We start from the raw sequence: 144,179 nt of genomic DNA on the forward strand, positions 1-144,179 counted from the left end.
TCCTGGATGATTCTTAAAGTAGATCTAATGTTCTGCTAAAGTGACGCTTTAAAGCTTTAACCATATACTTTTCTCAAAAATACTATAGGCGTTCGTTCATGTATAAGACTCTGCGTATTCGGTGTCTATCTCCAGAGCTCATGGCACTCGCTCCACCTTGTAAACTCTTCGTGATAATCTAATCTAATCTGCTCCTCTGTGTTTTTAAAGACGTTCTGGTTATTCCAGGACTCAAATTAGAATTTCTTCAGTGTATTTTGTACAACTGAATATCCCGACATCTCGCTGGCTGTTTAACGGAAACAGATAAAAATTAGCAATAAATGCATTAGCTCAAATTGGATTTATATAAGGTCTCTGAAGACACCCACAGCACTTTGCGTTGCATTATTCACTCACTCCACACTCTATGGTGGTAAATTATTGTAGCCGCAGCTGCCCTGGGACGGAAACGAGTCTGCCAATCCGCACCATCGGATCCTCTGAGCACCACCATCACACACACACACTACACTGAGCAAGGCGGGTGAAGTGTCTTGCCTCTTGTGTCCCCTGAGGGTGTCACTTTGTCCGCTCAGAAGGACTCAGGCACATAGTTTAGGCTTACATAACTATTGACCACACAAATCCTGCTCCTAGGAGGGCCTTTGCTTTGAGTGCAGTGTGTCACCTTTTCAGTCAAGCAGTACATGTGTGGTCTGTGAGTGACCTGAGCTCGGGCCAGTGCTTGTTCTCTAGCTCCCTCTGCTGGTCTCATGCCTACAGCACACTCTAGTGTCAGCTTGAATTGGAGGGATTATGAGCTGTCAAAGAATATATTCAAATACAGGAGTACATGCACGATTGACAAAAGTATCAGTCATATGTACCAGAAACGTGTGGCTTATGCTGTTAACTAGAATATTGTATACATATATGATCATTGTTACCCCTCTGACACACTGGACACATGTACCAAAGGAGACCTCATTTGTCCCACACACTGCTCTTTAACAGCAGACTGCAAAGACAGCTGTAGAACTAGCATGTCAAAAAATATCCAAACAAGGTACTGAAAGATGATATGGCCATAATTCTGCATTACGCAATCATTACCCAAACATAACACAACAGTCGCTTATCATGTAATAAAACCACATTTTCTAATCATTTGCTGCATGCATAGACAGATGATTACAAAATTCTGTTCAAATCAAGTTTATTCATGCAGCACATTTAAAACAACTTCATCTGACCAAAGCGCTTCACATAAAAGTCAACAAAAACAAATATATAGATAACACAAGTCATAGGAAAAGAACAATAAAACACCAGCTAATATTAAATGCCAGGGAGAAGAGGTGGGTTTTCAGCCTATTCTTAAACTGTGTTAAAGACTGAGAGGATCTGACAGGCAGAGGGAGGCTTTTCCATCATCTGGACGCTGCCATAGAAAAGGCAAGTATATTTGTATATCTGAAGTGGTAAATTATTACAATATCAAGCCTAAAATTCTATGGTTTATATTCTATGTGAGGTGTTTGGGAGCACCACACATACCAGCGCTGGGATGACCATTTTAATTGTCCTGCACATTTAGGATCCTGTTCCAAGACTTTCGGGGTTGTACTATGTTGGGATTTATGGCTGCTCCAATCTCCCTCTTTGTTACAACAGATAAAAACTGAAAATCATATGGGGTTACTGCAGTGATGATGTCCCTCCATGTCCCATCACATTTAACTATATGCCCCTCTTTTTGAGTTTGAGGAAGAGGATGTGTGCTTACAGAAGCCATGTAAACGCCATCAGGATCTGTTTAAACTGCACACCAAACTGGGCGAAAGCTGCGTTGGAGGGGAATATTTTCTTCTTGAAAATATTTAAAGCCTATGAAGAAAAATGTCAACCCTGGGGTGGTTACTATGGTTACTGTAGAAACTACCAGCACTAGCAGGACACAGCCAGCAGGTGGTGTCTTTAGACCTCTACATGAATCATCTGTGAGGCCCTCTGCACAAAGACTTCCACAGAAACAATAATGAAACAATAGAAACACATAGAGGAACAAATCCAAATCATTTAATTTAAACTGAGCTGGAGACAAGTCAGAATTCTATGGTGCAATTTTATGTGTAACTGTCAGATTGCTGATGTTTGGACCTGGTTTATAGTGAATATCTCTGTAATTACTGGGACTATCCACATGAAACACTGCAACAAAACAAAAAAATGAAACAAAAACATCTTCTCTGTCAGCTCAAGTGATGTAGGCTGCTACTGTATTCAAAGCAGTGTCGATGTGTTCAGTCTCTTTCAAAACAGTGAATCCTAGTCTCATGCCCTCTGCATCAAATGTGATATTTTTCACAAAATTATTATTCACAAAAATTAGACAAACTAAATCATATCTGAAGGAACGGTGCAAGAAACACAAATGTTCAAATCATTTCACATTGTCAACATAAAACTTTTGTCACTTGTAGACTTTTAGCTAAGAGTAGTGTTACACTGTACTATATATTACTCAAATAAGAGAATAGTTACACTATCAAATAAATCTACCCAAGTAGAAGAAAAAGTACCCTGAGAAGTACTTTTAAAAAAGTTATTTACTTGAGAAAATGTAATTGAGTACCACCCACCTCTGCTTATTCAGAAACCCTATTGTTGTTGTGAGGGGTCATTGTGACTCTTCTGTTGTAACCAGTAAGGATGTCTGCACATGTGGGCCCCTGCCTGTCACCTGCCCTCTCTGTGCCATGTGCTCCCTCTGCACGGGAGGTCCCAGCAGTGTGATGCTGACAGAGCCTGTGACAGCTCCAGAGTGATGGGGTCTGTGGCCATGACTGGGAGCATCATAGACCGACCTCCACCCCCCTCCGCCACCTTCTCGCCAAGCAAGAAAAGCAATGAGAAAAGCTCCATAGTATTCCTTTAGTGCTGAACCTTTAAACATCTCGAAGAGCTGCTGATGGTATTGTTACTGTGGTCACCACTGTCTCACCAACTGGTCTAAATGATGTTTTGCCAAATTGTGAATGTTATGCAGTATGGCATTAACTGACTTATTTTTTTACATTTATTGCGCTGTATACATATACTGTATATACATATTCTGTATATACATATACTGTATATACATATACTGTATATACATATATGTATATATATTTTTTAATTTAATTTGTTGCAATGTTTTAGTTCACATTCGCATGTTTTAATTTTTAGTAGTATTCTGCAATTAAGTAATATTTTAATGTAAAAAAAAATCTGTAATATAAAGTAATAAAAATATGTATTAAATATATATATATATATATATATATATATATATATATATATATATATATATATATATATATATATATATATATATATATATATATATACACATACACATACACATACACATACACATACACATACACATACACATACACATACACTGTATATATGCGCCTCCTGTTTGTCACTGTGGAGATGCTAGCACCGTGTGGCACAGTACGGCATAAAAGTCACAGTACCAGGTCAGATCTGTGGAGAGGCAACCCTTTTTTAAAAAAAAAATGCTTGACAGATACATTTTTATTGCCATACTAGTGAACATTCTAGACAAGTAATAACATCTCATACAGATGAGCAATAAAAGCAAGCGGTAAAGTTGCATAGCGTTCCTTTAATGCCCAGACTCACTGTAAGAATGTATGATCTTCAAAGTATTTGTTTAACCAGTGTAAACATCTGTAATGACATAAATGTTTGATGGATACATTCTCAATACCATACTGGTGAACATTTAAGACAAAGCAATAACATCTCCATGGAGATGAGCAAGAAAATCAACCGGAAAATGTCCACATTATTTCTTTAACACAGAAGCTGGAGCCATCCCTCAGAGCTGCCGTGTCACTGGTCTTGTTCTGTGGTCAGCCGGATACACTGCTGTCACTCCAATTAGCGCTCTGTATTTATGACCCCCTCACGCACATCTGTCTCTTTAATGCCTCACTAAATCAATGGGCTTATGGGATCGATGAGGAGAGGAGTAGCTAAGAGTACCCCAGGAGTACCCCAGGAGGACCACAACTCATTTTAACAAGCAATACATCACAAACAAAAGTTAAAATGCTGACTAAACAAAACAAAACAGGCTGTTCCAAAAGGATAAAAGGAGTGTTGCCTTTAATCACCTCAACCTTTGAAGGTGCATTATGTAAATTTTCAAAAGGTCTGGCCCAGGCTTGTGTCCAGGAAGGTGTTATTACTTAGCCTAGAATGTTCCTCAATATAGCATTAAAAGTATCTCTTGCATCAATACAATTACAGAGACTCCTTTCTACAGATCTCATCCATAACTTGGCCCAGTATTGTTACTTTCTGGTCTACATGGTTAATGTCATATTGTGGAACATTCCAGGCAAAATATTAACATGAAAGAAAAACCAGTGTACTTTATGAAACACTCTAATCCCATAAGGCTATCATGTATGGATGTTTTAAAGGGGAGTTATTCTGCTAAATGGACTTTTCAGAGCTTTCAATCATGTTTAAGTTGTTTCCTCTCACCATTTACTCATCAGAAGTATTTTTTGGAGTGATTGGTGCATGTTTGAACAATCTTTATTCTCTTATTTTCAAGACGACATATTGACCATCAAGTCCCATCTCCACCGTCTCTGGCATACACTCGCTGGTCTGTACGTATGTAGTTCTCCAGTTCTACATCTATCCATTGCAGGGGCAAACCCTTTGTTGTGATGACGTTTACAGAGATGTCAGCTCCCACTGGGCACCGCCAATTTCTAACACAAAGTCAGTGGATTTGTTTTTTAAAATGTCCAAATTATAACATAATAATCCACAGGTGTCAAAGATTATAAGTATAGAGCAGACACAAGCACAAGATTTAATTCAATTCAATTTATTTTTGTAAAGTCCAAAATCACAACAAATTGCAGTTGCCTCGTCGGGCTGAACATGAGAACTGATTTAACCAAAACAAAGTTAGAAAATCAACAATGAAAGACAAACAGACAAGCAAATTATTCAACAGAAAACAAGCAAATGGAGAACTGTCCCAGAACATCCCTTAAACCCTCCTTCTCGGCAAGAAAAAACTAAAAAAAACAAACAAAAAAAATAAAAAAATAAAAAACAAAACAAAAGTGGGAAAAAGACCTTGAGGAGAACCACAGTGTAGGAGAGATCCAGTCTATAGACGGACAGGCTGCAGATGTCTCCATTTGCAGATAGAGTTCAAGTCTATAGGGCCAGAGCTAAGGGACAGAGAGAGGTCCACTCACGGCAGGACAGGAGCCACCCCAGCCAAGCACCGGGCCATCCAGCCAGGCGAGGGAAGTGAAGGTCCAGACCGACGGAACAAGATCGGGGCACAGCAGGGGATCAAAGGTCTAGTCATCACCGGGCACTCAGCGGCCAGTGATCTGAACCAGCTCCACTCTCCAGAGGGAAGTGGAACAGGGAACAACATGTGAATAGCAATGAACAAACTCCAGGTGAACTGAAGAGTGAATGCTGTTGACAGGGAAAATAGCAGGAAACAGAGGATAGTGATCAGGGTTCCATATTTCCCCCAACATAGCTACCAGCTAGGTAGGTAGCATAACTTTCAGGGTTTATTTCTGTACCTAGCTTGCCTGGCCATAAGCTAATTCAAAAAGGAACGTTTTAAGCCTGGGCTTAAATGTAGAGACTGTGGGGCCTCTTTGACATGGGCAGGAGCTGATTCCATAACACAGGAGCTTGGAAAGTGAAAGCTCTCCCTCCTGCTGTGCTTTTAGACACTCTAGGAACCACCAGTAGTAGTGGTGCTATAGCATCAATATGTCTTCTTTAATGAGGAAAACAAGATATTTGTAATATTTTTTCACATATTTATTAGTGTATGTATATATTGAACACATTGGCAAAAAACGTTGCTAACACCAGATTCATATGTGTTGCACTCTGAGCGCATCATGTTCTGATGCAAAGTAATTGGGAAAACATAGAACATTGTAACAAATATTTGAATCTGACTGGTTGAAGCGTCTCAACAACAGAACTTTTGTTACATCGAGATGAGAGAAAAGCAGACGTCAGACAATATAGGTGAATATGTATTTTTTAAGAAGAAGCTAACTCATGAATTTGTAACCATCTACGTTTTGTTGACATGTGTCACTGTATTGTACATAACGTGTGAGTGTGTGTGTGACTGTGTGTGGGGGTGTGTAGGTGTGTGTGTGTGGGGGGCGAATTATGTGTTTTTATATAATTTATTACTGTAAATCAGGGACTGCAGATGAAAACTAACTGTTATAATCTATAATCTGGTGTGGAACATCTCTCTCTCTGAGCTTAATGTCTCTGTACATTGTACATTCAAATAAAGGCTAAACTAAACTAAACATGTCCCCTATCCACAAATGCACATTACCTTTGCATAAACTGAAGTATGTCTGTCGGCGTTGCTATGGTGCCTCACCTTTGACTCCAAACCACAATGTTGCAATGTGATGCCTGGTCAACCTTTGTTAAACACTGGTTAACCAGGCAATCCCAAGAACTAGTTTGCATTTGAGTTTTTTTTACCTTGGTTTTTGCATAACTTATCTACATACAGTGACTTCCTCAGGGACTGAAATGATCAAAATAACAAAACAGCTTATCACAAGTGAGTGTGGTCTCTGAGCGCTGTGGTGGAATAATGGGTCAAATGGCTTTTTAAATGAGCCTAATGAAGTGTTCTAGAGTTAATGGAGCTGCGACCATGACAGGCCCAGGAACATGACAGCCTCTGGCAGAGGCAGTTATGGATATGGAGCTCATTTTTCATTTCTTCAGGGACTAGTGACTCCACTTGAAGACACTGACTCACGACTTGACTCATGGACCAAGGACTCCAACCTGGACTCAGGTGCATTCATATTTGAATTGGACTAGATCAGGACCAAACTAAATCTACAGAAGGACTAACCAAGGCTCAAACCAGGACTAAACTAGAGCAAGTCAGACTTGGACTCATAGACTTACTGGACTCAGATTTAGTTACACTTCTCAAGTCCTTTAAGGTTAAGGTATACTTATTGATCTCTGGTGAGGGAAATTCAGTCTTTACATTTGACCCATCTTTCAACCAATAACTCTGGGGCAACCTTTCAGGAACAATGTGCTACTGCAGCACAGCACTCAGATCTGGACCCATCTCCAGATCTTGAGCTAGTCTTGGTCAGGACTACCTTAGCTGGGTAATTTGACCCATTGTGCATGTTTTGGGTTGATGGGGGAAAACCTGAGAGCCTGGAGGAAACTCACCCAGACACAGAACATGCAAACTCCACACAGAAAGGCGCGGGCATCCTGGTCACCTGGACACATGCCTCTGCCCACAACCTCTGTATATATGCTTTTATTTTCTATCACTACATGCAATGTGTATGCTTAAATGATCAGAATGAGTCAGGTTAACAGTCAAAGATTAGATTTTACGTTATTTTGCAGTGAAAAAGCAGCTCCTTTACATGAACACAAACATAAACATACAGGAAAATATATCATTGACCATGTACTCCCATTATGACATAATTGTTGATTATATGGACTAAGCTCCTCATTTTTCTTTAGGATAGAGTGACCTTAGAAAGACTGTTTGAGGACTGACTGTTTGAGGACTCTGTTAAAACACGGCACAGTGATGTTACTTGAATTACAACTGAATACCATCAAGTTGAAACCAAGCATTTTGAGTGCTGAAAAATTTGGCAAGGCTTATACACAGACATATACACAAACAGCAACACACTACTCTAGGTATTTATAATATTAACAAGATGCAAACATAGTTCAAATCTCCAAACAGGTACTGTAGCAGAGTATATGGTTCTTTAAGCCCTACTGTCCCACCTCAGAGCCTCCGGACCTAAACTGCTCCGAGCTCTTGTTTGGTTAATGGTGCCGAGAGCATTGATTATCGGCTTTTTGTGATGAGCATTACTTCCTGCTGCAGTTTGTGGAGCGGTGGAGGTCAAGTGAAGAGGTCGTGCATGGAGGCAGGAGGCACGAGGCAGGAGTAGCTTGGCAAGGGGCGGTTACTCCTGTCGCTCTCGATAAACAGACGCAGATTTGTGTTGTCTTTTGGATTCTGGTTGGGTTTGCACACGGGTATTGATCTGGTTTGACGGATGGCCACGTGTCTAAGTGTTTTTTAATGTTTTTTGTGTCCACAGGGAGAGCTCTGCCTCTTCTCTGAGCAACACTCCACTCTGCCACACGCTAAGAGAAGAGGGATGTCACAGTTTTGGTTTTGTTGACTCATAGCTTCTGTCATCAGTGTAATACTCATGATTCACTATGATGTTTTGTTCACTAATAAAAACTAAACTAGAAGGCATATTATGCAAAGTCAACTTTTTGGAGCTTTCTACCATGTTATAACGTTGTTCCCTCATCAAAACTTGCCTGAAGAGGTTTTATATGTCATCCATGCACGTTTGACTAATCTAGCAATTTTTCTCGGACCCTATTCAAACCCTCCTTATGTTTAGCTGCAAGATTTGTCTAGTGCTCCGCCCCCAAGCCTACATCACCCATGCTTCCACATGACAATTCTCCATAAATAAAAAAGTATAAAATATGTTAATACATTGCTTTGGGTGAATATTGCATTTTCAAAACAATAAAAGGTAACATGGTGATCTAAATATGTTATGTGCTAGGAGTTTATATCCCACAGAATTGTAATACTCCTGATTTAAAGGTATATTATATAACTTTCTGGAGATGGTACTTCTCCTGCATGATGCAGTGGAAATAGAAAGTTAAATATTTTGGAACGTTCTCCATGAAAATAAATGAGTTTTACACCACATTGTGAAATATTATTACCAAAGGAATAACGTTTCCTGGAGGCACTTCTCCAGGTTGCAGGGTCAGGTTTGCGGAGATGCAAGCCCTCTCAGGACACAGGACACATGTTTATCAAGCAACCAAAATAACAAAAAAATAATAATTTTAGTCTATTTTTTAGTTCAAAGTTACATACTGTGGCTTTAAATTGCATATTATTTCTTAAAAAAAATAAATAAAAATAAAATAAAATAAAACTCTAGCCCAGAACAAAAGGTGCATAAATGAGTAATACACATTGGTTATGGTATCACATCTTTGAATTATTATCTTCTATATGTATGAAAAGCAAGGCTGTCTCCTTTATTACCAAATTTCTCTCTAAATGAATTTGAGACTACAACTACAATGTCCGCTATAACGCTAACACTGATTAGTTGTCTAGTGAAGGCAATTATACAAATAATGCAATTAAGTCAGTAAAGCTTTAGAGTGGAGGTGTTTAGAAAGAGAGAGTGAGAGGGAGGGCTGATAACTGAAACAAGTACAAATTAAGTCAGTACAATGTTTTTCACCAGATCATTTGTGTTAGCTGTAAGTATGTTGGTAAATCCATTTTAGTTTATGTCATATTGAACTTGCAAGTAGCGCTGAGCCACTCATATTGTGTATGTCAAATCTCATCTCAAATATGAAGCCCCTCTCCCCCCAAAACAAACAAACAAACAAACAAAAAAAAAAACACAAAAAAAAAACATGTTTTAGTATATTTACATTTTTGTTCCTAATTTTCACCAAAGACTAAAAACCTAAAAACCCAAACAGGAAACGCAGAAGCATGCATGCTAATTATGTTTGTCGGCTCCAGGAAGTCTGGCTCCTATTGATGAGCTTTCAAAAACAATCATACCTGCCCAGTGTCTTTGCCACTACCTTTACTGAAACATGGCTTGACAAAAACACAATGCAGTTCTAGTGGAATCAACTCCACCCAGCTTCAAATTTGTATCTGAAACAAGAGCAAACAAAAAGGGTGGCAGTGTGTGTGCAGTTTTTAGAGAGGGCGTTTTCATCATTTGAGTATGTTTCCTTTAAAATGGAGCTAAAACAATCCCACTACAAACTCTACTTAGTCATATACAAACCTCCCTAGCACTGTCTGAGGTTTATTGATGATTTTAGTCATTACAGGTGATTATAATGTACATGTGGATAATGTGTTTGACAGAAATGCTCAAGAGCTCAGTTCTGTCCTTGAAACCTTTGGTCTGACTCAGCATGTCAGCGAGCCCACCCACAACAGAGGACACTCTGGACCTGCTCATTACAAAAGGAGTAAATATTTCAAATGTGGTGGATGTTGCTCTGTCTGATCATTTATGTGTCTTCTTTAACATGTCTGTTACTCCCAAACCAGCGGCTGGTACACATAAATGATGAGACAGGTGCACTGTTCATGGAAATAATTTGTCAAACTCTATGACTTCAGGTATTTTGAATGTTCTGGACATTATTGCCCTGATGAAGCCTGCTATGGAGAAATGATGACTCAGTCAGGGCGCAGAAAAGGGAGTGCTGGAGGGTTGAGCAGGAATGGTGCAAGTCAAAGCTCCAGGTTCATTATGAGATTTACAGAAAAAAGATATAAATGTACAAACACAGTTTATGTAGAACAAGGGAGAGGTATTTTAGAACTAATTTCCACATCTAAGTTGTAACGATTTTGCAGTATTCTTCAGTGTATTAAAAATTCCATCAATTCCACAGTGCAAATAACAACCCTAAAGCCACCCAGACACTTAGAACTGACTCACTTTTCAACTGTTACTGACAAGACTGTCCAAGAGATCATCACCAGTCAGAGCTGTCTACTGCCTCTATGTGTTACCCATTAGATGTCTAAAGTCTGTGTTCAACAAGTTGCTATCACCATCCACTTGCATAGTTAACATGTCACTTCAATCTGGATGCCACAGTACTAAACAATCACCGACCCATCTCAAATCTACCATTTTTAGGCAAAGTCCTTGAAAAAGTAGTTTACCAACAGCTTACTAACTTTCCCCAAATTAACAAGTCATTTGATGTTTTCCAGTCAGGATTAAGATTCCATCACAGCAAACTGCTCTTATCAAGGTGACAAATGACATTCAAATGATGTTCAAGTCCTATCTAGAAGACAGGGAGTACTTTGTTGAAGTTGGAAAATGTGCCTCAGAATATGTGGCCCTGACCTGTGAGGTGCCCCAGGGGTCATTCTTGGGATCCTTTTTGTTCACATGTTGCTTTTAGGCCAGTTAATACGCAGCATTTATATTCAAATGCTGTCTGTTTAACCTGGTCAGTACCAGAAAATATTCATAAACCACCATTTGCTTTTGTGAATAGTGATGTTATTTGCAGATATGGGTCAATGGTACAAGAATTCATGAACATTCAGAGCATTGTTTAATTAATTATTAATTCATTCAGATAATTGATTTTACTGGTGATGTTTCTCAACTTTTGTTGAATGGTGGCCCAAAATTTTTCTTGTCAAAGTGAAACATTTACAGGAATCTTGCTAAACTTAATCCATTTCCTTATGTCAATTACCCCTTTTTAACTCACTCTACACACCTGTAATCACTCGTTTTAGATCAGCAGTGATGACTAATTACAGTCTCTTCCAATGTGGATGAACACATGTTGTTTTGATCTACTATGTTAAAGTGAAAACTTCCAGAGCTTCAGTGTATATTTGTGCTGCTGAGAGTAATATAGTACAGATCAATGTAAATTAGATGTCACTGATCTATATCTGCTAAAAGGAAGGTTATATATACGATAGCCATTATTATTACCAATTATAGCTGCAAAATTTGAATACCAATGCTAAATTACTAGATGTCCCTGAATGTCTCATAGCCCCGATATTCCCACCTATTGGGTTCTTTGACCTGCAAGTGGCCTGGGATAAGAGAGGATAAGAGAGAGGTTTGAAGCAAAGACAAATGCAGACACATGGAATATAGATGACAAAACCCTTTGATTCATGCTCTTTAATTGAATGATTTGGTTTGATTAGATTGTATCCCAGTGGTTGTGCTGTGGCTGCTGAAAAGTGAATGAGAGGCATGAATAAAACATGTGTAGAGTGGAGAGCAGATAACACAACATAACATGTTCAATCATTCAGAGGCCGACACCACAAAAGCAGATGGACCATAGTGCCGCACACTGACCACACAGTACCAAGAACTAACGCCCTAGAACCTCAGACACTGTTTACTCCAACCATTCCATATCTGTCTGCTATATAATTATAATCTATGACACTCATGGATCATTATGTTGTAATCTAAAACTACTTTATTAAAAAAAAAAAAAAAAAGAATGCAGATTTTTTTATTTTATTTTTTGTGTTATTTTTACTATTTATGGTTTTTAATATTTACAGTTTTTATTGACAATTCAGCATTTTACTCATTTATTTACTTATTTATATATACTTTATTTTACTAATGAGATATTGATTGCATTGTCTTTATTTTTCAGCACTATCCTAAATTCCTCTGAGGGGGTTCCTCAGAGGAGCATCTTAGGGCCACTGCAGAAGGCCAGTACATTTCCAAAGATAATAGAAGTAAATGCCCCCTCTTTTGAGTAGAACAGGCTATACTATTTTCTGGTATTCATTATGAAACTTTGATCATTACATTTTGTTCATGGCAAACTGCATCATTGATCTGAAGTGGCTTAATTATAGAAACAGGTGCAGGAATCAGTTGAAGTACAACTCTGATCTGAGTAAAGTCATGATGAGAGAAGGTTAAAGTAAAACTTTATTTATCCCTTGTGAGGAACTAGTTCTGATGGAGCAATGTGTCAGGAGCAGTGACCTACTGCTGTGCAGGACTCTGGGATCCATGTCCAGATCTTGAGCTAGTCTTGGTCAGGACTACCATAGCTGAATGATTTGACCTATGGTGCATATTTTGGATTGATGGAGGAAACTGGAATGCCCAGAGGAAGCCCACCCAGACACAAAAAGGCCCGGGTCACCCGGGGATCCAAACCAGGGATCTTCTTGCTGTGATGCATGGCTAGCCACTCAGCCAACATGAACACCATTATAAAAGCTCATTAAAGATGTTTATTTGTCTTGCACAATTGGTACAGAGAGTAATTCAAAGTGCTTTACAGAATAAGGAAGACATTAAAATCACAATACAAACAAATCATAGCATAAATAATCATCATAAAATTAACATTAAAAGAGAAGAGCGCAGAATAAAAACCTTTGAGTCATATGCACAGATAAACAGAACCGTTTGGAGCCTGGATTTAAACATTGTGAATAAGACAAAGACAGAACCAGGACTGAAACAGGACTGAAACAGGACAGAACCAGGACTGAAACAGGACTGAAACAGGACAGAACCAGGACTGAAACAGGACTGAAACAGGAGGAGTGGGAAATAGTTCATATGGCACTAACATATCAAAGATGTACTTTGGTGCTAGGCCATGGAGAGACTAGTAAACAGAGCTGCTTATCCACATTCAAGCAATTCTATTTACGGAATTCTGTATAATGTAAATCTATTAAAGTTGAGTAATTATCACTATGACAAATCTCATGTAAGAAAACTAATAGGCTTTAAACCTATTTTATTATCTTGACATATGCAGAAAAAGTGTAGAAGTGTCCCTGACGCCTGGAGTACACTGATTAAAGCACTTTAAATGGACTGCCGCTCTCACGTCGCTCCTGCGCCGCCTGTCCAATCCGCGCGAATGCATGACGGTGCATATCAAGGGCTGGGCTGCTCTCCCTCTCCCCCCCCCCCCCCCCCCCACACACACACACACACAACCAGCGCGCTCCAACCTGTCTGTTCACGCGCGTACGTCGCCTGTACGTCTCCCTCCGCTCTCCTCTCACTATCGCTCCAGTTCTTCTTCTCACATCCACACTGCTCAGCTCGCTCATCCTCATCCAGCCGCAGAGCCTCCCCACCCCCGCCGCCCCTCCGCTGTCCTCGCTTCCCCTCCCCGGATCTCAGGGCGTGGATGGCGGCCGCTAGGAGCCCCGGAGATGCACACGATGCCCGGGAGACGAGGCTGCTGGTAGGTGGCGTCTGTCTCTGGTTCAGTTCTCTTCGCTCCCCATCCTCCTTTGTCTGCACTCGGCGCGTCTGGGGAGCACAAGGCGCGGAAACATTACATATTATGAGATGATGAGCTTATTGGCACCTTATTGTGTGGATTAGATTATTTTATTGCGTTAAAATGGGTGAGGGTTGGAGCTGTGGCACTGCGTAATGCCACTCTCCTCCTGCGCGTGGTTGTTTTGCTGTTTACCTCAAAAGTCTTGGCTCTAGTCCGGGTTAGAGCCAAGTGTCAAGTGTAGGGCTAACGTTAGTCCGGACTCACCTGGGCTAGAATGCTGACGTAACGATGATCCAGTCACGTTTTGGTGCTCTGTAGTCATGACTAACTCGCTTTGGCCCGCATTTGCAGGGTTTCGTGAGTTGGTTTAGAGTTTGGTCCTTTGTTCAAACCGGGTTAGTCTGGTTTTGTTAAGTTGTTACTTATTTTAAATCATACCAGTGTTAGTCCTGGTTTAGACTTGGTCCTGATGTAGTACAAGATAAGACCTGGTTTAGTCCTGGTTTACGATTAGTATGGGCCCTGTTTTAGACCTGTGTTAGTCCTGGTTAAGACCTAATGTAGTCCTTAAAGATCAAATCTTGTGTTTAGGATTTAGTATTAGTTTAGACCAGTTTAAAGGTCTTATATTACACAAAATGGACTCTTGTGAGGTTTAAGCCGTGTTAGAATGTTGTTCCATCTTCAAAAGCATACCTGCAATTATGTTTTGTGGAACAGAGTGTTTTCTGTTTGAGAGAAGGACATAGCCTAAATATGCAGGGTTTGTGTGTTAAATCTGTGAAATAAAACACAACTTCAGGTATGTTTTTGATGAGGAAACAACATTATAACATAGATCAGAAAATATAGCAATATGGGGCCTTTAATGTCTGCTGTCTGGGTTGGTCCTGGTTCAGTCCAACATTCAGGGAATACAAGGAAGTATATCTAATTTTAATCACAATTCTCTTGGTGCAAAACATGTTGCCATATTGTGCAACACAGACTTGATGTGTCCATGGTGTAACAGTGTTCCCTCATCGTTATCTCCCTCAAAGAAGTAGGACTTGGCTCTCTCAGCTTTGAGACAGGTGGACTTGATGACATCACAGGAAAGAAAGTGCATTTGGGTGCTCGCTATAATAAAAACCAATAGCAAAGCTGAAACTGAGAAATAAAGCAAAAACTCTAACCCATCATTCCTCTTCATCATTAAGGCTACACGTCTGCTGTTTCAAAGTTTCGGTAGAACTGAGAAGCCTTCTGCATTTGTTACTCATATTTCATAGAACTGGATATAGTAAACTAATTAAATGTGAGGAAACGGAAGTATCGAAACAAACTTTAACCTCCACATCTGCTCAAAAACAAAGCGTACATAGGTTTAATAGGCTGTATGCAAAATGTCCCGCGTTGAGAAGTATTACAAATAAAAGTTTTAGATCATTAAGTGCATTGATTTCCACATGCGTTGTATCTGTCTGCTTGACCGCACAGCTTTGCTCGCTCGGGGGGAGGAGACGGCAGCGGGTGCAGGGTTGTGATGATTGCCGGCTGGTGTGTGCACAGTGTGAAGTGCATTATGGGAAATATGCTAGACTGAGTACAGGCAAGTCTCCTCCGATGCATCCCCGACTTGGGTTGCGGAGGGTGATGTTTCTCAAGTCCACACACACAGGTCTGCACAAGTATGTGGATTGAGAAAAGCCCCTTGTTTCAGGTGTGCTGGTGCTCCTGTCTAAGGCGTCCCTCTCTTGTTCTTGTTGCAGGTGTGCTCGTGTTCCTGTCTAAAGCTTCCCCCTCTTGTTTCAGGTGCGCTCGTGTTCCTGTCTAAAGCTTTCCCCTCTTGTTTCAGGTGTGCTGGTGTTCCTCTCTAAAGCTTCCCCCTCTTGTTTCAGGTGTGCTGGTGTTCCTCTCTAAAGCTTCCCCCTCTTGTTGCAGGTGTGCTTGTGTTCCTGTCTAAAGCTTCCCCCTCTTGTTGCAGGTGTGCTCGTGTTCCTGTCTAAAGCTTCCCCCTCTTGTTTCAGGTGTGCTCGTGTTCCTGTCTAAAGCTTCCCCCTCTTGTTTCAGGTGCGCTCGTGTTCCTGTCTAAAGCTTTCCCCTCTTGTTTCAGGTGTGCTGGTGTTCCTCTCTAAAGCTTCCCCCTCTTGTTGCAGGTGTGCTGGTGTTCCTCTCTAAAGCTTCCCCCTCTTGTTGCAGGTGTGCTGGTGTTCCTCTCTAAAGCTTCCCTCTCTTGTTTCAGGTGTGCTGATATATCTCTCTAAAGCTTCCCCCTCTCCTGTTCTTGTTGCAGGTGTGCTGTTGCTGACCTTCTCAGGGCCCCGGAGCACGCGGCTGACAGGGGACATGGGCTGGAGCTGTGAGGGGAGCAGGATTTCTCACGATGGGGCTGCGCTCCAGGACTAGTGCTGGAGGGGACAAGGGGCAGTCCCAGCAGACTCCCCCGGCTGGCGGCACAGCATCAGAGGCAGGGGACCGGGATGGGACCATGCTGCTGGCCCCCGGGCGGGACGACCCAAAAAGGCCTCAGCACGTGGGCTTCGGACTCCTGGCCAAGACCCCCCTCGACTATGAGAGGCCCCACAAGAGGAACAACATCCGCAAGAGGAAGGCCCAGAACCTGATCTATGATGCACTGGAGCGGCCCCGGGGATGGGCCCTGCTGTACCACGCCTTCGTGTGAGTAACTCAAAAAAGTCACATTCACAGGACAGAAACGAACCTTTCCTCAGTATTGAAATCAAGTTTGAAATTTTACTATCATGACACTAACACTAGTAAGGATTTATATGGCACAATAGAAGAAAGGATAAGTGAGTGAATGAGTTAGCAGAAGATCTAGTATTTTTGGTATTTCTATAAAAAGTTGAATCTGCCTTTATATAAATACACAGTTTACTAGTACTTTTTCTGCATAAATCGTAGTTTTTGCATAAACTCCCATGCAGGTGTAGTCTTGTGAGTGAGTTTGGGTCAGACACATAGGCATACGTAATAGTTTTGTGAGCTTTTGCCCTTCATTTATGTAGCAGAAAAAAGGTAACAAAACTGTGAATATGGTGATTATCACTGCCAGCATCCAGTTTATACGTTTGAGTTTGACTTCTATTGTGTCTGTACTGATGTCGAATAGATTGGTTTGTAGATTCTTAAAGGATTTATCTGCCCATGTGGTTTGTCAAATACCGGGCAAGCCCAAACTGAAATAATGACAACTAACCTTTGTGCAAAATATGGATTGGAAATGGGTGAATTTATTCTGTTCTAGAGTTCTGGCCTGAGTATTGTTGTGAGTAAGGATGAGCTATCGGTTTTATTTCTGTAGAAATTGGTATTGGTTCCATATTGAACATTTAGCCGATATTTTGCACAGATATTTTTCTTTGCCCCAGTCTGTGTGTCGATGTATCAGTCCCACTTTGTCCTCAGTGCATCAGATCTTGTAGTGATTCAAAATGGAAATAAGATAAATTATGCAAAATCTTAATATCGGTATCAGCCAATATCGGTTATGGAGCACAGCAGCAAAACAAATACTGGAAGTTGGCAACAAAAGCTGTATCAGAACATTCTTAGTAGTTGAAATATTTTTTGTTGCACAATATAGTTCTTTTCTATCAAAATGGTGGTCTTCTCTGTCCAGTGTCTTGGTCTGGAACATTTCGACTGGCTCCCGTTTCAGAACTCTGAATTTCAAACCAGGAAGAGCTCTTTTGTGTTTTTAAAATCACGAGACTCATTTGGACCTCATTCACTGAGCACTGCAGTTTTATAACACAACAGTGGACTTTTATTAAGTCCATATAGCATCATGTCATTTTAGATGAATATTACCATTTAAAATGTCCAAATTATATCATAATGATGCGTGGGCAGACTATAACTGTATATTAGACACAAGCACAATAGGTCTGCTTTAAATGTACTTCTCTCCTGAGTGCACCAGCAGCTCATTGTGACCTCTACTTACAGTATATAAACTCAGACATAACACATTTTCCCAACACATTATTCTAAGTTAAATAATGTGACATATAATGTGGCCTTTTTGTTCATTGTTTCTCAAATGTCGTTTAAATGACCATAATGTTGAAATTTTACATTTTCAATGGTACAGGAGTAGTAGATACTGGTACAAGCCTGGAGTGCCTCACGCGGTTGTCAGTGTGACAATAACAAAGATGTAAAATTCTATATTTTAATAATTTCACATTTACGTTGCATCTGAGTATAAGTTGCGCCCCCGACCAAAAGTGCGACTTATAGTCATAGTTAAATACGGTAGTTTTTTTTTTGCGTCTATAATGGGTCACAGAAGGCCATAATTCAAGCTTCTACAGATCAAATCAAATCATAATACAGAAATACAACAAAAAATGTCCAATTAGTACAAGGAAAAAGTACCCATGATAATTACTGGCTCCCAAAAAATTGGTCTAGTGTTTATTGTGACAGGCCCGTATGTGGCTTGTGTTGGCGCGCGCCTCTCTGTATGCACACTGTGTACATACATGCTACATACACATTACATACAAACTGTGAGGGCGTGAACCAACAGCGGGACTCCTCTCTGCTACATCAGGGTCTCCAGCTGGCTCTGTACATAGCACACTCTAATGTTATACTGTAAGCAGATTTCACAATGTGTTATTCATCCCCATGGGGAAAATCTTTACATACAACAGCACTATATGCAGAGCAAACTTGTATGTAATTATGTACATAAGACTTCTCTATCATGCGCACTTGTTTCTGGTACTGCCTTGTGATTAGTAAAGGTTCTCAAGATGTTGCAAATAACAGCAACAAAATGTTTCCAAAATTGTTGATTGAAATGACTGAGAAGTGCCATCACCAAGAAAGCACAATGTAGGAGCAATTATGGCAACAGTGGGCGGGGCAATAGAGCTCAGAATTGTGACGTCACATCTCATAGAATTTCCAGTCAGCCTAATGTTAAACCAATAGAGATGCTAAATACTGGCTTTAGCATTCATTCAAATGTTGTCTGACACTATAGAGTGAAACGTGTTTACCACAGCGACCCAGCAGCTCATCGGGTTGTTCCGCCTTGCACGATTGTTTACTTTGAACTCAACCATTACTGTGAAAAGCCGCAATGTTTTTTGGCAGCAGTGCAAAACGCCCATTAGCAAAAACAATGTAAAAAGTTCACAATTTAAATCTGTCCTGGGAAAGACCAAAATAGGCAGTTTTTATGCAGAATAAGACAGGAGATTTTGTAGTTGAGAAAAATGATTGTTCTTAAAGGCCTTGTTCATGATTTTGTCCCATGTCTTTGAGCTCACGGTAATTGCTATATGGACTTTGTGTTCAAGTGAAGAGCTTTTAGGTATTTTTGTTGTAATACGATAAGATTTGAGGCATAGAAAGGTGAATAAGTCACTTCTATGGCTAAGTATTGGTTGATTCTGGTGTTTATGTGTTGCAGCTCTGGCCTTTTGAATGATACTGTCTATTTAAAAATGCTTTACTGGGATTATCTTGGTTTAGTGTTTTTCTATTAGTTTCGTAAAGCTGTTTCAATATTATCGTTTATTGTAGTATCTCTCTAACAATATACCGTGCCTCCAAATGTGTTATCATGACAGGTCTAGTCTTACCTGAGTACTGATATACACTGTATAAGCAGCTCTTGAGCCTGCTGTGTGCCGAAAACCCTTTTCTTGCCCGATAATCAGGAAGTGTGTATTAGCATGCTAGTCACTGTTGATTGCAAAACTCCGCTCTGGCCTCTGAAAGTTGTGAAAAGCGCTTATAAACTCATCGTGGTGAATGATTAGGACGCTCGGAACGCATAAGGTAAGTGAGGAATAACTTTGGACCATTGCAAACCTTTTACTAGTTCTGTTTTTCACGTTTTTAAGATGGTAAAACTCGTATCAGCGTAGTGAATATCAGCAGCAGTGTGTCTGTGTGTGTCCGTGTGTGTGTGTTGGACTGCACCTGTACAGCAGTGCCACTGTTTGGATGAGTTCTAAGCTTGGACGTTCACACTTGTCTCTGCTGCCAGTGACAGAACAAAGAACAGATGCTCGTCTCCAACACAAACACTGACCTTTACAAGAAGCACCGGCTCTACAGATAACTGAGAGAGCACACTCCAAACAGCTCACACTAACCTGCACGGAGACATATGTTTCAACACAGTGCTCACGGGACATCACTACATTATTATTTGCTGTTAAATTGTCGGATTGCAGATGTTTGGACCTGGTTTATGGTTAATATCTTTGTAATTACTGGGTCTATCCACTTGAAACAAAAACTGGCACTCAGCTCCCGGCTCTTGGCTCTCGAGTCTCGGCTCATGATTCTTCTCTGTCTGAGTCACGGTGCATCCTCGTGTGTCGCGTGTGACATGTGAGCGCTTCACCATCAGTCCACACTCTGCAATATGTCTCTCCATCTGGACCTGTGTTAGACCAGGAGCACAGGGAGGAGAGAGACAGACCGGAGGGAGAGGAGAGAGAGAGAGAGATTTGTCCCTCCATCTGGACCTGTGTTGGAGCAGGAGCACAGGGAGGAGAGGAGGAGAGGGAGGGGGGAGGGAGACGGAGGGGGAGACAAAGAGGGAGAAGAGGGAAAAGAGAGAGAGAAGGAGGAGAGAATTAGAGATATGTCCCTCTGTCTGGACTTGTCCGTTTCCAACCCAGGAGCACAGGGAGGAGAGAGAGAGAGAGAAGAGAGAGAGGAAGAGAGAGAGAGAGAACAAAGAGAGAGGGAGAGATTTGTTCCTCCATCTGGAACTGTGTTAGACCAGGAGCAGAGGGAGGAGAGAGGTGGAGAGGAGAGAGAGCTGGAAGAGAGAGGAGGACATATAACCTTCCATCTGGACCTGTGTTAGACCAGGAGCACAAAGAGGAGAGAGAAGGAGAGAGGTAGAGAGACGGAGGGATGGGGAGGAGGGAGAGGGAGAGGAGGGGGAGGAGAGAGGGAGCGATTTGTCCCTCCATCTGCACTAGTGTCAGACCAGGAGCACAGAGAGCAGAGGGAAGGAGGGAGGGAGAGGAGGAAGAGGGGAGAGAGGGAGAGAGGGAGAAAGGGGAGAGAGAGGAAGGGGCAAGAGGGAGAGAAGAGAGGTGAAAGGGATAGAGATGGAGAAAGAGAGAGGAGGGAGGTACTGGAGCAAGATAGATAGATAAAAAGAGAGAGAGAAAGAGAGAGAGAATACTATGGAGGAAAGCAGTATATTTTTAAATGTGTATATAATTACTGGGCTTAACATATGAAACCAAAACTGTAACAAGGTTGTGTTGAAGACACAAACATTTGTGAATGAACAAAAATATAACTAGCAAGTTTTTTATGAGGGGACAGCACTGCAACATGGGTCCAAAGGTCAGTTAGCAGAATGTGGGTTGGTGCAGAGGGCACAGAGGTCACAGGGTCACAATGGGTTATGCTGGGGTCACACAGATTGCTAAGGTCGTTAATATCATCTGTTCGCACATCGCCCCAGCTACTCAATCACTCCACTGTAGGGCTGCAAGATGAATAGTCACAAAATCACAATCTCATTGGTTTGCAAATCACAAAGATTACAATTATTTATTTATGTTTTACAAAGAACAAAACATCCTGTTCCTTATTGTGTAAAGAAATGTTAACCCAGGAGGGTTTTTTTTAGATCTGTACAAACAAGTTCTAAATGTCCCTGTGTGTCAGATGCCCTCCCTGTGTTTCCATGGGGTCTTATTCTGTGTAAAAGCAGAGAATTTTAGTTGTAGGATCTGGCAACAAAAAGTGAGCATTTCATTCTGCATTCTGATTGGAGAATCAGCTTGAGTAACAAAATACAAAATGTAAACATAAACAACCTTTACATTAGGTTATACATTTTTAAATTTTAGACAAAGTAGTATTAGTTTGTTTCGTGTATATGAATTAAAAATCTGTATTCTATTTATGAGAGCAGGAGCTGTCCATGGTGCTGGAACAGGACTGTTAAGAGTGCAGAGGAGTGTTTAGACTCTGGGTTCATTTATTAAGGAACATTCACCAGTTGTTTAAAGAGGGGTGTTTTACTTCTATGGGGTATTACCTGCTAATGCTGAAAAAGCTATACTCAATGAAACCAGTGTATTAACATGTTTTATAAGTTTCACTTTAATTTTTATTTATTTTATTTATTTATTTATTTATTGCGGACAGTGCATGTTGACCAACAGTAACTGTTTAACATGCCAGAATTAGCCAAGAGGCTAGTTTTCATCTGTTGTCTATTGCCATGATGTACAGATGGCTCCTTGCAAATTTAAATAATTTACAGAGGACACATAGAATAAAATAAAAATAAATGTGCTTTGAGTCTGCCCTTCCTCTGCTCTCCACGCTAAATCACTCCCCATTCAGAGCGCTATCACAACACATTGAGTGTGCATCACATTAATGAAACTGCTGCACATCGCATCAGATTTGTCAAGTTGTTTTGTACAATTTTGTATCTTTGGGAGAGATCACTAAAATACTCAAACATGCATGGATGTCATCTGAAATCTCTTCTGGCATATTTTTGATGAGGGAACAATGTCATAACATGGTAAAACGCTAAAAAAAAAAAAAAAGATTTTGTATAAAACCCCCTATTTAAATAAAACTGTAAACAATAGGTGTTTCAGTTTCAGTGCAATTAGTTCCTCCCTTTAGACAGATATAAAGCAGTTTCTACCAGTAATCTGATCAGAACTGAAGAAGTAACTTGGATGAGCAGTGAGACGTCTTCACTCCTACAACTTTTTTGTCCAGTTGACAGATATTATAAGTTTTCTTCTACTATGGAAACCCTTTAAGACACCCAAAACGTTTTACAGTGTGCTATTCATTCAATCAACACTTGCGCTGCCAAACTGTACCATTAGCCCCTCTGACCACCACCAACACTCATACACCATTTTCACACTAGCCAAATTAGTGGGTGAAGTGTCTTGCCTAAGGACACAACAACAGTTTGCAGTAGTGACTGCTGCCCCACTGAGGCACGTGGTATTCCCAGCGGTCTCTCATCCAAGTACTAACCAGGCCCAGCCCTACTGAGCTTCTGAGATCTGATCATCAAATCTTTATCTTCCTCCAGCTGACCATTCATGTTGGTGTGAGGGGGCTTAACCAGGGCGTAGGGTGTAACACGCGGGGTGTAGGGTTTCTGTGGCCTTAACGCAGTCCCTCTGGTCAAACAGTCAAACAGATGAATGGCAGAGCTGTAAATGAGGCTCACCACAGAGTCCATTAGCCGCTAACGTGGCTAACTGACTGCATAGGCTTTTACTGGCTCTGCATACACACACACAGACACACACACACACCGACACCCCCCCCCCCCACACACAGACACACAGACACACAGACACACAGACACACAGACGCACACACGGACTCTTGATCACAAGACTTGATACAGCATTAGTCTTAAAGGGGACAACATCACTGGACTTATGCTCCTTTGGGATTAATACACTTTTTCTCTGTGTGTCAACATCATCAACTAAACATCATCAAATAAAGGATTTCTAAATTTGTCATAAAATGGACAATACAACAAAAAATTAGCTTCACGTTACACTTCTCCCAACTCACATAGACCACAAAGACTTTATTGAGAAAACCTCCCTGTTTCTAAGGCCAGAGGAAGGATCCCTGTCGCAACTGTGCCATCAATAATCTTTGTTTCGTGCTCATATTTGCTCTGATATAAAATTCAGTCTTAAACGTATCTTTTAATTGAATATATGTTCGCAACTTGGGTTTAGCCAAGATCACATTCAGCCACTGCTCTTCATAATTGGACACCAGTTTTGCTCTTATTCTGTTAACGCTGCATGGCAAATGATTATGAAATAAATGCTGAATGGAAGCGGTGAGTTTAGGCCTTTCGATTGCTAGATAATAATTACGGAAATACCTGTATGTCACATCTGCTGCCCCTGTCCCACTGTATATGTAAATGCACATAGCTAACCCGCTAGCCGTCGCGTTTCAAATACAAACTGATCATGGGCTTGCTTTTGGCTCCATCGACTCTGGCTTCAATTCACTTTACATAAGAAAGCTGTCGCCCCTGTCTCTGTAACTGCTGCTGTCAGCCTCGTCATTTTGGTCTTAAAAGTGTGTGTATTAACCAGCTCTACGTGATCCAGGTATTTTTATTTTGCTATTGTGTTCGTAACTCAAGATATGAACATAAGAGACAGATCAGGCGCCTTTTTTCCCCGAGGTCGCTCCCGCAACCGTTAGCAACAGGTTTGATTGACAGGAGGAGTGCGCAGCGTGCCCCGATTTTTTAGAATGTTTTGATCTGCACTTCAGCACGTTGCTCCCTCTCCGCTTCAGCAAATGTGGAGCGATGTGGACTTCAGGTAAGTGTATTTCCCACAATGCATTTCACTGTTGTACCTAAGCCTGTCACGATAACAAATTTTGAAGTTTGATATATTGCTGAAGTAAATATAGACGATAAACGATAATACTGAAACTATTTAGAATTGATGCCACTGATGCAATAACCACAAAAAAACTTTTCTAAATCTACAATATTGTTTAAAAGCCTGCGGTTGCAATAAATAAACAGCAGAATAAAACACTTTAGTGCTTAATTTGCATCTGTAATGAGTCACAGAAGTTATTAAATCAACCTTCTACAGCTCAAATCTTATTATACAGCCAAAAAATAACCAAAAATACCCTGTACTGCAAAGACTGTCCAAGTAACACCACTGTGAAAACGTTAGCACACATCTTACTTGTTTATGGTTTTCTGATTAATTAAACCATACTTTAACAACGTCGCTGACAGCTTGGAGGCAGCTCGGATGTTTACACTTCCACGCGCACTACGCCAGTCCTCTGAATGGTGTGGGTATTGGGTACAAAATAATAACATATATTTAGTTTTTATTTGATTTTTACTGTCTTAAAAACATGAAACACTTGCGGAAACCAGAGCGGAGTTTTTTTGTTGTCATGGTAACCCTAACAACAACTAACGCACACTTCCTGATTCTGGGCCAATACAGTTCTTTATAATTAGATGCAGACAGTACACAGCAGAGTTTGACCTTAAAAGCTGCTTATACAATATATCTGTACTACGCCAAGACACACTTAGGCGACAGTTGGTGGAGTAGTCACACCCACTGACCAACAGGTGGCGGTGCAATTCCAGCTCCCATAGATGAATGCTGTCGTTGTGTTTTCGGGCAAGACTCTTAACCCCCTCTTGAGACTGGTGTATGACTGTCTGTGTGAGTGGGTGAGTGTTTCCTTGATGTAAAGTTCTTTGAGTGTCTTGCGTACTGGCCCTTTAATTATGTTTTAGTGCGATGAGTAGTCTAACCTCTCATATGCACTTTAACTTTTTCCTGTCCGACGTCATATAGTGACAAACACATGTATTAAATTATATATAGGTCAGTATTATTATATTAAGTGTTGTTTATCGTTGTGTCTACTCATTATGCTCTGCTCTGAGTCTCCTCTGACTCAGTTCACACAGAGGCCTGAGTACTTACTGTGTCTAGACTTAATTTTTGCATGGGTCCATTAACCCTTTCCTGGCATTGATCAGGTTTAGTCCTGGTCTAATTCTCACTTGGTCCTGGTCTAATTCTAGTCTTGACTGAGCTCATGGTTTATGTTGCTTAAAGTTATATGCTAATTTTGTATTGATTTATAGATTAAGTAATGATCTAGTGCAGTCCTGGTTTAGACCTAGTTAGATCCTGGTTTAGTCCTGGTTAAAGGCCCTGTACACGTGTATTTGAACAAAATGCGTCTTGTCCCAGTATAGATACATTGCATACGCAGCTCTTAAAGAAAAAAGAAAGAAGACCTCTGTGTACTGCTGCTTTTAACTATAAAGCGTGAAGAGACTTGTGAAGTGCACTGTTAGCATGCTAGTTGTTGTTAGGATTACTGTTGTGGCCTCTGAAAGTTGTGAAGTGCTTATAAACTCATCGTGGTGAAGAATTAGGATGTTAAGAATGCACAAGTTGCTTAAAATGTAAAACATAAATAAATAAATAAATACGGGTATCATCGATCATAACTACAGCAGACACAAGCACAATATGTCTTCTTTAAGCCAGCGCATTGATGTCCTTGGTTATTCTTTGAGTAATAGCTTCCTCCTGGCCTGATGAAAGTCTGGCATAATCCTGTCTTATACTTGGTTTATTGATAAGATGTGTTTTTATTCTTGATAAAAAATACATATCTCATATTCTAGAAAAAATCTTATATCCCATTAAATTACAGAAAATAAATTGTTCAAGCAACATAATTGATAACAGGTTAATTTAAAACCCATCACTATTCAGTCTATGAAAAAGTAGGTTGGTCATTGCTATGTGTCAGAGGAGAACAAATGTATAAGGAACTACTTGATCGACTGCCTGATGAACTTTGATATGGGAACTTTTAATACAATATCTCATGATTGTCTGTTTAAAAACTGGCCGCACTGAAACTAAAATGGGGGAAAAAAATTGGTTGTTTTGCTTCCCAAAAATCTGTGCAAAAAGTACAGAGAGATTTGCCAGGCAAGTAGATTTGGCCTAGCAAGCACCATGGTTGCTAGGTAACAGTTAGCGACCATGGTTTAAAATTTTACTTCCCGATTTCCAACCAGGAAGTAAAATTTGAAACCTAACTGTATTTTTTTTCTTTTTTGTTTTTCTTTTTTTGTTTTAAAGCAATCCTTAAATATAATGATCTTAAGTGTGCTTTAGTAAAATTAGTAGTCCAACCTGTCATAGGCGCTAACAAGACACATTTTAATTCCCGGTGTTATTGGGGCTCATCCTGTGCCCTGCTTTATTCACATCTAACCCTGTGGGAAAAGCAGGTGTACCAGCCAGTGCACCGGTCACTGCAGGCTCTGACATGGATCACATCTGACACATAGACTTCAGACACAGAACAGCCTCAGGCTACAGGGGCCCCGGGGACAAGGGGCGGAGCCTGTGGGGCCAAAGTACTGAGGAAGTAAAGTCTACAAGACTATTTCAGCATTGGGCAAACAGGGAATCAGGAATTTGTGTAAAAATGATACAAAATGCTCTGTATTCTTAAAGTTCTAGATGATATTGTTTGCTCTATTAGTGTAACATCCTCACTGTGAGCAGGCTCTTCACAGCTCTGACCTGTAACTTGGCCTGGTGGCACTTCCTGCTTGTTTCCATGGAGATACATACAAGTTAAACAAAGGAAGTAAAAGTCAAACAAATCAATCATTATATTTGGCAAATTTTATATTCGCAAAAGTAAATTGTCTTCTATGTAACGATAACGATTTAATGTTGAAAATCAAATTCCATAGTAATTTTTTGTTTTTGGTATCTGTATTGAGTATTGAGTCTATTCCATAATAATGAAATCGAGCTTGCAGTTTATCATGACAACACTACTGACACATACTGTTTTAGCTGTAAATTATAATAGTATTGTTGTTATGAGGAACAGGAACGAGACCAGGCTCTGCACAGACTCTATCTTAGTGTTGGACTCAGGCCAGAACAACGGGTCATGGGCCACGTTTCCCAGCATGCCTCTGTGCTGTTAATGTCTGCAGTAATCAGAGCAGCTGCCTCATCATAAAAGTCATCATAAAAAGTGTTATAATTCTGCCCCAAGTCGCAAACGCTTACCACCTGCTACACTAACAGGGGCTTGTGCAGGTCTGCAGGAGCGTCCAATCAGGAGCCAGCACAGGAGCCAAGAACAGAGGGCACACAGACAATAAAATCTGTGCAGGTTTTAAATAAAACATAAATAGTACATTTAAGTGTCCCCAGCACCGCACTGCAGTCACCCAAGGTCCTGACGGTACAAAAGAGCTCAAGTTTGTCAACGCGCAAGGGGTAATCAGCTCTGTGGAAACTAATGACCACCTATTATTTCATTTAAAATCAGAAACTTTATAAATGTTAAAAATGATTAAATCATTTCACAAACTATTACATTATAACAGGTTGGTTTGAACATTTACATTTTAAATTTCATAAACAGGTACAAGGTAAACATCTTCAAATCAAATACAACTTTTACTGATATAATTCTAATGCTGATTATTGTTAATGACAAAAACACTGGACATGATGGACATGTTTTTATGTTTAAATTATGTGTGGTTCTTACAATGATTATTCAAGCAAAAAGCAGAATGAGCCTCACATGAGTTTCTCATTTATGTTGCCAGTTTCAACGCTGAAATCCAGTTGGTTTGAACCTAAAATGCCTCTCTCTGATTTGAATGGTCACTACTTAAACCCCAAACCCCCTGCAGTCATGAATCAGTGCTAGTGCAGCCTGTGCAGCTCAGTGAGTGAATTCTGGAGGTTCTGAGCTTTCACAGAGGATGTACAGAGGATGAGAAAAAAGTTATGTCCTCTATCTGCAGGCTCTGGCAACTCAGGTTCAGTTGTGATTGTGTTACTACATAGTCATTTTAAAAGTGTTACCACAGAGCTGCTAAGTTTCTCTTGTGCCTGTGTGGTCAGCCCAGCTTCAGCACCACAGACAGCTCCTGGTCCCTGACAATCCACACTCACTACTACTGCTGCAACTTCATTTATTTATATTACATTATGTTTGTTTTTTTGTTGTGACTATGGAAACAATTGTTTGACTATGGAAACAACACTGTGTCTAAGAATTATACATTTTATATACAATTTAACCTGATGGGCCCATATTATGCTATTTTCTGATCTATGTTATAATGTTGTTTCGTCATCACAGACAGACCTGGAGTCGTGTTTTGTTTCATTCACACGTTTAAAACAGAAATCCTGCATATTTAGGCTGAGTTCTTCTCTCAAACAGAATACAGAAAGTGCTCCATCCACCTTCACTAAAATCCTTTGGATAATTTTACCCCCAGAAATTCCTGTGTCTACTAAACAAAAGGTGAAAAGTAGCTGCTAACTTGAAAACTACCATGTCATGACATCACAATGTGAAACAGAACAGAGTGTTTTGAGCTTTGGAGATTTAGACAGACTAATTTAATACTGCCCCAGATCATGATATGATGATATGATTAGTGAAGTAGTCACCGTTAGTCAAGTTTAGTCATCCCTATAGACTGCACACAGAAGGCAACTGGGTGGCATAGTGGTCCTGCCTCACAGCAACAAGCTCCAAGGTTCAATTCCTGTGCTGTCTAGAACTGGTGTGTATGTGTGGAGTTTGCATGTTCTCCCTGTGTCTGCAGCTGTCCTCCAGCTAGTTTGCTTCTGTCTGACTTTTCTTATCAAATAGAGTTTATATTTTTTGCCTCCTTTTTGAAATTTGGGACCACCACAGTAAAGCAGTCGCACAGTGACTTGGTAGTTTAATGTTTTATGTCAGATGCCCTTCCTATTGCAATCAATCAGTCAACCAAATAATTGTGACTGCAGTGGGCATCTTACATGAGTAATATATTGTACAGTGTAACAGTACTCTTACTTGAGTAAAGGTTGCGGTTCTTCTTCCCATTGTGAGTAAGTTGTGACAAAAGCTTTATGTAAAAAATATGAAAAGATTTGTGTTTCTTGCACCGCTCCTTCAGATATGATTTTGTCTCAGATAGCATTTTGTGTCCATGCTTTGAAAACACCAGACTTTGAGCATTATTTTAAATGCTGTGCTTCAAATTACATTAACTTAAAATTATAAATCAGATTTTACCTCCCGACAGTTACTCTTTAAGATACTCTTACTTGACCAATACTTATACTGTTACCCGAGTGATTTCTTGGACCACTACTTTGTTTTTTCACTTGAGTAACATTAGTCTGAAGTACTATTACGCTCACTTGAGTACAATTTCCGGCTCCTCTGCCCACCTCTACCTAATTGTAAGTGTAGTGCAGTGATATTGTGAGCTGCAGAGATGGTACCATGAGTTTGTAGTTTGACTGGAGTGTCCACCTGCCTCTGCTCCATGGACCCTCCTCCCACACACTACACTTCCCACAATGCCGAGCGCTGACTCAGAGCTGCGTGGGGCTGGACTCTTTTAGCTCACTGCAGTAAAGAGGACACACTTCTCAGGCTTAGAATCTTTAGACTTAGAATCTGTAGACTGGTGCCACTGTGTGTATTTAGTCCATCTACTTACAGAACCATTATTCAGCCATTCAACTATTGGACTGTCTTAGATGGCAATGCTCCACTGTGTTTTTAAAGTTTGTCTTAAAGGTAGAACAGAGTGATTACTGTTTGAGAAAATAACAAAATATGCAGGGTTTGTGTGTTGAACGTGCGAATGATCATTGCCATTCCATGAATCCGTACCATCTACCTTCTTAGTTTTGTTCTTTTTGCTTATTTTTTTCTTTCTGGAGGTTTGTTGCAGTGATAGAAACAGCTGAAGCCTGGATCTCCACCTCCTCACACTTGGATGTCTGAACCACCTTGAGGGGTTTAGTGTTTGATTCTGTTGGTTTTGAGATCTCCTCTGGAACATCTTCATCGTCTTTCACTGGTTCTTCATCCTCAGGTGGATTCGATATTGTAACTTCCCATGATATCTCCGAAGTGTCCTGGACTTCTTTTACTTCAACTACTTCTTCTGTTTTCTGGTCATTTTCCTCACCATTTCAGGTTTGGAGGATTGGGATATCGAGTTCACACTTGAATCTTTGGCCGGCATAACATCAGCTACCATAACCAAACAAGTATCTTCAGTTTTTTGTAGTGTTGAGATGTCCACAAGATCAGTCTCCTCAGGTACTTTGACCTGCCCTGCTTTGTTTTGTTGCAGCAGCTGAAAAAACTGAGGAAACCACATAGACCATGATCCTTTGCTCAGTTTCAGTGCAGACAGCATGAAGAAATAATGGTTAGTAAGCGCTTAGTTGTTTGGATTATGACAGTAAAAAGGAACATTTCTGTAACCTATAGTGATAAGCCATGGTTGTTTATGTATGGAACAAAAGGTGAGCTAAAATGAACCACAAACCACTTCATTACAGGTTGGTTCTGTGCATATTTTGAGTTGTTTACTGTCACCAACCACAGTACACACAAGGGTCTGTGGTAAAGAGTACTTATTCCCAAACTTTGCTAAAATGCTCCAAACAACTGCAGCTTGTGAATAGTGCTTATAAACTCATCATGGTGAATACTTAGGACGCTAAGAATAACTTTTGGACCACTGCAAGCTATTTCAAATAAGTTTTTAAGATGGTAAAAATCAGGTACAGCCCTTACATGATATGTGACCAAGTTTCTTCTACCGCTGTTTTGAAATGTAGTTGAAATTATAAAAAAAAATACTGGAAAATATGACACAATGGTGCTATAGTTCGTGAATAAATGTGAGCCAGAAAGTCGCTGAGTCTGTGGGTTGCAGACGTGTATCTCGTGTGGAGTTTTTTGCAGTGTGGAGTGGAGCTCGCTAGCGTCAGGTTGCGGCTGACGGTGCATTAGCGCGTTCCCTTCGGCTCCTCTTCATCATTTATTCATGATTTACTCTGCTCTGGATCTCGGCTCACAACCAGCACCAAAAACACTTCCTGTATCCAGACCAGCGCGACATCTGCACATGCTAACCACAAAGTACATAACGGCAGAAAAGGCTGACTGTTTACTATATTCACAGTGAGGTCAGTTTCAAAAGGTTCCAAGAGCTGAGTTAGTCCTGGTCTAGTCTGAATTAGACCTTATTGTTAGTCCTGTTTACATCATGGTTTTGTCTAGATTTATTTGAAAAAGGTTTAGTCTGATTTAGTCCAGGTTAGACTGGGTCAGGTTAACCTTGCTTCAGTGCGGGTAAGGATAAATTCTGATTGTTAGTCTTGTAAGTCCTGGTTTAGTCTAGATTTGGTCCAAGTTTAATTATTTTGGTCCTGGTTAGATCTAGTTTAGTCCATGTTGAGATTGGGGGCTGTGATGGGGATGGTGGTCAGGGGCAGGTTGCTGGATGTCGGTCAGGGGTTAGCAGGTAGGGGGCTGGTTATCGGGACTAGGTGAGTCGTTGGCATCTAGGGGCCTGATGGTTGGGGACAGTAGTGGGATTGGTGGTGAAGGGCAGGTAGGGGAACAGTGGGGAGTGGTTATAGGGGTTTGGCAGATAGGGGGCCGGTGATCGGCGTGAGGTGGGGGAAAATTGTGGGGATGGTAGTCAGGGGCAGGTAGGGGGACAGTGCTGGGGCCGGTGGTCAGGGGAATGTTGGAAGGTTGGTGGTGGGATGATGGTGGGACGGTGGAGGACGATGGTGGGGGGGGGGTCGATTCCGAGCTAAATCTCTCTGATTGATGTGGAGCCATGTACGGCCTCTGTGAAGGACACAGCGGGGGACTGAGAGCTGCCCCACAAACTGCTGATTCCACTGATCTAGATTTAAGACCAGGGCCAAGACCCGAAACCAAGACCAGAGACAAGACCGGAGACAAGACCGGAGACAAGACCTGAGACAAGACCAGAGACACAGCCAGAGACACAGCCAGAGACAAGACCAGAACTAAAACTAGAGACAAGACTAGAGACAAGACTAGAGACAAGACCAGAGACGAGACCAGAACTAAGACTAGAGACAAGACTAGAGACAAGACTAGAGACAAGACCAGAGACGAGACCAGAACTAAGACTAGAGACAAGACTAGAGATGAGACCAGAGACAAGACCAGAGACAAGACCAGAGCCACAACCGGAGACAAGACGAGAGGCAAGACCAGAGACAAGACCAGAGACAAGACCAGAGACAAGACCAGAGACAAGACCAGAGACAAGACCAGAGACAAGACCACATACAAAATCAGAACCAAGACCAGAACCAAGAACAGAGACAAGACCAGAGGCAAGACCAGAGACAAGACTATAGACAAGACTAGAGACAAGACCAGAGACAAGTCCAGAGCCATGACCAAAGACGAAAACCAGAGATGAGACCAGAGCCAAGACCACAGACATGACCAGAGACAAAACTAGAGCCAAGACAAGAGCCACGGCCAGAAACAAGACCAGAGACAAGACTAGAGACGAGACCAGAACCAAGACCAGTACTAAGACCAGAGCCAAGACCAGAGATAAGACTAGAGACAACACCAGAGCCAAGACCAGAGACAAGACCAGAGACAAGACCACGTAAAATCACTGAAAAAAAACACCACAGCGAGAGGCACAGTGTGACACAGGAGTGAGGGCGGGGCTACTGCTCATCTTGAGGCCCCTGAGCTCCACATAATCAAGTTTATACTGATTTGTGAGAGCGCCACGAGCCACCCATTAGAGACAGCAAGCACTAACACAACTACTGTGAGAGGTGTACTGTAAAACACTACTGTGAGAGGTGTACTGTGAAACACTACTGTGAGAGGTGTACTGTGAAACACTACTGTGAGAGGTGTACTGTAAAACACTACTGTGAGAGGTGTACTGTGAAACACTACTGTGAGAGGTGTACTGTGAAACACTACTGTGAGAGGTGTACTGTGAAACACTACTGTGAGAGGTGTACTGTGAAAACACTACTCTAAGAGGTACACCGTGAGAACATGACACTGAAAACACTATTGCAAGAGGTAAGCCGTAAATACACTATTGCAATAAGTACGGCGTTACAACACTACTGCGAGAGGTACACCTTAAAAACAACACACTGAAAACACTACTGCAAGAGGTACACTGTAAAAGACTACTATCTGAAATATATTGCAAGAAACACTACTGAGAAGTTTACTGCAAAAGCAAAAAAAGCAAAAAAAAGTTCTGAGTACACTGCAAAAGACGAAAAAACTATACATAAATACACTGTAAATGTTGTAAAATGTTCACTAAAAAAGTAACATTTCTTAACTTTAGTTGTAGATCTTTTGACTTATTTCAAAATATATATTAAAGCAAAGTAAAAATATATTTACATTTAGTTGGTACAGTGCATGTTAATGACTGTACATTATACTTGCGCTAAACACGCCTGATTATACCATTGTCTCTGCATATAGAGACAATGGAGGCAAAGTGAAGTGTCTTGCCCAAGAGCACAATGACAGTATATCCTGGTGTGAGCAGTAATGTGAGTCCCTGATCCAAACATGCTTATATTCTGAGATCAGACTGGCCTCAAAAGCGGTATGGGCTTAAAATGAATAAATAAACACTTTATGCACGTTTTAGAGAATTTATGATGGATTGCCACAAATAATTTTCATCACCGCTAGTCACCAAAACAGTCTTTATTATTCAGTGTGCGCAGTGCTCATGCTGACTCTTCTGTTCAAATCCAGTGCTAGCCTTTAGAGTATTTGTTTACTTGCACTTAATATTGTCCATACACATGATAATTCATACGAGATCCTCCTTGTCTCCTGTGTGGACGTGTGCTCTGGAGGAGGCTGTCCACATGTGTTGTATTTTTGATAAGGCTCTGTGGGGGAAGGGCAGGAAATGTACGCTCTTTAAAAGCTTCTCAAGAAACAGGAGAGAGAGGGAGTGTGGGAGTGCACAGGCCCGGATACACTAGAATATGTGGTGGAATTTGGTGGAAAATTGCTTGAATTTTAGATGTGTTTGAAATATTAATCATGCCTGTGACTGTGAAAATAGAGCTTGATTGGCAAAATGGCGTCTTGAAAATATGCGATTAAAGATTACTTAAACATGCAGGAATTGCTCCAAATACAGCTTCAGAGGGTAAAAGAGAAGGAAACTGTTACTTTTGTCGAGTTTGTGAAATAGGTCTGCTTTAAAAACGTACTCAAAAGTGTGCAAAAAGTGCTTGAAATCTATGTTTGAAAAGTTATAGTGTGGTTTTCCTTTTGACCTTTGACCCGATGCTGAGAAACGTATGACTAAGAGGTTGTTAGCCAATCAGGTTCTCCCCTGGGCGAGTTTAGTCCCTAGAGCTCCATAGATTGTGTACAGAAGTGGACTGAAGAGTGTGACCTCATCCATACTGTTCAGCTCCAGCCAAATGAAGCCAGTCAAGGTTAGCGGTTATAGCGGCTAATTTGGAGCAGAGTTACGTATTTGGAAATGTGAGCGTGTGTATTATAACAATGACCAGACCAGGACTAGACCAAGACCACACCAGGACCAAACCAGGATAAGACCAGGACTGGAGCAGGACCAGACCAGGACTGAACCAGGACCAGACCAGGACAAGACCAGACAAGAGCAGGACCAAGCAAGACCAGGTCCAGACCAAAACCAGACCAGGACCAAACCAGGACCGAACCAGGACCAGACCAAAACCAGACCAGGACTAGACCGGGACCAGACCAAGACTGAACCAGGACAAGACCAGGACCAAAACCAGACCAGGACCAAACCAGGACCAGACCAGGACCAGACCAGGACCAGACCAGGACCAGACCAGGACCAGACCAGGACCAGACCAGGACCAGACCAGCACCATACCAAACCAGACCAAGACTTCACCAGGACTAGACCAGGATCAGACCAGACAAGAGCAGGACAGGACTAGTGCTGTTGCAATACTTCACTTCAATACTAAGGAGTAGACTTTGATACTTTGATACTCAACACTGATTCCGATACCACAACGATAATACAAAACGTGAAAGGTTGAAGGTGCTCAACTGCTCTGCAGATTTATAAAATAATGACATAAAAATCCCAGGATCATGTAGAATGTATTAAAACGAAAATTTTAAGGTCAGAATGAGTCACAGAGAGAGGGGCCACGGCTTTTCAAAAGAAAGTACATTTTAGCCAGAGACGATGGAGCCGAATCACCCCATGCTCACTTCCTATCTGCAACGCAATGGCTATCAGGTTAGCTATGTCTTTTTTATATACAGTCTGGTCTGATCTGAAGATGAGGTTGTTTTTTGCTCAGAGGGGTCTAGACTTCTGGGAGCATGTCATTGTCATGCTAACAGTCTATACCGCTTAGACGCAGCTGGAAAATGTCACTCTAATCCTGGTCCAGCTTTAATCATGGTCTATTCCTGATTTAGCTTCAGTGCTAGTGATGTCCTGGTTCAGTTTGTCAAAAGTATCAAAAATCAGATAATAAGCCTAAAGACTTAAACTAGCATGTATACATACTTAAAAAGTCACATTCACAGGACAGAAATTCACTTTTCCTGAATAGCTTTGGAATGATCTTGAGCTGTATCAGAACAAGTATAAGACACATAGACTAGCATACACACATGGACCACTATGAACATACTTAGACGATTGAGGGATTACACAGACATAAGGCCACATGGTAATACAAAAGAAAGTACTATTATTTCATGTTGTCTAAAGAAAGAGTGTTTTTTATTATCACTGTGGTATTGGAATCAGTATTGAGTATCAAGTCTATTCCTTAGATTAGAGTATTGGAACAGCACCAGCCCTGATCTGATTCTGGTCTTGTTCTGGTCTGGTCCTGGTCTGGTCCTGGTCTGGTCCTGGTCTGGTCCTGGTCTGTCCTTGGTCTGGTCTTGGTCTGGTCTTGGTCTGGTCTTGGTCTGGTCCTGGTGTGGTCTTGGTCTGGTCCTGGTGTAGTTCTGGTCTGGTCCTGGTCTGGTCCTGGTCTGGTCCTGGTCTGGTCTTGGTCTGGTCTTGGTGTGGTTCTGGTCTGGTCCTAGTATGGTCCAGGTGTGGTCCTGGTCTTGTCCTGGTCTGGTCTTGGTCTGGTCTTGGTCTGGTCCTGGTCTGGTCTTGGTGTGGTTCTGGTCTGGTCCTAGTATGGTCCAGGTGTCGTCCTGGTCTGGTCCTGGTCTGGTCCTGGTCCTGGTCTGGTCCTGGTCTGGTCCTGGTCTGGTCTTGGTCTGGTCTTGGTCTTGGTCTTGGTCTGGTCCTGGTTTGGTTCTGGTCTGGTCCTGGTCTGGTCTTGGTCTGGTCTTGGTGTGGTTCTGGTCTGGTCCTAGTATGGCCCAGGTGTGGTCCTGGTCTTGTCCTGGTCTGGTCTTGGTCTGGTCTTGGTCTGGTCCTGGTCTGGTCTTGGTGTGGTTCTGGTCTGGTCCTAGTATGGTCCAGGTGTGGTCCTGGTCTGGTCCTGGTCTGGTCCTGGTCTGGTCTTGGTCTGGTCTTGGTCTGGTCCTGGTGTGGTTCTGGTCTGGTCCTGGTCTGGTCCTGGTCTGATCTTGGCCCGGCCTCAGGGTTGGCTCTCCTGACCTTGTGATAATGAACTGAGCCTGGGGTCAGTTCTTTGTGCTGAGGCTTCAGAGGCCAGAGTCCTGCTCCTCTGGGATCTCAGCTTTGAACAACATAAAAGCACGACTTATCAAGGGCAGGGCAACTGAAGAGCACTACAGAAAATCTAAATGTCAAACGCACTCTGACAAAACATTACAGAAAGTCGTATCTCTGCATATAGGGGTTTGTGGTGGTTTTACAGGCCCAGAAGTGTGTGTGTGCGTGTGTGTGTGTGTGTGTGTGTGTGTGTGTGTGTGTGTGTGTGTGTGCTCGTGTGGAGCCCAGTGAGTCAAATCTATCTAAACTGAAGGAGTTACTCTCATTCAATAACATATCCAATATGCAAATCCTCTTGTCGTTAGGTTGTAGCCTCCAGCTACATCTTTCTGATAATTATCCATCACGGTTTGTCCAAGTAAAGGTAAAAAATAGTGTCCAGTCCTCAGAATAAAGTGGACTAGAAAGTGTCACAAGGCTCACGGCAGAAAACACACTTTAAGAGCTACATTTGATATAAACTATCATCTAATAGTCAAAGTAGTAAAGCAGATATATTGTGTTTGTGTCTACTATATAGCTATAATCTATGACACCCATGCATCATTATCGTATAATTTGCACATTTTAAATGCAATATTCATCTAAAATGACTTCAAAAAAGAAACAAGTCCACTGGCTTCTGTGTTAGAAAACTGCGGTGCCCAATGGGAGCTGACGTTAGAAATGCACTGATCCAACTTTTTCAGTTCCAATACTGGTTAATATTGGCAGATACTTACTTTGACTTTAAGTGACTGCCAATATTAACCAGTGTACGGACTTAAAATTATAGTTATTTCCTTAAAACACAGTTATTACACAAGAGATCCAATTATGTTATGCAACTATTATTTAAACTTCAAATGATTACTGAACAGCACTGCATGAATAAAAGTTCAAAAATCAGCCTGTACATAGTGTTATGACATCCAAAGCCCAACCAGGATATCAGCTGAACCCATGTCATAAAGCCGATACTCAAGCCATCAAATTTTTCAGTATCGGCCCTGATATTCAATACCAGTATCGTATCGGTGCATCCTTAGCTGAAGTCTCTGTAAACATAGCTAGTAGATTTGTTTTCATTTGTACCAAAATGACCAGATGACACTGAGCCCTTCAAGTATTTGCCATCTTTTTAGTGAATTATAAGCATCTAGAATGATATAAATTAGTGGCATAGTTGGCCTTTGCAGAGAGCAGCACAGGGACTTTTGAATCCTACTTTTACCTTTGATATTTACAAAGAGACACGATGGCATAATTTTCTTGATCTGGTTTTTGTATCATGTTTTAATGGCTCATATTACTGTGGTGATATTGTTGTCAGTGTGTGGGTATGATAAAGCTAAAGTACATCTGATGTCACAGTTGATTTGAGGAGAACAGAAAAGTGCTGAGTCATGTCAGTCTGGACACCTGCATCGCTTACTGATGAACCGGGACCTCCGAGACCTTCTGCACAAATAGAAGCTGCAAAGCATTATGGGAGACTAACCAGGCGGGGGAAGTTCACCAAAGAAAGTTTAACTCAAAAACATGGCAAGAATTACTTACTGAGACTAACTTTATTTTATGCTGACGGTGATATTTGCAAAGTATCAAAAAGTCATACTAAAAAGGGGTGAGAATTCTTAAAACCTAAATGTAACACAGTCCTAGTATTAAAGCAGACCTATTGTGCAAAATTGACTTTTTATAGCTTTTAACTATGATATAGTTGTTTAATGTCCCATTTACCATTTGAAGTTGCATTTGGAGTGATTGTTTGAGCAATCTTTAATTGATTATTTTCAAGACGCCGTATTGCGGATCAGCTCCCTTTTTCATGGCCACCGGCATACGCCCACTGCTCTATACTTAGTTCCTTCTAAAATTTTGTAAAATGTAGCATTTGGCAGTGTTGCGTAGTCATTTTGGTCCAAATGGAAAAAAACAAAAAAATCCACAGCTTGCTAATGTGATCTACAGCTAACCACTGGAGGTGCCAGAGGTTATTAAGGCTATTAAGTCATTTTAGATGAATATCACGATTTAAAATGTGCAAATTATAACATAATGATCCACGGGTGTCAGAGATTATAACTATACAGCAGACACAAGCACAATGTATCTTCATTAAAAACCAGTGTGAACCAGTGAGTCTTTGACCTGGACTGTATCGGGGACAGTTCAGAGACGACACACAGAGCACAGCCACTTTAACAGTGTAGGTGAGAAACAGCACCTCACTAGAGCTGGTGCCAGACTTTTGTTGTTGTTTTTTTTTTTTTTTTTTTTTTATAAGAAATGAGTTGTGTTTCCCTGTGTAGTGTATGATTAAAGCAGCACTTTGTGACAACAACTGACCGCTCTGCACTGTCTGCATCAAATCACTCCTTAAAGAACACATAGTCTGCATTCAGTTGTCTTTCATTTGTTTCTACACATGCTTTTGTGTCATGATCCTGTATTTTCTGTCTCCCTGTGTGCTTTCCCCTCCCTCACCTGTTTGAGCCTGGAGCTGGGCGGAGTTCCTGGCTCCTCCCACGTGCACCTGGAGCGCATCAGCGCAATTACTCCCACCTGCTGCGTAGTATAAGAGGAGCCAGGACTAGACACTTGGGGCGAGATCGTCTGTGGTTCTTCACCCTGTTCTGTGCTGGATTATCTGCGTATCTTCATCCTGTTCGGTGCCGGATCCTACGCATGTCTTCACCCTGCTTGCTGGACATTCCCTGCTCTGACCCGGCTTCAACCCTGCTTCCCAGCCCTGGTACTGTCTTGGCTTATCTCTGCACTCCACGTTACTGGACCCTGGTTTGCACTCTGCTCCCTGCCCTGGTGCTGCCCGCATCATTGTCTCCGCTGCACTCTCCTGGATCCTGGCCCGCACCTGGCTTCCTGCTCACCACCAGATCAACCCTCATTTCTGTAATATTATTTCACAATCTGTAAATAAACACCGTAAATCTGCCCTGAGTCTGCACTTTTTGGTCCGCTACACCCACCATTACGACACTTTTGCGATGCATGCTACTTTATAAAATACACTTCTGTTTCCATTGAGGGATTTAGGGCCTCTGTTAAGCAACAGGAAAGGAAAACAATAGCAAAAGTCCCTTGTTATGTATTATTCATAGAAGATCTCTGGAGTTTTAACTATGACACAGCAATCTGGGCAAAATGTGAACAACACATTTAATTTTAAGTAAAGTTTTTGATTAAAACAAAATAAAATGGTTAAAAGGTCAGAAAAGTATATTTTGCATAATATCCGTTCTTTAAAATGTCAAAGTGGAGACTTAAAGGTCCTATATTACACAAAACTGACATTTGTGAGCTTTTAGCCACATTATAATGGTGTTACCTCCTCAAAAACATACCCAGAGTTGTGTTTTGTTTCATTCACACATGTTTGAGTTCACCTGGTTTATTAGACTATCGCCCAAAGATCAAAATGCTGTCAGTGATGCTAAAACAATAGCTCTGACTTCAAAGTTCAGGCAAATCCAGGGCTGAATTTATCCAAATGATTCTAGTGAGGGTTTAAAAACACAGTGCACTTCCTGTATCACCACTTACGGATATCACAAGTAGAAACCAAATGTTTTCAGTGTAAAAAAAAGAACACAGCCTAAATATGCATTGTTTGTGTGTGTGTTATTGTGTGATTGAAACAAAACACAACTCCAGGTATGTCTGTGACAAAACAGACAGCAATATAGGCCCTTTAAAAATGAATATTAAAGTTTTAAAATCAATTGGCACCGGCATGCTGCTGGCCCTGTGTCAGTGCTGTAGCTCCATCTGTTCACCCTGGTACAACAGGAGAAAGTGTCTGGGGAGGGAGAAGTCTGTTTCTGTATGACCTCGTGTGACCCCAACACAAGACACTTTTCCTCCGATCTTGTGTGCACAACAGCATATTCCCCCGTCTCATGACATATAGACCCGAGTGCGGCTTTCATTCACAAATCCCTTCCCCCCGGAGACCCGCCCGACCGCCCCCCTCCTCCGCAGTAATTAATGAACCCAAAACACAAAATGTCAGCAACTACTTTTGAGTATAAATCCATGGGCAGAGGCGCACCTGCCGCGATTTACACCTGCGAATTCATCAGGAGCCCGGCAGGTGCTGAGTGGACAGGATCTAGTGGCCCCTGGGAAATTACATAAGCCTTGTGTCAATACAGATGTGTGTAAAGCATGAGGGCAGGATGGATTTGAGCGTTTGAGTGACAGGAAAGCTGATCTGTCAGTTTATTAATACGCATTTTAACATCATATATTTGGCAACATTGAATAGTTTGGGCTAAAGAGTAATCACATAACCACGCTTAAAGACCCTGTACCTGATTTTCCTCCATTGTATTTGAATAAAACTTGTCTTGCCTCAGTACAGATTTGTTGTATAAGCAGCTCAATGGTCAACATATGTCCACTGTGTACTGCCTCCATCTAATTATTCAGTCTTTTAGTGTCCAATAATCAGCTCTCAACAGGACAATACAGAATGACTCAAACATGCATTAAGCAATCTAAATACAACCTAAACTACTAATAAACCAGCGATGAGGGAACACTGTTATAAAATGATTAGAGGCTCATAAAAGTCAAGTCATGACTCCGGGGTTGCCAGATCCTGCGACGTGTTTTCATGACAAATCAGTATTTTGTCTCTTGCGTCCTCAGGAGCAGCTGACATTTTCACTGTCTCTTTCCTGCCTCCATTTGGTTCTTTCCATCTGTTTTTGTCTCCACTGACTGTTGCGAGAGGTACATGCTCACAGGGGGAAGCCCATAAAAGCTCCACAAAGCACCATCGCTGTGTGGCATTTGGTTTCTATGGGAACAGGCACACACTGTAACCAGGCAGGAGTGCAGAGAGACAAAGAAGAGAGAGATGATGTGGTCAGGGTAGGTCAGCGCTGTGTACCATGGCAATGTAAGAGAAGGACCTAGTCTGTGTTCTGTATCTATCCTCTGCATTTGACCCAGTCTTCTACATGAACACAGGGGTAACGTGTCTGGAGCAGTGGGTGACCAGTGCAGCACCCATAGACTGTATATATAGCTAACGTCCTCGCTGCTGTGTTCCAAATAGGAAGTGAGCATGGGCACTCTTCTGGCTCCAATGACTCTGGCTCGAAGTTCACTTTCTGTTGAAAAACCATCACCCCTCTCTCTGTAACTGCTGCTGCCAGGCTTGTCATTTTAGTCTTAAAATGTTTGTATTATCTCGCTCTACATGATCCTGGGGTTTTTATTTCACTATTTTGTAAAGACATGAACATTAACAGACAAATCAGGCGCCTTCTGTCCCTGAGGTCGTTCCTGCTAGTGTTAGCAACAGGTTTGATTGATAGCCTTGCTAAGCCCTGCCAAGCCAAAGGTGCATGCAGGAAGGGGCGTTACTTTCAACACCCACGCTTCAGATTGGCTCTTTGGTTGCTGTGGTGCTGGTGGTCGGAATTCCAAGTATGAAATTCAACTCCATATTATCCGCTATAACTGCTAGCGTCGATGAGCTTCATTTGACTGGAGCCAAACGCTATGGGTGACGTCACATTCCCTTAGTCCACTTCTTTATACAGTCTATGGCAGCGCTCCAGAACTATGGGAATAACCAGGGGACGTCACTCATTTGGGTGTTGATAAAGTTATGAACATCTTGATATTATTTAAGGGAATGTAGACATGTTAAAGGTGCACTGTGTAACTTTTCTTGTATAGGGCCTACTACTTGCCTGTGTCCATGGAGATGTTATTGCTTTATCTAAAATGTTCCACGGTGTCTGATTTAACTTATCTGTCCACGGAGACAAGTAACTGACTCTACCAATTCAAGTTATAGTGCCATTTTGAGCAATAATGCGTTGATGTTTAATGCCATACTGTTGAACATTCAAGGCAAAACAATAACATGTCCTTGGAGACTAGCAAGTAGCACAATAGGGCAGAACTGACTCTTTGTTGTTGCATCCTTGGGCAAGACACCCATCTTTTCTGGTATGAATGTGGTGTGTGTGTGTTGGGCTGACAGCTACAGGAGTGTGGAGTGTATGAATAATGTGTTTATTTATTTGGATCCCATTAGCTGAAAGCAGTGCAATCAGGTAGTCTTCATGGGTCCATTCAAACAGAAAATACAAGCATCCCGGGGGAAGACCCAGGATACGCTATGCCGCTTGGCTGGCTTGGGAACGCCTTGGGGTCCCACCGGAGGAGCTAGAGGAAGTGTCTAGAGTGAGCAAAGTCCATGAGTCCCTGCTTAGACTGCTGCCCCCGCGACCCTACTGAACCTACCATCTCTACTGAACCAAAGATAAAATGTAGCTGTTGACTTGAAAAATACCACTTCATGACATCACAAGGTGGAACAGAGCATTTTTAGCTTTGAAGATGCAGACAGACTAACAATAAAAGATTACTCAAACATCCGTGAATGAAGCAAAACACAACTCCATGTATGTTTTTGAGGAGGTGACAACATTGTAACATGACATAAAGCTCATAAGAGTCAATTTTGTGTAATATAGGTCCTTTAAATATAAAAGCACATGTTTTAGAATCTCTGTATAACAAGGTGCCCAATGCAACTTGTTTTCTTTAATTTAAATTGAGTAACAGCATAGTGGAATACATCTGTTTCCTGTCCTGCTGCTGTTTTGACTTGACTTATTTTTGCTAGATATTTTTTGAGATGCAGAGGACAATATGACAAGTGACAGCTCAGTTAGTAGAGTGTTTGTCCACTGATCTGAGGGTTGGCGGTTCGAATCCTGCTCCCGACATAAACATGATTGGTTGAGAGGTCAGATCCAGTGACCCACAGAGTGATTCCAGCTCACCCAATTTCTGCGTACACTTGTGTATGAATATGTGTGACTGGTTTCTTGATGTAAAGCATTTTGAGTGCCTTGAATTGGAAAAGTGCTATATAAAAATAAATAAAAAAGTCAGAGACTCGGAGTCGGAGGTCAGAGAACATGCAAACTCCTAAGTAGTAAATCAACCTTCCACTTTGCCGCTGACAGGGCTAACCACTCTGCCGCGGCAACCCCTGCGCACATGTGTTATGCAGTGTTTTGTAGATGAAGCCTTGGCTCGGCCCTGACTCAGCTGATGGGCACAGGATTGATGCCCGCCCCGTGACCTCTGACCTCGGGGATGATCTGAGCGGTGACAGGCACAAACCAATCAGCGGCATCATAACTCATGCTGACTAGGTCCCCCGCATCGTAACTCACTCCAGCCAGAGAACGCATGGTAATATAGGCAGCACGTGTGAGATAGGGCTGCTGTCAGATGCCCTCCCTTGTGTCAGTCCCTACCTGTGTCTCCAAGGGGTCCTATTCTGTGTAAAAGCCGCTAACCCTGTAGTTTAGACCTCTACAAACATGTTCTGAAAGGCATAGGACTCTTAGATTAGTTTAAAGTTCAGATTTCAGTCTTAAAGCTCCTGGACAAATGTGTACTTCGAAAAGAATCTTAATTAACCTTATAAATCTTTTTAAGTTAGACACTCTCTTCTTACTGGTAGAGATTTCACTAAGGAGAATTACTTTTTTCTATAAAATATTGCTCATATACAAGGAAATCAGGGGCAAACAGAGGCCATATGTGCCCCGCGGGCCTCCTCTGCTGAATGGGTCCAAATGATCATAGGCCGTACTTTTTTTTACTGCAAATGAAAGTAATTATACCACTATTGATACTTTGCAGTGTTATCATGATGGGGGTGTTCTACATGTATTTAGATAGGTAGAACGTTGAGCAGTGATGGTGACACAATGCACATATTAGCAAACAGCCAAAAAAGTTTAAGAAAAAGCAAAAAAAAACAAAACAAAACAAAACAAAATATTCATTCATGTGTATCAATCTAATTATAAGTATTGTGTAATTTGGACAGCAGCTTTAGTAACAGCCATATAACTCTCTGTGTAAGAAGTAAAATAATAAGCAAGACAAAAAAACCCAGGCAACATTTTTGTTAAATCTTAAATATAATGATGTTCCATGAAATAAGTATTCTAACCTCTCGTATCCACTTCACAAAGTACAGGACCCTTTGAAGTTCCTGTACTTAAAAGTCCCTGAGCCGTAGTGTCACATCTCTCGCCCTCTTGTTCTTTTTCCTGTCGCTCCGGCTGATTCCTGCTCCCCCGTGCACGCTCTTAATAAACCCAGCTGTGGGACATCTGGAGCAGTCCGTTCTGCTGACTGAGCACAGGAGCACTTTAGACAGAAGCGGGGGGTCAGACTAAGATGGCATGGAAATTACATCTTGTTTTATTTTCATTACAATAGTTTAGATTCACCACTTTGTGAATGTAAGATATTGTAAGTTGGATGTTTCAGATGGGAGATAGGGGGCGCTCTGGGGCAGTTCTCCATGTGCTTGTTTCTTATTCATGCTGGCTGCACTGTTTGCCTCTCTAACTTTCTGTATTAGTCTTGTGTCTGGGCCGATATTTGCTCTTTTCAGCATATTGGCTTTTTGTCTCAAATCTCCAGCACAGGCCGATATTTTGTTTTGTTTGACCTTTTGCCTGATTGATAGACATGAGTAGGCTGTGGATGAGTTTGTAGTACATTTAACCCTTCAAATAAGACAATTTTTTTCAATGTTTTGCTGTAAATATATCTGCTGATTATGGAATTATGTTGGAAGTACACAGCGTTGGAAGAAGTACTAAATTTTGTTACTTAAGTAAAAGTACAGATACCAGAGCAACAAAAATAAATCAAGTAAAATAAAAAAAATTTGAAAAAAATCTACTTAAGCAAAAGTATTAGTACCTGTTTAAGAATGTACTTAAAGGGTAAAAAGTAAAAGTATTTTGCACTGATTTTCAGATCTTATAAAGCTTCAAATGTAGTGATTCTGATAAAGAGTTGTGCTGAATTTTGTTAAACAGAAACAACTGAATCAATAATTTTTCCTAAGTGTTTTTATTTGTATTTATTTATTTATTTTTTGCTCAAATTTGTAATGTGTTGTAAATAAACCCCTCAGAGTTTTCAGCAGTTCTCAAACTATTATAAAAAATACATTTACCTTTCCAGTTAAATGATGTAATGGAGTAAAAAGTACAGATATGGGCTCTGAAACTTAGTGAAGTAAAAGTAAAAAGTACCCACTTTAAAATGCACTTAATTAGGGTACAGATACCTAAAATATATACTTAATTACAGTACTTTACTACTTTTACTTTGCTGTGTTCCACCACTGGAAATACAGCAGCAGTTAGTTAGCTTTGATTGACATGGAACACTAAGCCCCACCCCTGGATCCAGTATTTAGAACGTCCTGCTTGTCTTTGTCTGTTATGTCCTCAAACCGTGTTACGTGATGTTACAGCTGTATATAACTCGGTGTTCCTATAGGCTTGTCTGTTTGCCATTAAATAAACCCATGGGATAGATGCGGTTTCATTGAATAGTGATCTGTAAAATTATTTGAGCTCTTTAAGGCCCTTGTTTCAGATCTTTGGTAAACAAAAAAAGCCCATATAAAATGCAGCTTCCTTTAATCTATGGCCTTCATGGGAGACAAGGCTCATTCATTCATTCATTCACAAATAAATACACAAAATAAAATAAACTGTAATGATCAGATATTTTGTGTTTAGCTCACAGTTGACACCTTTTGTTGTTCTTGTAGCTGCTTCTGCATGTGACACTTGGTTGCTATACCGACAAGTTGATGTGACATTTCCATCGGTCATCGGTCTGTTTTAGAGACTGGCTCTAGTGAGTTGAGACTGCTGTTGTTTTGCTGTTGTTTTGCTGTTGTTTTGCTGTTGTTTTGATGTTGTTTTGCGTTGGGTTACGACCTACAGTAGCCCTTGTGTTCAGAGAATAAACAATCAGAAGAAATTTGCCGGCTTGCCTTACATCAGAATGCTGCAATGAAATAAAATAACATAAAAATAATAGAAACTGTCCTTCTGAAACTTTTGGCACAAGGCTAAAAAAGCTGACCCGGTGTAAGAGACATTGTGACGGTCACTGCTGACGGTTTCATTTAACTGTAATAACAGAAAGTGTCCATGTAACGCTGTAGTATCAGCACACTGAGGTCCCGGCGTTCTGTGCCAGTTTGATGCCAGCCTGTGCCAGTTGGCTTCGGGTGGCATCAGCAGTTTATCAGCATAAATCAATGCTTTAGATACAATAACACTCTCTGACACAGAAGGGCACGGCTGGCACTATAATATAAGAAGGAAAATGCTTTATGTGCCAGTACCAGGTCGTGCCAGCTGGTCTGAAACTTTTGACTGGAGTACCTCAGAACAATGCTTCGGGAAAAATATTTTGTCACAATTGATACTTTGCAGTGACATCACTCTGGGGGTTGTTCTATGTATGTATGCATGTCCGTGGTGGAATGTTCAGCAGTTACTATGGTGACGCAATGCACGCACGGCCCAAAAACTTTAAAGTTGTCTGGAAACTCAAGAGAAAATACAAAATGGATGGTCCTGTTTAGGTGTTTGATTTTCAAAAATGGTGATAGCGACTAAGTGAAAAACTGTTGGCTAATGTCTCAGCTCTTTCTGCTCAGATTGTGTTAAACAAAGCTCAGATTAAAGTCTAACTTGAGCAACAGAGTAAAAGAAAACATATTCCGTCAAGTGAAGTTTTAGTCTAGATGTTTTGCAGCTCATCCAAACATTCTGATGAGTAACGCTTTAGACAGAGCAGTGCCTACAGTTAGCGTCACACCCCCAGGGAATGTTGATGACATCAGCTGCAAAATCTCAGTATTCTGTTGCCTGTTTGCCCCTGTGTTCTTTGTCCTTCTGCTTGGTGAGTTTTGGTGCCAGAGTGAAATGTGTGCTATGGTTGGATTCAGGCTTCAGAAACATGCATTTGCCTCTTCAAATATTGAGCTTGTATAAGTACGTTTAATGCCATACTGTAGAACTTTTTAGTCAAAGAAAAAAAACATCTCCATAGAGACAAGCAGGCAGAAGATCCCCCACCAGATAAGTCCCACAGTGTAGCTTTAAGAACAGAAAAAAAGAATGGTGCAGTGCATTTGAGTTAGAGTTATTTATATAGTTTATATAATTTTTTTAAAGTCTATCACTCCACACTGAAGTTATGTAACTGCTACTCCAGCGTGCACTGTACTGATGGAGGGAGGGAGAAAAGGATGGAGGGAGAAGAGAGAGAGGGTGGCGGGGCATTTGGGGGGGTGCCAATCCAGGGATGTGTAATGGACAAGTAGTGTTTTCAGAAGAGAGAAAGAGGAAGTGAGAGGGAAGGAGAGGAGGAGAATGAGATAAAGAGGGAAGAGGAAACAGGAAAAATATAGGGGAGAGAGGGGAGGAGGCGAGAGGACGAAAGGAGGAGGATGACATGGAGTGGAGGGAGGGAGCAAGGAGATAGGAGGAAAGAAAGGGTGAAGGAAGGAAGAAGAAGGAGAGATAGGAAGGAAAGGTGAATGACAGAAGGAGGTGGTAAAAGGTAAAAGAGGTGCAGAGCCAGCCGTTTGCACATGCATGTTAGCAATTTTGTTGCCGACTCAGCAATTTCTACTTTCAATATGTCTTCTATAAGCAGCACATGTAATCACCTCATATCAAAATAATCACACGCTTTTAGCAGATGAAGAGCCGTCTCTTAGTGTGGGAAACCTGGAGAGTATCTGCTGCCAGTGCTATCATCTGGTCTCATTGTGTTTAAACTCTGGTAACTCCCCGCTGAACATGTAAGCTCTATGTTCCGGGAATTGAACCCCCAAACACACTTTCACTCCTACTTGAGTAACATATTGTACCTTGTAAGCGCTCTGAATGTCTGGATTGAGGTCTATGCATTTATCAATTTGGGATGGCGCTCGCTGAAAGTGACTGAGAAGCATTGGGACGTTCAAATGAATACTCTAATCTGACTGGTCAAAGATGAGAAATCAAACTTTTGTTACATCCAGTTGAGAGAAAAGCAGAGACATCCTTCCCTCCACAAATCCACAAAGTATTTACTTTCTACACGTTTTTCACAAACTGAATCGTTCCTGATCTGTCGTAAAGACTGACAAACCAAAGATACAGACTCGGGAAACAGTGCAACAGAGTTTATTTGCAGATACAGGAATGTGAATGAAGGTAGACAGAGCAGACAGTTGGGAGCGGTGTCATAGGCAGTCGTCTTGGAGCAGGTCGTGGGTCGCAGGGTCAGAGGCTGGGGTGTTCATACCGGTCGTGGAGAGCTGGGTCGGAGACGGAGGCGCAGAGTGGTTCCAGGGAGCGGGATCACGGTGGATACATGAACAAATAAACCTGAGCATGACATGAAGAAAAAATAGAAGATGACAAGACAACCTGGCCCAGAGTATCAGGTTCTCAGTCCTTTTGTACTCACAGGTGGAGGCTTGATTCCTTGATCAGAAGCAGGTGTGCGGAGGTGGTGTCAGAGTCTCCGCCCAGCTTCAGGCTCAAACACAGAAGGGAGGGGGGAAAACAGCACAGGACACACAAAAAAACCCCAAATCCCCACATGATCAAATGGACTAAATTACATCAATGGGCATCGTCATGTTGGTTTAGGCGCTTCACCTTTCCCTCCACCCAAACCACAATGTTGCTCTGCGATTGGTCCACACTCCAGGTCCCTTGTGGTCTGGTCATATTATTAGCGTTTCATGGTATGGCCAGTTAATAAAAAATACAATTCATTGAGTAGCAGATTCTTCAAATACTTTTTAATACTTGTAAGAGTGCTGTCTTGGACCACTATGATGCACTTCTACTTGAGTAATATATTGTAGTAATGGTACTCTTACTTTAGTACAATTTTGGCTACTGTACGGACATCTGGTTTCTGTGAGATTTTGGAGATTCAAAGATAAGATTAACTGTCGATGCATAAAACGATATCTATAACCTCAGGCACTTGAATATAACTCTTTTACATGCCAACGTTAACAGTCTAACGATCAGTGTCCCGTAGGGCGTACCTGCTCTTAGCTTCAGCGTGACACCCATAAGGCTCCGGTACAGTATAACACCCATAAGGCACCACTCTCAAATGAGCTGGAGGACCTGGCTCTGCTCCAGTTGGCCCTGAGCCCGAGGAGCACAGCCAGAGCAGAGACGTGAGACTGCACACCACCGGGGCACATGATGGATGCTCTACAAACATGCTACAGCGCTAATGTACTGTTAGCATACCATTACACACAGAGGCATGTACCAGTGCAGTCCAGGTCTGCTCCAAGAGGACAAGAGGACAAGAGGACGTAATTATGAGCAATCTGTCAGGGTTAAGTAACTGAAAGACAAACAAACTAACAAACAAATCAACATTCAAACTAAAAAAACAAATCAAAGTCACTCGGGATGTAACATTATGCAAATCCCGTTGTAGAATATTGTCATGATATTCATTTTATGGTTTGATATTTATTGCTATATTGTGGAGAAGCTAACAGAATTGAAAAATGCTACTTTTTTTCCCTTTTACACAGCCTTGACAACCCCTTGGTGCTGCATTACTGTCATAATCCAAAGAATTAAGATAGACAAGTGGAACAAAAGCTCATGATGTACTTCCCTCTGTTTTTTTTTTTATATTTCTGCAGCAAAACAACACTTTAAAGCAACAAAGATTAACTAATTCAATTCAACTGTTGTGGTAAAGAAGGAACTGAAAGGTAATGCTCTCAATTTAATGCCCAGTCTATATTCCTACCCTCACCTATGGCCCTGTTTAGTCCTGGTTTAATCCTGGTTTAGTCCTGGTTTAGATCTCTGGTCCTACCCTCACCTATGGTCAAGAGCTTTGGGTTATGACCGAAATGGGCTTCCTGGGTGGCTGGGTGAGAGACACAGATAAGGTGAGGAGCTCAGTCACATGGGAGGAGAGCTGCTGTCCTCCACATCAAGAGGAACAAGCTGAGATGCCTCCTGGTTGGGCATGGAGGCCCCGGGGAAGACCCAGGGACACGCTGACTTGGGAATGTCTTGGGAACCCCCCGGAAGAGCTGCAGGGAGCATGTGTGGAAAAGACTGGTTATCCCTACTTAGACTGCTGCCTCTGTAACACGCCCCCACATAAAATGGAAGAAAATGGAAGAATGGACACCTGCTTGTTGCCTTGTAAAAGTTACGGTATTGCTTTCATTGGAGTGTTCGATAGTATGGCAGTAAGGTCAGGGCCGGCCGTAGTGCTTTTCGCGCCATAGGCAGGATTAATATGGGTACTTTTGTCACGATTTTTGTAGGCCTTAGTCCAATAATTAAAGTCCCTGAATAGAAATTAAATTAGTTTTAATTTTAGCAGGTTATTTTGAAAGGAGGGGGGTTCGTGACAAAGAAGCAGATTGACCAAAAATAAAGTCTGGCTAAAAAGTTCTGGGATTTAGAACATCATTTCAGATTCCAAGCTGTTTCCAGAGTCTTTGATTTTAAGCTATACACTGGCTATACACTATACACTCAATGATCAGATACATTCACATGAATTATAAGTGTTAAGCACGGCACATGGGGTAGTGATTGGCCCTTTTCATCACTGTGCACCCTTAGCATTTGCCTTTACTATCTATGAGTCCAACTCTGAGATAAACTTATCTCCACAGAGACAAGTAGGTGATGCTACCAGGCCAAGTTACAGGTTAGATCTTTGGAGAGGAGATCTATGTTTTTGTGCAATAAAAACAAAGCTGAATAGACTATGTTTAATGCCATACCTTCCAGGCAAACCCTACACCAGAAAAGTTACATAGTGTACCTATTAAACTCTTATTATTTGCATTCAAAAAGTTTATGGGGAAAATGAATGAAAAATGTACTGCCATAGACTGCTTATAGGATGTTACAGTACATATGCAGTACTGAGTGAATGCAGTTACAGCGTGTCCATGCAGACATTTGAATGAACTTGACAGAACAGAACAACCCTGGATGCCCTGGTAACAGAGGAGAGCCAGGTTCTGTAGAAACAAGGACAGAAGACTGGGCCATCCATCATCTGTCAGTGAGTGCATCAATTCACAGCTTCCAAATCAGCATAGGGCTCTGAATGTAGAACACAAGGGACAGTCAGGGGACAGAAAAACACAGTGTCCAACCCACCTCCTCACTAGTATTAGGGAGCTCCTTAGTGGTGTTAAAGGCCTCCTCACTGGTGTTAAGGGCCTCCTCACTGGTGTTAGGACCTTCTCACTGGTGTTAAGGGCCTCCTCACTGGTGTTAGGGACCTCCTCACTGTTGGGACCTCCTCACTGCTGGGACCTCTTCACGGGTGTTAGGAAGTCCTCACTTCTGGGACCTCTTCACTGCTGGGACCTCTTCACTGGTGTTAGGACCTTGGGGTTAGAACCTCTTTGCAAGTGCTAGGGGCCTCCTCACTGTTACAGGCTCGTTACTGTTTGGGGCCTCCTCACTGTTTGGGGCCTTTTCATGGTTAGGGGCCTCCTTCACTGCTGTTGGCTCCTCTTTGTTGGTGTTAGGGACCTCTTCACTGCTGTTGGGTCCTCTTTGTTAATGTTAGGGCCCTCTTCACTGTTGCTGGGTCCTCTTTGTTGGTGTTAGGGCCCTCTTTTCTGCTTTTGGGTCCTCTTTGTTGGTGTTAGGGCCCTCTTTTCTGCTTTTGGGTCCCCTTTGTTGGTGTTAGGGCCCTCTTTTCTGCTTTTGGGTCCTTTTTGTTGGTGTTAGGGCCCTCTTTTCTGCTTTTGGGTCCTCTTTGTTGATGTTAGGGACCTCTTTTCTGCTGTTGGGTTCTCTTTGTTGGTGTTAAAGCCCTCTTCACCACTGCTGGGTCATCTTCGTTGGTGTTAGGACACACTTTGCTGTGAGTGAGCAGAGAGTCAATAAACTCTGTGCTCATTGATCCAGGCACAAATATAGAAGCTCCAGACCTCAAAGTGTCATTCCTCACTGCGCCACTTACACATGTTACATATCAGCCTGGTTCAGTGTTTTTTTCAGTCCTGGTTTAGTCCTAGTTCAGTCTGGGTTCAGTTGTGGTTCAGTGCTCTTTTGATTGTAGTTTAGTCCTGGTTCAGTATTAGTGTCCAAGTTTAGTCCCGGTTTAGTCACTTCAGTATTGGTTTAGTCCTATTTTTATGTCATCTACTTCTCTCCATGGTAATGTTATTTCTTTGTCTGGAATGTTCCATAGTACTGCATTAAACTTATCTACCTTGCGCTTATTCAGTTGCATGCGTTTTATTTGAAGAAAATATCATAACAAACATGCATTCTAACTGTTAGTGGGCTAGCCTTCTCATAAATCCAATCTATAACTTGACCTGGGGGTGTCACCGGTCTCCATGGAGATAGGTCAGCTTATGTCATACCAGGGAACATTCAGGGTAAAACAATACCATCTTAATTGATTCAAGCTCGCGGCTGATCCTGAAGAAAAGTGCCATAGTGCCCCTTTAAAGTGAATGATGGAACAGTGACTTTTGGCAGGCTGGTTCCGTCATAAGTCCTAATGAGCCTGGTGTATTTTATTAGTCTAAGGCTCCTCTCATTCATCAGATAAAAAGAGTGATCAGACTGACATATTACAGCACCAGAACAGCCTTTGAACTGAGCGGAAGCCTCAGATTCAGCTCCATTTAAAAATGTACAAATACATCCCCGATTTTAAAACCAAAGTCTTGAAAGGCCTATAGTAACTTTGTAAAACATGATATGAGGTAAAAATATGCCTGATTGCTCATTTCTATCTGGCATTTTCTCTTTATATTTATACATTTTAATGAATGCTTTGAATTGTTTAATGAGCCCCGCAGAGAATCTTAAAGAGCCCCCCCTTGAAGGTAAAATTATCAAGTTTAATTCAATTCAATAAAAATTCAGTTTCAAAGCACACAGAGCAGTTTACACTAGAGACAGAGTGATAGATCATTTGGCCGATAGGTCGGACTGATTTTTGCACTTTTAGCATGTCAGGCATTCACCTTAAATTTTCAACATAAACTGATATTTGGCCCGAAAAAATGTTTTTGTTTTTTTTAAGTGATTTGCAGCACTCTTTGTTAGAGATACAGTACAGTAACCATACAATACAATGCAGTAATACACTTTATCACAGCTTAAGCTCATGCTTGAAGATGCACAAGTACATTCCCTTTAAAATTGACAGAAAAAAGCATAAGAAACTGTAACCACATTTCACCAGAACTGACCCGAGCTCTAAGAGAGCATTCATCCTGGTTATGGCTTCAGAGATAAAGGATGTCCCAGCTCTGTGTCCTGATCCGGGGCATTCTCAGCCACCCTGAAAGGTGGAGGTTAAACTCCTCAAAGAGCGAGGGCCCAGGGCTCTTCATTATTTGGGCCTTACAAATCACCCTTCTGCTGTAGATCTCATGCAGCTGTAACTGCTATAAGTCCACGGTTTTACCTGCCACGTTGACCAACTGAGCCAGACGATTTTGACGACAGAGCATCAAACCAACAGACAATACAAAATGCAACAACTGATTCAAAAAAACTCTGATAAAATAGGGTCATAAGAGAATCACTGATATTTAATAATTTATTTTAATTAAAAAGAACAGTTTTTCTTGCATTTTCTTGCAGATGGCATCAGTGTTTGGGTCAAGCATAGAGCACTGTCAGTAATTGTCCTCAAGTATTTATATTCTGAGACAAACTTGACTTCTTTTCCCTCAACTGGTGCGTTCCACTGGGGGGGACTTTCAAAAGTTTATCAGCTTGTCTTTTGTCTTGATACACAAATAAAAGCATTCACACTATTCAATAAAATCATCTCCCACAGGTCCATGACTGCTCTCATTGTTAAGAGACTCATAATGTATGGTCAGGACGTGCCTGTATTAGATGCACTTCTGCGGTCATTGATATACAAAATAAAAAGCAAAGAGGATAACACACAACCCTGTGGAGATACTGTGGAACAATACAGTCCTGTGTGATGTGACACCATGTAATTTACATGTTCTGCATGATAAAAAAAAGTCACAATCCAACAACAAAGTTCAAATCCAGGGAAACAAGGGAAATCAGTTTCTCAGCCTGTGGAAAAAGGCTGTGTAGTGTTGAAGGCTGAAGATAAGTCTACACATAGAAGCCGAGCAATCTCTTTTGAGGGCTACCAAATGCCTCACTAAAAGACTCAACAAAGTCAAGGTAAAATCTTCAACACCTCTGTTTGTTCTGTATGTATTGCACTGGATCTAGCTTGTTCTGCACCTGATTTAAAATCTGAAGCAGCAGATTTTAAATCAGGTGCAAAACAAAACATCATTAATTTTTAAGTATTTCATGCAAATCTTACTTGATGAAGTTTATAAATTATACAATAGTTCAACTAACAACAGTGATTTAAACTTTCAGAAAGGTATTCTGTAACTCTGTATTTTTATGCTTTTTGTACTTTTCTTCTCAACTTTTACTATATTTACCGCATCGTTCTGGATTTCATACTATTTGTGCTGGCAATGGCTCTAATAATAAATAAACCATATTGATCATGTGTACCAGGATCTAGGTCAGTGCTGTAAATAACACCTGTCCTACTTGTCCAAATAAGAGTTAAACATGTGGATAACGTATGGCCTGGCCCCGCCCCCTGGCCCATTTGGGGGCATGGCCTTATGGATATGAATGTGTCCATCATCAGGATGAAGACGAGCATCTATCTTCTGCCTCAGTAATACAGGTCACACTGGGGTTTCCCGCCCTCTGCCGCAGGGCCTTGGCTCCAAGGCCATTAATCATAGTGAACTCTGGCTGTTCCTGTCATTGCTCCTGTCACTGCTCCTGTCTCTGATCCTGTCTCTGGTCCTGCCTCTGATCCTGTCTCTGGTCCTGTCATTGCTCCTGTCTCCGGTCCTGTCTCCGATCCTGTCTCTGGTCCTGTCTCTGGCCATGTCACTGCTCCTGTCTCTGGTCCTTTCTCCGGTCCTGTCTCTGGTCCTGTCTCTGGTTCTGCCCCTGTCTACAGTCCTGTCCCCTTTCCTGGTTTTGTCACTGTCCCTAGTCCTGACCCTGACCCTGGTCCTGTCCCTGTTCCCGATCCAGTCTCTGTCAGAGGGTGGGAGATCAAATTTCTGTGGTTAATCTGCAGATAGTGAAAGGTTGGATTAAAATAGCAGGATAATTAAGATCATAATAACCTTATTAATAATTTAAAATATGACATGACTGCTGTTAATATTTTGTAGTTATTAATTGGTTTAGTGGGTTTGCCTGAGATCCAGAATACACACATCCTAAATACTTTACAAAGATGTGAGTCAGTGATGTATCTGATTGACAGGTGGATTAGCCAACCACGTCATCTGTCTGTATCAGAATAAATAAAAGAGATAGAAAATAAAAATCACACAGGCTGAAACACATGGCAGATTACTGCCATAATCAATGAGCTAAGCTGTTAATGTAAGGTGAGAGGAATGTCATTTTGTTTGTAAATGATAGGTAACCAATGAGCTCCTCCGTTTCACATGAGTCACTGAAAATTTGAGAAGCAATGGAGGACATGGGGACCAGACTGATATCAATCTATATAAATATACAATGAGATATCAGTCTGGATTTGCCGTTTTATAAACATATCTGTCCCCACGGAGACTGAAAGTCACTGCTCCTTCAGAGAGCTATCGTAACACAATCAGCGTGCATCCCCCTAATGAAACTACAGCAGATCACATCAGGTTTGTCAGGTTGCTGTGTACAGTTTTGTATCATATTTTTGAATATTTATAGAGATTTGTCGTGTGGGAGCATGGATGACGTAGACTTGTGGGCTGAGTATTGCACAGAATCTTACTGCTAATCGTAAGGAGGCTTCAAATAGGGCCCAGGAGAGATCACTAAAATACCAAAACACATGGATGACAACTGAAACCTCTTCAGACATTTTTCTGATGAGGGAAAAAAGTAACATCTCCATGGATACAAGCGTGTGTGATTTATCAAAATAAAAGTGTTGGCGATTGCCTTTTTTTTTTTTTTTTGTCAAATCATAACTACTGTGTAAATTAGACAGTTTGGTTGTAACAGTTATGTTATTATCTCTACATATGTTACATCTGCTGCCTGGGTCCAACCAGGGAGTACAATTATAAACTTCACCAAGATTTAAAAACAAGGCAAATGTGGAAAATGTTTTTAGCAAAAGTGTAATGTTTTAAGTATGTTTTGTGGAAATGTGCAGTTTAACCAGAGTATGTGTCCCTGGAGTGAGCAGGAGTAGGGCCCTTGGCTGTAGGGCCCTCAGTGAAGGCACTCTGTGAGAAGGAGGCAGCTGATTGGCCGCTGCAGTCACATGACCAGAGCTGCTGCATCATCTTTGTGTGCTGTTTATTTCCCACACGAGCTTGTCTGACATGCTTTGTACGTCGCTATGGAAACTGCGGCTCACTCTGCCGTCTGGCCATCACCATGACAACGACCGCCCGCCTCAGCACCGCCTGGTTGCATGTGTCTCCATGGCAACAGGGGTGATTCGGTCCATGGTTTAAGCCCCAGGATTGGACAGATAGATGTTGTACTATTTCTGAAATTAGATAGATTTATTTGAATGCAGGGTATGACAAGAGTAGTGTGGACGCTTGGGATCTGGGTTAGTCCTGGGTTAGTCCTGAGTTATTCCTGGGTTAGTGATGGTTCAGTTCTGGTCCACATCTGGTTAAGTCTCATTGACCCTCTAAAGTTGTATTTGTACATGCATGTTTGAGTAATCTGTATTCTCCTGTATTCAAGACGTCATTGCTCCGATCAACTCTGCTTTCATCCCCACAGGGACATGCCCACTTTGACATACTTCATTCTCCACTTTTATTTTGTTAATCTATGACGCATAGCACTGCGTTACAAAAAAAAACATTTTTGAAAGTTGTCTGCGTTTTTTCAACTGAATTAGGACCATTTTGCACCGCTGAATCCAAAAATGATATCCATTTTTCTCAGTCAGGTCAGGTTTTTATGCTAATTTGATTTTGAAAAATCCGATCTTCTGACTAAATTGATTACAATTTTGTGACATTATCAGTTGATTTTCTTTAATATTTCTCATCCAAAAAATGATTTAGGAGATAAAAAATAGTTTTCTAACAGAATGTATTAATTAAATGTTACGTTATGTTAATTGATAAAGGTAAGTACATGTAAATTGGAACGTTACGTTATTGTGCAAAATTCAGGACATGAACTTCTGTTTTTATGAACCCCTTGAATGCTCAGCAGCAGGGATGTCTCTCTTCAGAGTCCAACAGTAATCAGCCATCATGACTGCATCCCAGCGTCCCTGATACCTGGTCTCCATCTCTTTTATGTCCTGATGGAATCTCTCCACCTGCTCATCACTCAGTGATCCCAGATTCTCAGGAAACCTGAACCTTTAGCTCCTTTTGGGAAAAAGGATGTGGAGCATCATCATTAAAACCACACTGGAGGAATCTTTGTCACTGATGTCAGGAACTTCTCCAAAGACAGGTACTGGAATTTCATCACAGTGAGCTACAGGACGACGTGCTGATTCACGGTCAGGATACTTGAGGCTGCTTCGGTTCTTTCTGTTGATCCCAGGCACATCAATAGCCCAGAAGTAGCTATTGATGTCGGCTCCCTCCAAACCATGGGAATTCCAAACTTCAGACAACTCTTCTTGCCTTTAGTCCACTGACGCAGATACTCGGTGCATGACTTGCATGCCATGTGTGGCGCCCAAGCTTCATCTTGGTCACCAAGTTTAATACCAAAATAAGCATGGTAAGCACGCTTTATGAAACTTGTGACTTGATTCCTGTTAGGAACATTGGTGTATTCACCGCAGATGTAGCAGAATATGTCAGGCTTATTTTTGCAAGATCTTCTAGTCGAAGCCATTTCATTCACTTGTAATATAAAAAAAACAAAAAAACAATTAGTCATAAGTTGGCACATGCAAATCTTCAGAATTTGTTTATAGCGAGAAATATAACAGAATTTTGCATCATATGACGTGAAAATACTCCTACATGTAAACAAAATCATCCAAAAATATGTAGCTTAGTTGACCTGTTTGAGCAAAACCAATGTGATTTTTGGATTCAGCACATCAAAATTATCCTAAATCAGCAAAAAAATCTTAGACAATAAATTTAGTGTTGACCAGTGTAATTATTTCGGTACAAAAGAAAATGTGCAGTTATCCATATGAGGGGCCGACAGCATGCAGCGTTTTGTTGTTATGATGTTTACAACGATGTACCGTAAAGAGGCAAACGGGAATCAGCTCCTAATAACTCATCCAACCCGGAAATCAGCTGACTTGTTTCATTTATTAAGTCGTTACGGATCGTTATTGTGATTTAAAATTCCAAAAGTCCAAGAGTATAGATTATAACTAAGCAGACAAAAGCACAACATGTCTTCTTTAAACAGCAATGAATGCTTTCCACTTCAGGACCATTTAATAATGCACCAAATGGATTTTTAAACTGTAAACATATGTCGTATCCAGTGGGGCATAGGGATCAAAGGTGCGAGACTCACGAAGTTTAACAATGTCTTTATTCACACAAAGTGTTCACAGAAGTAATAGTTCATAAATCCACAAGGCCGGGGAACAAGGGTGATGCATAGCATAGAGTCAATGGTACATAGTTCATAGTCCAGAGTAGCTGGGGAGCGTGGGTGCGGGTCCGTGAGCGTGGAGAAACACAAGTGCACGACAACAAAAGGGGGAACACAAGACCATACCAGGGCAGAGGTGCAGAGGCTGGGGAGATCTGGAGCCGGTTCTCGGGCGGATATGTGAAACACGCGTACGTTCCGGCGCCGAGTGACTGGTCTTGACTCCTCTTATCCACGGCAGGTGGTGTTGATTGCGTTGATGGGAAACAGGTGCGCGCAGGAGGAGTCAGGACTCCGCCCAGCTCCGGAGACAGGCAGGTGAGGGAGGGGGGAAGCAAGAACACAAGGACAGCAAAACAGGGATCACGACAACATAGGAAGTTTGTGTTTATATATATTACATTGTTAATGCATGGATTTTTAAAAATGTAATGGTCCTATATTACGCAAAATTTACTCTTGTGAGCTTCAAGCCATGTTAGAATGTTGTTAACGTCTCAAAAATGTACCTTCATTTGTTTCATCTTTTGTTCAATAGATAAAAGCGATTCCAGGGAAGAAATCATCCAAATGATTCCAGATCCGTCCAAATGATCCTGTATCACCACATGACATCACAAGGTGGTGCAGTGTTTTGAGTTTGAGAGAAAAACTCAGCTTAAATATACAGGGTTTGTGTGTTAAACGTGTGAATAAAACAAAACACAACTCCAGGTCTGTTTGTGATGAGGAAACATTATAATAACATAGGGCCGAAAATAGCGTAATATAAAAAATTTAAATGTTCCAAATAATTTTAATGAGAAAAGTGGCTGTACTTTCCTCTGCTCAGACTTTCTGTGAGTAATATATCTGTGAGTTATATATCATGTTTGTGCAGAAATCAATAAGAGGCTGACACATTTGTCTTTGAATTTGTCAGTGTGCTGTGTGTTTTGGGACATTACCATGGCAACGCTCCTCCCTGTGTGCCGTCTGGACCAGGACATAAGTAGGTGATGGATGTCCCCTGTCCCACGCTAAGGAGGCACTCTGGGCACCGGGAGATAGTCCTGCTTTAGTCCTGCTTTAGTCCTGCTTTAGTCCTGCTTTAGTCCTGCTTTAGTCCTGCTTTAGTCCTGGCTCTGTCCTGGTTCAGACTGTGTTTAGTCCTGGTTTAGTCCTGCTTTAGTCCTGCTTTAGTCCTGGCTCTGTCCTGGTTCAGGCTGTGTTTAGTCCTGCTTTAGTCCTGCTTTAGTCCTGCTTTAGTCCTGGCTCTGTCCTGGTTCAGACTGTGTTTAGTCCTGGTTTAGTTTCGGTTTAATCCTGATTCAGTTCTGTTTCAGTTCTGGTTCAGTCCTGGTTTAGTCTTGGTTTAGTCCTGATTCAGTCCTGGTTCAGTTCTGGTTTAGTCCTAGTTCAGTCCTGATTCAGTCCTGGTTCTGTCCTGGATTAGTCCTGGTTTAGTCTCGGTTTAGTCCTGATTCAGTCCTGGTTTAGTCCTGGTTCGGTCCTGGTTCAGTCCTGGTTTAGTCCTGGTTTAGTCCTGATTCAGTCCTGGTTCAGTCCTGGTTTAGTCCTAGTTCAGTCCTGATTCAAGCCTGGTTCTGTCCTGGATTAGTCCTGGTTTAGTCTTGGTTTAGTCCTGATTCAGTCCCGGTTTAGTCCTGGTTCAGTCCTGGTTTAGTCCTGGTTTAGTCCTTGTTCAGTCCGGGATTAGTCTTGGTTGAGTCCTGGTTTAATCTTGGTTTAATCCTGATTCAGTCCTGTTCTGTCCTGGTTCAGACCATGTTTAGCCCTGGTTCAGTCTTGGTCCAGTCCTAATAGTTTATTTAGTCCGATTTTAGTTGGTTCAGTCACTCCTGCCCTCTTCATTCAGTCTTTCTATAGCCCTATTTCAGTCCTGGTTTAGTCCAGATTCAGTCTTGGTTTAGTTTTGGTTCAGTCTCTGTACAGTCTTGTCGGTTTCTGTTCTGTTGCATGAAGAACAGGTGCAGAGGTACGGAAATCATTCTGTAGATTTTTATTGACGTTTACAACAATACAGTCGGGTTAAAGGCAGTGTCCAGCAAAAGTAGAGTCTAACAAAGTGAGCAGAGTCTATAGCAGAGTCAAGTGAGCAGAGTTTAATAAAGTGAGTGTGCACCAGTGTTTTATAACCCTCCCATAGTGGGGGTCACGCATTCCTGTATAAAAGGAGGCTACAGATAAGAAATGTGGCCTTAACCAAAATTACCAGAATGTAGCTGCTTTTGAGCCCTAGTGTTATATATGATCACTGCTGCATGGGAAACAGAATGTTTGCACCTTTGTAAGAAAGTAAGTAATGTATTATATTTGTATATTGCCCTGGTTCAGTCCTGGTTTAGTCCTGGTTCAGTCCTGGTTTTGTCCTGGTTTAGTCTTGGTTTAGTCCTGGTTCAGTCCTGGTTCAGACATGGTTCAGTCCTGGTTCAGTCCTGTCCTCTTGTTTGTTCTTGCCGTGTCCTTAGTTGCAGTACCATCTGCAGTATATTGCAGTATATTGCAGTGTAGTGTAGTGTTGACAGTGTGTGTACTGATGGGATATGGGGGAAGGGGGGTGGCTCCTGGGGCGGATCAGCGGGGGCCCCGGGTAATGCTGGGGCCACAGGGAGTCCGGGATTTCAGCTGCTTTAGGGACTTCTTTTTCAATCAAGAGCCAGGTCAGAATCTGATGAGGTAGCTCTGATCTCAAGGTCTTTACTGCAGCTGCGGATGTCCTTGTTAGGTGTGTGTCAGATGCCCTCCCGTTCCTCTGCATTCCTGTGTTAGATGCCCTTCCATCCTCTTATAGCCTGTGCGTCAGATGCCCTCCCATCCTCCTTCATCTCTGTGTGTGAAATGCCATTGTCCCAAAACTATTAAAGTGTGAAGTGAACAAATATTTTAAAGTTTAAACACCACTGGACCAGACAGGCCTGAGGCAAATGTCCAGAAGGTTGGTGGTTCAATCCCAGCTCTGACCAGTGTGTACTGCTGTGTCATTGGGCAAGACACTTCCCCCAGCTTGCTAATGTAGAAATGTGTATACAACGCCTAAAAGAGCAGATTAGCAGCCATGTTTGTGTCAATCTGCTCATTGTGTCTTGTCAGCAAGGGGGAGACAGTAGCTCAGTTGGTAGTGCGATTCCAGCTCCCACAGATGAATGCTGTCATTGTGTCATTGGGCAAAACACTTAACCCACCTTCCCCCCAGTGTCTGTGTACACTGTGTATGAATGTGGAAAGGCACTATATAAAACTGCAACTATTTTACTATAGTTTTTGTCTCAATGGAACCAGGATGAAATGAGTAAAATCATCTGCAAAATCATCTGTGTAAATTGAATTACTGGGACTGTAGATTTAATTTCAGTGTTTTGGGGTAAATCAGCTATTCCTTACACAAGGAGAGAAATGTGTAAGGTTTAGGTGGATGTGGTGCTCCCTCTAGTGTTTATTCTTACTCATTGCATTCAATTTGTAAAAGCTGCTAACCCTGTACTTTAGACCTTTACAAACATGTTCTGAAATGTGTGTGTCAGATGGACTCCTTTTGTGTCAGATACCCTCCCTGTGTCTCCATAGAGTCTTATTCTGTGTAAAAGCAGCTAAACCTGTAGTTTAGACCTCAACAAACATTTTCTGAAATGTCCCTGTGTGTTAGATGCTCTCCCTTTGTGTAAAATGCCCTCCCCGTGTCTCATGGGATCTTATTCTGTGGAAAAGCTGCTAAACCTGTAGTTTAAAATGCTCAAAGTAATCACACTTTCCTTTGCTGACAGCACTGCAAACTCTTGGCCTTCTCTCAATTAGCTTCTTAATGAAGTCTCCTCAAATGGTTTTCAGTTCACAGCTGTGCCGTGTCACGGTCAAGGAATGCGAAGAGCTCAAAGCAGTGAGCAAAGCAAACAGTTGATATTTTTATTTATTCATTCATTTTAATTTAAAACAAGTTTAGCTTTGTTTTGTTGTTTGTGTTTTATTATTATTATTATTATTATTTTCTTTCCTTATGTTTTTGTATTAAGTATGAGTGGGTATGGATGTGATGTGGAGGTGGTTGTGTTGATGTGAAGTCCTTGGGTTTGTGAATAATATATACATATAAAAACAAACAAACAACAAAAAAAAAATCTTTAAGATGTACACTGTGAATCTTCAATTTAGAATAGCACACATGTCTACATTGCATTACATTTGCATTAGTTGACATCTGTATCTCAATGTCCCTGTGTCTCTTGTAGGTTCCTGATTGTTCTGGGCTGTCTCATCCTGGCTGTCCTCACTACATTTAAGGAGCATGAGAAGGTGTCTGCGCACTGGCTGGTGGTCCTGGTTAGTATACTACTGCTACTACTACTACTACTACTACTACTACTACTACTACTACTACTACTACTGCTACTACTACTACTACTACTACTACTACTACTACTACTACTTGTGATTTATTGATGACTATAGTGGACAGTTTTTTTCAGATTTGAGATGAATGGCTTAACATTTTCTAATAGTAAATATGGGTTCAAAAAGGACACAAACAAAATTTGCAGCCAATTTAATTGAAAAAGACACATGTTATGCAAGCTTTTTTGAGCTTTTAACCATGCTCTAACCTTGTTCAGTCATCAAACACCTACCTGCAATTGTATTAAGCTTCATTCACAGTTGTTTGAGGAATGTGGAGTCATCATATCATGCTTTGTTTGAATTTTCCCAGGATTGTTGCGTCACAGGTAGTCTATACATTCATTGTCGGGGCATGTTCCTTATTCCCTAGTTTAATTGGTTTCCTCATGGCAAATCCGTCTACTACCAGTAGATGAGGCCCTACACCAGATGTCAGTATGGGGAACCCCCAAGCTGGAAAATAAGATCTGGTTCAATTATTTTAAGCCCTAAAACATGGGAGGTTATTATTCATTATTCATTTGTAATATAAATAATGCATAAAATGTCTTTAAAGGTTCTATATTACCCAGAATGGACTGTGAGCTTTAAGCCACCTCCTCAAAAACATACCTGGAATTGTGTTTTGTTTTGTTCTCACATGTTTGAGTAACATTTGACTATTAGGCCTCATCTCCGAAGCTCAAAATGCTCTGTTCCACCATGTGATGTCATGTAGTGATAGTTTTCAAGTTGACAAGTACCTTTTACTTTTCGTTTAGTAAAGAGAGCTGAAATCATCCAAATGATACGAGTGCAGGTGTTTGTAGTTTAAAAACAGAGTGGAACAGTTCCTGTATTACCACATGACATCACAAAGTTAGAGTGTTTTCTGTTTGAGAGAAGAAGTAAATATGAAAGGTTTATGTGTTAAACATGTGTGAATGAAAGAAAACAAGTACCTGAGTTTGAACCATTACAGAAATATATATCTCAGTATAATCAGTTTGCCCCACCCACTAGTACTTTCACCATGACAGAGGAACAACCCTACAGGATTATAAGTAGCTTCCTTACAGTTCAGTATAATTCCCTTCATTAATGCTTTATAATCTGATTTTTTTTCCCCCAGGAAACAGGAGCCATCTTTATATTTGGGGCAGAGTTTGCGCTGAGGATCTGGGCCGCGGGCTGCTGCTGTCGCTACAAAGGATGGAGAGGACGACTCAAGTTTGCACGCAAACCACTATGTATTCTGGGTAAGTAAACCAGGACTGAACCAGGACTAAAGCAGGACTAAACCAGGCCTAAACTAGGACCAAATCAGTGGTGACCCAGGTAAAACCAGAATTAAACAAGGAGTGGACTAGGATTTGAACATGACTAAACAAGGAAGGGACCAGTACTAAAGCATTGAACCAGAATAAAATTAGTACTAAACCAGGACTAACACTACTTCCATATTTGGTTTTGTGTGTGGTTAGACATCTTTGTGCTGATTGCGTCGGTGCCCGTGGTGGCGGTCAGGAACCAGGGCAACGTTCTGGCCACGTCCCTCCGGAGTCTCCGCTTTCTGCAGATCCTACGCATGCTCCGAATGGATCGGCGGGGAGGCACCTGGAAACTGCTAGGCTCTGCCATCTATGCACACAGCAAGGTACAGCGAGAACTAAACCTGTACTACACCTGGAGTAAACCTGGCCTAAACACGGACTAAACTAGACCTAAACCTGGACTAAAGACACACTAAACATGACCTGATCATAATTGAGAAAGAGAAAAATTTGTATGTGTTCCATATCTACAGATTAAGGCTTTGGGAACACAGGTTCAGTTGTGATTGTAGTACCTTTGTTAAAACTGTGAGAGCACAGACTACATACCATTCCTTTGAGTAAAATGACTTGGGGATAAAGCAGCGCTTAAGCAGGACTACAGGGGGTGGGCCTAAACCAGACCAGAAAGCTGTGTCTTTGGAACTGACATTGTTTCCCTCAGGAATTGATCACGGCCTGGTACATCGGCTTCCTGTCCCTGATCCTGGCATCCTTCCTGGTCTACCTGGTGGAAAAGGACGACGTTTCCATGGAGATGTCCAACGACGATGCGGGCACAGTGCAGCCGCGTACGCAGGACTTTGACACGTATGCTGACGCCCTCTGGTGGGGACTGGTAAGGACAGCCTCTCGTCTCTGTCGCAGTCCAGTGTCCAGAAATCACCAACAATATACAGCCATGTCAGACCACTCAGCCCTGCTCGCTTTGACCGCAGGCATCTATCTGACTGTCTAAACCTGGACTAAACCTGGACTGTACATGGACTAAACCTGAACTAAAGCAGGACTAAACTTGAACTAAACCCACACTGAACCAGTCTTTTCCAAAAAAAAAAAGCTCCCGTCCACTGATGTGGCAGAACTGTGACAAGCTTACATAGCTTAGCACAGCCATTTTGAATATTATGTAACAGCAGTTTAACATGTCCATGTAGCTGCACAGACACTTGCTCCAAGTGCTCAGAGGGGTATGGATGGAGGATCAGCAGCAATAGATTACTCTTACTTACTTTTCTTGTCTTGGCCACATTGTGAACATGGCAGGAAACAAGATATGATAGACTTCAGTCAATGCTGCTGTGTCTGACAGATCACGCTGACCACCATCGGCTATGGAGACAAGACCCCAAAGACCTGGGCTGGGAGACTGCTGGCTGGGACCTTCGCGCTCATCGGAGTGTCCTTCTTTGCACTGCCCGCGGTGAGCTGGAGAGTAAAAGATACATAAGAATATCACAGACCTAATCATATGTCTTGAGAATGACTGATCCCTTCAGATCTCAGAAGCTAAGTAGGTTAGGCTGGTACTTGGAAGGCAAACTCCTGGGACTACCAGATGCCATAGTGGGGTTGTCTATGGCTCTGATCCCATGTTTACATCATCATCTCTGCTCATTAACATGGACTGCCCTGACAAAATAAACCAATAATAATAATCTCAATCACTATTACATCCTGGAGTTTTTGGGCTGACTTTGTACATGTCTTGCGTTGCCGTGGTTACACAGGGGATCCTGGGCTCTGGTCTGGCTCTGAAGGTGCAGGAGCAGCACAGACAGAAGCACTTTGAGAAGCGGAGACACCCAGCAGCTGGACTCATCCAGGTGAGAGACAAAGGCATTTTAACTCCACACCACTTCTGACCCTACCCTCTGACCCAGCTGCCTGACCTCTGACCCCACCCTCTGACTTCTGAGCTGTCCTCTGACCTGTCCCCTCCCCCTGCAGTCTGCCTGGCGGTACTACTCCACTAACCCCATCAGGGAGGACCTCATCGCCACCTGGAGATTCTATGAGACCATCATCTCTCTGCCGTGCTTCAGGCAAGTCCCTCACAAAGCTCTCCAGATCTTCACTCCAGACTTCAGAGGAACAACGTCAATGTGGCATTACATGACACCATGTTACAATACTCAGAGAAGTATTGACCTGCTAAAGTGTGTGTGCAGGATAGGGCCGGTATTTTTGTTTGTTTCTTTATTAAAGGGCCCATATTACTCTGTTTTCTGATCTATGTTATAATCAAAACATACCTGGAGTTGTGTTTTGTTTCATTCATACATATTTAACAGACACCCTGCATATTGGTAATATAGGAAGTGTTCCACTGTCCATACACCCGCATTAGAAACATTTGGATAATTTCAGGCTCGGAATTGCCAATATCTACTGAACTAAAGATAAAAGATAGATGTTAACTTGAAAAGTAACCCTTCATGACATCAGAAGGTGGAACAGAACATTTTGGGCTTTTGAGATGTAGACAGACTAATAATAAAGGATTACTCAAACATGTGTAAATAAAACAAAACACAACTCCAGTAATATTTTGAGGAAGTAACAACGTTCTAACATGAAGTCCATTTTGCGTAATAGAGGACCTTTAATGGTAGACTATGTAGCTTTTCTGGTGAGGGGGTCAACCACCTGTTTGTCTCCATGGAGATATTATTGCTTTGCCTGGAATGGTCCGCAGTATGACATTAAAATTATGTATTATGCATTTATGCAAATATCAGTGATTTTGGCTAAATATAAGAGCTTGGCCTGGTGGCATTACTTACTTGTCACCATGATAGATATGTTTAATGTTGTACTGTATCACAGGCAACACAATACATCTCCATAGTGTCGTCTATAGTCCTAGTGTTGTGGTCCCTGTGTGAAGACCAGTGTGCACCTGTCTGTCTCACTCTGTCCTCTGTTCTGTGTGTCCAAAGGAAGGACCACCTGGAGGTCATGGCTAGGTAAGTCGCTGTCTTACCCTGTCTCTCGTTGCTCCCTCCATCTCTCTCCCTCTATTCTCTCTCTCTCCCTCTGTCTTCTCCCTTTCTGCCTCTGTCCTCTCTCTCTGTCTCTCTCTGTCTTTTGCTGTCCCATCTCTCTTTGCCTTGTGTCATATCTCTGGGACTGAGACCTCTTTCCCTCTCTCTTTCTCTCTCCCTGTCTTTGTCCTTCTCACTGTCTCTCTCTCTGTCCTGTTCCTGGTCCTGTGGGACTCGGCCTCTGCCTGTCCTTTCTTATGAGTGCACATATTTCTCTGCACTAAAGAGCAGTGTAAATACAGATTACACACTCACTTTTAATTGCAGTGATTCTCTGCAGATATGGGGTCTATTTTTAGAACTTCTTAAGTCCAGAATTAGCCCTGTGCCTGGGAGTGGCACAGGGACAGGACTCTGGATGTGACATACACTTGAGTCTGCATGGGCCGCAACTTTTCATTTTGTCTCACTGTTCCTGGATGTTATATCCACAACGTGTAGGGCTGTAGTTGACTTAAAGTGGGAGTGACAGTTTAGACCAGATGTCCCAACTATGACCTGGGGTTCAAATGTGGCCCTCAGACCAATTTCTGTTGTCCCTCAGGGCTCCTGCTTAAGGATTTCAAGCTCAGACCTGAGCTCTGACCCGAGCTCTGTCCCGAACTTTGACCTGAGCTCTGTCCTGAGCTCTGACCCAGGCTCTGACCCAAGTTCTCACACAGGCTGTGTCCTGAGATCTAACCCAGGTTCTGTCCTGAGCTCTGACCCAGGCCGTATCCTGAGCTCTAACCTTGGCTGTGTCCTCGCTCGGACGCCTCCCGACCATGTCCTGTGGATCCTGTTTCTCTGCAAAAGTCCAGTGAGCAGCAACAAGAGGGGCTGTGATGTGGAGCAGAGGGGCTTTGAGCGTGCTCCGTGTGGGGGCTTTGATGTGCTGTCCTCAGAGTGCAGCGCTTCAAGACAGAATGGAGGATTAACATTCTCCTGTGTCCCAGTGAAAAGTGCAGTGTCTGGTATCTGACTAAAGACGTAGGCTTTAAGATACTGACGTCATCACACTTAAGGTTAAGGTATACTTTATTTATCCCTTGTAAGGACATTTATCCTCAGCATTTGACCCATCCTTCAGCCAGTGCCACTGGGGCAGCCTGTCAGGAGCACTTAGCTACTCTTATACAGCGCACGAGTTCCCATCAGATGTTGACCTAGGCTTGGTCAATACCAACAATGAGTAAAATAAAGAATAAGTAGCCTATGTGAAGGTTGACTGTCTAGTCACTCACAAAACTCCAGCTAACTCACTCCATGCCTTATCCAAGCTCCAAGGACTCTCTGTGACCTGAATGGTCACTACCTAAACACCAGCACCTGCAGATAAATCATTAATCAGTGCTAGTGCTGCCTCTGCAGCTCAGGTAGTGAATTCTGGAGATTCTGAGCTTTCACATAGGCCTGTCCATATACTGAGAATGAAAAAAACATGTATGTATCCCCTGTCTCTAGATTAAGGCTCTAGCAACACAGGTTGAGTTTTGATTGTAGTAAATTTTTTTAAAGCAGTAAGGGTGCAGACTATATACAGACCACAACACTATATTTAGATTTGTAATTGCAGAAAATAAAACTGTAAGCATGACCACACATAAAGATATGGTAAGATGGTGATCTGAGCGCTTCTACAGACTGCACCATACTCATATCTACTGCTGATCCTCATAAGGAACAAATATCTCACGCTTTAGTCTATATTTAAACACATTTAAAAACACTGTGCTCTATACTCATGCATCATTCTCACCATTTACCAAGTTCTGTTACAGACAATAAACATTTACAAGGCAAACAAAGACGTTTTTCATTTATGATTTAATGTGGACAAATTTGGAGTTATTACATAATGTGGTCTGACTGCAGATTGCATAATTTGTTGGGGCAGAGCACTTGAATGCTGCTCCTTCTGTAGACGTGTATTTGAGAGCGCATTACATAACTACGAGATGGAGATAGGCACTTCATATTTGGAGTTTTGTGGCGTCCCTCACAGAACTGGGATAATGACCCGTGCATTGTACAGGGGCAGTCTCGGGGCCCTTTCAGGAGACAGGCTCATATTGTGTCCGTGTGGGAGAAAAGTGGCTGAGAACGCGCCCCGTCTCAGCGGCTCCGGTTTCCCCCTCCAAGACCAACAGGCTCTTATTTTACTGTGTGCGACTACAGCAGGACAACCAACCCCACCTGAGTGCACCCAGCCCCACTTGAGCCCAACCAGCCCCACCTGAGCTCAACCAGGCCCACCTAAACCCAACCAGCCCCTCTGTGTACAACCAGCCCCATCTAAGCTCAACCACGCTCACTGAAACCCAATCGCAATCAGCACCTCTGTGTAAAGGACCAGAGCACGCCCGGCTACAGTTTAGATCATCCCAAAAAAACAGCCTGACCCAATCCGAGATAGAATAAGTGCCTATGAGTTCCCATATGTTAATGTTCTACCTGTGTGTCTCCGGTACCAAAAGCACTTGGACACAAGCTGCTAACCTATTTTACCTCTCTTTCGTTTCTTCCTGTCAATCTTCTTGCAGAAGTTGTATAGTATGTGATAGCAGAGGAACACACATGCCCAGTATGGCTCTGCACCTGGACCCGACCTGGTCCAACAACACAGTGGGGAAATTTAGGCCTGACCATGAATCTAAACTCTGCTCAACCAGCCTCTCTATCCCCAACCAACTCCGCCTGCAGCGCAACCAGCCCCTGTATGTGCAGCCATAACATTACCTAACCTAACTAGCCCCTGTTTTAAAGTGTCAAAGAACCTGGTGTTTTAACATTTGAATTAGAAAAAAAATCACATTTATCCCCAACTATTATGAGACAGGACAGTCAGACACACATGCTCATACAAATCTGAACAGGGAGTCTACCTCACACAAATCACTTCATGAGGTAGAAGTACAGCTGAAACCAGAAGTTTACATATACACTTTTTTCCTCACTGTCTGACATGTAATCAGACTAAATTGTTCCTGTTTAAGGTCAATTAGGATTATGAATATTGTTTCTATTTGCTAAATGCCAGAATAATGACAGATTTTTTTAGACAAATTTTCATTACTTTCTTCAAAGTCAGATGTTTACATACATTTCATTAGGATTTAGTACCATTGTCTTTAAACTGTATGAATTGGGTCAAACATTTTTGATATCCTTCCACAAGCTTCTCACAAAAGTAATTTTCAGCCCATTCCTCCGGACAGAACTGTTGTAACTGAGCCAAGTTTGTAAACCACCTTTCTCGCACATGCCTTTTCAGGTCTGCCCATACATTTTAAATAGGACTGAAATCAGAGCTTTGTCACGGCCACTCCAAAACATTGACTTATCCTTATCCTTAAGCCACTTTGTAACCAGTTTAGCGATGTGCTTCGGGTTATTGTCCATTTGGAAGATCCATTTATGGTCAAGCTTTAACTTCCTGGCTGATGTCTTGAGATGTTGCTTCAGTATTTCCACATAATGTTCTTTCCTCATGATGCACCAGTTCCTCCTGCAGCTAAACAACCCCAGAACATGATGCTGCCACCCCCGTGTTTCACAGTTGGGATGGCGTTTTCAGTCTTGCAAGCTTCCCCCTTTTCCCTCCAAATATATGATCATTATGGCAAACAGTTCAATTTCAGTTTCATCTGACCACAGGACATGTCTCAAAAAATTAAGTGCCCTGTGTGCATTTGCAAACTGTAATCTGGCTTTTTAATGTTTCTGTTGGAGAAATGGCTTTTTCCTCACAGAGTGGCCTTTCAGCCCATGTTTGTACAGTATCCGATTCACTGTGGATAATGACACACTCTTACCAGCTTCAGCAGCATCTCCACAAGGTCTTTTGCTTTTGCTCTTGGGTTGATGCACATTTCAGACCAAAACATGTTAATTCCTGGGAAACAGAACCCATCTCCTTCCTGAACGTTATGATGGTGTCGTAACGGGTGAGTGTGGCGGACCAAAGGATGCAGACTCGGGGAATATTTACAGGATTTATTGTAAGAATAGGACACGTACAAACAGCGGGTGATCCGGAGGTGAGCAGGTGAGCAGGTGAGCAGGAACACAGGAAACACAGGGACCGGGGAACTGAAGGGACCACAGGACGACAGGCAGACCAGACGGGCGTAGGGCAGAGCAGGCAGGAGACATCCAGGACCGGAGCACGACAAAAACACAGGGACGACAGGAACACAGGCAGGAAAGAAGTGACACGACAATGATCCCGCGTCAAGTCTCTTCTCCCAGCTCTTTTTATGCACAGCAGGTGTGTTGATTGCACTGATGGGCTGCAGGTGCGCGCAGGAGGAGCCAGGAGCCCAGCCCAGATCTGGCAGGTGAGGGAGGGAAAGAGCAGGACAGGAGTAAAACCAGGAGCGGACAGTGCGGATCATGACAGATGGCTGGACATTACCCTGGTGTTTATACTTGAGTTTAATTATTTGAACAATGAACGTGGCACCTTCAGGGATCTGAAAATTGCACCTAAGAATGAAACCAGACCTGTGCAAGTCCGCAATTCTCTTCCTGATATCTCGGCTGATTTTTAATTTAATTTTTTTAAATTTTACCGTGATTTTACAGTTGCGTGTTTCAGGTGTACCTTCAAATACATCTGCTGTGTCTCTAATTAACTTAAATGTTGTCAATAAACCTATCAGAAGCTTCCAAAGACATGACATCATCTCACTTTTCCCAAGTCATTTAAATGCATAGTAATCTTACTGTATTTAGTCTGACATTGAAGAAATCTTTCTCTCATTATTCTAGCATTTAGCAAATAAAAATAATTTTGGTAATCCTACTTGACCTAAACCAGGAAAAGTTTTGTTTAATTTCATGTCAAACATTGAGAAAAAAGCGCATGTGTCTTTTTATATAGTGTATGTAAACTTCTGGTTTCAACTGTATCTCAATAAGCAGAGCAATACACTTGCTAAACTTGCTACTCCTGCACCTGGGTATCTTATAACATCACTATATAATGTTGGGTCTTTGAGCAAAACACCTTGTCTGTGATTGTGTATTGATTATGGATGTGGTGCAAAGGCCCATCTTTCTGTCAGTCTGCCCCATGGCAGCTGTGGCAGACACCATTCCTCTTATACATTTTGATAACAAACCTTCTCTTTAACCCTGCCATTGTGTTTGTGTTTCAGTCAGAAGCTGAGTCTGCTGGAGCGTGTTCGTCTGCCCAACACTCGGCCCATGGGGACAGGGAGGAGGACGGCAACAGAGGACACAGTGGACAGCCCGTCCAAGGAGCCCCGAGGCTTCAGTAACCGTGAGCGCTTCCGCACAGCCTTCCGTATGAAAGCCTACACACTACGCCAGAGCTCCGAGGGTAAAGCTGGACTCTCCTTAAGTTCATAAATGCTCACTCTCTGGTTAGTGACATGTTTACCCTGCTGTGGCCTGTTTCAGATGCAGGAGCCCTGGCAGACCCAGAGGAGAGGGGCTTCCCCCCGGACATCCTGATGGAGGAGACCATCCCAGCACTGAAGCTGGTCATCAGAGCTGTCAGGTCAGTCTACTCTTTAGAATCAGAGGGAACTTGTGTTCTGTAGAATCCTCATATTCACACCATTATGTAAGCTAAGGTAACCAGATGTTTACCCACGAAAGGCCAAGTTTTGAGCCCTCTATTCCATGCCCCATTTAACCGAAATTGGTCTCACTTTATTATAATACATGTCCCAGACCATTTTTCCACCCTTCAGACTGAAATAAGGCAGTGACTTACCAAAACCCTGTCAGATCTGACAAAGATACTGAGTAATCAAACGTATTGCCTCATCTCAGACTTTTGCCCATTTGATAGAATAACATTTTTGTTTTAGCATGGACGCTACCTGGACGACTGAGGGATTAGAAAGACGTACGTAAACAAGGCTAATTTTACCACAGGAGTATGTCAGACATTAGCTCTGTGATTGGCCTGGCTGAGCTGACATCACAGTGTAAGGTGCATTGCATGTGTTTGATTTCTTGTTCATTTTAGTGTGGCACATTATTCTAATGAATGAAATACAGCACCACACTCGTATGTGGTCTAATTTAAAAGAGGCTTTAGAGACAGATATCAGCAGTGTGTGTAAACACAGATCCGGTGTGTGTTTGGAGGCACAGTGTGCACAGTGTGCTCATCCAACAGCCTCAGACCTGTGGGAGCTATGATTAGGCATGTCCATTATCTGCTGACTCAATGCTTTTCAACAGGTGGGCTGGACCTACACAATGTACATTTCATCAGCGGGGTTGGGGAGGGGCAGCACAGATAGTAGAATCTACAATCTCACATTCTCAGATGTTATAGTTTGCATTTTACAATTATTTTCTGTTGACTAAAACAATAAAAGTCTAATGGGATACATCAACAAATACACAAACAAAATATTCAATTTCAACACAGACATGCAATGGGTGCACACACCTCCTCCATCATAAGAAAAGAGATACTTTTAAATGCATGAAACTGCACATAAACGTTTGATCGACTTCTGTTCTCTATTTCAGGATCATGCAGTTTCTTTTGAATAAGAAGCGCTTTAAGGAAACTCTGAGGCCTTATGACGTTAAAGATGTGATCGAGCAGTACTCAGCTGGACACCTGGACATGCTGTGCAGGATCAAGTACCTGCAGACCAGGTCAGATCTACTCAATACATGTGTTTGGCTGTATTAATCATATTTAGAGTAGCATTTCATTATACAGATGGACTGAAAGAGTTTTTTGTAAACACAATAAGACAAGGGATAAGACATACATTTATACATTTATGCACAATCATAAAATTGCTTTACAGGATCGACATGATTCTGGCTCCTGGACCTCCCTCCACCCCTAAGAGCAAGAAAACACAGAAGCCACCTTTCACATACCCAGCCAACCAGTCCCCCAGGTAATGCCCATATACTCTTTCAACCAGTCCCCAAGCAATGTCCGCATACTCTACCAACCAGTCCTACAGGTAATGTCAATGGACTCAGCAAACCAGTCCCCCAGGTAATTTTAAGTACCCAAATACCCCAATCAACTGTTCAAGCAATCAATCTCTGGTAATATTTATGTACCCAGTCAACCCCTTTCTAGGTAATGTCATTGTACCCGGCCAACCAGAGTTTGTGTGTTTCAGGCATGAGACGTACCCTCCCAAGACCGGCTCGTTGCCAGACTCTGAAGACCAAAGCATGATGGGTAGATTTGTCCGAGTAGAAAGACAGGTGGGTCATTGGTTGATTGGTGATTGGTTGATCATTCTGAACTTCATATGCCGATGTCCTGTTGTCTGTTGTCCGTTCCAGGTGGAGGACATGGAGAAAAAGTTGGACTTCCTGGTGGATATGCACATCCAGCACTCGGAGCAGCTGCAGGTGGACTCCGCTGGAACCGCCCACATGACCCTTGAGGGGGGCGGAGACATCCGACGCCTGTTTTTTAACTACTCCGAATCCTACCCTCACATGGCCTATCAGGAACCACTGGGCAAGACCAGCCAGAACTTCGGCAAAGAGCACAAAAGCAGCCGCGAGCAGACGACCCCGCGGCAGCTGCTGGGCCGCATCCCCACCTACACTGAGAGGCCCACGGTACTGCCCATCAGCTCACTGCAGGACGTGTCTGTGCTATCAGGCAGGACCTCAGGGGATGCGCGGAGGAATGAATCTCCTCTGTCTTTGCTTTCGGTCAACCATGACGAGCTGGAGCGATCGCCCAGCGGGTTTAGTATCTCGGCTGAGCGGGACTGTGAGGAGGACCAGGCTGGGGAGGTGGGTGCCGAGCCGGGTCTGAACTGGACTAGACCCAGACCCAGCTATCTGGCCGAAGGTGAAACAGACACAGACACGGATCCTTTCACCCCGAGTGGAGGGCCTTTACCAATGTCATCCACTGGAGAGGGCTTCGGTGAGGCCGTTTGGAGTACACCACCCTGAAACACCTTAAAGCCACACTGCGGAACACCCTGCCTCTAAACCCACAGGTTTGTGGGTCCCAAAGCCAGACGGTGAGCGGCGCAGCTGCTGAAGCCAGCTGGGGCAGAGGCGCCTTCCTGCCCCAGAGCCGAGCTGTGGAGTCCAGCCTGAGCAGAAATCTCTTTTATAAAGTCCAACTTTGTACAGTGCATTGGCCAGGACATAATGAGCACCTCCCCACATGGTACTAGTCAAACTCAACTGCACAGTCCACAGAGAGGGGTAAAGTCAGGGATGCCATATTATCAGAGAGTGTTTTGCAAAAAAGACCAAAACAGGCCACCCAAGCTCCACAAAATAAACCCAAATAAGTAGCAATATTGTGTGTCACTGCCGAATGAGCACTAATGAGGTGCACATATAGTTAATAGTGCATTAATAGCAGCTTGAAAACATTATCAGCTTGTATTTGAGTCATTACTGAGTCAATCGCCACTTTTCAACATAAAAGTGTCTTTTCTGGTGAAGACACCTGCTTGTTTCCATGGAGATGTTATTGTTTTGCCCGGAATATTCCTCATTTGACATTTAACGTCTCTATAGCCATGGAAACAAGTTATAGATCGGATTTGATTTTGATGTGACTTTATTAGAAATTGAATAATGGAAGACAACTAACTTTAATGCCATACTATGGAACGTTCCAGGCAAAGCAATGACATCTCCATGGAGACGAGCAAGTGAGAAACTCCCCACCAGAAAAGTTACTGAATTTTACTGAAAGAACTTGAATTTGCTCCTTGAACATCAGTGAAATAGTTGTTACCCTGAATGTAGCAGGCTTTGTAAAATGAGCATAGTATAAAAAGCCATTTCCCATTCCTTAGTGAAGTTTAAAGTGCATATGACAGGTTACAGTACTTTTTCACTAAAGCACAGTTAACATCATTATATTTAAGACAACACTAAACGTATTACCTAGTATTGTCTATTTTTTAATTCTGATGAAGTTTATAATTTAACTTCCTGGTTGGACACAAGCACCAGTCCAACCAGTCCCACAAACTGCCACTTATGATGTGAAACTATGATAAATATTGACCACAGGTACTATCCCACCAAACCAAGTCAGAATTAGAAAAACATGGAAACCTGTCCAATGCACTTTGAAAGTTTATCTTCTTTTATCGTCTACAGTGCATCTGCCAAAAAGAATCCTGACACCGTCAGTTTGAATTTGACCTTTACCATGTGGGAGACAAGTGCTTCTACATAAGTATATCCACCCAAAGCTTTACTGCTGCAAAGCCTCCGCACTGCATGTGACGCATGCCATTTAGTGTAGACACTGCAGAGGTCAGATTCAGGACCCCGAGAGACTCAAACCTGCTATGCCATTTTATAACACTTGTTTTTATATGGATCCAATGCCACCCTTTTCTTTGCATGGTTTGCATGATACAGTATGCATTGCTGTAGGACGATACAGAGGAGAGGGGGAACCAAAAGTCTCCTGTCTGTCCATGCTTGTCCACGTCCCCTCTGTCCCTCTGTCTCACTGTGTCCATGTGTCTCTGTGTCCCTGTGTCCACGTGTCTCTTTTATGTGTGTGTGTGTGTGTGTGTGTGTGTGCGTTTTGTGTGGGACTGTGACAAAGACAGCCAATGTTTACGGCTTTTATCCAAAATCTCGCAGAAAATACACAATGTCAGATGGAATTATTGCGTTGCTTTGCATTTGAAGAGTTAATTTGCAAAAAAAACAGATTGTCATTTCCTAATCATATAAGGCTTGAAATCTGCCTTTCGTTTATCTATTTTAGTGCAATAAAAGTGAAATTACATTTCAAAAAACAAAACAAAAGAATGAAAAAAAAAATGAAACAATTTCTTAAAATGGATACATCTGTTTTTACTAATGAACACTTCATTTGCAAATCCAATATTTTCAGTCATAAAGGACTGTTAAATGGGGCACGGTGTAACTTTTTAGGTGGAGGGTTGAAAAACAGTTCCACAGAATTAAAAACATAACAATATTTTTAAATAAACAGTTTACAGTGGTCCAAAGTTAGTCCTCATTTTCCTAACACATTTCTAGCATCCTTACGCTTCACGGCAAGTTTATAAGAGCTTTTTGTAACTTTCAGAGGCCAGAAGGAGTCTTGCCTTCAAGGTTAATACTAACAACAGTTAGCATAACAGCACAGTTTCTGATTATCTGACAATAAATGCTTTACAATTTGATGCAGACAACTCACAACCACAGCTGCTTATACAATATTATACACTATATCTGTACTGGGACAAGGCACATTTTGCTCAAATACTTGTGAAAAATTGGGTATAGGTCCTTTAACTATAATTTCAAAACCAGGCCCTGGCCATAACCGTAACTCTACAACCCAAGAGATGTGGGAGCATAGAGCTGACCCCATAACAACTAGCATGTTAACAGTCCATTTCCTGATTCTCAGACAACAAACCCATTGTAATTAGATGCAAATAGTACACAGTAGACTTATTTTAACCCTAAGAGCTGCTTATACAATATTTCTTTGCTATCACTTTAATTGTCCACTGTGGATTATTCATGACAAAGCAGTAAAGTTTTCACAAACTAATGAACCCTCCACATGAAAAGTTCCATAGTGCAATTTTAATGTTGCCCTCACCACTGAGACAAATGCACAGCCATTTTAGTCTGAGATCCAAGTGTGGGTGTGTCGCCCTGACCTGCGTCTTGCACTATGTAATTTCACAGTCTTGAGCTGCAGCTGGATTTCAAAGCCTAAATATTTTTCTGGGCCACAAAAATCAGGGATAAACCTTTTAATTTCATGCAGTTGGCTTCAAATATTTTTAAGATGAATACTGCGATAACCTCGTTCTGTACTGTAGAGAGTAGGTTTGTATAGACCGGACTCACGCACATCTCCGGTCAGAGCCCAACAGCGCTTCTCTGCCGCAGCTTTAGTTTAGAATCTTTACAACGTCTTAACCTTATTATGACCTTATGATATGTAAGCATGCCCACACCAGAGCCTGAGCTGCTGAGATGACACCATACACTGTGTATATAAATGGACATAGCTAACGTGCTACCTGCCGCGTTCCAAATAGGAAGCTCCAGGCTGCTGCATCTGTGCGGTGCCATCTTGGCCCTTTACTGCCATTGACTCTGGCTCCAGTTCACTTTCTATTGAAAAACCATCGCCCTCTCCCTGTAACTGCTGCTGTCAGGAACACCATTTTGGTCTTAAAATGTTCACATTAATCCGCCGTATGTGAACCTGGTGTTTTGTCCGTAAACCAAGATATGAACATTAATAACAGACAAGTCAGGTGCCTTATTTCCTCAAGGTTGCTGCAGCTAGTGTTAGCAACAGGTTTGATTAACAGCGTTGCTAAGCACCCGCTCCTTGCCAAAACCAGTTGCTTTCAACAGCCTTGCTCTGGATTGGCTCTTTGGATGCTATGATATTCACGGTCGAAATTCCAAATATGGAACTCGGCTCCAAATTTACCCCAGTAACTGATAGCCTCGATGAGCTTGATTGGAACCAAACGCTATGGGTGTTGCCATAGGTGATGTCTTAGTCCACTTCTTTATACAGTCTATGGTGGAGACAGGTCTGAAGAGGAGAGCACCAGGTGGGAGATACAATTGCAACATGGGAGCTTATAATATGAATGGAGTATATTCTATGTGATACTTGTTTATCATGACTTCATGCAGTTCATTTCTGAAGTGTTATTCAAATTTGTGTCAAAATCCAATCTTTTTTTTTTTTTCTATTTCATGATACAAGATACTGGCAAACCATGTCTCACTGGTGCTAGTCAAGTTATTATTTTATTGACTTTCTACCATGTTATAACACTCTATCATCAAAAACATGCCTGAAGAGGTTTCAGATGTCATCCCTTCATGCTTGAGTATTTTTAACGAGGCTTGATTCAAACCCTCCTTTCAGTTACCTGAAAGATTCTGTGCGATAGTCAGCCCATAAGCCTTCATCATCCATGCTCCTATACAACAATTCTCCATAAACGTACAAAAACATGATTGAAAATTGTACACAGCAACTTGACAAACCTGATGCGATGTGCAGTAGTTTCATTAGCGGGATGCACGCTGATTGTGCTGTGATAGCGTTCTGAAAGGGAGGTGACTTAGCACAGTAACATGGTGGTCTAAATATGATGTGTGTGCAGATAATACGGCTTATACTCCAGAATGTCATTGCCTACTAAATAAGATTAAAACTATCTCTCCCTTGGTGCCAGTGCTCTGTAATAAGAATGTGCATTGAATTGGTGTGAAGAGGTTGAACTAAGCTCTCATCTCAGCAGCTCGTGTTTAGGCCTGAGCAGAGGAAACTACCAACTTCAATAATCCTCGACGCTATTTAACCCTTATATCCTCCCTTATCTCTAAGTATAACCAGATTTATGCTACTGCAGGCCTATATGGCTGTGTCCCTGCAGCGATAGACTACACTCAGATGTCTCTCTTTACCTGTTGTGTATTCTTAAAGACAGGAGTTAGAATGTTTTTAAAAAAGACTGAACCAGCCTTTTGTTCTTCCATGCTTATGTTGTGTTGGATCACGTTTTTAGCGCGCTAGTGCTAGGTGGTTAGCTCCAGAGGGACAGATAATGTGATGGTAAAGCTCTGGTTTCCATGGAAATGTGTAAAATTATGTTGTTATGAATAGGTCTGTTTTGTTTTATGGTGTAATATGTGACCAAACCTTAAAGTGCATATAACAGGTTGAAATACTCATTTCACTAAAATATAGTTAACATTCTTATATTTAAGATTTGACTAAAAATCTTGACTTGTAATTTCTTTCTTTTTTATTTTGGTGAAGTTTATAGTTTTACTTCCTGGTTGGACACAAGCAGCAGTTATGACATACACAAAGGTAATGCCGTAACTGTTACCTAGCAACTATAATGTTAAGAAGGAACAAAAAAAAAAAAAACACGTTGTAGTGATTTGATTTGACTATTAAAAATACATGACGATGGCTTTATTTTGTTAAATTAAGTGCCAGAAATATTTCTTCCTCGCACGTGATTGGATGGTGTTGATGACATAGATAGAGCTATTCCATTTCAGAACTCAGCACTACTTCCTGTATTTTTGCACTTTTGTTCTTAACATTTTTACACAAACTGCCACTTAACTGGTGTAAAACTATGAGAAATATTGATCACAGGTACTATCCCACCAAACCAAGTCAGAATTAGAAAAACATGAAAACCTGTCATGTACACTTTAACCACAATGTGTTTCTGAGCCTAAACCTGGTTCGTAAAAGTGCTTATGACTAGTCATTTTACTCATGATTAGTCATTTTACTAAAACAGAGTTAACATCATTATAGTTAATATTCTGAAAAAAAGTACATTTTTTCCCCAGTTTGGCCATTTTTAGTTTTCAAATTTTACTTCCTGGTTGGAAATCATGACATCACAAACTGTCATATGCACTTTAAGTATAAGAATGACCATTGACCAATCACAGTAGACCGTCCCTCCGGAGTGTGCTTTCTAGCATTAGTGTTCAGCATTACATTGTGACACTATAGAACACAGGAGGTGGTTTTCAGGTGAATCACTGTTGATGCATGTGAGGAGTGAACTGTCTTCCAGCTCAGAAAATAATAGGGACCAATGTCCATTTACAAACTATAGGGGAAATGAAAGGTCCTATATTATGCATTATAACATTTTGGTTTCAATTGTGTTGTGATGTTGTCGTAAACTAAAACTCCTCCCACTGGGGCAGGTCTTAGTTAAGCCAGAATAGTATAAATCCTAATGCCGCAATCCAGTACCATCACATGTAAAATGGCGCCTGGATGGAGATGAAACTTTTGGATTTCAACAAGATCCAGACGACCACTGCTGAAACCTTCTGTACATCTGCTCTATTGGCCTACGTCATGACATGAGTTAGTTGTTGAAGTAGTGACTCTTATTACATGTAAAAGCTGAGAAGTTACAATTTATGCAGTTATTACCCCTGCCCTGAGGAGTTACAGACTGCCCTGTCTGAGTTCACCAGGTGTAATTGCTCCCATAGGACAGGACTTATCAGAGCTGTATAAACTGTAGCTTCTCAAACCAGTACCCTCAGAATAATAATTTAAAAAAAAGAAATCCAGATGCAGTTAGATGGGGTGGATGGAGTTAGGGTTAGGCTAAAGTGTCTAAAAGTATGCCCAAATCAAAGAACCATGAACAAAAAATATATATTTGGAGTTTTTAGCATGCTATAATCTTTCCTCATCAAAAACATAGCTGGAAGTGTATTTTCTTCAAGTCCTACGTAGGCCTCTTCCTAGCTCAAATGGCCTAGTCCCACCGGGTAATACTAAAAGCACCTCCTTCATGTTTTTTTTAAAATTCATTCACTGTCTGGACCTGTTCTGATCATTCCAGCCCTGAAACTGCCTTCACAATCAGCTAACCAACTCCCTTCCTTAACAGCAGTAATAATATTTTCCACGTATACTTAAAGATGTACTTCGCAACTTTTGCTTCACATTTGTTCCCATGGAGATGTCATTGTTTTGCCAGGAGTGTTCCACAGCCATTAAACTTAAATATCTTGCATTGAATCAATTATAATTGTGTTTTTAATGCTGAGAGATCTCATAAAATGCATTATTAATGTGATCGCCTCTCTGCAGACCTGACCTGTAACTGATCTGCTTGTCTCAGTGGATAGATATGATCGATACTTAGTACTTTTTTGAGCTTTCTACCATGTTATAACATTGTTCCTTCATCAAAAAACACGCCTGAAGAGGTTTTAGATGTCGTCCATGCATGTTTGAGTAATCTAGTGATCTCTCCTGGGCCATACTCCCAACACTCCTTAGGGTTAGCTGTAAGAATTTGTGCAGCGCTCAACCCACGAGTCTACGTCATCTATGCTCCTACAGCACAATTTTACATAAATACACAAAAGCACGATACACAACAACAGGCTCTGAAGGGGGAGTGACTTAACACGGAGAGCAAAGGGAGGGGGGGACCTCAAATATGAAAAGTGAAACTTCTTAAACGTGTTAATACATTGTTTTTGGCGAATATAGCATTTTCAAAACAATAAAAGGTGTTACGCTTTAGCCGTTAATACCCCATAGAAGTAAAATACCCCCTTTTTAATCACACACTGTGGAACATTCCAAGCAATCGATAACATCTCCATGCAGACAAGGAGGAGACACAAAAATTAAACCATCTTCAAAATGAACTAAGCATAATATGGGACCTTTACACATACGGTAACTTTCACTTATAACACTAGCCTTGTAATTGTAGTTGATTTGTAGATCACAGAAGATGGCAGCTCGTCCACACGCAGGAGATCAGGGGGATTGTGGGTAATTTTAAACCAGTGGCCTTCCGAGCTGTGGACATGTCACCATCACTGACCATCCCCTCACGCTGGGTCGCACTTGTGTTCATCATGATTTAATATGCAAATGTATTCTTCTTATGACTTGATTTTTTAATTTCACATCTTTTCAATTGCACCTGTTAATAATAAAGCATTGAACGGTTCATTGTGTTTGCGGTGTTTTATTGTCGGGTTTAAATGCGATTGTCAGGGCTCGACAAAGACGCCAAACAACACAAAAGGTTGGATTGGAATTAATTACGCTAAACTTCATTAGAAAACACAACAGAATGTCAAATTAATTATGTTTTTTTCAATTATTTGTAACTTTGTAATTAACAGAAATTCTGCTTGTGTCAATCTGTTTGAAACTGTGACATTTTATTTGAACAGGCTTGAAAACTTTGCACATATTGAACTCTTCTGGCATAAACATTCACACAGAGTTAGCTAGTTCCTCTGAATAGCGTGATATCAATAATTCTTCATGGGTGGTTACGATAGCGCCACCTACCTGTACCTTAAATATTTCACTTTTACCAAATGTACCAAATGTGGCTGACACATTCTACACATTATTATGTAGCTCTAAAGTCAAATTTTATATCATGTGGGCTTTTTGAGCAATCAGTTTCATAATGACATGTTTTGTGCGATCACATTGAATATCAGAATCAGAGGTTTTATTGCCATTGTCAGTGAACTCGCCTCTTCGTTATGGTGCAGCATTTTCCAAAATCAACTTTTTGGAGCAATATTCCAACATAAAAAGCGTGCCTGAAGAGGTTTTGGGTGTTGTCCATGCACGTATCAGTATTTTTGCGATCCCTCCCGGGCCCTGTCCTCATAGTTAGCAGTATGATCCTGTACAAGTCTCCTCCAACAAGCCTACGTCACCCATACTCCCAAACGACAATTCTCCATAAATACAACTGTACACAACAACTTGACAAACATGATGCGATGTGCAGTAGTTTCATTAGTGGGATGCAGCTGATTGTGTTGTGATGTCACTTTAATGGGGGAGTGACTTAATGCGGGGACAAAGGGAGGGGAGACTCAGAGTAAACAAAAAAAACAAACAAACACTGTACCTGATTTTTACAAGTTCATTTTAAACAGTTTGCAGTGGTCCAAAGTTATTCCTCACTTACCTTATGCACTCTGCTCATCCTAATAACTCACCACAATGATTTTAGGAGTGCTTTTCACAACTAACAACAACTAGCATGCTAACGCCCACTTCCTCATTTTCAGATAATTAAAAATGTTTTATAATTCAGTGCAGACAGTACACAGTAGAGGGGCAAGACACATTCTGCTCAAATACATGGAAAAAAAATCTTGTACAGGGCGAAGTTTAAATTCTAAAACAGTTTGCACGTTTAAAGTAAACTACTTATTAAACCCCAAGCCAAAAGCTTCAAAATGATGCTTAAACTGTTGAATGAGGCGGTCTGAATGAGAGCTTAGGTGAGGTCAATGTCTGGAGGAGGAGCTGTAACCTGATCTCCGGCACAGCTTTGAGCTTGAGGGCCCGCCTGGCACACATTGACACCGGGCTGGCACCGAACAATCGCCCCTGACAACCAGATCGACAGGATTAGAGCACTAAAGCCGTCCGAGCGCGGGGACACCTCCACTGGATTACAGCAGGTCAGGTAGGAGCTGGAGGTTTGGGTGAGAAAAGATTCAAAATGATGTGGTTTGAATTTTAAAATGAGCACAGATGAGCAATAATTTGTTATTTCTATATTAGTTTATATTTAAAGATGCACTACAGAACTTTTCATTACCTGTTTGTCTCCTTAAATTCACATGTTTTTCTAATTCTACTACTACTCTGTAATTCAGACATGCTTTAAACACATGTTACAGTTGCTAGGTAACAGTTAAGGAATTTCTACCACTTAATGAAATAAGTAGTCCTGTCATATGCACTTGGAATATTCCACATTATTGTAATAAACGCATCTATCTCCATGGTGACAAGTACCAACTCCACCAGGTTACCATCAAGTACAGGTCAGATCTGTGGAAACGCAACCCTCGCAGTAATAATGCATGTTTGGTTTTTTTTAGCAGTAAAAGCACATACGTATAAACTAGATAAGTTTAAAGCCATACTCGGAAACATACCCAGAAAAGCAATAACATCTCCATGGAAACAAGCACACCAGGTGGAGGATCTCAACCACTACAAGAAAAGTTATGTAGTGCGACTTTAAAATACCGGTACTTAAATTACTTTTGGTCTTGTGACTGGGACTACAGGGTCAGATTGGATGGTGTAGTGGAACTGGCGGGACAAAGTTGACAAGGGGACAGGTGTGCATAGGTGAGGTGGGACGTAGGGGACGACAGCGACAGAGGGGACAGTGTGGACAGGGGACAGGATTGCAGAGGGCTGAGTGAGAGGTTGTAGAATGGTTCCCTTGCTCTATTTCAGGTAGGACGGAGAGGACATGTGGGACAGGGGTGTGAGAGGGAACAAGGTGATGGAGGTGCGTTGAAGTTGTGTTGTTGTTGTTGTTACTGGGTGGAATGGTTCCATCAGATGTCAAATACAAGTGAGACAGTGTAAACAGGTGGGACAGAAGGGACAGGTGACGTGGCCTGACTTTCTGTGTGCGTTACAGAATGTCCTCACAGGGCTCCTCTCCTCTGTATCTGCTGCTGCCTGTGTCAGCTGTGTTACTGCTGCTGCTCTGTTACTCTCCAGGTACGTGTTCTCTTTGTGCTCTCCACGTTTTCTCCACATGTTCTCCTGGTGTTCTTCTGGTGCTCCCCTGATGTTCTCCTAGTGTTCTCCTGACATTTCCATGGTGTTCTCCTAACATTCCCTGGGTGTTCTCCTAGCACTGCCCTGGTATTCTCATGATGTGTTCTCTTGGTGTTCCCCTGATGTTCTCCTGGTCTTCTGATATTCTCTTGGTGCTCCCCCAATGTTCTTCTGGTGTTCTCCTGATGTTCCCCCAGTGTTCTCCTAACATTCCCCTGGTGTTCTCCTTGCGCTGCCCTGGTATTCTCATAATGTATTCTCTTGGTGTTCCTCTGATGTTATCCTGGTGCTCCCCTGATGTTTTCCTGGTGTTCCCCTGATGTTCTCCTGGTCTTCTGATATTCTCACGGTGTTCCCCTGGTGTTCTCCTGGTCTTCCCCTGATGTTCTCCTGATTTTATTCTGATATTCTCCTGGTGTTTTCCTGATGTTCCCTTGGTGTTCTTCAGTTGTTCTCCTGGTGTTCTCCTGATGTTACCCTGGGGTTGTTCTTATGTTCTCCTGATGTGCTGCAGGACAGAGGTCTGTGGAGGTGTGGAGACAGCGGAGAGACGACCCAGAGTATACAGGTACAACAAACTCATTACAATGACCATGGTTATGATCAGAAGGGTCCAGCTAGGTACTCTTCACCAGAATCAGAGTAGCTATCTAGATACTCCTCAGTAGAAACCTCTCTCAGATCTGGAGAAGAGTCTGACTGGGTATTCCTGACCTGACCAGGATCCTACCTCAGATCTGGACTTGAAAAAGCTTGAAAACTATCATTACATGACATCATAAGGTGGAACAGAGCATTTTGAGCTTTGGAGATGTAGACAGACTAATAATAAAGGTTTACTCAAACATGTGTGAGTGAAGCAAAACAAGATCTGGTTTAACAGGCTCTGTGTATCTTAATGGCATCCTTAAAGAGTGTGGAAAAATAACTGGCACTGAACGACCTTATGTCCTTGTCCATTGTCATGTCCTGTGAGCTTGTATGAATTGGTTGTTATCACTGACGGAAAAACAATTGCCCTGTCCCCAGTTGGGAGCCTACTAAAGTGTTGAAGTTAAATTAGCTAGCTCACTGTGTCTCAAAGCTAACAGTCATTGTTATTAAAGTTGAAAAACATAAATAAACAACCTATTAAAATTCAAATTAATAAAAAGACTACCTAATTATTCTTACATGTAGAATACTTTACTACAGTTTTGGTGTTGTTTTAATATTTATTATACCTCAAAATTTGCATTAGCGTTAGCATTGAGACATAAACATCCTTCTTTCCAAATACATTTTCCAAAAACATTCATTTTATTTGTGTAGGTCTAGTGTTTAACATGTTGTCAGTGACATCCACCCACAGCTCCCTGTCCACTGCCTCATCTTTTTTCACCCCTAAAAAGCTCTTTATTTTACCTTTTAGTCTTAAATAATCCTGTAGTATTCATCCATTGTTGAAATATCCAAATAAATGAAAATAATATGAAAGGCTCAGGATTAGCTTAATGTAGTATTTTTCTAATGTCTACATTCAGCTATAGGACTGGAATGTTTTCAAACTGAGCCTATTTTTCTCTTGTGGTTGTCCTGTGATTTTTTCCTGTGATTGTCCTGTGATTTTGTCCTGTGTCTGTCCTGCTTCTTTCTGTTCACTATTATCTTAACAGAAGGCTCCTAGAGTCCTGGCTTAGTCTTGCTTTAGTCTTGACTCAGGACTGGTAAAGGTCAGTCCTCTTATTTAGTCCTGGTTCAGTTCTGGTGCAGTCCTTTTTCAAACCAGCTCACAGATTACTAAACATGTGTGATTTTAATATCTCTGTAGTTTTCAAAGTAACCATGATGAACACGTGCTGTAAACTCCGCACTAATAGATGCTATTCCTCCGCGCGCACACCAATCATTTAGCGTCACTCTCGGTTTGCAGACTTTAGCCGTTTCTCCGTGTTCATGAGGGTTTTTTTAAAAAAGAGTTTAAAAACTCAGACGGAGCTTGGACTCGTCTCTGTCTCTCTCTGTACAGCAGAAATAGGATCAGTTAACGTGGAGTGAGTTCACAATGAAGTTACCGGTGAGTCTATTGATGCTAAAAGCTCTGTATTAGCACAATAACAGAGCTAACTGAGCTAACTGTGCTGTGTAGTGCACTAAGAACTAATGCACAGCTGTATGTCCTACCTCACAGTGCAGGTTTAATCCATTCTATTGATGAGCCCTGACCTATTTGAAGTCCTGTGCTCGTGTTGTGGTAGCGCTGTTTTGTTCTTGTGTTGTTGTAGTGCCGTTTTCTTCTTGTGTTGTTGTAATGCTGTTTTGTTATTGTGTTGTTGTAATGCTGTTTTGTTCTTGTGTTGTTGTAGTGCTGTTTTGTTCTTGTGTTGTTGTAATGCTGTGTTATACTTGTGTTGTTGTAATGCTGTGTTATACTTGTGTTGTAGTGCCATTTTGTTCTTGTGTTGTTGTAGTGCCATTTTGTTCTTGTGTTGTTGTAGTGCTGTGTTGTTCTTGTGTTGTTGTAATGCTGTTTTGTTCTTGTGTTGTTGTAGTGCTGTCATGTTGTAATACTTTTTTGTTCTTGTGTTGTAGTGCTGTTTTTTTGCTCGTGTTGTGCTGTTTTGTTCTTGTGTTGTTGTAGCGCTGTTTTGTTCTTGTGTTGTTGTAGCTCTGTTTTGTTCTTGTGTTGTTGTAGTGCGGTTTTGTTCTTGTGTTGTTGTAATGCTGTGTTATACTTGTGTTGTTGCAGTGCCGTTTTGTTCTTGTGTTGTTGTAATGCTGTTTTGTTCTTGTGTTGTTCTAGTGTTGTGTTGTTCTTGTCATGTTGTAATACTGTTTTGTTCTTGTGTTGTTGTAATGCTGTTTTGTTCTTGTGTTGTTCTAGTGTTGTGTTGTTCTTGTCATGTTGTAGTGCCGTTTTGTTCTTGTGTTGTTGTAGTGCCGTTTTGTTCTTGTGTTGTTGTAGTGCCGTTTTGTTCTTGTGTTGTTCTAGTGCTGTTTTGTTCTTGTGTTGTTGTAGCGCTGTTTTGTTCTTGTGTTGTTGTAGTGCCATTTTGTTCTTGTGTTGTTGTAATGCTGTTTTGTACTTGTGTTGTTCTTGTGTTGTTCTATTGCTGTTTTGTTCTTGTGTTGTTGTAGTGCTGTTTTGTTCTTGTGTTGTTGTAATACTGTTTTGTTCTTATCATGTTGTAATACTGTTTTGTTCTTATCATGTTGTAATACTGTTTTGTTCTTGTCATGTTGTAATACTGTTTTGTTCTTGTGTTGTTGTAGCGCTGTGTTATACTTATGTTGTTGTAGTGCTGTGTTATACTTATGTTGTTGTAGTGCTGTGTTATACTTATGTTGTTGTAATGCTGTTTTGTAGCAGGGGCGAGGAGTGAGGAGCAGACACCACATGAAGATCAGGACTCCACAGGTAAATCTCATGTCACTGCAAATAACCTCTTACAAGTTAGTTCAGCATTTAAAGGACATGTATGTAACATTTACATTTTAAATGTCATAAACTTGACTTAGCTGTGTCCCCAGATATGAGGTAAACGCGTTCAAATCAAAGATCACTTTTACTGAAAACAACTGTAATGCTGATTTATTCTTAATTACAAAAACATTGGTGTCCCATTCATTATAATTTTGTGTTCTCAAGAGAACCATCCAATCAGAAGCAGAGTGAGTCTCACATGAGTCTCCCAATGCTGAGACCATAGACTATATAAAAAAAATGGACTGAGGGAGTATAACATCAACCATAGGTTTTGGCTCCAGACAAAATAAGTAAATCGAAGCCAGCAGCGGATAGTGGATAATCTGAAGCTGAGACTCATATTTGGACAGTGAGTATCTTAGGAACCAAAGAACCAGTCATGAGCGGGGGTGCTGAAGGTAACTGCCCTTCTTGCCACAGTGTAGTCGAGAGTGGGTTAATATGAAAATTTAAGACCAAAATGATGAGCTTGACAACAGCAGTTACAGAGGGAGAGGCAATGTTTCTTCAATAGAAAGTGAATTGGTACCAGAGTCGATGAAGCTGACTCATGCCCATTCTCACTTCCTATTTGGAAAGTGACAGCTAGCGGGTTAGCGATGTTTGTTAGTATGTGCAGCCTCTGCAGCTCTGTGAGTGAATTCTGGAGATTCTGAGCTTTCACATGAGGCCTGTCCATTTACTGAGAATGAGAAAAACTTATATGTGTTTGTAACCCCTTCCATGTAGGGCTACCCTTACCTAGTCAGTGTTTGACCCTGATTGGCTCACTCCCAATTGGTTGGTGAATAAATGACTGGAGCAGCTCTGTACCTGTCTGCTCCTCCGCCCCTCCCACTCCGCTCTCACTGTGTCTGTGCAACTGGCGTTTGGACTGGATGACAACTACTCGGCTTTAAACATTACTTTCCACATTCTTCTCACACACGACTCAATGGTGAGTTTTGCCAAAACGTTTTCGATCTTAAATAATCATTGAAATCCCCCAAATTCAAAGCCAGTGCCGAGTTTGGCGTAAATCAAGTCGCGGTTTGTTTCCGCATATCCGCGTGTTGAATTCCGCTAAGAATGCGAGTATTTTTGTGTTTGTTTTGAATTACGGCAATCATTAACTAAAATTTATGAATGAAACATCATGTTCTAATTAACTTTGATGTGTTAACTTTAATTCGGCAGCACTGCTATGTTGTTTTGATACATTCTGTTAATGTAATTGATATATATTGTCTAATTGCTCACTGCTGGCGGTATTGTCGGTGTAATGTGTAGTCTTGATTGTTGCGCAACTGTTTTATTATGAATGTTAAAATGTTACGGTAACTGAACTGAGATCCTGTTTTGACCTTGTTTTTAGGTCAGGTTTTTTTTTTCATGGGACCAAACAGATTCTCTACTGATGGCGAGCTGGTAGGACTAATATATTTTGTTTTGCTCCGCGAACTGTGGATTACGGATTTGCGTGATTACAAACTGAACCTGAACTGAATCCTAAAAAAAAAAGGGAATAAACTGAACTCTTACACAAAGTCACACAACTTAAAAAAAAAAACTGAACTGAACTCTCACACAAAGTCAAAATCTTTGACAAAGAACTGCCTTCTTTTTTTGTTGTTGTTTAAAAACGTTACTTTTGTTCATTGTAATTTGATTAAATGGTATGCCACTTTGTTTTGACTTTCACCAAATATATTTTACTTTATTCCAATCTGTTCTGTGTGTGTCATTCATGCACAAGCTCCCTGAGCAGCCTGTTCTTCTGTCGTCTTAATGCGTTAATTGCCATAAACAATAGCCCAACCAACTAAATATTCTATAGTGGTTACATTTGGCGAGCCAGCCAGGAGCTTGTGGTTATGAATGATATGGTTTTGTGAATTAACATTTATGTGAATCTTGGGTATATTATTTGAACTGCTTAAATCATGAATTTATCTGAAATGAATGCTGCAAAGTGCATTATGGTTTCTGGTGTCACTCATACTGTGAAAGATGATGAATTAATCAGTTTTCTAAAACAATATGGGTCCATTGAAAAGAGTTCCTATGTTAATGATGTATCAAGCCCATACTTTAAAAACCTGATCATTGAATTTTCTGACTCTGCTGCTTTAACTACTCTCGAACCAATATTGCCATATAATTACAGCCTAAAAGAAGAACCAGACATTTCATTCCGTATACAAACCTTTCCTGTAGAATGCACAGATACAGTGGGAGGGGCAGCGACAACCTCCCCTGACTACCTGGATGAGCTGAGATACTTGGCTCGAAGAAGTGGACAGAATTTTGAACTTGTACTGAAAGATGTCATGACTCAAATCAGTCAGCACTTGGACACAATTGAAATGAACCCGGATATGGGAAATGATGAGGATACTGAAGAGGAGGGAGATGATCAATTTGTGGATCTGTTTGCTCCCTTGCCTGGCCAGCAGGGGGCAGCAATCCAAAATCCTACATCTGACCAGCAGGGGTCAGTACCTGCAGCACAACAAATCTCACTCTCCAGTACACAACTGAACCCCCCAGAAGTCCAAAAAGTGGTGGTGGAGCATATTGTCAAGACAGGGGAAATGTCAGCTCACTCGTTACCTTCTGTGAGACTTCGCACATTCTCTGGAAAAACACCCAAATCTGCAAATGAAAGTGAATATGAAGCATGGAGAGCACAAATTGAATCATTAATGGCAGATCCTGCTTTGTCCCCTCTGCACGTGACACGAAGAATAGTGGAAAGTTTGTTGTCTCCAGCGGCAGATGTGGTCAGAGCATTGGGACCAAACACTTTGCCTACAATCTATTTGAAAGTGTTGGATTCTGCCTATGCCACTGTACAGGATGGAGAAGAGTTATTTGCTCAATTTTTGAATACTCTACAAGACCCCGGAGAGAAGCCCTCTGCTTACCTGCAGCGCCTGTCACTTACCTTGAACACAGTGGTGAAGCGTGGAGGGGTTTCTGCTCAAGATGTGGACAAACATTTATTAAAACAGTTTTGCCGTGGATGTTGGGACAATGCCATGATTACCAAATTACAGCTGGAACAAAGAAAAGCGAAACCTCCTGTATTCTCTGAGCTGTTGTTAATGTTGAGGACAGAAGAAGATCGGCAGCAGGCGAAAGAAACCCTCATGAAGAAACACTTGGGCTCATCCAAGCAGCAACGAGTGCAGCTGCACACTCAAAGCACGTGTTCTTGTGGCCACACCGATGCTGAAAGCGCTACTATTGCTGAGCTGAAACAACAAATGAGAAAACTTCAGCAACAGATGTCTACCCTGCTCTCACAACAAAGTAAAGGCTCTGTTGGAAAAAAATGTCAGCCACAAGGTGGAGCCAAGGGTCAACCCTCATGGCCCAAACCAGGGTTCTGCTTTAAATGTGGAGAGGATGGGCATATTGCCCCTAACTGTACCAACTCAGCCAATCCAACTCTGGTTCAACAAAAGAAAAAGATGTTGCAGCAAAGACGGGAGGCATGGGCCAAGAATAAGAACACCGGTCAGTTAAACTAGAAGCAGTCTCTGAGGAGGGACGAGCCGAGACTGCTGCCATCCAATGTCCCAAAATCCAAGGTCATCAACTACCGAAAGGACTTGTTGGTACCAAGTGTACAGGTCAGATTGTTATAGATGGAGTCACTGTAAATTGTCTGCTGGATACAGGATCGCAGGTTACCACAGTTTCACAATCTTTCCACTCTGTCCATCTGTCTGACCAGAAGATCCAACCATTGAACAATCTGCTGGAAGTCGAGGGAGCAAATGGCCAGGCTGTGCCCTACCTGGGTTATATAGAACTCAACATCACCTTCCCTTCTGAGTTCCTGGGTGCTCCTGTTGAGGTGGCTACGCTTGCCCTGGTGGTACCAGATTTGAGGACCTCTACACCATCCATCCTCATTGGAACTAATGCGCTGGACCAAGCATATCAACAGTTCAGTGAGCTTGGTGTTGAGTTCAAGCCTGTTCAGCATGGTTATCAGATGGCCCTGACGGTGCTAGAGCGACGCCATAAATTGGCTCAAGACCGCTTTCATGGAGTTGTCAAGCTGAATACTGCTGAACCTCAAACAATTCCGGCAGGGCAGACTGTTGTTTTGGAAGGCATAACCATTGCCTGCTGTTTGCAGGGAGAGAAGTCGGTGATGGTTGAGCACCCAACCTCATTTGCACTGCCTGGGGGTCTGATGGTCAAGTCTTGTCTGGTCGACATCAACAGCCATCTGCCATGTGTGGTCCCTGTGCTTATCCACAATGAATCAAAGCACAATGTCACTTTATGCCCCAGAGTTGCCATTGCTGAAGTAAGTGCCTTCCAGTCTGTGTCTTGTACTCACCAGTTTACCCAGGACACTTCTGAAACGATGCCATCTGATGAAGCCAGGCCAAGATATGAATACAACTTTGGCAATACATCCCTGTCCCCTGAATGGAAAGACAGAATTATCAAGAACTTGAACAGCATTCCAGAGGTTTTTGCTCAGCATGATGTGGATTTTGGCAGAACGGGCAAGGTAAAGCACCAAATCAAACTTGCTGACCCAACTCCATTTAAGCAAAGGCCTCGGCCCATCCATCCTCAAGACCTTGATGCAGTTCGCAAACATTTACAAGAACTCCTGGAGTCCGGAGTCATCAGAGAGTCTGAGTCACCATTTGCATCTCCTATTGTGGTGGTCAGGAAGAAAAATGGAACTGTCAGACTGTGCATAGATTATAGGAAACTCAACCTTCAAACAATCAAAGATGCCTATGCCTTACCAAAACTTGAAGATACCTTCACAGCTTTATCGGGATCACGGTGGTTTTCTGTATTGGATTTGAAGTCTGGATACTATCAGATTGAAATGGAGGAAACTGATAAGTGTAAAACGGCTTTCGTGTGCCCTCTTGGATTCTTTGAATTCAATCGCATGCCTCAAGGAGTTACAAATGCACCGAGCACTTTTCAACGGTTGATGGAGAAGTGTGTCGGAGAGATGAATTTGAAGGAAGTGCTGGTCTTCATTGACGATCTCATTGTGTTTGCTCCAACCCTCGAGGAACATGAAAAACGGCTAATGAGAGTGCTGCACAGATTAAAGGAGTTTGGATTGAAACTGTCGGTTGAGAAATGCATGTTCTTCCAGAATTCAGTGCGATATTTGGGTCATGTGGTTTCTCAGAACGGGGTGGAGACTGATCCTGATAAGATTGAGGCCTTAAAGTCATGGCCTATTCCAAACAATCTCAAAGAACTCAGATCATTCCTTGGATTTGCAGGATATTATCGCCGCTTTGTCCAGGGCTATTCTACCATTGTGAAGCCTCTTAACGAACTTACATCTGGCTACCCTCCGCTTCAGAGACGACTGCGGAATTCTTTAAAATCTGCTTTGTATCTGGATCCCAAGCAGCCATTCGGTGCTCGTTGGAATGCGGTTTGTCAACAAGCATTTGATGCCATCAAGGAAAAGCTCACTACGGCGCCGGTGCTTGCTTTTGCTGACCCGCAAAAACCCTATATTCTGCACACTGACGCCAGCTCCATCGGCTTGGGGGCCATTTTGTATCAAGAGCAAGGAGGCCACAACCGAGTTATCGCCTACGCTAGTCGGGGCTTATCAAGATGTGAATCCCGATACCCAGCCCACAAGTTGGAATTTCTAGCATTGAAATGGGCAGTGACCGAAAAATTTCATGACTATCTTTATGGTGCAACATTCACGATAATAACTGATAGCAATCCACTCACTTACCTCCTTACCTCTGCCAAGCTGGATGCCACCAGTTATAGGTGGTTGTCGGCACTATCCACGTACAGCTTCAAGATCCATTACCGAGCAGGCAAAGCAAACACAGACGCAGATGGTCTTTCCCGCAGACCACACAGCGAGCTATCAAATGACTTGATGTCTCAGAAGGAGCGAGAGCGGATCCTGAAGTTTACTCAACAGCATTTGGGTGAACCTACCTTGATTACAATTGACCAGCACACAGTTCAAGCACTTTGTGACCGCCACCTGATCTACAGTTTGCCTGACGTGTACCCTGAAAATGCACTCATTTATTCGTTGTCTACTAATGCCACCAGCCTTCCGGCCAGTTTCACTGCCGACACTCAGTTTACTTCCACTGTTCCGATGTTGAGTCCTGCTGAGATTGCTACCAAGCAGAGAGCTGACCCAGCCATCCGACATGTCATTGTTCAACTGGAAACCGGAGCATCGCCGCCCCCCTCCATAAGGGAAGAATATCCTGAACTGCCACTTCTTCTGCGAGACATAAATCGAATGGAGCTCCAAAATAACATCCTCGTTCGAAGAAGACAGCTCGGGAATCAGACTCAGTACCAACTGGTACTACCTGTCGAGTGTCGTGCTGATGTTCTGAGCAGTTTACATGATGGCATGGGGCATATGGGCATCGACCGCACCTTGGATCTGGTCCGCACACGGTTTTTCTGGCCAAAAATGGCAAATGACATCATTGTAAAAGTGAAGACCTGTGAGCGATGCATCAAGAGGAAAGCTCTGCCTGAGAAAGCTGCCCCGCTGATCAATATCAGAACATCACGTCCATTGGAGTTGCTGTGCATAGACTTTCTGTCATTAGAACCGGGTCTGAGCAAGATAAAGGATATTTTGGTCATGACGGATCACTTTACCAAATATGCAGTTGCCATTCCAACTCCAAATCAAAAAGCAAAGACTGTTGCAAAGACTCTCTGGGACCATTTTTTCGTACACTATGGTATACCTGAAAGGATACACAGCGACCAAGGGCCAGATTTTGAGTCGAGAACCATGAAGGAACTATGTGACATGGCAGGCATCTTGAAAGTCCACACTACACCATACCACCCCTGTGGCAATCCAGTTGAACGTTTCAACAGAACTCTACTTAACATGCTCGGCACACTATCTGCAGAAAACAAATCTCATTGGAAAGACTTTGTTAAGCCACTTGTGCATGCTTATAATTGCACTCGTAACGACACCACTGGATTCTCTCCCTATGAGTTAATGTTTGGTCGTCAACCAAGATTACCCATTGACTTGGCTTTTGGACTTCCTGTGAAGGAGCCAGCTCACACACATTCTGAGTATGTCCAGAAACTACGGGAAAACCTGGAAAAGAGCTATAAACTGGCAACAGAGAATGCTGAAAAGGTCATGTCCCGAAACAAAAGCCGGTTTGACAAACATGTCACCCCTTCACAGTTGGAGGTTGGCGATCGAGTGCTCGTTCGTAATGTCAAGTTGCGAGGAAAACACAAAATTGCAGACAAGTGGGAGTCCGATGTCTATGTGGTTGTAAAACGGGCTGAAGAGCTTCCAGTGTATACAATTAGACCAGAGCACAAAAGCAAACCTTTACGAACTCTTCATCGAGACTTGCTCTTGCCCTGTGGGTATTTATCAGTCGACAGCAAACACAAAGTCAAGCCAGCACCCATAGTAAAACCACCTCAGATTGCGTCCACTGACTCAACTTCTCATGATGATGATTCAGACTTTGTGCCAGATGATTTTGTACCCAGTTATTGGTACAATCCAATTCCTGAACCAGTAAGGTTTACTACCACCGTGGATATCGCTCCAGCAAGCGTGGAGCCTGTTTGTGCTGATTCTCCACAGAAAAGCCCACCTATCCAATCAAATGAACCCCCTCTAAATCCATCTGACTCTACAGACATTGAGGTTGAATCCTTGGCTGAAGATTTGGGGCTTACTCAAAGATCTGATTCAAGCGAAGTTAACTTGGCAACAAACTTACCTGCTCCTATTGTGGATATCCCAGTAACAAATGTTACACCTCATTCAGAACCTGGGGAAGAAGGATTAAATGAATTGGACCACTCACCTTCCGGATCGTCAGACTCAGATTCACCAATTTCATTTGAACAACCAAGTGGCCGTCCCACCAGAACAAGGAAACCCCCGGATCGTCTGCATTACAGCAAATTGGGTACTCCATGGATGAAAAGTCTTCAAGCTATTTTCAATGGTCTGAGCACAGCTTTTAGTTATGAACTGGAAGATGCTGAAGTTACAGTTGGTGCTGCTGCATCTCCATCTGCTGTCTGCAGCCAACCCGGTCAATGTACGAGGACATACATTGAGTCAGGGGGGGACCCTGTAACCCCTTCCATGTAGGGTTACCCTTACCTAGTCAGTGTTTGACCCTGATTGGCTCACTCCCAATTGGTTGGTGAATAAATGACTGGAGCAGCTCTGTACCTGTCTGCTCCTCCGCCCCTCCCACTCCGCTCTCACTGTGTCTGTGCAACTGGCGTTTGGACTGGATGACAACTACTCGGCTTTAAACATTACTTTCCACATTCTTCTCACACACGACTCAATGGTGAGTTTTGCCAAAACGTTTTCGATCTTAAATAATCATTGAAATCCCCCAAATTCAAAGCCAGTGCCGAGTTTGGCGTAAATCAAGTCGCGGTTTGTTTCCGCATATCCGCGTGTTGAATTCCGCTAAGAATGCGAGTATTTTTGTGTTTGTTTTGAATTACGGCAATCATTAACTAAAATTTATGAATGAAACATCATGTTCTAATTAACTTTGATGTGTTAACTTTAATTCGGCAGCACTGCTATGTTGTTTTGATACATTCTGTTAATGTAATTGATATATATTGTCTAATTGCTCACTGCTGGCGGTATTGTCGGTGTAATGTGTAGTCTTGATTGTTGCGCAACTGTTTTATTATGAATGTTAAAATGTTACGGTAACTGAACTGAGATCCTGTTTTGACCTTGTTTTTAGGTCAGGTTTTTTTTTCATGGGACCAAACAGATTCTCTACTGATGGCGAGCTGGTAGGACTAATATATTTTGTTTTGCTCCGCGAACTGTGGATTACGGATTTGCGTGATTACAAACTGAACCTGAACTGAATCCTAAAAAAAAAAGGGAATAAACTGAACTCTTACACAAAGTCACACAACTTAAAAAAAAAACTGAACTGAACTCTCACACAAAGTCAAAATCTTTGACAAAGAACTGCCTTCTTTTTTTGTTGTTGTTTAAAAACGTTACTTTTGTTCATTGTAATTTGATTAAATGGTATGCCACTTTGTTTTGACTTTCACCAAATATATTTTACTTTATTCCAATCTGTTCTGTGTGTGTCATTCATGCACAAGCTCCCTGAGCAGCCTGTTCTTCTGTCGTCTTAATGCGTTAATTGCCATAAACAATAGCCCAACCAACTAAATATTCTATAGTGGTTACATGTTCTCTGTCTGCAGGTTAAGGCACTGGCAACCATGGGTCAGTTGTGACTGTAGTACCTTTTTAATACTGGCTACATACAGTTCCTTTAAGATGTAGGAACTTCACACCATAAATTTATCCCAGGTTAAATTCTTTCAATTGGTTAGTTTAGTTATGGTACAACCATGGTTTTACACTTACACATATATACTCTGCCTGGTTTAGCCCTGCTCTTAGTCTTGCATTGGTGTCGGTTCTTGGTTTATAACCCTAGTATACTCTGGTTTAGTCCTGGTTAAGAACTGCTTTAGTCTTTTCTTAGTTCCTGTCTTTGTCCTGGGTTAACATGGTTATTCCCTGTTTAGTGCTGCATTAGTTCTGGTTTAGTCCTGTTGAAAGTCCTTTACTCTGGGCTTCAGTTCAGTCCCATTTTATCCCTGATCTAGTCCTGTTTTAGTCCTTAGGTAGTCCCGCTTTACTCCTGGTGTAGTCCTGCTTTAGTCCTGTTCAGTCCTAGTTTAATTCTTCTTCAGTCCTGGTTCAGTCCTGGTTCCTGGCTCTTAAGTCCTGTAGCGGTGAGCAGGTTTAAATCATACTGCAGAGCCTTAAGCATGTCCTGTCTAAGCATATAACCCTGAGTTAAAGTCGCCCTCTGGGACATTGTGTCTTCATAAAGATAACATAGATCTTTCAGTTATCGATCAGGAGCAGCATATTGACCTAATATGGTGGGGTGCAGCCTCAGCTTCCTCTGCTGGGACCCATTGCTCGAAATGATCATAACGCCTTCATCATAATTAGAATGTAAGGCAAGTAAAGGAGTTAATCCAGGGTTAGTTTGGGTTTAGACCTGAACTGATGTTCTCCTGTTTTTATTTAGTAATCATTTAATTCTGGTGTATCTGGTTTAGTCCAGGTCCTGGCTGAGTCCTAGTTTGTCCCTGGTTTAGTGCTGGAATATTTTGTGATAAGTCATGCTTAAGGCATACTAAAGGTTTATGGTAGTCCAGATTTAGTTGAGGCTCCATTGCTGTTGATGTGCTCATGCAAAACCACAGACTGTATAAAGAAGTGGACTAAGGGGGTGTGACGTAACCCGTAGCGTTCAGCTCCTGCCAAATGAATCCCGTCGAGGCAGCTGTAGTGGTGAATTTGGAGCAGCACTTGGCAACAGTGTCAATCAAACCTGTTGTTAACACTAACAGGAGCGACCTTGGAGAAAGAAGGAATCTCATTGTTCTGTTATTAGTCTTCATATCTTTATTTATGGACACAATAGAGAAATAAAAACACCAGGATCATGTAGAGCGGGTTAATACGAACATTTTAAGAGCAAAATGATGAGTCTGACAGCAGCAGTTACAGAGACAAGGGCAATGCCTTTTCAATATATAGAGAATTGGACTCACGTCCTATTTGTAATGTAGCAGCTAGCAGGTTAGCTATGTCCATTTATATATACAGTCTTATGTGCAGAACAGTAAATCCTGGTTTAGTCATAATTTAGTCTCAATAAAATAGTCTAGTTCTGGTCTTGGTATAACCCTTGTAAATGGCATTTTAGTTATACTCTCAAAGGCAGTCTAATCCTTATTTAAAAAAAATGTTAAGTCTGGACTTTTAAATAATTTCTCATCCACATGTCATTTAAACACTCTGCTGTGAGGCTAAAAGTTTAGTCTTGGTTCATTTTTAGGTTAGTCTTGGTCTAGTCCTGCTCTTCACTTCAGGGACCCATCATGTAAAATTTGAGCCAGATTACAGCTTTAGTCCTGTTTTAGTCCTGGTTCAGTCTTAAGTCAATCGTGGTTCAGTCCTGGGTTAGTCCTGGTCTAGTCTTAACCTCCCCTGCAGGGACTCATGATGTAGAATGTGTGGCAGATTAATGGCTAACTGTGGCCCTCTTTTTACCAGAATTCCCAGCGGAGCACTTGGACCCTGCAGCCATTGACCTAACTCCACTGGTGAATACTCTGATCAACTCCAGTCAATCAGGTGTGGCGTTCTTCACTCTCCTCTGGTACCTTATGTATCTGTCATCTTCTGCTGCTTGTTTTCATTTGGGCCATTTAAATAATCTGTTTCTATCTTCACTCATAATTCGATTACTATAAATCAATAGTTAAAGGATTCCTTAAGCCTGAATGTTGACCCAGTTACTCTGGGTTAAATATGAATTTAGTCTTGGTTAGATTCATAACAATAAATCTATAGAAACGTGATTTCTTAAAGGTCCTATGTTACACAAAACTGAATCTGGTGAGTTTTAAGCCATGTTACAATATTGTTGCCTCATCAAAAACATAGCTGGAGCTGTGTTTTGCTTCATTCACACATGTTTGAGTAAAGTTGCGTCATTAAGTAGCTTTCAATTTAGCAGCCATTTTATACCTTTTGTTTAGTAGAGATTAGTATTCCTGTACCAAATGACATCACAAGGTGGAATAGTGTTTTCTGTTTGAGAACTTAGCCAAAATTTGCAGAGTTCATGTTAAACATGTGTGAATGAAATAATTCACGGCGCAATTCTGGGTCTGTTTGTGATCAGGAAACAACATTATAACATAGTTCAGAATAGCATGATATCAGCCCTTTAAGCCTGAATCACTTGTTGGTTTGTCAATTAGTTCTGGTTAAATACTGGTTTAGTTGTAGTTTACATATGGTTTAGTTTGACTTTAGTCATATCATGGTCCTGGTCTAGTCCTGGTGTACATTTGGTTTAGTCCTTGCTTAGACCAAGTTTAGTCATTTCATGGTCCTGTTTAGTCCAGAACAACAAATCCATAGAAAAGTGATTTCTTAAGCCTGGATTTTGACCATTACTTTGTCAGCTGCTCCTGTTCTGTACAAAAATAAACAAATGACTCATGGGAAATAAACAAATGACTCATGATAGACCGTATATTGGTTGGCTGATATATAAGGCCCATATTTCCACATTTTAGTGTATGGGCCTTAAATCTCCAAGATTTTGATGGTAAACCGGCACTAACTAGTTTGTATTTCTACAGGCTCGTCTCAGCTCTTCTCTCTGCTCAGTGTCACTTCATACAGCTCCATGGCCCTGCACAAGCTCACACTGCTCGTTTATAACAGTACGACCCTTATACTATGTTTTACTTTAAGTCAGGAATTTAGCCAGGACCCACAAATTTAAGTATAAAGTGTAAGTGGAATAAGTATAATTAAACTGGCACAGTTGCTGTAGTAATTAACAATAAAAAAAGTTTCCATAATCAAAGTTCTCAAAATGGCGCCTATAATAAGGAAAGCATAATATACCTTATTTAAAATTAGTTTTTAATGGCAGCCTTGAGTGAATTCTGTCTTTTTCAATATGTAGCTCTTCAATAAAAACCTGTGGTCCCCACTACTACACCTCACACTGCAGAGACAGGGCTCCCTCTAGTGGCGTAGATTTGGAACTGCATAGGGAATTTTTATTAACTTACTTTAATTTACACCTCATATTAACTTACATTACTACGTAATATATACTATACATAAGCCCAAATTCTACATGTGGGAAAAATGTATAAGTGATATAAGTAAATAAATTATATAATTATTTTAACCAATTCAAATGACTCTAGCAGGGGTTATTCTATTCTAGCTCTTCTATAATTTTTGATTTACTTTGGTGGGACATTACCTGCTGTAAGTATAAATGACAGTTTTGCATCTATCAATCTGCAATTTGAAGCAATCTGTTAAGAAAAGTTGAAAAATATGTTGAAAATTCCAGGAAGGAGAGGTCTACAACATACTGGTAATAATGGCATCACACTAGGGATGATTCCACAGGCAGACATTTTTACTGATACTTTAAACATGACAAAATAAAGGTGTTTGCTTATATTTTCAATTGTCAAGTAACCTTTGGCTCAGTGCACAATATGGCTGCTAGGTTATGAAATTCTCCAGTGTGATGTCATCATTTCCAATCAGGAAGTACATTTTTAAACCCAAAATATGCCAAACTGGGAAAGAAAATAGCTAAATCTTAAATATAACTTTTTGTGCTTTAGTAAAATGAGTAGCCAAACGTATGCACATATGTGTGTTTTTCAGTTTCTAGCATCAAAACCATTGAGAGCGGCATGTTCAGGAGACGCTTCTGTTACTGTGTCACCAACGAGACCAATGACCTCACCGGTACTCTCACATTTTACACTGTAACACCTATAGATTAACCACACAGCTGCTGGTATGTCCTTGAGCAAGGTACTTTATCCACCTGACATTTTCAGCCTGTAGTAGAAGTAGGATGTGCTTTTCTTTCAAACATTGTAATACTCACACTAATGGCACAGAACTAGTTAATTTAAATGTCCCATATGACTCAAAATTGACTCATGTAAGTTTTAAGCCATTTTAGAATGTTATCTCCTCAAAAACACACCTGAAGTTGTGATTTGTTTCACACATATTCGATTAAGACTTTATTATTAGTCTGTCTACATCTCCAAAGCTCAAAATGCTCTGTTTCACCTTGTCATATCATGTAGCGATAGTTTTCAAGTTAACACCTACCTTTTATCTTTAGTTCTGTAGATATTTCAGGGATGAAATCTTCCAAATGATTCTAGTGAAGTTGCCTGGAGCACTTTCTGTATTACCACATGACATTACAAGGCGGAACAGAGTGTTTTCTGTTTGACAGAAGAACTTAGCCTAACTATGCAGGGTTTGTGTGTTAAATGTGTAAATGAAAACATGACGCGAAGTATGTTTTTGATGAGGTAAGAACACTATAACATAGAGCAAATATAGCAATATTGGCCCTTTAAAATGGCTTGCAGTGGTGCAAAGTTATTCTTCTTGTACCTTACTCTCTCAGAAATTGAGTGAAAACTAAGTGTGGTAAGTTACTTTATTTTCAAATGGACACAATTATACATTTTATCAATGAGAAAACTATTGCTGTTTTGCCATTTTCTGATTTGACAAATCTTTAATCTTTGAATTTTTAAGACTTCAAAATATGGACTATGTTTTGCCTCTTCTCTGTAAAGTTAGCATAAAGTAACCAAACTAACTGACACTTAAGCTTCTAGAGGCAAAAGTGAATAATTATGTAATATTCTATGTGTATAATATGATTTCATGTCTATGCTCTTGAACCTGTTTCTCTGCTGCAGACTTTACAGCTATTCTGTTGGACGTGATGGGGAACTCCAGCAGCTACCTCCATGAGCTCTTCAAGTCCTCCTCCATCCTGTCCGGTCAGCACGCACACTGCACACTGCACACTTTGCCATATTTTATATTCAGGTTCTGACCACAGTGTGATTGTAGTTTCACAGAGAAACAACTCTGACTGCATCTACATCTGCGTCATGGCTGGACAGCTGGGTGAGTGGAGTACAGGTCACATCAGGCTGTGGGGACTGTAACAGTCAGAATATGGTGAATATGTTTAGGACAAAAAGACCAGCATGCACAAAAACATCTTCATTTGAATAGTTTGGACTAAATGTATTTACTTAGGATGTCTGTAGTAGTTGATTTGTTTGACAAGTACAAATCCTTAGTCGAGGATCTGGCAAAGTCTTCCATGTGCCCATTGCTCCTCACAGGTGTGAGACATTGAAGGATGTTCCAGTGCAGAGCGCCCCCTGCTGGTACTCTGCTTACCAACCAGTATTTATTTCAGACAAATAAAAAACAACATGAAGGTTTTTCATGACCTGATCCTGTGACCAGTCAAAGCTCTGGTCCACCAGGTTGGGAGCCGCTGTTTTGCTGGATGTTATTATTCTAAAGTATGTTGTGTGATTCCAGGCAGAGATCCCCCAGAGCTGTGGGCCCTGGACTCCATTACACCCCTGTTCAACCAGACCATAGTGGAGGGGCCACATACAGGTGGGGACTGTTACAGAAGCGGCTGCTCAAGTGCACCACACTCCCAAACCTGACCGAGATTAAAATTAAGTTATTATTTTGTTTTAGGCTATATGTATCATATTTTGTTTCAAACTGAACGTGTATCTGCATTTTAATAATGTTAAATGTGTGTCATATTACTTTATTTGATTCATCTGTTTACCCTTTGAGTGCGATAGGTCAGTGTGCACTGAATGGAGTTCAATGGGACAGCCTGAATAAAAAAAAAAATTGACATCAAATCTGGTGCTTCTGCCCATTACTTTACATTACAGCTGTGATGTATGTTTTGGGGGGTCAGGCAGGAGTGCACTCAAGTCTAGTGATTGGGCTTCATAAATGTCAAGCAGATATCCCACCTCACCACCCACTCTCGGCTGGCAGCATTTTACTCGTACTAAAACGAATGGATAACAAAAGAAGTCTGAAGAACCATTTTTAGGGAGAATTCTATGTCTTCTTTTCAATGTTTCAGTTTGTTCTGACTCTGTTTGGGCTGGTTCTGTTTGTGATCGGTGGATCTGGTTGTGCTGTTGTGTAAACATTGTATTTGGCTGTGCATTGTGCTCTTGATTGTAACTAAACAATGCAAGTGCAGGTGACTGATGAAAGACTCATTATAGGAGGATGCTGTTCTCCAGTGTGTCCACTGGTTTAGTCCTTTGCCTCATTAGAGAGACAAATGTGTTCCCCTATTGCAGCCAGATATATTTCACCCATTGTAGCTAAATTTTCTGAGATCTTTTAATATAATCTTGATGATGAGTGGATGGTAGGTCATTGTAATTTATTAATATCTATGACATTTTATTACTTTTCTATCCAGTGGTGCAGTGGTACAGGATGCTTTGGTGGTTGTGACGGGGTTTATGAACTTTTAACCTGCCCAGTGTCTGGAACTCTGTGTCATGCAGCTGAATTGGCCAAAGGCTTGGGGCAATATTTACTAGGGATCCACCAATCTTGCTTTTTCAATTCCAGTACCAATATCAATACCTTGATTTTAAGTATACAATTAGTAGTAGTACAATGTGTTATATAACTATTGTTTATCCTTCAGATAATTACTGACCAGCTTTGTATGAATAAAAGACAAAAACATTAAACATTATGAGAGATTCTAGGCCTAAATCAGCCTGTAAATAGTCTCATTACATTCAATTAGAGGCAAACGAATTTTTCTGTACCAATATTCGATACTGGCATTGGTGCATCCCTAATGTTTGTTTAATCCTGATACCTTACCTCCTGTCTTTGGTCTCTTTCTGTTGCAGTGAGGAACCTGTCTGCTGCCCACCCCCCAGTCCCAGTCGGTGAGATGTCTTCTGTATTCTCATCATGGTGCTGTAGTAGTGTACAAGTTAACACAGAGCAGTTTGTGTTTGTGACCAGGAGAGTGGACTTCAGGATCACTCAACCGCAGCCTCATGTCTCCCCCTGTGAGCAGAGTGCACTCCACTGCCCACGGTCAGTACACCTCACTGCAGCTCATTGGACCTCACATATTCCACTTTACATAGCACACCTAACATGTCACGGCTTAACATGACTTTTATCTGCAGATTACTGATACTTGAGTCCTTTACTAGTCCTGTCTACTCCAGATTTGACAAACGCACATAGTCCACTTCATATTGCCCAGACCACATAGTCTATCTCCTATACGTAATCAATCTCTCTCAGGCATTTCACTATTAAAATCAAGTTGCCGGGAGCAGAGGGACACCGTTTCTTGCTGACGGAGCTGTTGTCGTCCATGCCATCACCAGTGTCTTTTGTCCTACAGTGTCTCCCTCCTCTCAGGCTCAGGAGTCTGAAGACCATCGAGCACCCCTCCCTCCCATCCCAACCACATCACCAAAGCACTCTGTTACTACGGCAGGGTATCCGAGTACTACTGTCCACCACCAACTGTCCATATCAGAAGAGTCCAAGCCCATTCCCATGACTACACTGCCCCTTCCTGTTTCATCTCCAACCAGAGTGTCCACACCTCTTCTGTCTCCAATTCAAGTGTCTGTTTCTGTACGTTTTCCCACTCCAGTGTCCCCCAAACTGTCCACACTAACCCAGAGCCCTGTGTCCATAAGCACCACCCCTCAATCTAGTGTCCTGACCAGAGACAACACAGCAGTCACTTCTGCCCAGACGCTTTGGACCACACAGAGCCCACCAGTACGGGGCACCACAATGGACCAGTCACTTGCCACCATCCTACAGCCTGTGAGCACCCATCCACAAAGGACTACAGTGGACCCCAGAAGAACTACAACTCCCCCAAGGCTCATCACTACAGAACAGCCAGGTACTACTGCAATCACCACAACACATGGTACACAAAGGATTTTTAATTAAAAAAACAAAAACAAACACATTTGATCAAAGCCAATAAGTTTAACCTGAGTTGGAGACAGGTCAAAATTTTATGGTGGAATTTGCTGTTCAACTGTCAGATTGCAGATTTGTTGACCTGGTCTGTGGTTAATATCTCTGTAATTACTGGGCCTATCCACACAAAAGTCAAATATTTTTTCTCCAGCAGCTTCAAAAAGTGCTGCCATTATTCTTTCCCAAACTTAAAAGGGCTTAAAGCCAAGCAAACAAAATATGATAAGGTCTAACATAAGGTTATGTTCAAAAGCAGTTCAAAAGGCATTCGACCGTGTCCCCCGCGAGGGACACGGTCGAATGCCTTCTTCAGATCCACAAAACACATGTGGACTGGTTGGGCAAACTCCCATGAACCCTCGAGGACCCGATGGAGAGTATAGAGCTGGTCCAGTGTTCCACGACCGGGACGAAAACCACACTGCTCCTCCTGAATCCGAGGTTCGACTATCGGTCGGATTCTCCTCTCCAGTACCCTGGAATAGACCTTACCGGGAAGGCTGAGGAGTGTGATTCCCCTATAATTGGAACACACCCTCCGGTCCCCCTTCTTATACAGAGGGACCACCACCCCGGTCTGCCAGTCCAGTGGTACTGTCCCCGACCGCCACGCGATGTTGCAGAGACGTATCAGCCAAGACAGCCCCACAACATCCAGAGACTTGAGGTACTCAGGACGGATCTCGTCCACCCCTGGAGCCTTGCCACCAAGGAGCTTGCCAACCACCTCAGTGACTTCAGCCAGGGTGATGGACGAGTCCGCCTCCGGGTCCCCAGTTTCTGCTTCCTCCTCGGAAGACGTGACAGTGGGATTGAGGAGATCCTCAAAGTATTCCTTCCACCGCCCGACAACATCCCAAGTCGAGGTCAGCAGCTCTCCACCCGCACTGTAAAAGTGTTGGTGAATAACTGCTTCCCCCTCCTGAGGCGTCGGACGGTTTGCCAGAATCTCTTTGAGGCCGTCCGATAGTCCTCCTCCATGGCCTCCCCGAACTCCTCCCAACCCCGAGTTTTTGCCTCTGTGACTGCCCGAGTCACGGCGCGCTTGGCCCGCCGGTACTCATCAGCTGCCTCAGGAGTCCCACGAGCCAACAAGGTTCGATAGGACTCCTTCTTCAGCTTGACGACATCCCTTACTTCTGGTGTCCATCACCGGGTTCGGGGATTGCCGCCGCGACAAGCACCGCAGACCTTACAACCACAACTATGAGCAGCCGCATCGACAATAGAGGTGGAGAACATGGCCCACTCAGAGTCCATGTCCCCAGCCTCCCCCGGGATCAGGGAGAAGTTCTCCCGGAGGTGTGAGTTGAAGACCCCTCTGACAGAGGGGTCCGCCAGACGTTCCCAGCAGACCCTCACGATGCGCTTGGGCCTGCCAGGTCTGTCCGGCTTCCTCCTCCGCCAGCGGATCCAACTCACCACCAGGTGGTGATCAGTTGACAGCTCACCATGGGCCATCTGCGTTTATTTCCTCTGAAAGCTTTTGTCGTCTTTTTTCATCTGCTGCCTTCAACGTTGCACCATCTATTCCTTTATGCCAAACTTACAGTGGCTCTATTTCCTTCTACTGTATTCTATTGTATTGTTTTATAATCTCCCATAAAGCTCTTAAAATGATTAGGATCTACTAGTTCTCTTTACAGACACTGGGTGGCAGCAGACACCAGCTCTTGGCTCCTCTGATCTGCCTAGCAACAAACTGATACAATCTGCCTCATTCACAAAGAAGAAGTGTGGAGGAGGAGAGGGGGAGGAGAACAGGAAGAAAAGAGGAGAGGAAGGAACTAAAGGAAGGATGGAAGGGAGGAAGAGAAGTTGGAAGGAATAAACCAGGGGGAGGGGAAGAGGCAGGGAGCGAGTGTGGAATAGAGGGAGAGAGAAAGACAGAGGGCAGGCAGGTGAGAAGTAGGGGGAGAGAGAGAGGGTGAGAGAAAGAATGAGAGTGGGCAGGAGAGAGGGATGGAGAGGGAGAGAGAAAATGTTGTGGGTAGGAGAGAGAGAGGAAGAAAGGAAGGAAAACAGGAAGGAACAAACCTGTGGGGGAGGTGAGATGAAGACTGGAGAATTCATTCATTAAAATAAATTGAACAGCAGACACACAGCAGGGAGGCCATCTGTACACTTCCTCTAGATTCTGAATGGGCGCTCGTGCCAAATACTGGTTTAACTGTACTACTGAGACACTATAGACTTAAAGAGGGGGTATTATGCAAACTCTTTTTTTTAGCTTTCTACCATTTCTAACGCTATTCTGTCACCAAAAACATGCCCAAAGAGGTTTTAGATGTCATCCATTCATGTTTGAGCATTTTAGCATCTCTCCCGGGCCCTGTTCCTGGCCCTCCTAACGGTAAGCTGTACAATTCTGTGCAATTCTTAGCCCACAAGCCTACGTCATCCATGCTCCCACATGACAATTCTCCATAAATATACAAGAATGTGATACAAAAGTATACACAGCAACTTGACAAACCTGGTGTGATGTAAAGTCATTTCAGTAGTGGTTCATGTTGTCATTCGTTCGATTAGCTGTTAAACCAATTAGAATGCAGACAGGGACTTGTATAAAGCCTCAGATTGGTTGCCAGATGGTACATCTAAAACCAGTTTGAAATTAAGCCAAAGTTATCCTGTCTGATCTGAATGGTCACTACCTAAACCCCAGCACTAGTGCAGCCTCTGCAGCTCAGTGAGTGAAGTCTGGAGGTTCTGATCTTTCACATGAGGTCCATAAACGGAGAATGAGAAAAACTTGTGTGTCCTCTTTTGGTACCATAACATTTGTAGCATTTTCTCATGTTTTCCTTGTCTTCACTTGTATAAATGGGTGAATGCATTCGTATAAACAGGTCACCTGAGGAGAGTCACACAGGAGGGTAATTACAGGTGAACTCTCTTGTAGCTGTAAGGGCCCTGCGTGTGTGCTGCTCTTATGTGATTTATAAAGCACATGTAAACCACTTTTCAGAGCTTTTAGCCATGTCATAGTTGTTTCCCCTCACCATTTAGCTGAAGTTATATTTGTAGTGATTTGTGTATGTTTGAGCAACCTTTAATTTCCATTTTGCTGATCAACCCCTTTTTTCTACAATAATGGTACATGCCCACTGTGTGCACTTATTTTGCTCTTCAATTTTACTTTCGTAGTTGGTGACACTTGTAGGATCCACTACTCACTAGTGTGATGTGCAGCTATCCAACGGAGGCGCCTCAGCAGCACGGCTCTTTGTTGTTATGATGTTTACGCCAACACACATTGGGCACAGCAGTTTCTTTTATTAAGTAGTCTCAGATGAGTATTGCAATTTAAAGGTCCTGTATTAATAATTGACTCTTGTGAGCATTAAGCCATATTATAATGCTCCTGCCTCATCAAAAACATAGCTGGAGTTGTGTTTTGTTTCATTCACACAGGTTTGAGTAATCCTGCATTATTAGTCTGTCTACACCCCCAAAGCTGAAAATACTGTTCCACCTTGTGATGTCATGAAGTGAAGTTTTCAAGTTAGAATCCTTTTACCTGTATTTCAGTACAGTTTGGATGAAATTATTCAAGTAATTGTAGTGAAGGTGTATGGAGTTTAAAAACACAGTGGAGCACTTTCTGTATTAACACATGACATCACTAAGTAGAACAGAGTGTTTTCTGTTTGAGAGAAGAACTCAGCCTAAATATGCAGGTTTTTGCATATTGAACATGTGTGAATGAAACAAAACATAACTCCAGGTATGTTTGTGATGAGGAAGCAACATTACACCATAGATCACTTTGAACTGACACAGGGTCCACACCGGAATAGACTAATAAAAAAATAAACCAGACTATTATTGGACAACAAGCGTAGTTGGAGTACTCTAAGTGTAGTGGCGTATTCTTATCTTGAAATAATTCAAATTTAGCCCTGCTTCGTAGTGCACAAATTTCAGTTTTTGCATCCTGTTCTGGCAGACATGATTGGCTGCGGGTGCTGGTAACAAGTGTCATAGGAGCCGTCACCCTAAATGAGACACTTATGTGAGGCAATGTTTTTTGTAATTAAGAATAAACATTCCAATCACATCTGTAAACACATTTACCTCGTATGGAGGCACTGAAAGGTCATGTTTATACAATATTAAAGAGGGAGTATTATTGATTTTTTGGAGCTTTCTGCTATATTATAATGTTGTTCTCTCATCAAAAACATTTCTGAAGAGGATTTAGATGTCATCCATGCATGTTTGAATGTTTTTGAATGATCTCTCCTGGACCTTATTCTAACCCTACTTAGGGTTAGCTGCAAGATTCTGTACAATGCTCAGTCCACAAGCTTACATTACAATACTCCCACAACAATACTCCATAAATACACTAAAACATGAGACAAAACCGTACACAACAACTTGACAAACCTGATAATTTCATTAGCGGGCACGCTGATTGTGTTATGATAGTGCTCTGAAGGAAGAGTGACTTTGAGCGGAGAGCAAAGTGAGGGTGGCGTCAAAAACAAAGGTGAAACTTAACTAAAATATGTTAACAGGTTATTTTCGGCAAACATAGTATTTTCAAAACAACAAAGTAGCATGATGATCTAAATATGTTATGTGGTAGCAGTTAGTACCCCATAGAAGTAAAATACCCCTTCTTTAAATAAATATATTTGCGAGCTCTTCTTAGTGAATTCAGTTAAAAATCTTAGTGTAGTGAACTTTATAGAGACACACTAACCAAACAGCTTCTTCATAACTTGTTTCATACTTGTTTTTGATGGTTCTTCTGGTGTGTTGAGAGGTTGCCCCTGGAGAAGATCAGAGCTGGAGGTCTCCACAATGAAGCTCAGCGTCCACAAACTGCAGCCCTGTGTGTTTGAGCTCTGCAAGTTCTACTCACAATGTCTGTGTAGATCCTTCAGAGCCAAGAGACCCAAGAAGAGGTGAGCAACTGGGGGAACAGAGAGCCAAAGGAGCAGGACCAGAGATCAGGGCCAGAGGAGCAGAGCCAGAGGAGCAGAGCCAAAGGAGCAGAGCCAGAGGAGCAGAGCCAGAGGAGCAGGGCCAGAGGAGCAGGGCCAGAGGAGCAGGGCCAGAGGAGCAGGGCCAGAGGAGCAGGGCCAGAGGAGCAGGGCCAGAGGAGCAGGGCCAGAGGAGCAGGGCCAGAGGAGCAGGGCCAGAGGAGCAGAGCCAGAGGAGCAAGGCCAGAGGAGCAGGGCCAGAGGAGCAGGGCCAGAGGAGCAGAGCCAGAGGAGCAAGGCCAGAGGAGCAGAGCCAGAGGAGCAGAGCCAGAGGAGCAGAGCCAGAGGAGCAGAGCCAGAGGAGCAGAGCCAGAGGAGCAGAGCCAGAGGAGCAGGGCCAGAGGAGCAGGGCCAGAGGAGCAGGGCCAGAGGAGCAGAGCCAGAGGAGCAGAGCCAGAGGAGCAGGGCCAGAGGAGCAGAGCCAGAGACAGGAGCAGTGGGGAATAGTTTCTGTCAGTGGGACATTTTGAGTGCATTTGTATTGTAAATGATAAATGTTTGAAATAGAATCTGTGTTACAGATACTGCTTGGACAGTCACCTGTGGTACCAGAAGCACACTGTGGAGGTGTGCAGACGTGTGCGCAGACTCTCCTTCTCCAGGAGTGAGTACACACACAAACACATTACACACAGACACACACACAGGTTGGGTTTCCATTCTCTTTGTGGACATTGCACTGACTTCCATTCATTTCCTGGAGACTGACCTAACCTTAACTATAGTCACTACTTGCCTAACCTTAACCTCAACCTTTACCTTAACCTAAACCTTAACTTATTTTAACAATATCTGAATGATCATACATGGTGTTGATGTTATAATAATGGATTTAGGTCATGGACCTGATTTTTGTCCCCATAATAAAGGCAGGTCCCATGATGTGAGTGTGTGTACAGATTGGTAGACAGAAAAGGAGGATCAGACTGTTTTCTGTTTTAGTTACTTTCTGTTAAACATGTGTGAATGCAACAAAACAGCTCCAAGTACATTCGTGATGAGGAAACAACATTATAACATAGATCAGAAAATAGCATAATATGGGCCTTTAATGAGATTTTAGAGAGTGCAAAACATAATCTTTTTTTAGTAGTATTTATTCATTCCAATGCACAACTGGAGCAGCACGGCCTGTTGTATATTGTGCCTTTTGTTTCCTTTTGTGCAGTGAAAAGGCGAGAAAGGTCCTGAAGCATTTTCTGTACATACACACCCACACACACACTCTGTGGTTTACTGGTGGGACTATTGAACTCACCTGCTCAGGTAACCGTTATCCTTAATTAACCCCTGTGTGGTGTGTCTTTACCTCAGATCTCAAACAAAGATGTCTGTCAAAGATGTGCGACAAACTGTGACCACCGTGACTGAGCCCTCTTCATCAGGTCAGGGAGCTCCAGGTCCCGCCCCCTCTGCTTCCAGGCCACACCCCTCTGTCACCAGGCCATGCCCACTCCACTGTGTCATCACTCAGGCCCCGCCCTCAGCCCCAGAGCAGAGGTTTGGACTCATAGTGACAGTGCCATTTTGGACAATTAGAAACTATTTTATATTGTTAAATGCAAAAACAGAAATCACCATGTTTTTTTGCAGTTCAGTTAGATTTTGTAGAAGAATAAAACCCTTAAATAAAACCACCCACATCATTTCACTGTATATATTTGATAAAATATTGTGTAGGATGTCATGTATCCAGTTAATAATTTATTATCAAACTCAACTATTCAGAATAAAACGCTGTTACACTGTTCCCTAATCATTCAGAAATCAGTTAATCCATACACTCTTTTCTAGAATCCAGTTAAAGAGGGAATATTTTACTTTTACTATGGTCTCTTAACCGCTAACACATAACATATTTAGATCACCATGTTACCTGTGTGAGTGAGTGACATTTGGAACACAATCACCATGCATCCCACTAATGAAAGTACAGCACAACACATCAGGTTTGTCAAGTTTCTGTGTATAGTTTTGTGTCATGCTTTTGTATATTTATGAAGAATTGTTGTTGAGCATTAGTGACGTAGGCTTGTGGGAATTGGACAGAATCTTACAGCTAACCTTAAGGAGGGATGAATAGGGCCCAGGAGAGATCACAAGAGCACCATGCATGGATGACATATAAAACCATATAACATATATGTTATAACATGGTAGAAAGTGCCAAAAATGTTAATTTTGCATACTATCCCTTCTTTAAGAATAATTCGATTTTTTAAAAAGTTTTGTGATAATATTTACATAATAATATTTTTATCCCAGAAATGTAGTTACTTTTTCCATGGAGTGATGGACTGAGAATTCATAACTTTTTTTTTTTTTTTTTTGCTTTTTATCATCATTTTTATCCCTCATCAAAAACATGCCTGAGGAGGTTTTAGATGTCATCCATGCATGTTTGAGTATTTTGGTAATCTCTCTCGGGCCATATTCAAACCCTCCTTACAATTAGCAGTATGATTCAATGCTTAGCTCAGTTCTCCTGCAGGACAATTCTCCATAAATATATAAAAACTGTACACAACAACTTGACAAACCTGATGTGATGTGCAGTAGTTTCATTAGCGGGATGGATGACGATTGTGTTGTGATATCACGCTGAAAGGGGTGTGACTTAGCAGGGAGAGCAAAGGGACAAAGGGAGTGGGGACTCAGAACGTCAAAAAGTGAAAATTGTAAAACATGTTAATATATTTTTGGTGTATATAGCAAGTTCAAAACAATAAATGGTAACATGGTGATCTAAATATGTTATGTGTTAGCAGATCATATCCCACAGAAATACCGTAAAATAGCCCCTTTTTAGAAGTTCCACTCTCATAAAGGGGGTGTTTTAAAGGAACATATGAGTTGGAGAGTGATTTGGAGAGTGGATGGTTAGAGTACAGTGCCCTTGCTGCTATAGTATACTTATATAACAGGTCCACAAATGCTTTTTTCTAAATGAGTTTGAGGCTGGACTGTGACGGCTGCTGTCCAGACTATGACCTCTGCGTCCTTCCTCTGACTTAGCTGTTTGGCTCGGCTACCTATGTCATCAACAATTCCAAAACATTCCATCTAAAATGCTTATATATAAATGCAATATTTGATTAGTCTATACCAAATGGAAATGAGCTGTATCGTATCTGGAGTCTTAACAAATAAATGTGTTGTATTGATAGTAGATTTATTAGATAGTAGGTTTATTTTCATACAAATCATAACTATTGTGTAATTTAGACAGATGTAGTAAAATTATAAACTTGGAACGAAATTTGAAAAATAAGTGCATTAAAAATAATGAAAATGCATAGAAAAAAGACCAAAAAATTGTAAAACTCTTAACTATAATGAGGTTGACTGTGTTTTTGTGAGATGATATTAAACCTGTCATATGCTCGAGTATTTAAATTAGTTCTCAATCATACCTTGGAACATTTATGCATGGTAACATTACATCAAACTGAGGCCAACTGGGAAAAGTCTCTCTTATTTAAAACAATCAAAAGCAGCACCCAACCTAAACCCTACTGTAGGAGAATTAGAGTTTAGCTGTCAGAAATGCACAATTTTAATTCAGGCTGAGGGTTTGAGAGTTAAAGTTGAGCAAGTTTGTCTGCTCCAGTTCCACAACCCAAGGATTTAGCAATTTTAGGACAATATTTGAAGCAAAAAAGTTGAAAGAAACTAATATATCGTAATTTCAGATGGAGTGCAGAGGTCTATGGGAGATTTACTGTTTTGGGAAAAAATATAAAAATGTATGATCCACAAATGTTGAATCTTATCTTTAATTGTTTAGGATCAGCTCCACGTGTCATATTAATATTATGGCTTAAAGTCTTTTGAACCGACAACAATCACACCTTTGGGGTTGAATAATGGCACCATTTTCTGAAGCTATTGTGAAAAAATAGATTCACTTTTATTTATTTATACTGACAGCGAAGACCTTGAACTTTGTACCATGTGGATAGGCTCAGTAATTATTATCCATCCATCCATTTTCTTCCGCTTATCCGGGGCCGGGTTGCGGGGGCAGCAGTCTAAGCAGGGACTCCCAGACTTCCCTCACCCCAGACACGTCCTCCAGCTCCTCCGGTGGGATCCCAAGGCGTTCCCAGGCCAGCTGAGAGACATAGTTCCTCCGGCGTGTCCTGGGTCTTCCCCGGGGCCTCCTCCTGGTGGGACATGCCGAGAACACCTCCCTAGCGAGGCGTCCAGGAGGCATCCTGAGCAGATGCCCGAGCCACCTCAGCTGGCTCCTCTCAACGTGTAGGAGCAGCGGCTCTGCTCCGAGCTCCTCCCGTGTGACTGAGCTCCTCACCCTATCCCTAAGGGTGCGCCCAGCCACCCTGCAGAGGAAACCCATTTTGGCCACTTGTATCTGCGATCTTGTCCTTTTGGTCATTACCCAGAGCTCATGACCATAGGTGAGGGTAGGAACGTAGATTGACCGGTAAATCGGCTCAGCTCCTTCTTCACCACAACGGACCGATACAGCGACCGCGTCACTGCAGACGCTGCACCGATCCACCTGTCAATCTCACACTCCATCCTTCCCTCACTCGTGAACAACTCTGCCTCCACTTTGAGGCAGAGACTCACCACCCGGAGAGGGCAAACCACCTTTTTCTGGCCGAGAACCATGGCCTCGGATTTGGAGGAGCCGATTCTCATCCCAGCCGCTTCACACTCGACTGCAAACCGCCCCAGTGCCAGCTGCAGGTCCTGGTTCGAAGAAGCCATCAACATCGTCCGCAAACAGCAGAGATGAAATCCTGTGGTTCCCGAACCAGACCCCCTCCGGTCCCTGGCTGCGCCTAGAAATTCTGTCCATAAATATAATGAACAGAACCGGTGACAAAGGGCAGCCCTGGCGGAGTCCAACATAATTACTAGTGTTGTCAGTATACTAAAATTTCAAACTCAATGTCAATACTAAGGAATAGACTCGATACCAGTTCTGATACAACAAGGATAATAAAAAAAACACTTTGTCTTTAAAGAATATGTGATTTTCAACCTTAAATCATAATACTTTCTTTTATATTACCATGTGGTCTAATATCTAGTATCGATTAGAATCTGATTTTTGATACTTCTGACAGCCTTAATTACAGAAATATAACTATCAATCAGCCATAAAACAATCAGCCATAAAATTGTATTCTGACCCGTTCTCCAGTTCAGTTTAAACTATAGTTTTGATGTTTGGATTCTGTGATACTATGTGAATGTAAACTACACAAGTCCCACTGCATTCCATCTTAACACATTGTACAAATAGTAAAACATATGGAGAATTGAAGAATGTACATATTATGTCAGCCAGTGTAATCCCAGGCAGTCAACTGTGCCCACTTCCCTCCTCCCCTCCTCCCTTTAACCCGAGCATCAGATAAGTCCTGGTCGGGTCTGGGGTCAAGCATCCCTCCTGACCAGAACAAAGCCCCCCTCTGTCCCGTCAACATGCCTCAAGACAGGGCACTCGCTCAACCTGTGCTCCAGCGTCACCCGATCACCCAGACCCGAGCAGGTGTGTATGTGTGTGTGTGGGGAGAGGGGGGGCAGACAGGTGGGAGGGGCTATGACAGTGAGGGGCAGGTGACCGGTCCGGCTGACCACTGACCAGAGCTGAGTGAGACCCGAAGTTACACTGACCTGCGGCATCATAAGGTAAGGACTTCTCATGTATATAGAGTTTAGTTTGTATTTAATTTGAAATGTTTTAGACCAAAAAATGTACTCAAGTAAGAGTAAAGTTACTTCAAAATAATATTACTCAAGTAGAAGTAGTGGTCCAAGAAATTATTCAAGTAAGAGTAAAAAAAATATTTGGGGAAACTACTACTCCTACTACTAGAGAGTAACAGTCTGGACATAACGTCTGATTTATAATTTTAAGTCAATGTAATTTGAAACACAAAACTTGGAACAAAATCTGGGCTTTTCAAAGGATAGACACAAAAATGAGAGAAACTAAATCATATCTGAAGGAGCGGTGCAAGAAATAAAATGTTCAAATAATTTCTTATTGTCAACATAAACCTTTTGTCAATACTGTTACTTCAATAAAAATATGACTCAAGTAGGAAAAGTATGCTGCTAGAAAAGTGTTCTGAAAGGTTCTTTAAAAAGTTACTACCAAATGTAACTGAGTAAATGTAACTAAATACTACCCACTTCCGGTACCTCTTCATGAGATCTGAAGCAAACAAAATAAACTGTACAGGACTAAATAAGGACTAAATCCAGACTGGTGCAGGTTTAATATACACGCAAAATGGAACCAAATAGACATTAGCTGTACGGGACCCAGAGTATCAATAAATAACTATGGCGTATTGATGGTAGATGTATTAACACAGGACCTAACATTAATAAAATGAGGCTGAACCGGGACTTAGGGTGCGTACACATTTGTCCTCGTTTGGTACTGGTTTGAGCCCAACTAAGTCCAGATGTAGACTTGGTTTGGTCCATTTATAGTCCTGACTTAGTCCTGGTCTAGTCGGATTAGTCTGTTTTAGTCCCAATTTTTATGAGGTCTGTGTACAAGTGTGACTCACTCTTAAACACGCACTGTAACTTTTATGTAGAGAGTCTGCCACTTTCTTGTCTCCATGGAGATGCTATTCCTTTGCCTAGAATGTTCCACAGTATGGCATTAGATGTCTTTATCTCTATGAAGACAAGCAGGTGATGCGACCAGGCCAAGTTACAGGTCAGCCCAGTAATATTTTTAAAGGTACCAGTAAAAACACCTGTAATGGAGGAAATGCAAGAAGTTTGAAATCATAGTGTGGAACATTCTAGACAAGGCAATAACATCACCATGGATAACTCTCAAGAAAAGTTGCTTTGTGCACCTTTAAAGTTTAATTTGATTGATTTAATTTTCAAAGGCGTCCTCAAAATTACAACAAGAAAGACAGATACAGTAGAGCAGGCAGTAGGCTACATAACTTCAATAGAAAACAAAGAAAACAAAATCAACAAAAAATACACACACTCACACTTACAGAAGAAGTAATATATAAAAACAAATACAGAGGTTCAGAATTCAAATATAGTCACAAAAACTAAAATATGGTGTTCAAAAACAATTACAAGGATAAATACTGCACCACAGCATTTTAAACAAATAGACCGAAGTAAAAGAGTGTATCAATGGAAGTTTTATATTTAAATGAATGTTTTCCAGTTTGTTTTTTCTTGTCACATCAAAAAAATATCTGATTTGTGTGGCATAAACAGTAGGAGGACCTGAATGGAATTAAATACTGTTTAAGATATTCAGGATAACTGAGGTTAATGCATTTATAATAACATCAGGAGGACAAAGTCAGGACAGAGTTAGGACAGTTAGTGGTACATCAGACAGTGGTAAAAAACTGTTCTAAAGTTGCACACACACCTGAAAGAGTTTGAAAACCAGGTAATGCAGCTTTAAAATGATTAAACCCAAGACTGAACAAGAACATTCAAGGACTAAACAAGAGGGAAATATGAAAGTTATGACTGTAACTGTGGTTCTGTGAGTCTTGCAGACCTGCAGAGAGCATTGAAAGAGGTAGGGCTGATCCTGTATTCCATTAAAAATAAATGGTCCTGTGTGTGTTTCAGACTTCACACTGTTCTGAAAGTGGTGTTTGTGTGAATGACCGCAGCCTGTGTCACAGAGGCGGCCATGTTTGTGCTGTGGGTCCTGCTCGTTTCCTCAGCTCCACAAGGTACCTCCTGATCCCACTACCACCAACCTCAACAGGACCAGAGTAACTCTTGATCCCACCAAAACAACCACGGACAGGACCAGAGCACCTCCTGATCCGCTCACCACTAAACACAGGGCTAGAGTAGCTCCTGATCCCACCACCACCAACTACAGCAGGGCCAGAGTACCACGTGATCATACTCAAACTTGAGATTATCACACTTTCTTTGTTGCAAACAATATCGTTCAGACTACAGTGTTAGAGACTTTGGTCATTTGGCAAGGACAGATCTATATCACAGTATAAATAGTACGATTACGGTGTCAATACTTGCGTACTACTTCCAGTAATATCATTAATATTCTGTTGTATATATACAGTTGTTGCAATAAGTTGTTGTAATAAAAAATGACTAATAACTTGATTTGATATTCATGTTTTCCTCCTCAGCTCTTGGAACCAGTTCATTACTGTGCTCTGATCCAGAAACTGGAGTCCAAAGTTCTGACAACATCTTAGGTAAGAGAACATGTCTGAGGAAAAATCATACTGTCCACTCTGGCACACACCCATCCTGCAGGAAAGGGTGTTTTTTTAATCTATCACAACCTGCTTTTTACTCTGTATAAAATGTTGGAGTTTAAGTTGAAAATGTGTAAATTGGGTCTCCTCCTGATCCTGGTTCTCCTCCTGATCCTGGTTCTCCTCCTGATCCTGGTTCTCCTCCTGACCCTGGTTCTCCCGTTTTACCCCTGGTTCTCCCCTTTTTCCCCTGGTACTCCTGGTTCTCTTGTGTGTGTTCCAGAGTGTGTGGGGGAACGTTTCACCTGGCTGCACTCTGTCCTGGAGACCTTTCCCTCGGTGCTGCTCTTCAGTCTAAGGCTGCGCTGCTCCACAGGCCTGTGCCTCAGGGACCTGGAGGACTATGGCTGCCAGTGCCGCTTCAGCGGGGGAGCCAGTGAGGGGGGCAGCAAGGGGGCTATGGATGAGCTGGACGCGTGAGTACCTTTACTGCACATGCAAAGGTTAAGAGGAGGTATTATTCGAAATTAATTTTTTGGGAACTTTCTACCTGTAAGGCTGTTCCCTCATCAAAAACATGCCTGAAGACGTTTTAAATCATCCATGCATGTTTGAGTAATCTAATCTCCCCCAGGTACTATTTGAACTCTCATTAAGGTTAGCAGTACGATCCTGTACAAGCTCCGCCCATAAGCCTACGTCAGCCACGCTTCTGCATGCCAATTTTCCATAAATTTACAAAAGTAGGATACCAAACAATACATTACAACTTGACAACCTGTAAGGAGGATTTGAAAACCTGATGGAATGTGCAATAGTTTCATTAGTGGGATGTACACATATTGTGTGCTCTAAAGGGGGAGTGTCAATTTTTGTCAGTTTTGTTTGTATAGCTGTGCAGTGGTATTTCCTGAAGGTCATACACATGTTACTGTATAGTCTCCCTCTCCTCAGGTGCTGTGAGAGCCACAGACTATGTTACGAGAGTGCTGCCCCCTGCAGGCAGGAGGTGCCCCTGCTCCCAGAGAACTTCACCTGTTCAGCCGCAAACCTCAGCTTCAACTGTGGTGAGTAGAGTGCACCTACTCTAGTGATGTGGGGGTAGGTTATGCTTTTACGATAGATAAAAGAACATTAAAATTATTGTAATAAGTAATAAGCAATCAACATGATGGCAATTACAGTAATCCAATGTAGAGCCCAATCTCTGAGGATGCAAAATCAAATCACCATGTTTACCTCTCTTGGGGCTTTAATAATGTATTAATGGGTAATAGGTGTGTCATTCTTTTGCCACCGGTCACTGTTGAAGCTTATTGCTCTAAAATGCTCCAGAATGTCCCTTCAGCCCTCCCCGCCTCAGCACTGACATGTGAGTCTGTGTCCTGTGCTCCCCGTGCAGACTGGGGCTCCTGGTGCCAGCGCAGTCTGTGTGAGTGTGACCAGGCAGCTGTTCTCTGTCTGGGACATCAGCCCTACAACCTGAGCCTCCGAGGGTTCCCCGCGGACTCCTGCTCCATGCACGGACCCACAGGTAATGAGTGAGGGGGGAGGAGGGGTGGGTTGTAGATGACTAAAGGGAGAGTGAGGGAGAGGGTGGATAACTAAAGGGGAGAGTGAGGGGGGGTCTGGAGGACTAAAGAGGAGAATGAGGGGGGAGGAAGGGTTGGGTCTGGAGGTATAAGGAACAGTGTGATTGGTTTAACCAGTATCAACACTTCAAACTCTGCCCCTTCAGCCAGGTGTGTGCAATCAGAGACACCTGGCTTTTTGACCAGAAAGCTGCAAATTTACCTAGTTCACACCAAAATGGCTAAAAATTAATGATTGGTAATTGTCTGAATAAGGCCACGTGGTTCAGTGTTTAAAATTTGAATAAAGTTGCTAAGTAAATGCAATATCAGTAGTTTTGTATGGCAGAATGATTGATGAGATGCTTCATAAATCTAGAATAACTTGTTAAACAGTCATATTTCAGCTCAGCAACAGCACCTATACCAAAGCTGTGACTGGTTCTATTTCAGGTGTGAACTTCACAGAGGCCAACCACACATCAGTGATGACAGGTGAGTCCTTATCACCAGGGGAGGGCAGAGAATCAGAAAATATTTAAAGTGAAATGCACTGATCATTTTGTTATGAATATAAATTCTTAAAAAAATAATAATTTAAATAAAAGTTAAAAAAAACACATAATGATGAAGCAGATATTTTTCCCATATAAAAAGAGTGCCCAGGTGAGACCAGATGCTGGTATGTTGATGACTTTATTCTTCTTTCTCTTCTTAGATGTGTTTGCTCCAGTCAACAGTTCTGAAATGTTCTTCTACAACTCCTCCCTCTCATTCACTGGTAGGTCATCAGGTATTTTTGCTCCTATTTGCATGTTTGTGAACTGTTGATGGTTTTAATACTGTATCAGTCTTATACAGTGCTTTTCCAAATTATTTCCAAATTACCATTTTGCACATACAGGAATTATACTCTGTGGTGGTGACCTACCATCATAGCCACAGCTGCCCCGGGGCAGACTGATAGAAGTGAGGCTTCCAATCTGCACCATTGGCCCCTCCCACCACTAACAACACTCAGATACATCACATTCATACTAGATAATAGATGTGGGTGAAGTGTTTTGGATACAATATACACTATTGGTATCCCTGGGATTCACAACAGTCCCATCCAAGGCCCTTTGGAGTCCTTGGTTCCTTTTGTTGCAGTGTGAATACCTAAGATTAGAACTTTTGGCTTCTGTGAGGCCCTGAACAGGGGGTCTCAGGTGCTGTTGCTAGGTATGTGGTTTTGTCATGGAACTGAGCTTTTAAGGTGGGTGAAAAATATTGTCCATGGGTTTGGCCAGGGAAATTTTCCATGTAAAACCTATCGATTTTAGAAAAATCCTGATGATAGTCCTGATTTTTGGTGTCAAATATTCATATCCAAAGCCATCAGCCATGCAGTGGGGACCCATGGATTTTGGACAGACACTCTTGTGCAGGTTGGGTATCTGAAGTCTGGCAACCCTGGTCTCAATCCCCTATAGTCCCCATAGCCCCTCACTCACGCCTCTGATGAAAAGCACTAGTGTAACAGGTAATGGATGTGTTTGTCAGATATGGATCCTGAGAGATGGAGCACATGGGGAAACCAGAGTGCAGAGGCTGGGACAGAGCTCCTCTCCACACCCAGCCCCACAGGTAACACTAGCACTCTTTGTATAGAATATAGAGGAATACAGTCATAAAACATCACATTGTTGTAAAGTATCATATTTAATTAGTAATTTTGTACATTATTATTTTTGTGGTAAAAGGGTATGCACTGTTATTGACTTGGGCATGTGATGACTGTGTCCAGAGAAGACGCTGGAACAGGAGGAGCAGGAGCAGATGGAGGTGGAGGTGGAGGAGGGGGCAGGAGGAGAGCCAGAAGAGCAGGCCATGCTGTCCAGTCTGCTGCTACATGGTAAGAGTAAACCGAAGAATCAGTTTGAGTTTTGAATGGTGTGAAAATAGTTTATTAAGTAGTTCTTAATTAAGATCTGATGCAGATAATACAGGGTTTATATCATGGGTTAATTCACAAACTCTTGACAGATCAGATTTGAATGGCATATAAAATTGGTAATAATAATTATAATTATTATGATGATCTAATTCTGATGCCTGGCCACTGACCGCCAGGCGATGACTGGACTCTAAATATACATATATATATATAAAAATCTCCTACTCATCCTCCGTGGGTGGGCTCATCCCCTCTTTTTCCACGCTCGGGTCCTCTACCAGAGGCCTGGGAGCTTGAGGGTTCTGCCCAGTATCTTTGCTGTTTCTAGTACTGGACTGAGATGTCTGATGTTTTTCCTGGGATCTGCTGTAGCCACTCCTCCAGTTTGGGGGTCACTGCTCTGAGTGCTCCGATGACCACGGGCACCACTGTTACCTTCACCTTCCAGCTCTTCTTTGAGCCCCTGGCATTTCTCTAGTTTCTCATGTTCCTTTTTCCTGATGTTCCCATCGCTTGGTTCTGTGATGTCTTCCACAATGGCTTTGCTCTGTTCTTTATCCACCACCACAACGTCCGGTTGGTCACCATCACCATTCTGTCAGTCTGTATCTGGAAGTCTCACAGAATCTTGGTTCAATCGTTCTCCACTTCCTTTGGAGGTGTTTCCCGCCTTGACCTCGGGGTTTCTAGTCCGTACTCTGCACAGATGTTTCTGTACACTATGCCCGCCACTTGGTTATGCAGCTTAATGTATGCTTTCCCTGCAGCATCTTACACCCTGTAGTTATGTGCTGGATTGTCTCAGGGGCCTCTTTGCACAGCCTACACCTTGGGTCTTGTCTGGTGTGGTAGATCTGGCCCTCTATCACTCTGGTGCTCAAGACCTGCTCCTGTGCAGCCAGGATGAGTGCTGCTGTCCTGTGTTTCAGTCCAGCTTTCTCAAGCAATTGGTAGAATTTCTTGATATCAGCCGCTTCAGTTATGATCCGGTGGTACATCCCGTGCCGGGGCTTGACCTTCCATGATGGTTCCTCTGGCACCTCTTCCTCTGCGCTCCACTGTTTGAGACATTCGCTGAGCACATCATCTGTTGGGGCCTTGTCCTTGATGCACTTATGGAGCTTGAATGTTTCATCCTGGACTGTGGATCTCACACTCACTAGTCTTCAGCCTCCTTCCTTATGGCTCTCGTACAGTCTCAGGGCGCTGGATTTGGGATGGAACCCTCCATGCATGGTCAGGAGCTTTCAGGTCTTAACATCTGTGGTCTGTATCTCCTACTTTGACCATCTTATGATTCCTGCTGGGTATCGGATCACTGGCAGGGCGTAGCTGTTTATTGCCTGGGTCTTGTTCTTGCCATAGAGCTGACTCCTTAGGACTTTCCTTACTCGTCTGAGGTATTTGGCTGTGGCTGCTTTCCTTGTTTCCTCTTGAAGGTTGCCATTTGCTTGTGGGATACCAAAGTACTTGTAGCTGTCCCCAATGTCTGCTCTTGTTCCTTCTGAGAACCTTCCCTCTCTTTGTCACCATCTGGCTACACTTCTCAAGCCCAAATGACATTCCAATGTCATGCTGTAGATCCTGGTGGTGTGGATCAGTCAGTCGATGTCTCGCTCATTCTTAGTATACAGCTGGATGTCATCCATGTAGAGGAGGTGACTGGTGCTGGCCCCATTCCTGAGTCAGTATCCATAGCCAGTGCTGTTGATGATTTGGCTGAGGGGGTTCAGATCTATGTAGAACAGCAGTGGGGACAGTGCATCTCCTTGGTCTATGCCACATTTGATGGTCACTTGTGCAAGTGGCTTGCCATTGGCCTCAAGGGTGGTTTTTCCACAACCTCATCGAGTTTCCCCTTGAAGGCTCTTAGAGTCCTTTTGATGTTGTACAGCTCCAGGCATTCAGTGATGCATGTGTGTGGCATTGAGTCGTAGGCTTTCTTGTAATCAATCCAGGCAGTGCACAGGTTGGTCTCACGGCTTCTGCAGTCTCGGGCGAATGTCCGGGCTACCAGGAGCTAGTGTTTGGCTCCCATGGTATCCTTATCGATGCCCTTCTGTGTTGTGCTAATGTATTGATCCATGTGCCCACTTATCTGATCTGCGATGATGCCTGACATGAGCTTCAACGTTGTGGAGAGACAGGTTATTGGCCAATAGTTGGATGTACTGTACCTTTTGAGGGATCCTTCTGGATCAGGATCATACCCCCTTTGGTTAGCCATTCAGGGTGAGTACCATCCATTAGCAGCTGGTTCATTTGTGCTGCCAGGCGCTCATGGAGAGCAGTGAGCTTCTTTAGCCAGTAGGCACAGATCATGTCAGGGCCTGGTGCGGTCCAGTTTATCATACCTGAGCCTCTTTCCTGGATGTCTGCCACTGTGATGGTAACTGGATTCTGTTCAGGGAGGTTGCTGTGGTTTTCTCTCAGAGCCACCAGCCACTGTGCATCGCTGTTATGTGATGCCTCCTTCTCCCATATGCCTTTCCAGTACAGTTCGGTTTCCAGCCTTGGTGGGTCTGCTCTGGTGTTATTACCCTGCCTTCTGGTGAAGGTGTATTTCTACACCTGTTGACATAATGTGGTGGGTCCAAGTGTTTTGTGCTCTCAACAAAGATGAAGCCTAAATATATATGCATGATTTAAACAACCTCCTGGAATAGTTTAGTTACATGTTGGTACAATATAAGATGAGAGGATGATTTAAGAGGGAAATGTCAGTGTTGCAACACAGTACAAGACCAAAAAATATAGATATTCTAACTGAATGATAAAAAGTTAGGACTGTTGCCATGACAATTAACAATTCAAAATAAAATATATCTTTTAATTACAGTAGCAATGGGACGTTTAAATCTTAATATAACTATTGTACTTCACAAAGACTATGTAAAAAATTCACAGATTTGAACAGTGTGTTTGATTGTTAAATGTGTCATGTCTTCTACAGCTTCTGTCGGGTCTGCTCCTGATGGACTACAGCCTGAAGTCTTCTTGGCATCTCCAACTACTCTAGAGATGAGCATCTTGCCCACTGTGCTCCAAGAGACTGTTGCTCCCAGGACTACAGCTCCCAGCATGCCCCAGGAGTCTGCAGGAGGTCAGGCTTACATTGACTAATTAATTTCCTGGACACTAGTCCTAACCTTAACCATAGTCACTACTTGCCTAACCTTAATCGACACCCTAACCATAATCTATTTTAACTTTCAAACCATGTTGTTGATCAGGGTCTTGCAGTCAAACAAGGATGTGTTTGTGGACTGCTGGGGCTGAGCATAAGGAACATGCTGGGACCTTTCCTAGCCACAAATTGAAGTTTGAAGGCGAGGGCATTATGTCATAAGTGGCTTTAATGATGAAACTCACCTCCAGCCAGTTGAGAGAAGGGGAGGATCCTGGTCTACAGAACAAGATCAGTGCATAGGAGAGGCACCTAGGGTCCAGTCATCAGTGGCCAGGCATCTGAAACAGTTGCACTCCCAAGAGGGGAGTGGGACAGGGAACAACTTGTGAATGAGCAATGAACAGACTCTAAGTGAAGTGAATAGTGAATGTTGTTGACAGGGCAAGTAGAAGGAAACAGAGCATAGTGCTCAAGTTACCACAGTTCCCCCAGCATAGTCACTCCTAAGGCAGCTTAACTAAAACTGTGGGTTTTATTTCTGCTCCTAACTGGTCTGGAAATAAGCTAATTCAAAGAGGAACATTTTAAGCCTCTTCTTAAATGTAGTGACTGTGGGGGGCTTTTTAACAAGGTCACGGAGCTGAGTCCATAACACAGGAGCTTGGAAAGTGAAAGTTCTCCCTCCTACTGTGCTTTTAGATAATCTAGGAACCACCGGTAGTCCAGCAGTTTGAGAGCGGAGTGCTCTGTTGGGATGATGACCAGTTGAGTTCATAGTTTGTAGGGAATATGGCTAGTAGGGAATTACAGTAACCTAGCCTTGATGTAATTTTCCTCTAATAGGAGCCATCGCTCCTGACCACACACATAAATGTCAGGTTTCTATGCTTTGTGGGGACTTTATATTGACTTGCATTTGTTTCCTGAAGACTGATCCTGATCCACACTTTATAAACTACATCTCTGTTTCCAATGAGGTATTTAGCTATTGAGGTTCCCTCTTCTGTCAGCAACAGGCATGAACAATCAGAAAATAAATGACATCTGTATACTCTGTGAATTCTGTGTTAATAAAGACACTCATTTAACTGGTAATGCTAATGCTAACTAAGACTAATTTTAAATCGTGTTAGCATATTTTCTGTGTATTTTGTCAGGTTTGCCTGCTCTGACCACTGCAGCTGTGACCACGGAGATACCAAAGCAGTCTATGGAGGAGAGAGAGGAAAAGGAGGAGAGAGAGGAGGAAGAGAAAGAGGACAAGTCTGCAGAGAAGAGTAAGGCAAAAGTGAAGAGGAACATAATGGAATTTTAATGGGGAAACTTGGATAAACCACAGAATATCATAAAATGTGAAAACTCAAAGGGGGTTTTGCAAATGATAACTAATCAGATACAACTTGTTTATTTAACAGGCACTTGACTTTTGTGATGAAGCCAAAGTCAAAAGCCCAACTATTTTTTTTTTAGGTTTTATTGGATAAATACCTACAGAAATGTATATTCACTGTATGCACAGTATTATATACTATACCACAAATATTATTGTTCATTCTGTGAAAATACATTGGAGGCTTTAAGAATAGTATTTTTCTTGAACACTGTGTAGGGCTGTCATTTAAGGTTAAGATGTACTGTTTCTATTCTCCTCTTTTTAGTGTCTGCTCCTCAGACAGTGAACACAGCAGCCCCAGCACTAGTGCCAGTATTTCCCACAGTCCCTGAACACAACTCTAGAGAAGAGCCCATAGAACCAGCACAAGGTGAGATACTAACATCTGTCTGGTCAGACTTGAGTTTCAGTCCATATCTAAAGGTCTGATCTAAAGGAGACCAAATTATGTATAATAATGTAATCAGAAAAAAATATGAAGAACTACCAAACCAAGCCTTTGTGACACATGTTTTTCTCAGCTCCCATTGAACATCTCTCTGCAGAGACCACTGTGAGGATGACACCAGCGCCCCCTACAGGTACCTGTCTGACTCAAAGAGTTTATATCCTGGGATGTAACAATAATCAAACCTCACAGTACAATAGGCCTTGTATCACAGTATTCAAATCACGTTGCATTCACTGCCCTTTTGGGAGAGTCTTACAGAATGATACAAATGCTGCCCTTTCCATTTTGAATGCTCTGAAAAGTTCAAATGTGTTGAATTACATTTTTCATGTAGTCTTTACAGAGCAAAGGATCATGGCTCATGTAGTTCAGCTGCTTTTGGCTTCTGTTCAGTGTAATTATAAACAGAAAGGAACATTCTAAATTAATGTAGCAGCTCACACTATAATCCTTTTCATATGGCTCTATCTGATTGCCAATGCCTAATCTTGAGAGATCTCTGAGGCTAAACAGAGAATGTGGTGTGTGTATTAGTTGTGGTTGGACCGTCAATCTACACCATTGGCTGCAGATTGATGCTTCGACAGTCTACCCAAGCTGTAGCTTAGCAAACCGAGTGTTGAATGAATGAATACTGCACTTTAATGCCCAATGCACTATTATTATATGTTACTATATTATTGGTATTGTACATCCCCATAGGAGCTGGCCTGTTCACCAGTGAAGCCACCACCTCCCCTGCCACAGCCCCAGCATTTAGCCCTGCACTGCCCCCTGCTGGCCTGACTCCCTCTGGTCTGACCACAACCACACTCAATCCTCCAGGACTGACCCCTGACCAGAACCCACTTGAGACTGTGAAGCCTACAGAACCTTTGAGGCCCCTAAGTCCAGGTAAGGATCCTGGGAAGCTAACAAGTTCTACCTATTGGTTAGCATGTTACAGTGAGGGTTTCATTGACTGGGCATTGGTTTGAATGATAATAGACCAACAAAAGTACTAAAAATATACATACCTACCATGTACCTAACATGCTGCTTGTCCCTATGTTATAGTTTGCCTGGAATGTTGTATCGCATTGAACTAATGCCAGTTTTCAGATACAGATGTTTTTATTGCAAAAAAATAAAAATAAAGTAAATTTTACCTCAACAGATAAATCTTTGCCACATGTTAAACTTGAAACAGAAGCACCAGTAAAGTTACATAGCGCAACTAAGTAAATTAGCATCTTTGGTTATGCTCAGCTTTGAAATGTTGAAACTTGTTGCAGCTCCAACAACATCGCCATCGCCCCCTGAGCTCCTCACTACACTGTCTGCTCCTGAGGTGGACCTGGAGGAACCCAAAGAGGAACTACCAGAGGAGATACCAGAAGAAGAGGAGAAGAAAGATGAGAAGAAAGAGGAGGAAGCGGAGAAGAAAGAGCAGGAAGAGGAGAAGAAAGATGAGAAGAAAGAGGAGGAAGAGGAGAAGAAAGATGAGAAGAAAGAGGAGGAAGAGGAGAAGAAAGAGGAAGAACAGGAGAAGAAAGAAGAAAAACCTGAGGAACCTAGACATGGAAGAGAAGAAGAGGAGGAGGCTCCATGTTTAGAGGCAGACGGTAAACAAGCCACAGAGACCTGTCCATATTTGTCCATTACCACAAAACACAGAACACATTAGAGAGTCCATCCACCCATTTTCTTCCACTTATCTGGGGCCGGGTTCTGGAGAGAACAGTCTAAACAGGGACTGCCAGGTGTGCTGGGCATGTCCCACCGGGAGGAGGTCCGGGAACGCCATGGGGAAGTGTCTGGGGGGGGGTTGGAAGCTGAGAGACTCAATAATGCTTTAAGCCAATTTGTTCCCATTCAATAATAGATCATAAAATGTGACATGGTTTTAAGTTTACCAGGCAGCAGATATCAGTGAGTCTAATCTGCTCAGTCTGGCACTGCCCTGTATCAAAGAAACTTAAGACATCTAAATTCATTAAGTTGATGACAATAATCCAATTATGATCAGAAATGTAATGACTTTCAATCCCAATAATATCAACCAAAAAATAGCAAAATATCACCTGTTTTGATAATCATCTCTTTTAGCAGCTTCTTTAAACAGACAATAATATACTTGTATTCAAGTCTATCTCCAAAAGAGTTACGTTACTGAAGATGATGTTAAATAAAAGTCTGCTGTGTGTGCTTGTTTTGTCAGAGATGGGAGAGGGGAGGAAGAGGAGTGTGCCATTCTTCGCTTGGTCCCTGCTCCAGTCTGTGGGGCTGACAGACATCCAGCTACAGCCCGATACTACAGGTATTCTCATAGTGTCTGCATACAGTACACACACACACACACATGCACACATACAGCTGTCATAGTGTCTACATACTATAGGCTCAACACTGCATCGCCACATGCCTGTGTAGGTTTACTCCAAATTTACTTAATGTCTTAACCCTAACCCTGCTTTTAACTTGTGTGTGATGAACCTATTTTTGCTTTTAAAAAATGTCCTAAGTATAATTTCCTTCCTTTCTGCATGAACACACATTTATCTGAATATTTCCAGTAGAATATTTTCCAATAGAATATTTTCTAACCATAAACATGTCCGTGGCGTGTTGCAGAGTGCAGTCGCTCCCTCACAGTGTATGGTAAAGATGGCCGCCCCCTGCGGCAGCTGGAGGCGCTGGGGCAGATGCTGCATTGTGCCAGTGGCCGGTGCCCGTACGAGTACGAGATGTATGGCTGCTACTGTGGTCAGGAGGGCAGTGGGCAGCCCCAGGACCAGCTTGACCGGTAAGGACTCACTTGCACTCAGTTGATTTATGTTTCAGTGCTATTATACCCGTGTATTTGCATGTTTGAATCACCATTGTACTTTTTATACATATATTTTGTATCTTATCAAAGGAGATAAAGTTTGTAACACTGATTTCAGTAATGTTGTGTTGTCCTGCATTAGACACTTGAGTAAAATTTCAGTTTTCACCTATCTCCACCCACTGCTTTGAAGTTCTTCATACTTATTTAAAAAAAATACTATGGTCCAATCACATAGGATTAATGAAACCACATTGTTATTTTTCAAAGATAAAAATCTGTTGCCTGCTACAATGAAATGCCACTATGAAGTTCTGCAGTGCTGAACAGGTCAAAGTCAGTGGACCGGTTTCTGTTAAGCCATTTTAGATCATTGCAGTTTGTAAAATGAAATTCTACGTTTCTTTCGTATTCAAAAGTCATGTTTGTTACTGGTACAAAACAAACTAAATTGACTGCATTTATAGCTCACAGCATAAATAGAGCTATACCAACAGCAGTTGAGAATATGAGCATGAAATTCCTTCATGTATTTTAATGAGTTTAATGATAATATTGTGATTTTGTTTGTGTGTGCTGCAGGTGCTGCTTCTTCCACCAGTGCTGTCTAAAGCAGATCAGCTCCATGGGCTGCAGAGCCGACCGCACCCTCAGCGCTCACGTCTCCTGTGAGGGAGGCAAACCCAAGTGTGAGTTTCACTTTAGACTAACCATGTCCTAACACTGTCCAGCTCAAAAACATAGTGGACTGCTTTTGTGTTTAGTTTCACACACACACTTAACGTCATTTACCTTTTCAACTGATTTTAAAAAGAACTTGTTCATACTTTTAAAGATATCTGTTCCATAGCATTCATTGCCAATAATAGTGATGAACAGGTGTTATTGGCTTAATACTTGTAAACTTGTGAGTCTAATGCCAAGTCCAAATACAAGTGCTTTATAAGTTATAAGTTAATAACGTATAATGTAGATTTTAAACCCCCAGAACATTTCACTTCTTTCGAGCCTTGACTGACCTGTCGTATGTCCTCCTCAGGTGTGGGCGTGTCTGTGTGTGATAAACTTCAGTGTGTATGCGACAGAACCACTGCCGTGTGCATGGCCAACGCCCGCTTCAACCACACCCTGACCCCACCCACCTGCACTGGCCCTGCCCCCATGTGTCGTCGCCCTGGTAACAGACCCCAAAACAACGGCTCCAACAGTGCCTCACAGCACCGACCTCAATCCAGCAGGCCACACCCAGGTTCCCCCAGCCGCCCGGGGAGTAGACCTCCGACCCGGCCCAACAACCGGCCCCAAGTCAGGCCCACCAGCAGACCATCCACCACCAGAACCACGCCCAAAACTACCACCAGAACCACCAAGACCTCCACCACCAAGAAGCCGTCGTCCAGCGAAGAGAGCAGTGCCCAGCAGGGAGGAGATAAGGCACAGGGAGAAGCAACTACCCCAATCCCAAGAGAGGAGGCGGTGATGGGAGGAGAAGGAGGAGAGCAGGTGGACAGAGTAGAGGAGGCACCAGGACAAATGCCACAGGAACCTGAGATGACAGGAGCAGAGGGTCCCAAAGAAGGACAAACTGTGGACCCAGCACATCCAGCACATCACGAGAACCCATTACACACACCAAACCCTGCCCGCCCTGTACATCCACCTTATCCGGCCATCCAAACCCACTCTGAAAACCCAGCACAACCAGCACACTCAAGCACCCAATTTCACCCAGCGAACCCATCCCACCCAGCAAGCCCCTCCCGCCCGGTGAACCCATCCCACTCCATAAACCCAATCCATTCAGAAAACCCATCGCACCCAGCTCAACCGTCAAACCCAGCTACCCAATTTCACTCAGTAAACCCATCTCACCCTATTAACCCTATCCACTCAGAAGACCCAGTACTACTAGGACAATCGTCACATCCCGACAACCCATCCCACTCAGAACAACCATCCCACCCAGCAAACCCATCCCACCCAGTACAACCACCCCACCCAGTACAACCACCAGCAGAACCATCAGCGCACCCAGGAGAACCAGTGCCGCCAGAAGAGAAGCCAGGGCTCCAGGACGAATGGACACCATGGATGTTTTATTAAGATAAGGGGGGACCATGAGGAGACCAGGTGGACAGAGTAGAGAATAAGCCAGGGAAAACATGTAAGGAGAACAAAAAACTTAAGGAGCAGAAGATCAAGAACATCACCCAGTAGACCCGTCCCACCCATGCAGATGTGGTACCATCACCAGAACTGTTATCCAGGAGAACACCCAGTCCGAGCCAAACCATCTCACCGACCCAACTATGGCATCTCGTTAACGCATGGCACCTTCCAAACCCATCACACCCAGCTGACCCAATGAGACAAAACTAGGCAGTAGGAAGTGGAGATAACAAGGAGGCCAGTAGTATAGATTGTATATGTAGATGGACAGAGATAACCTACTAGCTACTTCGTTCCAAATAGTAAGTAGTCATGAGTGGGAATTAACTCCAATTCACAATCTATACTGAGAAACTGTCTCCTCTCTTCTGCTGTCAGGCTTCTCATTTTGGTCTTAAAAGGTTTGATTTAACCCACTCTGCATGATCCTGGGGTTTATTGTGCAATTTTATCCTTACATCAAGATATGAACATTAATAACTCCTGGATTTCCAGATATGGGACTTGGCTCCAAATTAGCTGCTATAACTGCGAGCCTCTATTGGCTTCATTTGGCTGGAGCCGAACGCTATGGATGACACCACTCTTAAGTCCACTTCTTTATACAGTCTGCCTGGACCATACCACCGAGTTTGAAAAATATTTATGAAAAAAAAAAATTCCTGGAGCTCATCAAATATAAATATAAATATAAATATAAATATAAATATAAATATAAATATATAAATATAAATATAAATATATATATATATAAATATAAATATAAATATAAATATAAATATATATATAAATATATATATATAAATATAAATATATAAATATATATATATATATATATATATATATATATATATATATATATATATATATATATATATATATATAATAGTCTCATTTAAACTACAATTTTCTATTTATTATTGAGCTAATCATAAATTCTGCTATCATACTACATAACAGTTATCGGTAAATAATACAAGAAAAGTTTATAATGTAGACTTATTACTTGCATGTTATTTAATTTGACTTTATTTTTTATACAATGTGTAAAAATATAACCTCAAACAGCTACTAAACATGATGATTTGACAAACAGCCTACAGGAAGATGGTATAAGCCCTACTCTACTCTAGCCCAGTTTGGAGCATTTCCACCAGCCCTTTTTAACCGGAATCAAGTTATTTTTTAGTACCTGTTTGGCCCAGGTTTTAACCAGGCCAAGCAGGAAGCTACTGTTATACCTGCCACTGTTTGGTGAGAGTGCTGGTAGCAACCACAGTTTCCATAAATATAGCACCAGATTCCACAGAGTAATGGAAACACAACCAGGCCAAGTCGGACCAAGCAGAATAGGGCCAAATACTGCTAGTGGACGGGGCTTTACAGTAGTTGTTGTAGTTGTTTTTTGTTTTGTTTTTTAACCCTTTTTGATATTTATACTGTAATTATTCACTTTATCCTGCCAGCCATGTGTAGCAACTTCACTGTGAAATATTAAAACGTGTTAATTTCAAATGTGGTGTGGTGGCCTATGAATATGAAATGTATTTGTAATTTTGCTGATAATTTGATATACAAGTATGACTCTTTTAAAGAAACAATACATGCATGGTCGTTTTGATTTGCATTTCTTCATTATGGAGCGGCGGTAGTGGTGCCATGGGTTGAGCATTTACCTACTGACTGAGGGGTGACCGGTTCAAATCTTATAAAGTGATCAAGTATTGCTGGTGGGTATTAGTTATAATTATGACATCATCAATAATGGACAACTCAGAGTCTGGTAGATTGCAGCTTGGATTTATTGAAGTCTCTTAAACATTGCACATATGATATTAATCAGAAACACAGAGGCTCCACCCACGAGGAAATTACATCCAATCATAAGCCAGCAACAAACAACTTAATTCACCTTGCTTACGATCATTTTAATATTTTGAATTGTGTGTGACATTTTCATCCGATGGAGCCTCTGTGTTTTAGTGGTTCACTTTGTTTTCAATCTAAATCTGGCACAAAAATAACATTACAGCTCTAGAACATTGAAAGTCATAGCTGGTTATTACTGCATGTGGCTCAAGTACATCTGTTCAAGAAAAGCACATTTGAGTAAAAAACAAACAAAAACAAAAACACACACATAAAAGAGAACACTGACAAACCAAATTCAGCCCCAGATAGAGATATAATTTTAATTTAGTACTGAATCATATTTTAAAATATAAGGTTAGGCATTGCAGAAAGATGAGGGAAGTTAAAATAAAAACTACTATTTGAAACTTTTTTTGTATCCAGATTCCTAAAAAAAGAAGTAATATATCTAGGTTGAAAACAGTATAATTGATTTTAAAATTCTTGGTTTGTTTTATAATTTTAGATTTTAGCCTTTTACAGGGGGAATTTGGATATCTTATTTTTCCAATGAACCTGGAACGTCTTGCCTAAAAAAAAAAAAACATGTAAAAATAAAAAGTGAATATTTTTGTCGGGATGCACCAGTCTGATGATGATATTGGATATCTGCGCCGATCCAGAAAAAGTTGCTGGATCGGATATGTGTTTCCAGATATCTTTTAAGTCGATATCCTGGATGGACATATGAATTAATGTAATAGGACTATTTACAGGTCATAGTCGGCTCAGGCCATATTGTTTGTTGATATTTTTTCTTGCACTTGCATTAAAACTAATCACAGTCTGGGGCTGAATCTGAGAAATTCATAAAAAGTTCGTACACATAACACTTACAACCACAACTGTGAAAACATCCCAAAAATAATTCAAGATTTCATTTACTAAAATATTCTCTCATAGACTCTGCATGAAATGTAAGAAATCAGACAACCACGTCCAGCAGCACAAAATTAAACTAAATGTACAAAATGCAGGAGTATACCTCGTGTGCGCTCGGTTATGCACTTCCTGGATGGGGCGGGGTTAAGACAGGTGCCGCCCCCATTGTCTGCTGCCCGGGATGCACAAATATGGCCACTCACAGCAATCAGCAAACGAAATGCATATGATACTAGAGTTAGGTTATGAATGCTTAGCGTACGACAGGTTTTTATGTTAATTATGACTTTGTGTGGTGGGATAATACTCGTGGTAAATTTTCTTGTTGTAAAATGACAGAAAATACTGCCTTGTTTCTAAAGTTAATGCTAGAATGTTTGGTAGGGAGGGTTTGCTGCGATTAGTGATTCAAAATGATAGTGTATGAAAAAGGTTATTTTTTAAAGTCAGGAAACAGGTTAAGTTTAGGAACAGGATTATGTTAAGAATAGAGTTAATAAGGTTAGGGTTAAGAAAATGTTTTTGGGTAATTAACATGTTAGCAGAAGTAACTTTAAGAACAAATTAGTCACCCACTAACCTTACAGTATGGTTGCTAGGTAACAGTTATGTAATTTCCCTCTCCTTATGTCACATCTGGTGCCTGTGTCAAATTAGGCAAAAATTAGGTAAGCGTTTTAGTCAATTAAGAAATACAATTATATCTACTGTAAACAAACCCCAAAAAAGTCCAACCTGTCATATTAACTTGAGCATTTAACATTTGTATATTTGACAAGGAATTGCTTCTTGCCGATACATTTACTGTAATTATGACATAGTTAATCGTTATGTTTTTTAGTCACTGAAACACTTTCGGTATCCATCTTGTACACTCTTATAAAACCATAACAGACTTGCCTTTACCTGCCTCTGCTCTCAGCCACGTGAAGACTACGGCTATGCCAAAGAGACGGAGGGATTAAAGGGGAAGCATGGAAGACGTTAAGACAGTAATATGCTGGTTTATGCAGTTACAACACACGATATGCTGGCTTATAATACGCTGAATATTAATAATGGCGGTTGAATATTGCTGATGGAGTCCATAGATGTACATGATTTAAATGCGCTGTATGTCTTAAACCGAGATGCACCAAATTATATTAAACGTTAGATACATTTTAACTAGGTACGAGACATTTTAAACAAGTTTTAGGTTGGATTCATATGACGTAACATTAGAAACTGCTCATTTTTTAAACTATTATCTGGAGGACAGATCAGAATTTAAAGGTCTAAGGTTTAAAGTCTTGTACAGGCCCCTCCATCTAAAATGATGACATACAATTCTAGTATAATTTAGTTTAAAGCTGATGTTGGTTGGTGCATTCCAGCCTAATCATATATAAATGTAATATTTTATGTAAGCAAATTCATAACGAGCTTATCACTTTTGAATTATAATATCTGTACACATTTTGAGATAACGAGGAATTTACTGTTCCAACATTTGCTTTGGCTGTTTAAATTGTATAGCACATCGACTTGTATCTGATCATACATCTATGGCCTCAGACATAACTACTGCATTCATAAAGATTATACAGACACTATTTACTTGATAAGCGATCTGTTAAGAATTTTGTGTTTTTTGCATATTTTTCATAATTAAGACTCACTATAGATAGGTTAAATGTAAGATTGTAATTCGTTGTAAGTCTGTTATAACTCCAAATACTCATTTAAGATATATTTTGTTAGCATCTTTAGCAATAGCCGCGACTACATTCTAAAGTGTAAGATAGTTTTATTGCTGATTGCAGCCCTTGGTGCATATGACACGCTAAATGCATACAAAAAAATTACATAGACTTTTCGCTCTACCATAAACGTACCGACCTGAGCGCTAATCGGAAACAAATAGTTTGACACAGCAAGAAATTCTCATAAGCTCATAATGCTTCATACACTCACACCAAATACTTGTATTACTAAGAATTTTACTGTTTAGCGATCTGTTTAAGTCTATACTAGCATCTAATTTTGTATATGGTAATTGTTGGAATAATTTTGTTGTTTTTAAAGAAGACATATTGTGCTTGTGTCTGCTGTATAATTCTAATCTATGAGACCCATGGATCATTACGTTATAATCTGAACATTTAAATCGCAATATTGATTTACAACGGCTTAATTAAAGAAAATGCGGAGCCCAGTGAGGTAGTGGGAGTCGATTCCCGCCTGCCTTAGGGTACATCGCTGTAAACGTGATCACAACAAAGCGCCGCATGCTGTCAGCACCTCCTACGCAACGTTATCACATCCTACATGCATCACAGATTAAGATAATAAAATGGAGAACAAAGTAAGTACATCACAGTAGGCCTGTACCGGTGGCAGTGAGAACGACGGTAGATCGGAGCAATAACATCTTGAATACAGGAGAATAAAGATTGTTCAAAGGTGCACAAATCCCTAAATAAAACTTGAGAGGTAAACGACATTAACATGATTAAAAGCTAGATATTTGCACAATATGTCTCCTTTAATAATCTGTGCGTCAAGATTCGAGGATTTGAAGGAACTACAAGCTGGGCTGGTGGTGCATTCAATGGCTCAGATGGAAGCTTGTTAAAACAATTTGATCTAGATTCAAATGTCATTGTCTGGTAGCTGTAGACATAAAGTGATGATAAGTGCTTTTCAATGGTGCCTATGTACAGCGAGGAGTCCTGCGATTCAGCTGAGGCTTGTCTGGAGAGCTCTGTCCAGCCTGCAGGGGGCGGGGCTAGGTGGTCAGTAGACGCACAGGTCAGGGAACTTCATCTCATACACAGGGACAGACTGGTGCTGGGGGTGACCACTCGACAGGTTTACTCCAGAGGGGCTGGGGGGAGGGCTGCAGACAGTGGAGAAGGCGGAGGGGTTTAGTGTCCAAGAGTATTCACTTAATAACTCAATATGTTTGGTTGTAGTTAGTTGTAGTAACATTTGGCAATTAAAACTATGACTAAAAGTACAGATAAAAAACAAACTGAAAGGAACGAGGAGTCTTTACCCAGGGCAGGTTTGAAAAAAAATATATATATATGATTTTAATGTATTCTACAGAGACCATATACACACAGTATTATAATTCTTTCAAAGCTGCCCACATTTTGCATTATAGAATTTATCAAGTGAATCATTATGACATTTCTCTGACTAAAATTAAAAACACCTATTAGACTAAGTTAGCAGAGTAGACCGATTTCACTGTAAAACCCCGAACAGTACAACCCTGCAGTGTAAAACTCACCGTATTGTGAGCTCAAAGATCTGAGCCAGTTTGTCGTGCAGCATGGTGGCCTGAAACACAAGACTCAAGTCAGAACAGCAGAAACAACACGACACTAAACATGTGTTAATCCGTTAAAACACAAAACAACTCTGCTCTGTAGTGGGCTGGTCTGGATACTCACCTAGAGAGGGACCCCCATAGCACTTCAAACTGTTCAGACCAACTCTAAATGCCTCAACTGTATCATGTCAGAGAATCATTTCATTCATTCATTCCTTTTGTTTAACTAAAATCCTTTTGCACAAACCAGCATCTTATTTATCATACTTAGTTAATATGGTAAGTTTGCTTCACAGATTTGAGAGGGGCAAATATGACCTGTGAATGCTTGTTGGGTTACCTCCTGGCCAGTGCAACCATACACGTTGGCTATTTGCTAACTAGGATTTGTGACACAGCTCAGAGGGATGTCTGTGCAGATGGGGATTCAGTATAATACACTTTCTTCAGTGACTGTGTAAAAAGTCACTGAAGAAAAACAGACCTTGGACTCGCAGTGAGCAGCGATCTCTTCAAACGGGGCTTTCTGGAACTTCTCCATGAGCTGGCGTCTCCTCTCCCTCTCCTGCTCCTCCAAACCTGTGGTGTCTGAAACAAAGAACACAGCTCAGCCCAGACCGGTGGTGTCTACAACAGAACACAGCTCAGGCTCTGCACAGCCCTGGCTCTGGATGTCCGGTCCTGGGTTCTGGGTCTGGGTTTGAAGTCCAGTTCTCAGTTCTAGGTCTGGGTCCTAGATTCTAGCTGTGGATTCTGGGTTCTAAGTTTCAGTTCCAGGCCTGATTCTGTTGTGGGTCTGGGTTCAAGGTCTGAGTTCAAGGTCTGGGTGCTGGTCTGGTCCTTACCGATGGCTTTCTTCAGCGTCTCAAACGTGATCTCCTCTGCCAACTGGGACTAAGGAGAAAATCAACACATAATTTATATAGAAATGATCACAGTGCTTTCACCTTTCAACGTTATAATTATGGTTATGATGGTTTATTATTATGGCTATTATTTAGCACGTAGCTGGTTAGCCTCCACAATGTCTTTGAACTCTTAATATCTGAATATTTCAAAAGGCTATGGGAAAAAATTATGAAAAATATCTTTCTGGAACGGGCGGTGGGCGGTGGGCGGTGACTGTTGAGTTCCATAGCAATAATCAATATATTTCAGGCTGTTGTGGCCAGTGACCAATGTGTTGGTGTTTTATGACAATTGTGCAAACATACATGCACATCTTTAGTTTCATGTCCCTTCTGCTTTCATAGTAAATCACTAGTCTGTTTATAAAGACACATCTGATGCACTGACAACAAAAAGGGAATGACACATGGACACACAGACTGGGCCAGTGCAGAAAAATACTAGTGCAAAATATCAGAATTTTTCAATAGGTAGGTAGGTATTGGTGGGTTTGTAGAATGTGATGATTTGCACAGTGGACAAATATGTAACCACTTCCAAAAAAGTTAAAATAGTCTGAAAAAATATAAAATGGATTTTCAGCAGCCTGTGTTAGCATCACACCTCCAGGAAATGTTGATGATATCAGCTGCAAAGTATCAATAACAAATGGCCTATGTTTAAACATGTGTTAAGATGTGTGTTGGTATCAGTGCAGTTACCTTGTCGGGCAGACTGTTAGACATGATGTCCACCTGCAGAGAGATGGTATCCACAAAACTCTTCCTCCTCGTCAGACGGTCTTCATCTGAAACACACCACAGTCTGAGTACAGCCGGTCTACACTGAGACACAGGCGGGATTCTATTCAAACTGAGCAGGGCCACGTCCCACCATTTACACTCTCCCCAATATGAACATGGAGATGCAGTTAATGCAGTTTTGTGTTAGTCCACATGCATCGTCTTCCATTCAAAGAGGCTTTTGGTTATTGAAGTCCTTGTTACTTAAAGTGTGTATGACAGATTTTGACCATTCTTTCTACTGAAGTTGGTGGGATAATACGTGTTGTAAATATAAATGAGAGCTTTACCCCAATAAAGAAGCAACTTGCAAAGAAAAGTTGAAAAACATGTTGAACTTCAGGAAGTAGGAAGTTCTAAAACATAATGTCATCACGACAAAAGTCCGACACAATTTACATCCAAGAAAGACATTTTTCTGATACTTTACATTATTTCAACAGAATAAAGGTGTTTCCTTATACTTTTATTTATCGAATATTAATGTCTGTGTACATTGGAGAAGTTAAATATAATGATCTCAACCGTAAGTGTAGTTTAACCTGTCATAGGCACTTTTCTGGACTGATTCTCTCTCTTCATTTGTCTGTTATGTAATCATCACTAACCTGCCCATCTCCCACATTCAAAACATGTAAAAATACAAAAATATTTACAGAGGCAGCTCTACAGATGGTCTCTTAAACGTCCCATATTAGGCAAAATTGTCTCTTGTGAGCTTTTAGCCATGTTAGAATGTTGTTACCTTCTTAAAAACATACACTACCAGTCAAAAGTTTGGACACACCCTCTCATTTATACATGTAATTATGTAGCAAAGAAAAAGAAAAATTGAATAACTCGACAAAGCAAAGGCAGGCTACTTTAAAAAAATACAAATATATATTTCAACTTTTTTATTTGCTACATAATTCCATATATTTGATGTGTTCTGTATGCATCTAAAAAAAAAAAAAAAGAAAGAAAAACATTAACTGAGATGGTGTGTTTGGACTTTTGGCTGGTTGTGTTTCGTTTCATTCACATTATTCACCTGTGTATATTTCCAAAGCTCAAAATGCTCTGTTCCACCTTGTGATGTCAAGTCAACAGCTCCTTTTACCTTTTGTTCAGTAGAGTTTGGCAATTCCAGGGCTGAAATCATCCAAATGACTCTAGTGAAAGTGTATGGAGTTTACAAACACAGTGGAGCACTTCTTGTATTACCACATGACATCACAAGGTAGAACAGTGTTTTTTCTGTTTGTGAGAAGACCTCAGCCTAAATATGGAGGGATTGTGCGTGAATTAAACTAAACACAACTCCAGGTATGTTTTTGATGAGGAAACAACATTATAACGTCAGAAAATAGCGTCAACTAGGCCGTTAAATGTAGACAGAAGACACGACTGAAGCCAACCACATTCAGCGTGGGCTCCCTACAGCGCCCTCTACATGCGGAAACTTACCATACACATGTCCAGGATCGGCACAAAAAAGCAAGTTAAAAGAGACAACGTCAGAACTGGATTTAGTTTAATCCTATGTTCTTAAGTCTGCTCTTAGGCCTACAGGAGCGGAGAGTTGCCCTAAAGGAGCCTACAAGAGTCTACAGGAGTCACATGGACTCAATATAGACATCCTTGAGGAGATTGAGAGGAGTAAAGGGTGCTAGGCTGTAGAGGTTCTGTAGACGCTCTGTACCTCTTGTCAGTTTGCAGGTTGAATATTCATGTGACAAGCTAAGACTCTAATCCTACTCTCACTAAGGCATTCCTACGTGAGGTAATAGGAGTCTACAGGAGCGTAGGCTGGGGCTGTGTACCTCTGGATCTCGGTTTGCAGAGTGAATATTCAGGGGATGTCACAGGTAACTACTCTCGCCAAAAAAGACCTACAGGAGCCTACATGGAGCCTTTAGGAGATAGGATGAGTCTACAGGTCATGGCTGTGTACCTCTGGACGTCTGTTTGCAGCGGTGCAGGATTTTGCCCACAGTATACAGCACTGACAGGAGAAAGGCTCATTCAGTTAGCACCAAAACAAGAGTTATGTATATAGCTGTGGTTCCATGAATCTCGGATGACTCCCTACGTGCATGTAGGGGACAGTCTCCCCTGTGACCTGGGGCACATTGGGGACATGTTGGGGACAGTCTTACCTGTGACCTGGGGGACGTAGGGGATGGACAGTCTCTCAGAGTTGTAGCCTGGTCCTGACAGACACTCAGACAGTTCGGCGGTTTGGAAGT

At 41.8% G+C, this 144,179-nt stretch overlaps 4 protein-coding genes across 7 annotated transcripts in view; 3 read left to right on the forward strand and 1 right to left on the reverse strand.

The window, feature by feature from the left end:
* The first annotated feature begins 16,348 nt into the window (after positions 1 to 16,348).
* Positions 16,349 to 76,318, forward strand: kcnq3 (potassium voltage-gated channel, KQT-like subfamily, member 3). Its single transcript, XM_033981829.2, has 15 exons — positions 16,349 to 16,644; positions 63,876 to 63,966; positions 65,153 to 65,279; positions 65,505 to 65,677; positions 66,019 to 66,192; positions 66,667 to 66,777; positions 67,085 to 67,180; positions 67,305 to 67,403; positions 68,301 to 68,323; positions 73,543 to 73,727; positions 73,808 to 73,907; positions 74,900 to 75,031; positions 75,190 to 75,285; positions 75,520 to 75,607; positions 75,689 to 76,318. Exons 1-15 carry the CDS (start codon positions 16,349 to 16,351, stop codon positions 76,316 to 76,318), a joined length of 2,421 nt encoding a protein of 806 aa, XP_033837720.1.
* Positions 76,319 to 122,617: 46,299 nt separating this feature from the next.
* LOC129457031 (mucin-2-like) lies at positions 122,618 to 131,079 on the forward strand. The gene is made up of 11 exons (XM_055228625.1): positions 122,618 to 122,746; positions 122,970 to 123,032; positions 123,797 to 123,880; positions 124,041 to 124,148; positions 127,144 to 127,293; positions 128,478 to 128,597; positions 128,979 to 129,083; positions 129,235 to 129,294; positions 129,867 to 130,058; positions 130,439 to 130,592; positions 131,055 to 131,079. The coding sequence occupies exons 1-11, from the start codon at positions 122,740 to 122,742 to the stop codon at positions 131,077 to 131,079; spliced, it is 1,068 nt and encodes a 355-aa protein (XP_055084600.1). The 5' UTR covers positions 122,618 to 122,739.
* A 769-nt stretch (positions 131,080 to 131,848) lies between these two features.
* Positions 131,849 to 134,116, forward strand: oc90 (otoconin 90). Its single transcript, XM_055228626.1, has 4 exons — positions 131,849 to 131,949; positions 132,556 to 132,662; positions 133,013 to 133,830; positions 133,922 to 134,116. The coding sequence occupies exons 1-4, from the start codon at positions 131,849 to 131,851 to the stop codon at positions 134,114 to 134,116; spliced, it is 1,221 nt and encodes a 406-aa protein (XP_055084601.1).
* Positions 134,117 to 135,930: 1,814 nt separating this feature from the next.
* Positions 135,931 to 144,179, reverse strand: part of efr3a (EFR3 homolog A (S. cerevisiae)) — a 64,903-nt gene continuing 56,654 nt past the window's right edge. For 3 of the 4 annotated variants that reach the window (XM_033982670.2, XM_055228238.1, XM_055228237.1), the window contains exons 19-24: positions 144,090 to 144,179; positions 141,868 to 141,953; positions 141,103 to 141,151; positions 140,742 to 140,845; positions 140,216 to 140,265; positions 135,931 to 139,816 (exon numbers count right to left, since the gene is read on the reverse strand). The exon at positions 144,090 to 144,179 is cut by the window's right edge and continues 38 nt beyond it. In XM_033982670.2, coding sequence (XP_033838561.1) covers positions 139,714 to 139,816; positions 140,216 to 140,265; positions 140,742 to 140,845; positions 141,103 to 141,151; positions 141,868 to 141,953; positions 144,090 to 144,179 — 482 coding nt within the window. In that variant the 3' untranslated portion in view covers positions 135,931 to 139,713. The remainder of the gene's footprint in view (positions 139,817 to 140,215; positions 140,266 to 140,741; positions 140,846 to 141,102; positions 141,152 to 141,867; positions 141,954 to 144,089) is intronic. The other variant, XM_055228239.1, reaches the window with a different exon arrangement.

Source organism: Periophthalmus magnuspinnatus, chromosome 17, assembly GCF_009829125.3.
Source record: "Periophthalmus magnuspinnatus isolate fPerMag1 chromosome 17, fPerMag1.2.pri, whole genome shotgun sequence".
Lineage (NCBI taxonomy): Eukaryota > Metazoa > Chordata > Actinopteri > Gobiiformes > Gobiidae > Periophthalmus > Periophthalmus magnuspinnatus.

What these genes read in the sequence shown, in the direction of transcription:
- kcnq3 (XM_033981829.2), top strand. Translation starts at nt 16,349, where the DNA reads ATGGGGCTGCGCTCCAGGACTAGTGCTGGAGGGGACAAGGGGCAGTCC. An exon ending in CTGCTGTACCACGCCTTCGT is followed by an intron (nt 16,645 to 63,875) that starts GTGAGTAACTCA and finishes TGTCTCTTGTAG; the next exon opens with GTTCCTGATTGTTCTGGGCT. An exon ending in ATCAAGTACCTGCAGACCAG is followed by an intron (nt 75,032 to 75,189) that starts GTCAGATCTACT and finishes ATTGCTTTACAG; the next exon opens with GATCGACATGATTCTGGCTC.
- oc90 (XM_055228626.1), top strand. Translation starts at nt 131,849, where the DNA reads ATGCTGCATTGTGCCAGTGGCCGGTGCCCGTACGAGTACGAGATGTAT. An exon ending in CCCCAGGACCAGCTTGACCG is followed by an intron (nt 131,950 to 132,555) that starts GTAAGGACTCAC and finishes TGTGTGCTGCAG; the next exon opens with GTGCTGCTTCTTCCACCAGT. An exon ending in CAGCTACCCAATTTCACTCA is followed by an intron (nt 133,831 to 133,921) that starts GTAAACCCATCT and finishes CATCCCACTCAG; the next exon opens with AACAACCATCCCACCCAGCA.
- LOC129457031 (XM_055228625.1), top strand. An exon ending in GCCCATAGAACCAGCACAAG is followed by an intron (nt 129,084 to 129,234) that starts GTGAGATACTAA and finishes TGTTTTTCTCAG; the next exon opens with CTCCCATTGAACATCTCTCT. An exon ending in GACACCAGCGCCCCCTACAG is followed by an intron (nt 129,295 to 129,866) that starts GTACCTGTCTGA and finishes ACATCCCCATAG; the next exon opens with GAGCTGGCCTGTTCACCAGT.